This window comes from Hylobates moloch, unplaced genomic scaffold, assembly GCF_009828535.3.
Source record: "Hylobates moloch isolate HMO894 unplaced genomic scaffold, HMol_V3 SCAFFOLD_23, whole genome shotgun sequence".
Taxonomy (NCBI): Eukaryota; Metazoa; Chordata; class Mammalia; order Primates; family Hylobatidae; genus Hylobates; species Hylobates moloch.
The window spans coordinates 20,471,542-20,605,379 of NW_026652298.1; the positions used below are offsets into that span (position 1 = coordinate 20,471,542).

General features: G+C 41.2%; 1 long non-coding RNA gene across 2 annotated transcripts; it reads right to left on the reverse strand.

Moving 5' to 3' along the window:
- Positions 1–9,269: 9,269 nt before the first annotated feature.
- Positions 9,270–121,695, reverse strand: LOC116462544 (uncharacterized). 2 transcript variants are annotated; one of them, XR_009211818.1, is made up of 3 exons: positions 121,517–121,695; positions 9,787–9,942; positions 9,270–9,600 (listed from the first exon to the last, which is right to left on the reverse strand). It is a non-coding gene; the product is annotated as an uncharacterized LOC116462544 (long non-coding RNA). The 2 variants fall into 2 exon arrangements; XR_009211817.1 differs by having other exon boundaries at positions 9,270–9,603.
- Positions 121,696–133,838: the final 12,143 nt, after the last annotated feature.

Below are 133,838 nucleotides of genomic sequence, written 5' to 3' on the forward strand. Positions count from 1 at the left end.
ACCACTGTCTATGCCCTGTCTGTCCCCACCTCCCACCCCCTTCCCACATGAATGACTATTAGAGCTAGAGGGACTTTGAAAATAATCATGTCCAATCCTTCCTTTTGTTGAAGAGGAAAAAGAAGTCTGGGCCACACTGTGAGAGAGTCTCAGGACTCAGAAGGGGGCCTAGATCTCTTGACTCCCCAGCCAACCCTCCACACCTCCAGGCTAGATTCAATTCACTTTGATTCATCTCCTTCTGATTTACCAGGGCCTGGTCCACTTTCCAGCCTCTGTGTAATAGCTCAGGAGGCAACTAGTCAATATCCTGTCTGTTTTGAGGCCAGGAACAACCCCGCAGATGTCAGCCAAGAGTGTTCTTTTCTGGCAGCACCAAGTGAGTCTTCCTTTGTCCAGTCAGCAATCCAGCCAGAATATGTTCAACCAGGGAAGTGTCCCATTCTTGATGACAGTTCCTTCTCTCTTCAGTCAGTCTGTATTTACTCTCTAAGTCCAACATGCATTGGAAATAGGTATGGAGCTAAAGAAAGCCCCACAGTTTACATTCTAATTCTCAGAAAGCCTTGCCTTTCTCTCCCTGGGAATGCCAAAGCCAGAACCTTCTCAATCCTCTTTTGCCCTATCCCCACCCCATAAGGAAGGGGCTCCCACAAATGCGTTGGTGAAGTACAAAGTAGTGATAAGTCCTGACAGGCCACAGGGGCATTGAGAAAAGACCATGTCCTCATTCACAGCCAGTCTGGGGTGCTGCCCTGAACCCACACTGACCCCTAAAGTGTGGGGGGCAGAGCTGAGTCAGCTATTTCTGTCTTGTCCTCCTTTCTGTCCACCCCACCACAGAAACTGAGATATGCTTGCAAAGTCTTACTCCATGATCCTTTTCTCCCTAGAACCTTCATTCACTCAACGATAAAGCCTATGAGCAGTTCATTTTTTTCAGGTGGTTCCACATATGGCCTAGTCCCATTTTATTCTTGAATTTTTGTTTGTTGGTTTAGGGTTCTTGGCCAGCTGTGGGGATGATGGTGAGTAGGATCTGATAATTTGAAGATAAAGTGACCCTCTCATTTCAGTCTCAAAAATTATCTTTATCTAAGCTAATTTTCCCTTCATCACTTTGACTCATTCACTCGTGAATACCCATATTTGGGTTGTTTATTGATTTTTATTGTTATTGTTGTTTATGGGTTTTATGGTTTGTTTTGTTTTTTTCGGTGAGAGGTTATTGATTTTAAGATAAGGAGTCCATCTTCATCTCCATCTCTCAAACTATCTATGCCTGAAGTGTTATTCCCTGCAGTACTCTAGTTTTCAGATACCCTTAGTGACATCATCGTCTTCACGTTCTCTCAATCTGCGAACAAGGTTATCTTCAACTTTTTACTCTTTTCTCCATTTGGTCACTCCCTCTTCTTAAAAGAGTTTCTCATAAGAACTTAATTTTGGTAATGTCTAGCTTTGTATTTGTCCTAAGTTTTAGAAATTATTGGCATGAATTCCAGACAAGATGGTATTGTGAATTCAAAAATTGAGGCTTTGTTTTGCTTCAAAGTCATTGATTGCCATGACCTATAAAAAAGAAAAAAAAGAGGCTGGGCGCGATGGCTCACGCCTGTAATCCCAGCACTTTGGGAGACCAAGGCAGGCGGATCACCTGAGGTCAGGACTTTTGAGACCAGCCTGGCCAACATGGTGAAACCTCGTCTCTACTAAAAATACAAAAAGTTAGCTGGGCATGGTGGCAGGCGCCTGTAATCCCAGCTACTTGGGAGGGTAAGGCAGGAGAATCACTTGAACCTGAGAGACAGAGGTTGCAGTGAGCTGAGATGGCACCATTGCACTCCAGCCTAGGCAACAAGAGTGAAACTCTGTCTCAAAAACAAAAATAAAAACAAGAAAGAAGAAAAAGGAAAATCAAAAGCCATGGCCATGTTAAAACAAGACAAGTATCTCTATGTACTAGAATCAGAAGAGAAACAACAGGTGGAATGTGAAACCATTGAGGTCTGAACCAGAAGTGAACAGAGGTGGCCCAGAGTTCTAGCTCCTGTGAGCTTATGGGAACCAAACTACCCCAGAGGTGGTGGTGGTGGGCGGGGGTGGACAAAAGCTCTTAGTTATCCATCCACAGCCCCTTCTGAAGGGACGGTATGGGGCAGCCACATTTTGGACCACATCGCCCTGCCTCTCTCCCTCCAAAACTGATAATTGGACCAAGCCTGGGCACTTCCCCAAAACATCGAAGCCATACTTGCTATGAGAGATCTCGAATGAAAAGTTCTACCAAATAAAAAAGAGCTGGCCCTATAAGATTCTTGTTCCAATGAAATTAAATTGGGAAATGTTGGAGGAAGTAAACAATTTTCAGTGGAAGCTGAAGCTGAAAGATCTTAAGTTTGAGAGGAGGCAAAAGGATCATGATCAAGCCAAAGCCATGGGAAGCAGAAATTCTAATATCAAAAACTTATTAGCTTCAGAGAAAAGCTTTAGGCTAGAGGATAAGTAAAGGATAACTTTAGACTGGAGGATAATTGCCTGATATCTAAAAGAAGAAACTAGACCCAGAGAGAGATTTGGGGTCATCTTAACGTAAAAGAGGAAAAGCAAAACTCTACACCTCCCTCTGCTGAGATCCAGAGGAGTGCTTTGGATGCTGAGGGTCTTCCTGACCTCAGTCTCCATGAGACCCAGCTCCACAGTAATTCCTGCTCTTCTTAGGATGGGTTGTCTGGCTCCTCCTCAGCTACTATAAAACTCTGGGCTTGGACCCCTATTTCCTTGGTTTCATGTGTCTCTTTCTAACTGTCTTCCTCCCTTAACTCCAATCACTTGAGGTTCTTGAGTGAGACTGTTCAAGAAAGCCTAACTGAAACATATGCCAGCTCATGTAGTCCTCTCAATGGCCCTGTGAGGTAGGAGTACTATTTCCATCTTATAAGTGAGGAAACTGAGGCTACGGGACATTACGCAGCAGGATCATGGAACTGAAAGGCTGGTCGTTTGCCTGTGTGACCTCACCTCTATTTCCCCACCTTCCTCTGCTTTGCTGGCCGAGCAAAGTCTATTTTGTAGGCTCCCTTACCAACTGGCTTCTGGTTCACCAAGAGGGTCACTGGAGGAAAATTTATGAGCAGAAAGAAGGGAGAAGCCAGGATATTTTTCCCTGTGTGTTCTGGGCAGCATCACTGGCAAAGGTTGCACCTTCTTCGTGTCCCAGATCCCATGAGAGGGCCTTTCTTCCATGTTCCAGTCCCCTCCCACCAGGCAGCTCCCAACCCTCCAGTCCTAAGAATGATAGCACTTTCTGGTTTTTGCTAATCTTTGGGTGGCCTCCTGTCTCTTGTTTAGAGTTTCACTTCTTTCAAACCATTTGTGACTCGTTCTCCATGTTAAATCTCACCTATTACCTGGCATGGCTCTGTTTTCCTGAACGGACCTGACTGATGCAACAGTTAACCAGAAGGCAGAGTGAGGATGTGAAGTTCAGTCTGTGTGACTCCAGAACCCACACTCTGAAAACTGCATTATATTGACAGTTAAATCACAGAGAGATTTCTCAACTTTCACTACAAACTAGTGATGTTCCCCCAGAGCAAGCCCATAGAGAGGCCTTCCCATGACATGTTTTCACTGCACATGGTTAGGAGTTAATTTTTTAGTACCCCATCCCAAAGATCAACATGGGGCCAGAAGAGTTCATTTCTAAGGGCTGCCCCTGGCACAACAACCCATTGCCTTTTTCTAACTCTGCTTTCTGAACCCCCAGGGCCAATCTGGTAGTACTGGATTTGCTGCCAGGTGAGGAACCAGGTGAGGAATTGCCATGGCACCGAACTGAATGTACACTATTGAGCCAGACTGAAATCTCAAGGTGCTCAATGGGCTTACCACTGCTTGCAAGCAATAAACAGGAAATTTCAAGTTCTATAGAGTTATTTCAAGTTCTATACAATTATATTGAGTTATTTATAATATATAATATAATTATAAATGTCAAATTCTATAGAGTTATATTATTTAGGAAAACTGCAATAAATCTAGTGCTCTTGGTTTCTTATCCCCCTCCTAGCTTCAACCTTCAGAGATCCTATTTTCTTAGGATAATCTGTCCTACTGACACTCCCAGGTCTCAGTATTTTGTTTGTGTTCTCTCTCTCTCTTTTCCCACTAGATTTCTGACCATCTGACCTCCAAAGCCAAGTGTCTACCATGCTAAATTGTGTATTAATAGTTCTGTGTTGGTCATTTATCAAGACCTACATCACCTCTGACAAGCCATCATCATCTGTTTTATGCTGCACTTAAGGTCTGGCTTACTGTACTGTATTGAATTTACAGGAGCCTAGAAGCAAGTGAATGTTGGATTTTTCAAAAGTAGCTGCTCTGCCAGAACGTTCATATCATCTTCCCTGAAAATCTAAAAAACAAAAAGTCAAATCAAATCAAGAAAAGAGGCTTCAACTTTTTGGTCTTTAAATAAACCCACAATTGCTTCCCTAATTGTGAATGTCTCCTGCACCTGGTCTCAATCCTTTAAACACTAACTTTAGTCCATTCATGGGTAAAGGTGGATAATTTCAGCATCTAATTAACAAGTGTGTGGTGGGAAGTATGTTACACTCTTGAGGTTTTTACTACACAATATCCCATACTACTGACGAGCGACAGTCTGTATTTCACAGACCACAGTTGAACGATCTATACGATCATTTGTAAAAATAACCGAGTCTTGTTACAAAAATGGGTGTTATATTTGGTATCTCTCTCCTCACTCCCTCCAGCTACCACCTCCCACATCCCAGCTGTCTCCTGATCCTGTGAGGGATTTTGTTTCTCTGAAAAGATTTGGTAGCTTCTCTATTCTGTCCTTTTCTCTAAAGAAATCTCAATGTTAACAGAAACGAAAATGGATGGCCATATGTCACAAGAGAATGAAATCTCTGCTCCCAATCCCTGTCTTCAGAGCTGACCTAGAAGCCAGCCACTCCACTCAGACATAAGAATGGACTGTGCGAGTGAGGAAGATTCCTCCCCCACCCCGTGTCCCCCAGCAGGCAGCTAGTTCCTACTCACCATTCAGGTCTCAGCAAGAGTGGAATCTTTGAGAAAATATTCTCTACCCCTAGCCTAAGTCACTGTCTTTTGTTACATGTTCTCACAGAACTGCCATCCCTTCCTCAAGAGTAATTAACTCAGTTTGTAGATATATCCTTACCTGTGTCCTCTGGATAATGACTGGCTACTCTATTAGTCTGTAAGATCTATGAATATATGTGTCCCAAACTGTATTTCATGAAAGTGGTGGTGGTGATGGTAGAGTCTTTCAGCAAATAAATTTGGGAAATACTGGATTAAATAAAATTAAGCAATTTTCTTTATCATAGGACTTCTTGGAGCCTTTTAAATGCTAATGTGTGTAATGAATCACCAGCATTTCCCAAGCCACACTAATCACGGAACCTTTTCTCATAACAAACATTAACATCTGGAAGAATTATAATTCTGTAGAATATAGTTTGAGAAAAGCCAATATAGAATGAATGATAACTTTTGCCTTTACTCCAACATTATAGCAGAGTGGTAATTAGCATGAGCACACAAATTTCAAATGACCCTGGAAGCTGCAGTAAAAAAAAAAAAACTGTGACAAAACTTCAGAGTGAAATAATCACACAAGAAGAGATAGCAGGGTAAGGGTAAGTTTGAGGAAGACACACACACAAAAAAAAAAAGAAAGAAAAAAAGGAATGAGAAAGAAAGCTAACTTATCAAGAAGGCAAAGATGGAGTTCCAATTAACGTAGAATCAATGCCAGGCAACAGAGTAAAAGGAGAATTGGTAAGATTCATCTAGATACTTGATGCTGAGAAGTAAGAATTAATATGGTGCCTGCTGCTGGTCCAAGACAACGGGGGAAAGATTGGTGACTTTGGGTTTTCTGGCTGGTTTTCAGATAGAACTGAACCATGTGATCAACTTGTTTATGATAATGTGAAGTCCAAAATGATAAATTTCAAGTTCGATAGTTATATTATTTAGGAAAACTGCAATATACCAAATAATAGTTGATTATTTAAAATACTATAAATATATATATATTTAGATTTTGATAAAATTATTTAAATGTTTTTTAAACGAAGACATATCAGTACCACTGTGAACTATTTTTTTATTTGGGAGGTGAAAATAAATGCATATTAATATTCGAAGGGGCTGCCTCAGACCTTTTTAAGAAATGGAGGTATAGACTTAATAATTGAACGTAGAAATAATTATTCCAAGTTTAGTGGCTAGTAAAGTGATGTCTAAGAAGTTACTATGCTATAGATTATCTTCTAGCATTAATCCAGTGGGCAGGGATTTTCTTTTTAGTTCAACTTCACAATAAGGCGTATGATCACATGCAAAAAATGGGAATTCAGAGTGGAAATCTTGTTTTGAAAATCAACTAACATTTAGTTTTCCACTTCAGCCAATTCAGATCACTGTGTTTATTGTGAGGACTTTAACAGCATCAGGTAAAATTTCCCTTTCTATATAATAGTAGCAGAGGGAGCGTAGAAGTTAGTTATCAGAGAGTTTGAAGGTTTCCAAATGGTTGCGTTATTGCTGAAAACAATCTACAATTTAATGTGGACTAACTCTGGACTGTACATGAACACCAGTATATGAAGAGCAAGGAAACTTTGAAAAATGTTATACACTGGAGAATTGGCTTCATTGTGGCTATCTTTTATGTCAACCCTGAAATCTGTCTTTATTATTAAAAGAAGTTTAATTTCAAAGGATGGCTTCCCTTTAAAATGGTTCTTGGGTCTTGACACTGGAGGCAGAAGCAGAACTTGCATAGTCTGAACAAACGGGTGGTTAGAAAAGATTGTTTCAAGCCTCTGTGTTCCTAAGATCATGGCTAAATTTCCCAAATTCTGAACTGAGGTGAAAGGTCAGAGAAAGAGTTCATTTGGAATGGGATCTGGAGGTGCCCCTAAGGAAAGAAAGGTTGGCTGGACCTGGTGATTTAGGAGAAATCCAGTCTGCTCTCACCTGCTGCCATCTGCCATCTGCTTCTGCTCCATCTTCCCAGCCTCAGGGATCCCCTCAGCTCTACCCTCTGGGTCCAGCCACCTCAGCCTCAGTGACCCCAGATCCGCTCTCTATCCACCACTAACCACACAGAAAGACTACTTAGTTTAAGTTTCCTCAAGAGGGGCTGAAAACATAAAGTCTCTTTACTTCCTCTTCCGGAGGGTTGTGTGTGGGCATGCATGTGTACACATGTATATGTGTGCACACGTGCGTGTGTGCAGTGGATGTGCACTTGAGTTCTTTTGGTGTAGGCGGTCATGTGAAGACTTCTCAGACTTTTAGAAACATGATACTTGCCTCTGTTTCCTGAGGTTAGGATAAAGAGACACTCAGACCTTTAAGGCTTTGTGCTTAATCCCTCGTCCTGCTGCGTGAGAAATAAGAGCTCACTGTGGGTTTGCTCACTGGTCTCTAACTGGACTCTCAGGAGCATCCAAAGCCCAGCCAGAGCCTCAGCCTGCTGCCTGGGCACCAGCCTCATCTGCCTGCTCATGCATGTCTGCTCTTGCTTCCTCTGACTTTTGGACATGCCCAGCTTACTCCCACATGTGTCTCAGATCTGCTTGCTCTGCACTTGTCCACATGGACTTTTCTGGCTCCAGACTTAGCCTTGCAGCTCTCACACAGTGTCAGAAAGATCTCTCAGCTCCAAGAGCCATGGCTGCCTTAGGACATTCTAGTTCCTCCCAGGAGGGGGAGATCAGATACCCTTCGAGATATAGCTCCCAGAACAAGATATGTGTTTTGCCATTCTTCAAGGAAAGGAAATTTCTCTCTCTCTCTCTCTCTCTCTCTCTTTCTCCCTCTCTCTCTCTTTCTTTCTCCCTCTCTCTCTCTCTCTCTCTCTGTCATGACAAGTGCGTGAACAATTTGATTTCAAGCTTTATGGTCCAGAGCATCCTAGGCACTCAGTATGGTCCCCAAACCATTGCCTTCTAACCCGCTGCAGGCCTTTTGGGAGAAAGTCAACTCTTTTCCTTTTCTTAGGCTCAGTCTGGTTATTCAACCCAGAAAGGGGAAGCTGGGGCTGGGGCCACAGTGTTTGGACTCAGCCTGAAGATCTTCTGTGATGGTTAATATTGAGTGTCAACTTGATTGGATTGAAGGATGCAAAGTATTATTCCTGGGTGTGTCTGGGAGGGTGTTGCCAAAGGAGATTAACATTTGAGTTAGTGGACTGGGAGAAGGCACAGCCACCCTCAATTTGGGTGGGCACCATCTAATCAGCTGCCAGCCAGGCCAGAATAAAAGCAGGCAGAAGAAAGTGGAAAGAACAGACTTGCTAAGTCTTCCAGTGTCCATCTTTCTCCCGTGCTGGATGCTTCCTGCCCTCAAACATCAGACTCCAAGTTCTTTAGCTTCTGGGACTCTTGGACTTACACCAGTTGTCTGCCAGGGCCCCTGGGGCCTTTGACCACAGACTGAAGGCTGCACTGTCGATTTCCCTACTTTTGAGGTTTTGGTACTTGGAACAATCCACCACTGACTTCCTTGCTCCTCAACTTGCAGACAGCCTATCGTGGGACTTTACCTTGTGATCACGTGAGTCAATTCTCCTTAATAAACTCCCTCTCATATATGCATATATCCTATTAGTTCTGTCCCGCTAGAGAACCTTGACTAATACATCTTCCTCCTTTCTGTCTTTCTCACCCAAACTAGAAGGCTACTACCAGTTGTGATCACAATTGTCCCACTGGTTTCCAATACTCTTTTCATAGTCATTTTAGCCTTTTAGGTTTGACACCTCTTCTTGTAGAACACTCGAATATGGGCAGAGTCCCTTCAGCTCAGCTGACAATCAGTTTACACATACTGTACCCAAGCTGTCACTGAGGAAGAAACTGACATCTTAGCCAGCCCACCTTGAGACCAGAGAGGGGTCTGCCTGAGTAGCCTCTCTGCCACAGATACCAGAGACAGGGCAAGCAGCCCCATACTCCACAGACGGCCCTGTGGCATCCTGAAACTCCTTGTTATCTTCAGGTCCTATGTTTAGTTCCAGGGCAATTGAGGGTTATTTTTTGGTTCAAGGTTCAGTTCAGGAAAATTCTATATCTTTACAACTTATATTCTATCTCATTCAAAATGAGTATGTCTTCATTGATTCCCATGGGAATATGTATTCTTTCAACTCTATAATCATGAATAAGACAAAACCAATGAAAACTTGCCATGGCCTTTTAGTCTCCAAAAATTAATATTCACATGTTTCAGAAGCGGTGACATGGAGAGAATTTTCTGATCTTTCATCCTAAATGGGTCTGTGCGCACTATGGAAAAGATGGGCAGGCCGCTCTCCACCTGTGTGTGCCATTGCTGGTGTGTGCTGACGCTGAATCAGGATCTAACTTGGTTCCCAGGCCCTTACTCAGGCTTTCTTCCCGCTTCTTCAAAACTCCAAACTCTAGGGCATTTTTGGGGTGACTTTGTGAATGAGGTGCAGGCTTCTGGAACATCTGGGCTTCAGGGAAGGTATCTTCCTCCCTCTGTTCTGTTTCCAGAGGAGCCCTACTGTGCACAAAAGGAAAAGGCACAGTGAATTAAATGGATGGGCGAGTACTCCAGAGTGAAATTCCTAGAGGTTATCTCACTTTTCCACTTACTATAATCCTCATACTATCTTAATAAGTTTTCCAACATTTCAATTCATGTCATTTATCTTCTTAAGATGGGAAAAAAGTTTTTAAAAATTACCTCAGCGTCCTTTGCATCAGTGAGATAAATGGAGAGGTCTGTGAGTGGCGAGTACCCTGCAGCAGTCTTTCTCTGGCATCCCATTAGGGCGGGTATGATCTGGTTCATATCAGTAGGATGGCCATAGGTCTCCTGGAAGGTGTTATCAACTAATTTCTGAATAGAGATAAAAGCCAGTGAAAGATGCTAAGGCTCCTTTCTAATTAAACAATTCACTGAACGAATTCTGTTAAAATTTAGTTTTCTCATGTAGAACAAATGCTGTCAAATACCCCAGGGAGTTGGGACAGTGGGTGAGAAATGAATCTTTAGTGATCAAATTTGGTGATCATCTGCTCACAGAGAGTGTGTCAGCCACCTGGAGGGTTATTCAAAGCAGATCTTAATCATATTTTTGTCATGTTTTGGTCTCTTCCTTATCTATTCCACAAAGCCTTAACAAAGAATCCACTCCAGCCCACACCAGAATAGTGGAAGGCTACCATTGCTTCCACTGTGGTCCAAGCTGCCCCTATCATTCTCAATGGACTTTTTAATGGAATCCCTCCTTCTGCCCTTGTCTCCCTACCGTCTATTCTCACCATAGTAGCCAGAGTGATCCTGTTAAAATGTGAGTCAGACCATGGAAGTCCTCTGATCAAGACCCTCCAAGAATTCTCCATGTCACCTAACATAAAAGTCAGAACCTTTATGGCCTTCAGGGCCCTTCCTAATCCACTGTCTACCACTTAGCAATCTAACCTCATTCCTTCTACTCTCCCCAGCCACCTTATTCTCCTTGCTTGTTTCCTTACTTCACATAGATTTTTTTTATGGGTCATCTCAATGAGACCTTCCCTCCCACCTTGATAAATATTGCACCTCTCCAATGTTCTCTGTTCCTCTTCCCTGCTTTATTTTTTGAAACACTTTTTAATCACAATGTGACATATGTATAGTTCACATATTTATTTTGTTTATTTTATATATTCCCCCCTAACTTCTGCACTCTCTACTCACTCACACACCCTAGAACATAAGCCCTAGAAAGGCAATCATTTTTGTTGGTTTTCTTCAGTGCCTTCTTCACAGGGCCTAGAACAGTGACTGACACATATTAGGCACTCATTAAATACTTGTTGGACCCAAAGTCAATCCATCGGTCATCCATTTGGAAGCCGTCTGCAAGACAGTGAGCAGAGTGGAGCAGAGAAGAGAATATACATGGCGGGGCAGAGGGGAAGCAAGGCAAGGAGAGACTGTAAAGTCCTGAGAGACAGAAAGAGTAGCCCCGATCCTCAACTTTCTAGTTCCCAATTCCAATTCCCATTAGGCCTCTGACATGTAATTTGTTTCCTGTCTTTGTATCATCCACATGTGTCCATATTTCCTGCTCTATCCTTACAACAACACTGTCTAACTTGAACTGGCTTGAAAAGGAGAATAGAAGGAGATAATATTAGAAAAGGAATGGGTAAGCCAGATGTCACAGAGCCTTGTGTCATTGTAAATACCTGGATTCTTGCTCTGTTTGAAATGAGAGGCCAGGAGAGCAGGGTTTTTTGTTTGTTTGTTTTTTATCAAGGAATTATGCACTGACTTTCATTTTAAGGAGCTCCCTCTGACTGCTGTATAAAGAGAACTGCACTCCAGCCTGAGCAACAGAGTGAGACTGAAAGAAGGAAGGAAGGAAGGAAGGAAGGAAGGAAGGAAAGAAGGAAGGAAGGGTTCTCCAGAGAAACAGAACTAATAGAAGAAATAACGTGAGAGAGAGAGAGAGAGATTTAAAGAATTGCCTCATATGACTGGGGGTGCTGGAAAGTCCAAAATCCCCAGAGCAAGCCAGCAGGCTTGAGATTCTGGTAAGAGTTGATGTTGCTGTTTTGAGTTCAAAGGCTGGAAACTCAGGCAGAATTTCTCATTACACCCCACTCTTCTCATTCTCTCTTGAAGCCCCTCCAGTTAAGCTTTTGACCCCATCAGGTCCTCTTCCACAATGGCCATAGTTGAGGCCACCAGTCTTGTGACTTAATACCACATCTATATGCTGAAACTCCTACATTTGTATATGTGGTAATCATATGTTTCAATCTGGAGGCAGAATCCCTTCTTTTCCAGGAAACCTCAATCTTTACTCTTAAGATCTTCAACTCATTGGATGAGGCTCACCTACATAATTTAGATCTTCAACTCATTGGATGAGGCTCACCTACATAATTTAGATCTTCAACTCATTGGATGAGGTTCGCCTATATAATGAAGCTTAATCTGCTTTATTCAGAGTCTACTGATTTAAATGTCTATCACATCTAAAAAATATTTTCATAGCAACATCTAGACATATTTAATCAAACAACTGGGAACTATAGCCTAGCCAAGTTGACATGAAATTAACTATTACAGGGGCCAGAGTGAAAACAGGGAAGCCAGTAAGGAAACAATTAAGATACTCTAGATGGGCAGGAATGGTAGCATGAACCAGAGTGGTAAATAACAGAGGTGATGAGAATTGGTCAAATTTTAGATATAATTTGAAGGTCAAGCTAATAGAATTTGCTAATAAATTAGATGTGAGAGTGAAGAATCCAGGATGACTCCAAAGCTCTTGGCCTGAACAACTGGAAGAATAGAGTTTCCATCAACTAAAATGGGGAGGCTGTGAGGGGAGCAGTTGAGGGGAGAAGAAAGAAAACTCAGGGATGGGGTGGAGCCAAGATGGCCAAATAGGAACAGCTCCAGTCTACAGCTCCCAACGTGAGTGACGCAGAAGATGGGCGATTTCTGCATTTCCAACTGAGTTACCAGATTCATCTCACTGGGGAGTGCCAAACAGTGGGTGCAGGACAGTCAGTGCAGCACACCGTGCACGAGCCAAAGCAGGACGAAGCGTTGCCTCACTTGGGAAGTGCAAGGGGTCAGGGAGTTCCCTATCCTAGTCAAAGAAAGGGGTGACAGATGGCACCTGGAAAATCAGGTCACTCCCACCCTAATACTGCGCTTTTCCAATGGGCTTAAAAAATGGCACACCAGGAGATTATATCCCACACCTGGCTCAGAGGGTCCTACACCCACATAGCCTTGCTCATTGCTAGCACAGCAGTCTGAGATCAAACTGCAAGGCGGCAGCGAGGCTGGGAGAGGGGTGCCCGCCATTGCTCAGGCTTGATTAAGTAAACAAAGTGGCCGGGAAGCTCGAAATGGGTGGAGCCCACCACAGCTCAAGGAGGCCTGCCTGCCTCTGTAGGCTCCATCTCTGGGGGCAGGGCACAGACAAACAAAAGACAGCAATAACCTCTGCAGACTTAAATGTCCCTGTCTGACAGCTTTGAAGAGAGTAGTGGTTCTCCCAGCACACAGCTTGAGACCTGAGAACGGACAGACTGCCTCCTCAAGTGGGTCCCTGACCCTCAAGTAGCCTAACTGGGAGGCACTCCCCAGTAGGGGCGGACTGACACCTCACACGGCCAGGTACTCCTCTGAGACAAAACTTCTACACAAACGATCAGGCAGCAGCATTTGCGGTTCACCAATATCTGCTGTTCTGCAGCTACCGCTGCTGATACCCAGGCAAACAGTGTCTGGAGTGGACCTCCAGCAAACTCCAACAGACCCACAGCTGAGGGTCCTGACTGTTAGAAGGAAAACTAACAAACAGAAAGGACATCCACACCAAAAACCCATCTGTAGGTCACCATCATCAAAGACCAAAGGTAGATAAAACCAAAAAGATGGGGAAAAAACAGAGTAGAAAAACCAGAAACTCTAAAAATCAGAGCACCTCTCCTCCTCCAAAGGAACATAGCTCCTCACCAGCAATGGAACAAAGCTGGATGGAGAATGACTTTGACAAGTTGAGAGAAGAAGACTTCAGAAGATCAAACTACTCTGAGCTAAAGGAGGAAGTTCGAACCAATGGCAAAGAAGTTAAAAACCTTGAAAAAAATTAGACGAATGGCTAACTAGAATAACCAATGCAGAGAAGTCCTTAAAGGACCTGATGGAGCTGAAAACCACAGTACGAGAACTACGTGACGAACGCACAAGTCTCAGTAGCCGATGCGATCAACTGGAAGAAAGGGTATCAGCGATGGAAGACGAAATGAATGAAATGAAGTGAGAAGAGAAGTTTAGAGAAAAAAGAATAAAAAGAAACAAACAAAGCCTCCAAGAAATATGGGACTATGTGAAAAGACCAAATCTACGTCTGATTGGTGTACCTGAAAGTGACGGGGAGAATGGAACCAAGTTGGGAAACACTCTGCAGGATATTATCCAGGAGAACTTCCCCAATCTAGCAAGGCAGGCCAACATTCAAATTCAGGAAATACAGAGAATGCCACAAAGATACTCCTCAAGAAGAGCAACTCCAAGACACATAATTGTCGGATTCACCAAAGTTGAAATGAAGGAAAAAATGTTAAGGGCAGCCAGAGAGAAAGGTCAGGTTACCCACAAAGGGAAGCCCATCAGACTAACAGCAGATCTCTTGGCAGAAACTCTACAAGCCAGAAGAGAGTGGGGGCCAATATTCAACATTCTTAAAGAAAAGAATTTTCAACCCAGAATTTCATATCCAGCCAAGCTAAGCTTCATAAATGAAGGAGAAATAAAATACTTTACAGACAAGCAAATGCTGAGAGATTTTGTCACCACCAGGCCTGCCCTAAAAGAGCTCCTGAAGGAAGCACTAAACATGGAAAGGAACAACCGGTACCAGCCACTGCAAAAACATGCCAAATTGTAAAGACCATCAAGGCTAGAAAGAAACTGCATCAACTAATGAGCAAAATAACCGGCTAACATCATAATGACAGGATCAAATTCACACATAACAATATTAACTTTAAATGTAAATGGGTTAAATGCTCCAATTAAAAGACACAGACTGGCAAATTGGATAAAGAGTCAAGACCCATCAGTGTGCTGTATTCAGGAAACCCATCTCATGTGCAGAGACACACATAGACTCAAAGCAAAGGGATGGAGGAATATCTATCAAGCAAATGGAAAACAAAAAAAGGCAGGGGTTGCAATCCTAGTCTCGGATAAAACAGACCTTAAACCAACAAAGATCAAAAGAGACAAAGAAGGCCATTACATAATGGTAAAGGGATCAATTCAACAAAAAGAGCTAACTATCCTAAATATATATGCACCCAATACAGGAGCACCCAGATTCATAAAGCAAGTCCTGAGTGACCTACAAAGAGACTTAGACTCCCACACAATAATAATGGGAGACTTTAACATCCCACTGTCAACATTAGACAGATCAAAGAGACAAAAAGTTAACAAGGATATCCAGGAATTGAACTCAGCTCTGCAACAAGCAGACCTAATAGACATCTGCAGAACTCTCCACCCCAAATCAACAGAATATACATTCTTTTCAGCACCACACCACACCTATTCCAAAATTGACCATGTAGTTGGAAGTAAAGCACTCCTCAGCAAATGTAAAAGAAGAGAAATTACAACAAACTGTCTCTCAGACCACAATGCAATCAAACTAGAACTCAGGATTAAGAAACTCATTCAAAACCACTCAACTACATGGAAACTGAACAATCTGCTTCTGAATGACTACTGGGTACATAACGAAATGCAGACAGAAAGAAAGATGTTCTTTGAAACCAACGAGAACAAAGACACAACATACCAGAATCTCTGGGACTCATTCAAAGCAGTGTGTAGACGGAAATTTATAGCACTAAATGCCCACAAGAGAAAGCAGGAAAGATCCAAAATTGACACCCTAACATCACAATTAAAAGATCTAGAGAAGCAAGAGCAAACACATTCAAAAGCTAGCAGAAGGCAAGAAATAACTAAGACCACAGCAGAACTGAAGGAAACAGAGACATAAAAAACCCTTCAAAAAAATCAATGAATCCAGGAGCTGGTTTTTTCAAAAGATCAACAAAATTGATAGACCGCTAGCAAGACTAATAAAGAAGAAAAGAGAGAAGAATCAAATAGACACAATAAAAAATGATAAAGGGGATATCACCACCAATCCCACAGAAATACAAACTACCATCAGAGAATACTATAAACACCTCTACACAAATAAACTAGAAAATCTAGAAGAAATGGATAAATTCCTCAACACATACACCCTCCCAAGACTAAACCAGGAAGAAGTTGAATCTCTGAATAGACCAATAACAGGCTCTGAAATTGAGGCAATAATTAAAAGCTTGCCAACCAAAAAAAGTCCAGGACCAGATGGATTCACAGCTGAATTCTACCAGAGGTACAAGGAGGAGCTGGTACCATTCCTTCTGAAACTATTCCAATTAATAGAAAAAGAGGGAATCCTCCCTAACTCATTTTATGAGGCCAGCATCATCCTGATACCAAAGCCTGGCAGAGACACAACAAAAAAAGAGAATTTTAGACCAATAGCCTTGATGAACATTGATGCAAAAATCTTCAATAAAATACTGGCAAACTGAATCCAGCAGCACATCAAAAAGCTTATCCACCATGATCGAGTGGGCTTCATCCCTGGGACGCAAGGCTGGTTCAACATACGCAAATCAATAAACGTAATCAAGCATATAAAAAGAACCAACGACAAAAACCACATGATTATCTCAATAGATGCAGAAAAGGCCTTTGACAAAATTCAACAATGCTTCATGCTAAAAACTCTCAATAAATTAGGTATTGATAGGACATATCTCAAAATAATAAGAGCTATCTATGACAAACCCACAGCCAATATCATACTGAATGGACAAAAACTGGAAGCATTCCCTTTGAAAACCAGCACAAGACAGGGATGCCCTCTCTCACTACTCCTATTCAACATAGTGTTGGAAGTTCTGGCCAGGTCAATCAGGCAGGAGAAGGAAATAAAGTGCATTCAATTAGGAAAACAGGAAGTCAAATTGTCCCTGTTTGCAGATGACATGATTGTATATCTAGAAAACCCCATCTTCTCAGCCCAAAATCTCCTTAAGCTGATAAGCAACTTCAGCAAAGTCTCAGGATACAAAATCAATGTGCAAAAATCACAAGCATTCTTATACACCAATAACAGACAAACAGAGAGCCAAATCATGAGTGAACTCCCATTCACAATTGCTTCAAAGAGAACAAAATACCTAGGAATCCAACTTACAAGGGATGTGAAGGACTTCATCAAGCAGAACTACAAACCACTGCTCAATGAAATAAAAGAGGATACAACCAAATGGAAGAACATTCCATGCTCATGGGTTGGAAGAATCAATATTGTGAAAATGGCCATACTGCCCAAGGTAACTTATAGATTCAATGCCATCCCCATCAAGCTACCAATGACTTTCTTCACAGAATTGGAAAAAACTACTTTAAAGTTCATATGGAACCAAAAAAGAGCTGCATCGCCAAGTCAATCCTATGCCAAAAGAACAAAGCTGGAGGCATCATGCTACCTGACTTCAAACTATAATACAAGGCTACAGTAACCAAAACAGCATGGTACTGGTACCAAAACAGAGATATAGACCAATGGAACAGAACAGAGCCCTCAGAAATAATGCTGCATATCTACAACTATCTGATCTTTGACAAACCTGACAAAAACAAGCAATGGGGAAAGGATTCCCTATTTAATAAATGGTGCTGGGAAAACTGGCTAGCCATATGTAGAAAGCTGAAACTGGATCCCTTCCTTACACCTTATACAAAAATTAATTCAAGATGGATTAAAGACTTAAATGTTAGACCTAAAACCATAAAAACTCTAGAAGAAAACCTAGGCAATACCATTCAGGACATAGGCATGGGCAAGGACTTCATGTCTAAAACACCAAAAGCAATGGCAACAAAAGCCAAAATTGACAAATGGGATCTAATCAAACTAAAGAGCTTCTGCATAGCAAAAGAAACCACCATCAGAGTGAACAGGCAACCTACAGAATGGGGGAAAATTTTTGCAACCTACTCATCTGACAAAGGGCTAATATCCAGAATCTACAATGAACTCAAACAAATTTACAAGAAAAAAACAAACAACCCCATCAAAAAGTGGGCAAAGGATATGAACAGACACTTCTCAAAAGAAGACATTTATGCAGCCAATAGACACATGAAAAAATGCTCATCATCACTGGCCATTAGAGAAATGCAAATCAAAACCACAATGAGATACCATCTCACACCAGTTAGAATGGTGATCATTAAAAAGTCAGGAAACAACAGGTGCTGGAGAGGATGTGGAGAAATAGGAACACTTTTACACTGTTGGTGGGACTGTAAACTAGTTCAGTCATTGTGGAAGTCAGTGTGGCGATTCCTCAAGGATCTAGAACTAGAAATACCATTTGACCCAGCCACCCCATTACTGGGTATATACCCAAAGGATTATAAATCATGCTGCTATAGAGACACAAGCACACGTATGTTTATTGTGGCACTATTCACAATAGCAAAGGCTTGGAACCAACCCAAATGTCCAACAATGATAGACTGGATTAAGAAAATGTGGCACATATACACCATGGAATACTATGCAGCCATAAAAAATGATGAGTTCATGTCCTTTGTAGGGACATGGATGAAGCTGGAAACCATCATTCTCAGAAAACTATCGCAAGGACAAAAAACCAAACATCGCATGTTCTCACTCATAGGTGGGAATTGAACAATGAGAACACATGGACACAGGAAGGGGAACATCACACACTGGGGACTGTTGTGGGGTGGGGGTAGGGGGGAGGGATAGCATTAGGAGATATACCTAATGCTAAATGATGAATTAATGGGTGCAGCACACCAACATGGCACATGTATACATATGTAACAAACCTGCACGTTGTGCACATGTACCCTAAAATTTAAAGTATAATAATAATTAAAAAAAAAAAAGAAAACTCAGGGGTTCTGTTTTGGATCTGTTCCATTTGGAGACTCCACAAACATTCGAGTAAGATACCAGAAGGGTAATTAGATATATGAGTCTGAAGTTTAAAGGAGGGGTCCAGATTACAGAAATGTAGGTATTTCAACATATAGATGTCATATGAAGCCACAAGACTGGTGCCCTCAACTATAGCCAATGTTGAGGAGTGATAGGGTCAAAAACTTAATTGGAGAAGCTTCAAGAGAGAATGAGAAGAGAGGGATGGTAATAATGCAGTGCAACTAGGTAGGGGGGCATTCATATACATACTTTACAGGTGAGGAAATCCAGGCTCAGAGAGTGAGTGTAACTTGCCAAAAGACACACAACTGGTAAGAAACAGAATTGGGCTACAATCCAGGTAGCCGCAATGAGTGTTTCACCCACTTCTCCAGGCCAACTGCCTTCTCTGCTGTCCCTTCCTTCCTATGCCCCTCTTGAGTTTTATTTTTTGGCAAAGGAGATATGGGGGGAAAGGGGAAAGAAAAACTACAGTTGATACTCGAGATAATACATGTAAAGACCCTTGGAAAACTGTAAAGCCATATAGATGAAGGGAAGTATTACTATTAAGTTTGGGAAGGTTTATTTATAACATTATCCCTTCCTGTGATGGCTAATCATTTAATTTCCCTCAGAATTGACCTTTAAAATGAGGAAAATTGGACTTAAGTTAGACAAACTAATGCTATAATTAAAACATGGTCAAGAAAGATTTCAGGGATCTTCTGGCAAAGAGATTGGGGAAGAAGCCCATCTCTCTGGTTGACTTCCCCTGAAAGCAAAATAAGCCATGAAACAGACTGTGAAAGATACTGTTCATTTTGCCATGAAATATATTGTGGAAGAAATATTGATCATTCAATGAGGAGCTATCAAAACTGGTTTTCCTTGAAGGCAACTCTGATTTTTTAATAACGTGATCTGGATGGGGACACTACCCATCCAGCCAAGGAGCATTCATGGAGGAAATCTATGAAAGCTTCAAGAAATTCTATCTGCCCCATGAGTAAAAGATTGGCCTAATTTGAGGTCATGTGTGAGAGAAAGAAAATAGCATTAACCCAAAATGAAAGTCTCTGAGTCAGAGAAACCTGCGTTTCTCACTTTCCCCTAGATTTCTCAGCCAGCCAGAAAGGGAAATAACATGATCCCATCTAAGGACGTTGTGTTGAGAGCCTTCTATTGAAGTAAATGAAGCATGTTTAGGAGATTCAGACCGATGTGCTTGTGAGTGGTTATCTAAATGTGACCCCTAGTGTCCAACTTGTGTGGCACTCACAGGGGAAAATCTAGGTGATTTGATGGACTGGAGACCACGGAATCATGGAATGCTCAAGCTGGAAAGAATTAGAGAGCATCTAATCCAGTTTTCTAGCTTTACAAATGAGTGGTTACTATCTTTCTATCACTAGGCAAGTGATTAAGTGACTTGCCTAGGGTGAGATAGTGGCAGAGCTGGAATGGAACTAGGTCTCCTAAGCCCCAGTCTAGTCATTTCCTATCCATTTGAAAATGTTTTCCATAAAATGCCATTGTCTTTATGTAGTTTGATATAGGACCTACCTGCAGAAGAACATGGGAATTAAGTGTTGATTTCACATTGGCTAATATGAAGAGGGTATTGACATCATTTTTATGATCTGAAGCAGTGCTCGTTAGTAACTGAATCTTAAATTGCTCATGTTAAGAATTGCTAGAAAGATTGAAAACCCTTTCCATATTTTCCACATTGCACACCACACATTTAAGTGGCAGATTATGCCACTTCTTCTCAGCCCAAGGTTCCTAGTGATCTTCAAAAGAAAGAAATTATATCATGGAACTAGAACATTCAGTCAGGGTAGAAACCTGCTGGACTGTCTCCCAAGGTTCCCAGCTATGGCCATTTGTGTAGGTAACTATTAGTTGTCATCCATGGTTCCAGTAGTAATAGAGGACATTGTGTCCTCATGCATACTGGTTCTCCCAACCCAGATGCCCCTCACTACCATCCAGTGAGTATTCGGGCCACTCACTCTCTAATTTCTTCCAATAGTTTGCTGCATATTCCATTGTCCTCAAGCTCCATCCCCTTCTGGATCCCCTCAGTCTGTAGAATGACCTTGCCCCCACCCCAACTTTACTGAAAAAAATCAAGGCCATTCAACATGACCTAACAAAGCTTCCCTTTTCTTCACTCTACAATGTCTCTTTATCTTTTGTCCTTTCCAAGAAGAAATATTCCTTTTCTTTCCAATGTCTAATCTTTTTGTCCTTGTGAACCCTTCCTGGGATGTTTCTTCATCAGTTATCAACATCCTCTTCTTCAGTTCCATTTTCTCTTCTCTCTATGACTCCTCCCTTAGCTAGAAAAATGCCCACAAAACTTTAAAAAAAAACTTGAAACTCAAACTTTAAAAAAAACTTTAAACCAAAAAAAAAAAAATCTGTTGGCCAATTCCTCTCAAGTTAAATCCATTTCCACCCTCCCTTTTACTTCCAAATTTGCTGAATGATCTAATTTGCTACCTTCTTTACGCCTTGCAATTTCAATTTTAATTCAAGAGTCTCCTGGAATTATTTTCCTAGAAAATTAAAATAATCAAAATTGAATCATTTGACCCAATGACCTATTCTTATTTTTCAGACTTTCTTGACCTTTCCATGGAGTTTTGTCCACTCAGAAAATATTTACTAAAGATCTACCTTGGCAACGCTCTGAACTAAGCCCTGTGGGGAATAAAGGTGAGAAATGCCTTGCCAAGAGCTTAAAAACTAGTGGGAGAAACAAACAGAGAAATACACCAAGTGAGTGCTTTTTCCTTACAGCAATTTGGTTATATAAGTCAGAGATAATTTTCACGTTATTTGTATGTGTGTGTCTAATCACCCCAGTTAGAGTATAAGTTTCTTGAGAAAAAGAACCTGGTCTTCTGTCCCCAGTGTGCCCCGCATACAGCCTTGGCCTTGGTAAATGTTTGTGATAATCAGCCTCTGAGATGGCCCCAGTGGTTCTTGCCTCCTGGTTTTCATGCCCTTGTGTGGTCTCTTTAGATATTGAATAGGTCTAGTTTATGCAACCAATAAGATTTTGAGGAAATGATGGTCTGTGACTTCTGAAGCTAAGTTACAAAAAAATTACACTTTTGTCTTGTAACTGAGAAAACTACGCAGCTACATATACAGTCTACCTTTTATGGAAAAAGAAATGTGACTCAGGGGTAGAACCAAGAACTCAGAGCATGGAGCCAAGCACAATTAAGACTCATGCTGGGAAAGAGTAACACTGACTAGTGAGGCCTCTTGTGAACAGCCCGTGAAGAACTGAGGGAGGCCTCCTGCCCACAGCCATGTGAATGCACCATCTTAGAAGTGGCTTCTCCAGCCCCAGTCAAACCTTTAGATGACTGCAGCCCTGCCAAGATCTTGACTGCAACTAAATGGCCAAGCTAAATTGCTCCTTGATTCCTGACCCACAGACACTGTGTGAGATAATAGGTGATTTTTTTGTTTTAAGCCACTAAGTTTTGGGGAGTAATTTTTTTATGTAGCAATAGATTACTAATACAGTGTTTAATAAATATTTGTCCAGGAAATAAATCATATCTCAAGAAGGAACATAACCAAATCCCAAGTATGCTCAGTAACTAAACTAAACAAAACAAAAAAACCTTTCAAACATATACTCCTAGGCCCTTGGCAGGGAGAAAAGTTGACTCTCAATCATAATATACCCTCTTTATGGACCCATAATACAAAAAGAAAGCAAGGAAAGATGTTGTGATTCACTTCACTGTTGACCAATGTAGAATGTATATTGTTGTCTTCTTCCCTGAATATGCAAGGAATGTCCAAAATGTATGTGGACTGGCAAGAAAAACAGGCAATGTGACCCAGGAGATAATAAGGGAGTTAAGGCTCTTCACTCACTGATTCTCTCTCCTTCCCTCTCTTTTAGGCCTGAATTAATAATCTTTGTTATCACTGCTTCATTTTCCAGGATTACAAGAAAAAACCAAAGTATTGTAGGTGAAAACAATACAGCCAAGAAACCCCATCTTATGTTTATCCATTTAGAAGCATCCTTTGGTGCAGGAAGAGCTTAAATTCTAAATCTCAAGATAGCTAACACAGATGCACTGTTCCAAGGAGCCAGCAAGGAAAATACAATCCTGCTTCTCAAACACATCCCCTGGAATTGGTGGCAAGTTATCTTCAGAGAAGAGAATTGTCACCAGATTAAGAGAATAAAGGACCCGATGAAAAGCACGCTTGCATTGCATTCACAAGGCTGGCTTTCAGTTCTCCAAAAAAATTCATGTCATTGCCTAAAAATTACTCATGGAAATTGGTACGCAGACAGATACAATACTGTTGTTGTTTTTGGTTGCGGTTTTACTTCTACTAAAGCCCACAGCACTGCTGAGGAATTATCCTCTGAACCGAAAAGTCCTAAAGTTAGGCTTGTATTTGACTTCAAACAATAAACACCATGCTAAAAATGGCTTTGGCAGATACAGCTCTTCCCTCCAGTGAGCAGCCAGTCAGGAGCAGGCAACCCAGTCTCCTTCTGACTTCCTGTTTATGTTTCAAGCAGGAAGAAGGGAGAAAGACAAGAGTGCAAAAGGCAGAATGGGCATCCAGTCTCATCTGTCCGTTTTAAAAGCTTTCCTAGAAGTTCTACCCAGCAACTCCCACGCCCATCTCATTGATGAGAACAGGGTCACATGACCACTACTCCTGGCGAAGGATTCTAAGAGGTGAATGTTTTCATCTTCTTACTTCTCCATTGGAGGAAAGCAGGGAGAAAGGAGTTGTGTGTGCCAGTGGGGCCAGTTCACAATGTTTGCCACACTAGGGCTATAAGAGATCTTGGGTAATTCTGCAAATCTGTTTTTCTGCCCCACATAAGATTATTTCCCACATATAATGCTCTCCATTAGAGTATGTGGTGAATACTGCAATACAGAAAAGGATCTCTTGCCCCTCACCCGTTCACAGCAGAACGAAACAACAAGACTTTCCTTTTAGAAAGCAGATGCCTTGGGAGCTACTTCACCTGGGGCCAAACGTATCCTCTCAGCAGCAGAGGTGATTACTTTTCTTAATTACTATTGCTTTGCATCTTGTTATGTGAGCTGTCAGCATCTTAATTTAGCTGATGACTTTCCACAATCATTTTAGATTTATTTGGTACCTAATTTACTTAACATAGCTTTTGCTGTGAAAGTTAATCAGAGGCCCAAAAACTCTTAATAAGCTCAATATTTTACAGTGAACACTACCGTGAGGACTGCTTTATGAAAATGATGACAAGGCACAGGGTCTGTAGCTTTCAGAATCAATAAGTCACAGACTAATGAATTAGAAAGGTCTTGAACTTCTACTTCAGTGCAGTCTTCATGTACCAGATGCATAAATGAGCATTAGTAAATGGAGCTGGTTCTTAGTAGAAAATTTCCATTAATCTAACACTGAGTGTAGAAGAATCTCTGTAGTCTTATAAATAGACTTAAGAATATTTATTGTGATTAATTAATTAATTAAAATGATACTGGTTGTGCCACCATTTCTTCAGGTATTTCTCTTGAGATGAAACTGTTTTGTTTTTCTGTTTCTGCTAGTCCTGACTTTTGATGTCAATGGAAATCAATCAGCTTAGCAACAAAACAAAACAAAACAAAACAAACAAACAAAAAAACACCCTTTTGAGGTATCTCTCTCCATATACCACTTAGGGGTGAGTTCAAAATGCAGGGACCCCTTCTGTGTATTTTACAATCCAAGATTGAAAATACAAATGAAGAGGAACACAGAGCAATCATAAAACAGGCATACCACTTGACAATGCAGCTAGCTGCCCTACCGACTGGAGCACCTCGTGTATGTGCCTGCTACCTTCACTTCCAAATATCTAAATAGTGTCCTGCAAAAAACTAGAAACTTGGGGAACAGTTGTGGAATAAATAAATGCTTTTGATAGTGATGGAGAGTAAAAGTGGTGGAAGGAGGAGAACAGGCAGAAAACCCTTATAGGGGAGGCTGTCAGTATGTGCTTGCGGAGAAGGTGGGATTTTTCATTTCTCTCCCTGGGATTAAAAGGAGCAGGAGAGAAAATTTGACTTTAGAGGTGGGTGGGAAGATGAATCCAAACTTCTAGGTTCTAATCCAAAGCACAAAGGATCTAGTAGCATCTGAAAAACAGACATAGGGGCCCAGGGAAGAAGAGAGAGAGGCTGGGGAGTTGGAAGGAGTTGGGAGGAGTCGAGAGAGGTGCACTGCTTCTGGACTCTCAGTCTCAATTCCATCGCCCCCAAATTAGGAACAAGAAGAGGACTAGCTCTGCCTATTTCAAAGGTGTTTTAAGGATTCAATGAAATGGTAAATGTGAAAGTGTTTTCAAAACTTCCAAACATTCTGTTAATACAATAGGTCCTTTCAAATCTAATTTTGGCCCTGGAACAAGTGAGCAGGTGGCTCTGCTCACCATGATGGTAAACTAGGCACAGAGGCAAGTCACGAAGGGGTTGTGGCCCTGGGATAAAAATGGTCAGGGTGCTTGAAAGCTTTGCCGTGAGAGTCTCAGATTGCCTCTGTTTCTTAGAACACTCAACTTCCTGAAATATTTTTTACACTGAATGTTTTTATCACCAGCAAGGCTTTATGAGGAATAAGGAGCCTGAGACTCTAAAAGTTAAGGGGCTTTTGTTGATCATTTTGTTGTTGCTTGTTGCACACACAACTGGTTAACAGCAGAGCTAGGAAGAGAGCTTATTCCTCTTGGCTCCTAGTCCAAAACTCTGCCCATCCTGGAAAACCCTCCAGCATGATTTAAACCTATTAGCACTTTGTTTCAAGCCCATAAAAGTTAATGAGTAAAAACTAGGAAAGATTATACGACTCCCCTGGACTTCTGCTAACTTAGCTTAGAGCAATCTGCACAAGGAAAGTCATAGACTCCAGGCTTTCTCTAAATTGATTCCCTTTTTGCAAAGCCAAGTCCATCTGTTTTTCTGGGAGGAAAACAGGGGGGTACCTGTGCTGTAGCTTCCCTGTGGAGTTCTGCATGCGAGGTTCACAAGAGAGCATCACAACAGGCCAGCCTGCCTGGGCTTCACAGTGGAAGAGCTAGACCTGTATTTGATTGTGGAAGTCCCATCTATTTGAGAGATCATCTGCTTTAAGCTAGATTTCTTTATTTTGAAGCCAAGCAACACATTTATTTAGGTGGTTATGCTAAAGCTATATGTTGTTTTTCTTCCTTCCCTTGCCCCTTTGACCTGATGTTGACTCTGTCCGATTTTTGTCCCTCTAAGGAGTGAAAGCAATGGCCCATTTTTGTATTTCAATTACAGAAACTATTTTTCTTCCTACTGAAAAGAGAACAGAATGAATATTCAATAAAATAAGTACTCTTGTGAAGTTAACTAATGAAGGTATGTTATCTGATAGAGGTGACTTCCTTCCCTCTTCATGATAAAAATAACTAGAGTTACCAAGGCAAATTTGTATTACAAACTTTTTATCAGGGACTTTCACATATATAATTTATGTGCATACACAGTAATGCACTGCGTAACAATGTTTCAGTCAACAATGGACTGCACGTATGATCGTGGGCCCGTAAGATTATAATACCGTACTTTTATTGTACCTTTTCTATTCAGTTACACAAGTACTTACCATACTGTTGCAATTGCCTACAGTATTCAGTACAGTAATCTATGATGTCCACACAATAACAAAGCCACCTAACGATGCATTTCTCAGAATATATCTCTGTCGTTAAGCGATGTTTGACTGTATATGTTTGTGAACTTTTATAAGTCTTGGAGAAGCAGCCTAAACATACACTTCATATTGCTTCTATAGACTGTACCACACAATGAAGCACTTAATTATGCAATATTTTTTCATGTTAATTTTGAAAGTCTTTAGAAGTTGAAGATTACATCTACTAAACTTCTTTATGTCCTCCACAAGACCTAACACAATCCTAAGCATGTGGAAGGTGTTTAAAAAATATTTTTAACTGGTTGATTTTGAGAAATAAAATACTAATCCTTATGTATTGACAAATACCTGGAGAGGTAAGGATGGTCTGGTTGACGAAGAGCTATAATACCTCGATGATGATAACACCTGCAACCTAGGAAGTGGCTTCAATGGTCTAGTAGAGGACAAAGGTAGAAGGGGGAAAGAAGTGGAGAGATGATGCTAGCAGGGGGATCTTTTGGAAGCTGTTGGAATGGTCTGAGTGGGAAAATGTCTAAATAATGGCAGTGACAGAGGACATGCAGAAGATGACAAAGATGCAAGAAATACATAATAAATACTATCAATGGGATCCCATTGGAGAGGGGGAAAAGGGAATCTGCAATGATTCCCAGGTTTCAGGTTTGGACAGTTGTGTCATTATCCAAAACAGGAAACACAGCATGATGAAGACGTTGGAGATGGGAAGAAATAAAGAGTTTCGTATTGGACATTGTCAATTTTGGGACCAGCAGGAAATCTAGATAAAAATGTTTAGTTAGAGGTTAGCAATGTATGGGCCAGTCTCAAAGAGAGGAGGGAAGTTTGGGCTAGGGATTTAGACTTGGAGGTTGTCAGAGCATGGATGCTAGTGGAAGGTATGGGTGTCAGTGAGAACACCAAAGGACAGTATACAGAAGAATGTTAGGATTTAAGGCAGTCCCATGACAGAACTAGAGAAAGAGCTATAGAGGGGCAGGAGGGAAACTGGGGTGATTCCCTGAGGGCTTGTGGAGGCAAGAGCACAAGACTGGTGACTGCAGTCAACAGAACGAAAGGTATAGTTCTCAAAGAGATGAAAAAGCTGAAAAAAGGGAATTCTCAAAGTAGGCGATTGATGGTCAGGTCTTAGGAAAAAACTAATGTCAGATGCATGACAGTGCCCAAGATGTGGCCATGGGGGACACTTGAAGCTGAATTGTGAAATTTCAGCTTCAGTGGAGGAGGCAGTCTCACACTCCCTCCTCTTTTTTTCTTTTCTCTTTTTACATACACCTTCCCCTCTTCTGTAATCTCATAGTTCACCCAGAGTACAGCCTGCTCTCGCATGTAATCTATCAATTCCAAAAATAGATTCTATTGTTTGATTTGAAATTGGGCTAGTGGGGCAGTACTTGTTGGAGAGAAAATGAGGCTATTTGGCCAAAATACAAAGCTAGGTCTCTGTAGCCAGCAGATGTTGTAAGGTGCAGCTGTAGGCTGCATTGACCCAGCCTTTTGGTAAATGCTCAAATGTGGTGCCATTTGCTGATGATAATTGATGTTTGAGTGATTGTGAAGAAGATTAAAAGAACATACTTTACTGGAGCATAGCAATTTTCATCTTCACAGTCAAGGTATAGAGGGCAGGCAGGGTGATGTTTCCAGGGGATTTGCACAGGTCAGATCATGCATAGGGATGAACACTTAACTATGTGTGCTATGAAGAACAGGTGATTAGTCTGGAAGCAAGAGGTAGTAGGGGCCACAAATAAATGGTAAAGTATCTTAATATTGCTGCAGTTTAAAAATAATAATAATAACTGACATTTATTTAACCTGCATCAGACACTGTGTTCCACAGAAGCTTTATGTGTATTCTCTCATCTAATACCTGCAACACCCTTAAGAGGTAAAATAACAACTAACACATGTATCACTTACTAAGTGCTTACAGCTACCCCATGAGTTAGTGCTATAATGTTGTTTTGAAGATAAGGAAACAAAGGCACAGAGAGGTTACGGAAGCCCATTCTAAATCAAGCCAGTACACAGTGGAGCCTGAAGTCGAACCAAGGCAGCTGGAAGTCAGAGTCCAGCTCTTAAGCACAATGCTTATCATAGGCATTTTACAGGTGAGAAAACAAGGCACCCAAAAAATAAGCCTCTGAACCACAGTGACACAGCTAGTAATGATGAGGGAGGAATTTGAAGCATTGGAAAGCAGTGAGCCATTAGGAGGCAGAGTATGGTACATTATAAAAAGGCTTGTCTAGGCCGGGCGTGGTGGCTCAAGCCTGTAATCCCAGCACTTTGGGAGGCCAAGGTGTAATCCCAGCACTTTGGGAGGCCAAGGTGGGCCTTACAAGGTCAGGAGTTCAAGACCAGCCTGCCCAAGATGGTGAAATCCCGTCTCTACTAAAAATAAAAAATTAGCCAGGCATGATGGCGGGTACCTATAATCCCAGCTATTCGGGAGGCTGAGACAGAATTGCTTGAACCCAGGAGGTGGAAGTTGCAGTGAGCCAAGATTGTGCCACTGTACTCCAGCCTGGGCAACAGAGCAAGACACTGTTTCTAAATAAATAAATAAATAAATAAATAAATAAATAAATAAATAATTTTAAAAGGCTTGCCTAAATACCAAAGCTACATAACAGTGGGATAGGCTGTCCAGTGGGGTTTTGAGTCCTCTATGCCCAGATCAAGCCAGGAAATGAGGTGGTATCTTTAATTGACTTCACATGTTATCATTTCTGAGGTGCTTTATGAGGAGACACTCTTTTTTGGCTTTGCATCTGATAACCTTGCTGGTCCTCCCCAGTCTACTGTGGTCAAGAACTTCAAACTGAAGACAGATCCACTGTTTTGGCATGCCCTCTACTAACTGCTGTCATTAGCACTTGAGTTGGTTTTTGCAAAGGTCCTAGATAATATTTTCCTATTGAGCAGCATTTGCTGAACCATTACATCATATTTCTGTATTTGTGCTCCTCATCCATTCATGTGCTTATTCAACGAATGTTTACTGAGTATCAGAAATGCCAGGCGCTGTCTAAGTGTTAAGGATGCAGAGAGAAAGAAGGCATAGTTCCTGTCACAGAGGCTGTTGGTGCCCCACTTATATCCCCCTATCCTGAAGATCCCCAGCATACAGGTTTCTGCAGGCCACAGGCATCTAGCCTCTCTCTGCCTGAGGGTGTTTTCTGGCCATGGCATGCTTGGCCCATGGACAGGAGTGTCCCTCAGCCCACAGCGGGAGAAGCTGTTGGGTAAATGCCCCGGCTTCCCTGCCCTTCAATGAGACGATGTGAAGTGTGCTCCAGACTGTCCAAGGCTCCCCAGGAAAGCTAAGCCCCAGTTCTAGAATTCACAGCAGGAATATCATTAACGCTCCCTTTATTGACTCTCCTCCATTCCCTTCCTCATTTCTTCACTCCCTCACTGTAATTCTTGAGATCATTTTCTAAACAAACCACTTGCACCCAAATCCTTGTCTCAAGGTCAACTTTTGGGGGAACCTGCCCTCATGGGCTTCCAGCCTAGTGGCTGGGACAAATGAAACCTTGGATTCATTCAAACAAACTACACTGAGAAAATGAGAGGCAGCCTACTTAGAAGGCAGAAACACATTACATGACTGTCCCTTCCAGTGCCTTTCGGTCAGATTCTAACACGGAACAAAGACACCCAGGGGTGCCTGCAGAGCACAGTCAGGTCAGAGTACCAGTGCTGAGAAGTGATGCGTCGGCACATGGAGATGGACGTTCTCAGTGTTCTGCAGGCAACATCATCCATCACTCATACAGAAGGGAGCAAAAAGTACAGGAGAAAAAGAGAAAGCATGTTCAGGTGCCCTGTAAAGATTTTATTTAGCCACCAATTCCCTGTCTTCAATGGGGAGCACATACTCTGAACTCAGCAGGACACTTTGCCCCTGGATCCCTTCTGCAGCATCTTGGGTTATTGGCTACTAGCCTGGTTGGGGTAGACTTAAAAAATCTGCAGTTCATGCTTGCAAAAGAGCAGCATCAGGGGAAACAGGTATGAGCATCTGAAAGGCAGCCTAAATCCCTTGGAACACAGATTTAAACGAAGTAGGATCACAGACACAACCTTGAGGCCACCTACCTACTGTCCCCTTATCAGACATGGTTTGTGTCATGAGAACACAGTGTGAGTTTTAGGGTCTGTTCCCCCAATGAATTTTAAGATGAAGCATGTTTAGCAAACCACTGGAAATGCTTCTAGACCAGAGCTTCCATCCTAAGCTAATTTGCATGAGGGCTTTTATTGTTATTAGGAGAAGGTTTTGCCTTCTGCTATCTGGTGAAATGAAAGCAGACGTAAAGTGTGCGCCCTGGGCTAGGCCCCAGGGATCGGTCATTTCAGCCCTGTGGGGAGGACTTCAGGAAAAGGTAGAAGGAGCGCCGGTCCTCAAGCACTCTGTGACTCATGGGGGCCCCAAGCAGCCCCACTTGATTTGGGGCCCATGTGTGAGCAGAGTGACAGGGTTCATGAGGGATGGTGCTCTCCTTTACCACCTGTAGCACAGCAAGGTACTGAGGTTGGAGGAGATGTAGGGATCTGCAGGCTTGGGGGTCCATGGGAGACGAAGCCAGCAGCCATACCCACTTGGTGGCTCACTGGATGTGTTCCAGCAGCCAGGCCCCCTCATTTAACTGAGAGCACAGACAACAATGAGGGGACTGGGAAGGAGAACATGAGAAGATGCTGGGTGTTCCATTACAATACCCTCAGGATCCCACAAGTAATTGGCAGATATTTTTGATTGGGACAGAAAAAGAATTTTGCCTCCTTTACATGAAGGTGGGAGTGAGGAAGCAGGATTCAAGGAATCAGTGAAATCATCAAAGCTAATGTGACATATGGGAAAATGGGAGTTAAAAATGCAATTTAAAAAAAGGTCGGGAAAACTGGGCAAAACATTCATTCTGGAGAGGCAGGCACAGTCAAGTTCTGCTTGCCAGCCTCTGGGAAACCATAAGCAGGTACAGGTGGTCTTCGAGGATCTCAAGCTAAAAACCAGATCCTATCCTGGTAGAGTGTGCTACCTCTGGCCTTAGGCAATGAACTTCCAGCCAGTGAACCTAATGGTTTCCAAAGGCCAGATATTCAAAATTTGTCTTTAAACAGGCCCAGCTCATCTTCATGGTTTTAACTGTTATTATAAACTTGTTTCAATTTTGCACCTTGATCCTTAGCCAGATTCTGTGCCTAGGTGCAAAAACAAGTTACACGTCTAGGATCTTTGTGGCTCTGAATAAGGATTGCCAGATTTAGTAGATCCAATACAGGAACTCCAGTTATATTTAATTTCAGATAAGCAATAAATAATTTTTAGTATAAAAATTAATATGCAATATTTGGGATGTATTTATAGCAAAACTATTCATTATTTGTCTAAAATTTAAATTTATCTGGCCGCCCTATATTTTATCTGGCAACCTTACCCTGAATAGACATTTCCCAAGAAAGCAGAACAACAAAACATCTGGCACAAAAGGAAAGTTCTATGATCCTTTTTCCTACTGAGTCAAACTGAAATAACTGACGGATGGATTTGTCTTTCTTAACATGTATTCCCTTTTTACTTCCCAAATGACTGAAGTGGTAAAATAAAAAGCACAAACAATAAGACCATTAAAATAGAAATTTTAAAATCAAATGAAATAGAAATGGATGGGGACATTTAAATTCCAGAAGCCTAGGCTGATATGGTTTGCTTGACCTTGACGTTTGCTTCTAAACCCCCTGACACTCTGAAGCCAAAGTAAAACATTATCTGATACAAGAAAGCAGGCTATGAAAATGTTTTTTTCTGGTCCTTATTCTTAGAGGACTTTACTGTGGGATTCACTGTACCAGAGCAGCACATTAGCCAATGTGGTACAAAGGGAGGGCAGGTTCCGGACCACAGATACCCATGGCACTGGGCCTGAGCCCCACCTACACCATCACTTCACCTTTCTCGCCTCATTTCCTCATCTGTAATGTGACTTGTAATGTAATGAACACATTACAAATTTAAAATGTCGTTACTAGCACTAGGACTGAGAGAATCAGCACCAGCAAATAATAATAATGTGTTCTGTGATGGTTGTATTGAAGACACATAAACATTCTTTAAATGTCTGTTATTACATTAACCCCTGATTTTAAAAGACTAGGACACAATATTAAAATGTGATTCAGTGACAGGCTTTCTTGCAAGGCAGGTCATAAACCCGTCAATCATCCTAGCTAACCATGTGCCTCTTTGGACTTTGCGGGTGAGAAGCAGCTCAGGGCTTGTTGTGGGGGCTGTCAGAGAGCACAGATATACCAATACGTCTTTTCTTTACAACTGCCAATAATCTCCTCAGAGCCTGAAGCCTGAGGATAAATTGTCTTGACCTAAAAGCAAGCTGAAACCAGATGAAAGTAGCCCTTCACACCCACGGCAGGGCTACAGGCAGTACTTTTCTCAAGGAAATGGCAATGCTTGGCCTGAGTAGCAGGAGAAGGAAAGATATGTGTCTGTGGATATCACTGGATTTGCAGACAGGCTAAGGAATGCAAGTGCTTAGTCATGGAGAAATGGCTGCCAGGGAGCTAATGGAATATCAGTGTGACTGTTGCTAGGTTTCTTATCTGTCAGCCATGTTTCTATGGTTCTCTTTCACAGGGGAGAGTCAGAGGGTGCCCACCCTGCTCACAGAATCCCTGGAGAAAATATGCTTCTTCTTAGAAATAACAATCTGAAAAATGATGATGACAGCGATGATAAAACAGCTAGCATTAGATATGGTGCTGTTTTATATGCCTGTCCTCATTAAATCCTTGTGAGAAGGTTCTATTATTACTCCCACTTTACTATGAGAAAATAGATTTGAAAGTGATCCTTTCTTCCAGTAAGTAGCAGGATAAAGACCCCTTGGACTCAGGTGTATTAGTCTGTTCTCATGCTGCTATGAAGAAATACCTGAGACTGGGTAATTTATAAACAAAACAGGTTTAGTTGACTCACAGTTCCACATGACTGGGGATGCCTCAGGAAACCTACAATCATGGTGGAAGGCACCTCTACACATGGTGGCAGGAGAGAGAATGAGTGCCAGTAGGGGAAATGCCAGATGCTCATAAAACCATCAGAGCTCATGAGAACTCACTTTCACAAGAACAGCATGGGGGAAACCACCCTCATGATTCAGTTACCTCCCACGGGGTCCCTCCCATGACACATGGGGATTATGGGGATTACAATTCAAGATGAGATTTGGGTGGGGACACAGCCAAACCATATCATCAGGAAAGAAGATTGTTCAAATTTCTGCTCTTATTTGCAAAGCTGGTTTATTTTCATGGCAGGACGAGCCACAGACAAAACTTCACAGACACCGAGGTAGTGAAGGAAGTGGCTTTAATCAGCTGGAAGCATCAGCAGACTAACGTCTCAAAATCTGAGCTTCTCGAGTGCACAACTTCTGTCCCTTTTAAGGGCTCACAACACTGAAGATTTTACATGAAAGGGCTGTGATTGATTGAGCAATCTAGGGGGTATGTGACAGGGGCTTCATGCACTGGTAGTCAAAGTGAAACAGAACAGAACGGAAAGTTTCACAATGTCCTTCCATACAATGCCCGGAATCTATGGATAAGATCGGTTGCTAGGTCATGGGTTGAATTTTAACTATCAAGCTAAGGTCAGGCAGGCCCAGGCCTGGTTTTGGGTCTGGTTTTGGGTCTGGTGCCTGGCTCTGGGCTGCTTACTTTTGGTTTCGCTTCCTTATTTCTTCTTAAAACAGGTACTGAGTATAAAACAATACAGAGCAATATGGGGGGGTCTCTTTCTCTCTTCTCTCATTTTAACTGATAGAGGTGCAAGATCTGGGGCCAATTATTCACAAACTTAAATAACTATTAAGTATCTACTATTAGAATAGCATTGAGCTCATCAACACCACGAATGCAAGGATGGCTGCCACCCACACATGTTTACAATACAGTTCAGTCTGCAAATAAACTGAGGTAGAATATAAATAGAAAAGTACCTACAGAATCTGGGGTCACACCACATCCCTTCTGATGAATGGCTTTTGAGTAGGTGGATTTGCCTATCAAAGGCAGCTAGAGGTGTGTGATAGGGGACCTTGCTCCTGATACTTCCCACAAGAGAGGGAGGCTTTAGAGGCCAAGACCAACCCTCAGGACATCAGATACTTGGCCTGGCTGAGAGGTCATTCTGTTAGCTCCTTTGAAGGCATTCCTTGATTCTTCTAGAAGCATGGAGACCTTCAAACTTTGGGGTTCCCAGTTACATCATCCATTGGAGACATTGGCTCCCCTTATTTTCCACAAAAATAATTAGCATCAACTCTTGGACAGAGAACAGAGGAGGAGGTGTGAGGGTGGAGACTGTGACTCACTCTCTGGCCAGGAAGCTTTGCTAACTCACTTTAAAAATTGACAGCCCTGGTCAGTAAGGGTGAGGATGGCTGACTGCAGACAGGGGTGGCGTGTCTGTCCTTAGGAAAGCTGTTCCTTAGTTAGAGGTCACAGCCAGGGACCACCACCGAAAGCCTCAGCTCTGAAGGGCAGAGAAGAAGGCCCCCGATAGGGCTCCTGAGCCCAGGTGCCAGATCCAGAGTCAGGGCAACCTGAGGCTTTCTCGGAAGGTACCTCTCCAGTTCTCTTGGTTTTCAGAGCCAGTGTCCTGCACAATGGAGATTTCCTCCTTTCCTTTGTGTTCTTCTTGCATTTTTAAACAGCAGTTTCTCAGAACAGATGCTCTCTTCTCTCCTTCCCTGTGCCCCTTCTGCACAAACAGCAGATTGCCTGCTTCTGTCATCTTTATAGAGGGAAGGAGAGAAACATGCTAATCATGTTCTTTTTCACTTCCTCCTGCTTGCAATTAGCTATGCGAGCCAAGGGCTCTCTCTCCTCTCTTACTCTCTTCCCTGAGGAACAAACACTCCAAGCAGATTTTCCTGGGCACTTCCCACTAAGCCTGCTTCCCTTAACAGACACCTTGGGCTTTGGCTGTTGTCGTTTTGACCTCCTAAGAGCCAGATGTCATGCAGTCACATAACTTCTTGATTTCTAGTTCCCCTGTATATTAAAGACTCAAGAGCATATTGAAATGTATGGAAGCCACCAGCATCAAAATTATTCTCATGCCTCCTTCTCCCAGGGCTGCTGCATCACACAACCACAGGGGCATTAGTCACACAGGGCTGTGTGTCTATCCGATAGTCATGCAACACTATGCACAGATGTCATGTAAAACAAGCACAATGCCAAGATAAAATAAGTTTGTTTTATGACAAAGCACAAGTCATAAAACTTGTGATGAAATGCAACAAAATTCTGTGGCATTTTTTCTCATGACTGTGTTAATGCTAGTTTTGAAATATCAAACATAAGTTCCCCTCCAATGCTTTTTTCTTTGGTGCAATAAACTCCTGAGTAGCCCACCCATCCGAGTAATCCAGCAATGAGCAAACCCACTAGAAGGCTCCTTTGCAGCTCCCTATTTTGCAGATGCACCATGCAGCAGACAGCTAGAATGGGCCCATTTAATCCTCAGAAGGAAAAGACTAGTACATTGAGACTTGCCCAAGCATGAGTCACCATAGAACAGTATCTGAAAGAATTTGAAATCAAACAGGCTGGATTCAAACACTTTCCCAACCTTGAGGAGTGGTTCAATGATGCCATGCATAGTGATAATGGGGATTCTCTGCTTCTTATAGGTTCTTAATTTATATTGTTTATGTTGTTTATATATATTCAGACCTATATTTCAGGCTGCTTTGAGGAACAGTGGCCTGGCAGGACTCCTCCTCCTTCCTAGCAAGGTAGAAAGGTAGGGCTATGGCAGGGATCCATGTCACAGTGGAGAGGCAGCAGTTGGAGTCTAAGCAGGAAAATAGAAACTATGCAAGTACAAAAGTAGAGAAGATTTAATGCAGGAAATAGATTACACAGATATTTCAGTTTGTGTTCCCCAGGAGATCCAGAGACAAGGATTAGAGTGCAAGTATTTTTGCAGGGAGGTGATGCAAAAATTTATAATAAATGTGCATACATATATATTGCATATTTTATTTTTTTCTTGGAGAACTGGTTGTTAAGCCTTTACCAGCACACATTTGGTGAAATGCATTAAAGATGATTCTTTCCTACAGGTTATACAATATCAGGACCCTGAAGATGTCATCTGATCCAGCTACCTTTACAATTAGGAAAGTGTTGTCTATAGTCTGAGTTATATTGCAACATTTCTTTCCATTCAATTCATCACGTTTAATGATCATTTACTGTGTATTAGAAAGGTGTCATTAAATCACAGTCTTAGAGCTTTAAGAAACCTTTGAGACATTTAAGTTTAAACTTCTCATTTTCTTAATTGAGATAAAAGTCATATAACATAAAATTCACCATTTAACCATTTTAAAGTGTATTAATACAATTAAGGGGTTTTTAGTCTATTCATAATGTTGTCAACCATCACTACTACCTAGAAGCTCCAGAACATTTTATCACCCCCAAAAGAAACCCTGGGCCCATTTAGCAGGCACTTTGCATTTCTCCCTCCCCCACAGCCCCTGTCAAATAATAATCTACTTTTTGCTATGGATTTGCCTGTTCCAGATATTTCATATACATGGAATCCTGTAAGATGTGGCCTTTTGTGTCTGATTTCTTTCACTTCATTTTCAAGGTTTTCAAGGTTCACCCATGTTGTAACACGTGTTAGTATGTCTCTCTTTTTATGGATGAATACTATTCCATTGTGTGGATATACCACTTTTAAAAATTCATTTATCAGTTGATGAACATTGGGTCATTTCCACTTTTTTGGCTACCATGAATAGTGTTGCCATGAACGTCCATGTGTAAGCTTTTGTTTGAACATCTTTCTAGTTCCCTTGGGTGTGGAATTGCTGGATTATGTGATCATTCTGTTTAACTTTTGAGAACCAGACTGTTACCATGGAGGCTGCACTATTTTACATTCCCTGTAGCAATGTCTGAGGAAAACACCTCACTTTTAAAAGGAGGATTCTAAGGCCCAGGAAGGTTCAGTGACTTGCACAAAGCCATGACAGAACTGGGACCAAAATCCAATCTCTCAGCTTCCACTCTGCTCCTTTGCTAGCCCGTGGCCCCACTCAAAGGCCAATGCAAGATGTTCTTTCTGTTGTACAACTTAAGGCAGGAAAATAGTTACTGCAGGAAAAAAAATGTAATATTGGTGGAAAAAAAATGTAATATTGGTGAAAAAAAAAAGGATGAATTTTCCAGTACTCTGAGTTCACCAGAAAATTCAATTAATCAGAACGCACCTCCTATCCCCCACTAAACCCCCATCCGTATTGACCCAACTTCACAAATGTCTGTTTACTAAAGCAAATCCTTCCAATAACACACTGGCCTTAGTATAAACACTCAAACAATAAGATCACTGTTTAGGCTGTTTTGAAGGCACTTTTCTAAGAGACAAGCACGGACTCTTTTCCCTTCCTCTTCTTCCTAGCTCTGCTTCAGGCCTCTGTCACTCTTTATGTGGCTTTTAGGATTGCAGCTTCTCTGGCCTCCCTGGTTCCTGTTTTTCTCACTGCCCACCCCTCATTCCTCTGTTTCCAGCCAACTATCCAAACAAAGATCTTGTAACATCATCCCCCTGCTGTAAATAACATTAGTGATTTCTGAGAGTTCAAAATATTTAGTGGAGCACTTAAGGCCCTTCCCAACTTAGGCTTTAGCTACCTTTGCAGTGTATATCTGCATCCCCGCACTCATTTTGTGCTGAAACCAGAGCAAAAGAACTGCACATCTCTCAACATGTGCAGCACCTTCATGCTTTCCACTTCTTTTCAAATTATAGTTCATTCAAAAAGCAATACTTAAAGCTTTCTATGTGCCATTCTGAGGATTCAAATCAACATATTTCCTGCCTTCAAAAAACAGACTTACAACCACCATTGCAGATAAACTGCCCACTAAGCAAATAATAGAACCTGATCTATAAAATAATAGATATGCAAAGTGCAGAAATAGACCAAAGTCAGAGATGATTAACTTTCTTTAGAAGTCATTCATGAAAGGCCTCACCGAGGATGTAATGCTAGAGCAGAGCTTTGAAGGATGAAGAGAAGTTCACCAAGTGAACGTGGAGGAAAAGCAGTCCAGGCAGAAGGAACAGCTGCTGAAAAGGTCAGGTGCCCAAACTGGAAAGGCATGTGAGGGAATTCATGGGCAGTTCTGGAGAACCAGAGAAGAAGGAGACAGGCTAGAGAATGGCAGGAGATAACCCTAGAAAACTCCATGTGTGCCAGGTGCAAAAGGCTTGTGCGCCAGCTAAGGAGTCTGCACTTTGCCCTGTAAGCAATTAAAAGTTTTAAGCAGAGGAGGGATTGGTTTGTATTGATCTAGATAATTCAGGGAACAATGAAGGGAGGACATTTGAGGAACCCCAAAGAGCGGGGGCAAACAGACTCTCACCACAGTCCAGGCCTGACCAAAGGCCACAGGGAGATAGCAGTGAAGCAGGGAAACCTACTGTCCCTTCTTCACCTGGAAAACCATCACCTTCCAGAGTTCCTGTCACCCCCGGTGAAGGCAACCACTGTCTCTTCTGTTATCTAACACTTGGTACAAACAGCTACCATAGCATGCCCCTTGTGGAAGGCGTTTTCTTTTTTTTTTTTTTGAGACGGAGTCTCGCTCTGTCGCCCAGGCTGGAGTGCAGTGGCGCAATCTGGGCTCACTGCAAGCTCCGCCTCCCGGGTTCACGCCAGAGTCTCGCTCTGTCGCCCAGGCTGGAGTGCAGTGGCGCAATCTGGGCTCACTGCAAGCTCCATCTCCCGGGTTCACGCCATTCTCCTGCCTCAGCCTCTCCGAGTAGCTGGGACTACAGGTGCCCGCCACCACGCCCGGCTAATTTTTTTGTATTTTTAGTAGAGACGGGGTTTCACCGTGGTCTCGATCTCCTGACCTTGTGATCCGCCCGCCTCGGCCTCCCAAAGTGCTGGGATTACAAGCGTGAGCCAACGCGCCCGGCCGGAGTTTTCTTTTAACACATTCCCAACCTTCATTGCAGCTCTGGGAAAGCAGAGGCCAGGATGCTTTATATCTCCAGCATTCGGTACCCTGTTGCTTTCTAAAGTACTTCTCAAACTTGGATTAAAATGCAGACTTTGATTCAGTAGGTTTGGGATAGAGGCGAGATTCTGCATTTCTAACAAGCAAGCATCCACATGCATGCCACAGACAACTCTTCGGGTAGCAAGGACTTGGCATAGAGTCAACAAAAACTTGTTTGTTGAGAGCCGTGCTTCTTTCCAGTCAAAGACTTGTTTACTGGACAAGAACTGCTCCTGGGATGCAGGCTTACACAGCACAACCCGGTCTGCTTCCTGGTCCTCACAAAAGGACTCCACATCATGTGGCATTGGGTCCTCAGTTATGGGGAGAGACATTCTGGGGAAAATTCTCCTTAATGAAGCCTCTTATCTTTAATGGAAATGCACACAATTGTTCAGTAAGAATGGCAAGTGAGTCCATATCCTTCCGATGGACGCTGAGTAACCGAGCAAAAAGCCAATCAGCTTTTCACATACTAATGAATGTCCTTGGTAGGCAGAAGGCCCCTGAATAATTGATAAATGGGAATGTTCAATGTTTGCTGCAGTTCTGGCCAACCCTGCTCATTATAGGAGATGATTCACTCAGTTCTATGGAACAAATTGTTCCAAGGTCTAACTCCACTTCCCTTGTTATTTTTTTTTTAATAAAAAAGCATGCACCTGTGGAATTCATATGCATGCAATTATGTCCAGAATAGAAATGAAAGAATTAATTTGTGTCCCACAGCCCATAATAGAGCAACCCCAAAGGCCCCTGCCAAGGGGCTTAGCTTTGCAAATGACGTTTTTCCTGGAGAGGAGGAAAGATACAGATATATCAAGTCTCTGCTGGCTGCGAAGATTGCAAAAGCAGGATGAATTGCAATGAGACCATCTTCCCAATAATGCTTAATACTGCTAGGTTTGGCAAAGGGACAATTGGTATTCAAATTGTATGCCTATATTTTAGACTGTGCATCTGGGAGCTAATTTAGTGTGTCCAGTTCCTGTTAGCCATGTGTCTCTAAGTACTTAGGGCTGCCTTGTGAATTGGGTCCCGAGAATGGTTTAATTTTGCTCTCAAATCCTGATGGTTTAACAAGCACATGTCAAGCTGCTACGGCTTAGCTATATCCCTTCTCTGTCCCGCAAGTTTGGAAATTTTTATTTCATTGCCCCAAATTATCGCTGGATGAAAAAACGTTCATTTGTTTTGTAAAATCTAGTAAAACCAATAATTTCACTAGGTGCATTCCTGTAGTGGGTTGCACATGTGCAGATACAGCCCTGATGAAACCCTTCTTGAGAGGCGGAGAAGGTCCTGGCTCGAGCACAGAGGACTCTTCTTCACACTTTAAGAATGAGAGAGTAGAGTAGGTGCAGTGGCTCATGCCTGTAATCCCAGCACTTTGGGAGGCCAAGGTGGGTGGATCACCTGAGTTCAGGAGTTCGAGACCAGCCTGACCAATATGGAGAAACCCTGTCTCTACTAAAAATACAAAACTAGCTGGGCATGGTGACAGGTGCCTGTAATCCCAGCTATTCGGGAGGCCGAGGCAGGAGAATCGCTTGAACCTGGGAGGCAGAGGTTGCAGTGAGCCAAGATCAGGGCATTGCACTCCAGCCTGGGCAACAAGAGCGAAACTCCGTCTCTGAAATAAAAGAAAACAACAACGACTCCGGGTGATTTTTTTGTATTTTTAGTAGAGACGGGGTTTCACCGTGGTCTCGATCTCCTGACCATCCTTCACTTTCTAGTCCCAAATCCTCCTCCAATTCTCAGATGCTTAGAGAACTTGGCCCAGTTTTCAGAGTATAATCTGGATTGGGATGAGACCAAAAGCTGGATCCAGATGTGGCTCTCTTCTGGCTGTCTCTAGCAAGGCCGTGGACAGAACTGGGCTCTGGGCCCTCCATACAAGGGATTAGATTTCCCTGCCAGATTGAAACAAACCAGCCCTTGAGGAATCCCTAGGATCCAGAGTGACCAGCTTTGGTTCAGCTGAGCCACCAGAAAAGAGAGTAGCCTTCTTTATCCCAACTTTCTGACCACATTCCTAGGACTTAATGATAAGTGACCCTTTGAAGCTAGAAGAGAGGAAACAGGCTTTAGGATTTTTGTTTAACTACTTTCCTATTCGATTTTCAATAGTTGACTAAAAATGGCAGCTAGAAATGTTGGGGAAAGGCAAAGATCTTCAGTCTCTTCTCTCTTCTTTTTGGTTCCTCCTGTGTCTACTACCTACTGTTGGAATCTGGCCTGATGGGCAGACTCTGTTACTGCTCTCCGTGATACTCCAAAGGAGCAGTGTCTGGACAGCATTCCTTTATCTTCTGGCTGATTCTAGAGTAACTAAGGATATTGGTCCAGATTTTCACATCCATCCACTCTTCATTCCCACTCTATTGTTGATTTTAAGCCCAGAGTTGCCTTTAATGCAGGGAGGTGTCCTGTATGCTACAAAAATGGCATGGACAAGAGAACACATGCTGAGTAAGGACACCAAGCCACGCATTGCCGAGGGCCGCTCCTCCACAGTCCCCCTGTGGCTGTGGCAACAGCCAAGACTGCTGCTGCTGCTGCTGCTGTTGCGAAGGAGCCCTTCTTTGGCCAAAGCTAGGGAAGGAATTTCAGGGGAACTTAGAAAAGTAGATCATACATGCCAGCGTTGAAGCAGAACTTAAGATCAGCTGCCTGATTTTGAATCCTACCTATGCTATCTTTCACAAGCAGACATGCAAGCTGTGCTTGAATAGCCTGCATTAGACTGGATACTCTGAAAAACAGATATCAAGGCAAAATTAAATGTGCAGAGATTTTGGCCAGGCACAATGGCTCACTCCTGTAATCCCAATACTTTGGGAGGCCGAGGCAGGCAGATCATCTGAGGTCAGGAGTTTGAGATAAGCCTGGCCAACATGGTGAAACCCCGTCTCTACTAAAAATACAAAAATTAGCCAGGCATGGTGGCGGGTGCCTGTAATCCCAGCTACTCAGGAGGCTGAGGCAGGAGAATCACTTGAACCCGGGAGGCAGAGGTGGCAGTGAGCTGAGATTGTGCCACCGCACTCCAGCCTGGGTGACAGAACGAGACTCCGTGTGAAAGAAAAAAAAAAAAAAAAGGTGCAGAGATTTTATTAGTGGAAGTACCTGAATGAAAGAAACAGGAAGGGGGCCAGGAAAGGCTGGGGAGCCATCACCAAGATGCAAGTCTGACCTCAGTGAATGATAGAGAGAGGGAAGATTGGGTGGAAGCTTCCTAGATTGCCATGCAGGTCAAGACAGTTTCAGCAAAGCCTTTGGGGAGTCCTTGAGCCCAAAGTCAGCTAGCAGAGAGGCCCATGTTTCCCTGGAAGGTATCTGCTCTGGTACCTCTGCCACATGGAGTACTGGCAGGGAGCAGCCTCCAGGAGGTGGGCCCGCCATGCAGAGGCGGCAATGGTGTGTTTGTCCCTCCCTCTTACCTGTCTCCACAGTCTGCCCAGTGTCAGCCTACCTGCCTCCCAGACCAGGGAGAGAGGACAACAGACCACCTGAATGGAGCCAGACCAGAGCAGAGGGGAGAGGCCAAGCCTGGAAACCAGGACACAGCAGAAACTCACACCTGCCTCCCAGGGGGCACTTGGGGCAGCCATTTGGCAGCACACAAGCTCCATGGATCGCAGGAATCTGACCTAGTTGGTTTAAAGGAGAGGGGTGTATGCTGGGTCTATAGCAGTTCATTTAAACCCAGAAGTTAGCTCAGCTTATAATAAAAATCCCGTCAATGCGAGTGCCCAGAAATTCTTCCTTGAAATCCATCCCCAACGTTCACCTAGCCCCAACTGATGCATTTAAATAAATGCTGATCAGAATTTAGGGGATCAGCATTTTATTCCCAATGGGAACAGAAAATTTGAAATGCCCTCTGGTTCAAGATCCCATTGTTTCCCTCCTTCTTTGTAAAACCAAATATCATATGTTCTCACTTACATGTGGGAGCTAAGGTATGAGGACGCAAAGGCATAAGAATGAGATAATGGACTTTGGGGACTCGGGGAGAAGGTTGGGGGTGCTGAGGGATATCAGACTACATATTGGGTAGAGTGTGCACTGCTTGAGTGATGGGTGCACCAAAATCTCAGAAATCACCACTAAAGAATTTATCCATGTAACCAAAAACTACCTATACCCCGAAAACTATTGAAATAGAAATAAAAATTTAAAAAACAGCAATTAGAATGGCAGTTGGAATGGCTATTTTGGAAAATCTTGGGGCAATGACTAAAAATACCATGAAATTGTAAAGTGTTATAGAAATTCTTAGTGATGGCGCATGGCATCACGGGGATCGGAGGCTTCAGTTTATCTGGGAAGCTCCTGCATTCAGCCCCCAAGGCCTCTGCCTGGATATTGTGGCCTTTATCCCTAGCCTCTGATTTCTAATGTGGTCTTTATGATGAGCCTGGAGCGTTGCCATGGAAAGCACTCACAGCTGCTGAACCAAAGTCAGGCTGTTTTCAGATTTGAGTCTGGCTGCTGGCTGCTGCATACTATCTGTGGCCAGGCTTTCTGAATGATATTAAAAAATTACCAACACACACAGACACACACACACACACACATGCACACCAAGAAGGAGAAATCAACTGAGGAACAGCTTCCCATGATAGTCTATTGTTTTTTTCCTACTCATTTTGATAAAATGTGACATTTGAAATTTCAAAATAAATAATCATAAAATCTGCTTTCTTGTGCACCCTATGTGCAGTGTGGCCAACATAATACATTGAGCAACTAGAGGAAGTAAATAAGAAAGAGGAGTTTGAAAGGAGGAAAACTGTTTTACAGTGCAGGTTCTATTCCAGTAATAGACCAAGGGTCAATACAAGGACACAGATAATTGATTTACAGGTAAACACACGATTTTAAAATGGTGTTTTCTGCAATGACATGGATGAATTTTAAAAATATTAAGCTGAGCAAAAGAAATCACAAACAAAAGAGTATCCGCTTTGTAGAACCATTTATATGAAGTTCAAAACTAATTAACAGTGATAAAAGCCAGAATTGTGTTTGTCTATGGCAGGATAAGGGGTGAATTAACCAGAAAAAACCATGACAGAATATTGTGGAGTGATGAAAACCTTCTATTTCTTGATTTGGGATATGGTTACATGATTTAACACAATCGGTAGTATGCTGAGTCTGTCTCTTACACTCCTGAGGGTAACATTTTTGTGAGCCAATTGTTAAACCATCGCTAGCTTAAAATCAGCCACAGTGGGAGTATTTAAACCATGCAAACCAACAAATGCTACAAATCAAGTTTGGGTCTTTCTACAGAGAGCCACTTTACCAGCATACCCTTGAATACATTTGTCCAGCTTCGTCAAAGCATATACTTAAGATTTATACATTTTAATGTGTATAAAATTGCCTCAATAAGGCACTGGTAGCAAAGAAGAAAAAAAGGATAAAATAGTGTCTTCAATTAGTGAACCAGTCTAGTTGTTCATTTGTGACTTTCATGTCCTCATATGCCGTTTCAAGCCTTCACAAGTTCCATTTTCTAAAATCGAGGCTCACCACGATCATAGTAAATAGCTGGCTTGACACTGGGTACTCTGTGAGCCACTGAGCTACATTTGATTTATGTATAGTGAATTTTAATATAATCTGTATCCTAATTTTTACCATCTCTCTTAAAATATCCTTACACACATAAGGATACACACATAAGCTCCATCCTTCTTTTTAAAAAATTTAGTATGTTAAAGTCTTTATATGTCAAACACAGCAAATATTATATTACTGCATATAAACTTAGTTCACAAAGTATTCTTTTTAACTGAGTAAATCCCTATCACTTTTATTCTTTATTTTCATTATCTTTTGTTTTATGGGTTTTTTTATACCTGTAAAAAGAGCTATGGCTATGTTGAATTCAAATACCACAAAAGGCTAAAAAGTCTCTCCCCAGACTCTATCCCAAGTCCTACTGTTTAAAGAGAGCAACGGTTGGCTGGGTGTGGTGGCTCACACCTGTAATCCCAGCACTTTGGGAAGCCGAGGTGGGCAGATCATAGGTCAAGAGATTGAGACCATCCTGGCCAACAGGGTGAAAGCCCGTCTCTACTAAAAATACCAAAAAAATTATCTGGGCATGCTGGCATTCCCCTATAGTCCCAGCTACTTGTGAGGCTGAGGCAGGAGAATCGCTTGAACCTGGGAGGCAGAGGTTGCAGTGAGCCGCTCTCGTGCCACTGCCCTCCAGTCTGGCAACAGAGCGAGACTCTGTCTTAACAAAAAACAGCAACAGTTAAACATTAGGATATAGCTGTCCAATCTTTTTCTACATTTACATTATACACAAATCAAAATACATATACACACATGCTACACTTTTAAAAAACAAAAATAGGATTACGTATAAGGTTACACAACTCGGTCTGTTCATTTTATCTTCCATGCTCATCTTTCCATGTCAGTGTAGGTGAGCTCTACCTAAGAAAAGCTTCGTAGGTACCACTATTCATTTAATCAGTCTCCTCCTGCTGAACACTTACACTTTTTCTAAACTGTCATCATTACAAAATTCCTACAATGAACACCCTTGTGTTAGGTTGAATCATTTCAAATTACTGTTTGTGTATATTAAAAAATGGTTGAATAGCAGTAATTTCAAATGGCTCATACTATACATTTGTATTTCTATAGGATACACTTCTTGAAGTGGGATTGGTGCATCAAAGAAGATGTGCATTTTTATTTCGATGACTACTACTACACTACCCACCTCATAGATATGCCAATTTGTACTGTGCTCATTCCCCATGCCCTTGACAATAAAAAAAGCTTTCAATCTTTTTAATTTTTGCTAGAAGATTATGCCTCCGTGTTTTGCTTTGCTTTCTTTCCTGATGATTGAGGAGGCTGAATATCTTTTCGTATGCATACTGCACCCAGGACACTTAAAACATCATTTGATTCTCCCACAATCCTCCAAACACACTCCTATTTACAAAAAGAGTATCAAACCTCTTTTTGAGAGAATTAAAGAACAGATGCCTATCGTTAAAAGGACTCCTTTTAGGAAGCTGGGACAGATTATTATTCTGCTTTCAAATTTCTATTTGTTTCTGTTACTGGACACACAAACATGTATTGTTTTTGCCTAGAGCGAACTACTTTGACCTCACTCTTCTGTTTTCTGAATTTGAATCACTTGGAAAATCCACTGGGCTTTGGATCTGAGAAGCCTACACTGGGCTCTGGGCAAGGCTGTGGGCTTTGCTGCCTGCCAGCAGGGGGCCTCTTCAGCTCTGAGAGGCCTCCTGGCCAGAGCTCCATTTCCTCCCTCCTAAACAACCTTCTCCCCAGCATAGAGAGGCAGTTGCTGGCTTCCACTTACGCAGGATAATTTAGTGAATGAAAGTCGTTTGGCTTCCACCATAGTAATTAGTATGCAAATTACCAGTGTATTACCTGCAGAGTCATAAATTATATTGACAAACTTAATATTCACAGATTCAACATTCCAGTGAGGGTAATTTTTCTATTTTTCAGTAGTTGTAGACCAGGCCGATCCACCACCTTATTGAACTGTTATGCATTAAATCAACAGTTGAAAAATTAAGCATTTTCCAAAGCATTTTATTATGCATTTATTTCTTTCAGTAGGCAGTCAAGTGGAACATTAAATATGCAATGTGTCTAAGGGTACTAAATGGCTGGTGAATACATTTAAGCCTAAAACAGTTCTTTTGTAACTTAAAAAAAGAGACACAACACAGGAAAATCTATATCATAATACAATCTATTGAATCATTGTCAACACTATCAGAACCAAATATTTTCTAGCTCAGGTTCCCCTAAGTAAGTAAGAGGAATCACTTATCCCCAATAAGTGGTTCAAGCTAATGCTGCTCACAAATGGAAAATGGCTGGCCCATAGGAAAGGGGTGCAGTGAGTGCACGTAGGGGTGGACAGGGTCAAGTCTCATCATATCGACATGATCTTTCCTTCTTTTATTCACCCAAGAGACCAACTGAGCCCATATTCTGTGCCAGGTCAGCAAGATGATTCCTGCCTCCAGGGGATTTAAGGACAGTTAGAGTCAAAGGCTTTTAGCTCAACCCCCGCTGACAGACAGCATGGTGAGTACTAATCATTGAAGAGTCATGGGGAACTCCCTGGCACCTTTCTACATCCAGCCTCAACAGCCACTGAAAAGTTAGTGAGATTCAATAATTCCTTCCTCCAGTTCCTCTCTGCACATTCCTACAAAATAAAATTACCTTTGCTTTAAGAGTCTAACATTACTATTAAGGCCATTGAAGGACATATTTATTGATGGTTTCAACAAGGAGATCTGAGAAAGGTGGCTAGAGATGGTTAGCAGGAATGTACTGAGAGACACCCATTCACAGATGTGCAGATAATGCCAAATTGCAAATAAATCAGGTGGCTGATGTCTGACATTTGGTCCTTAACTTTGAAAAGTATTTAGTTTGCATTTAGAATACCATCCTTCAAACCAAACAAAAGAATTATCCTGTGGAGATAGAAAAAGGCAGGGGAAGAAAACCACTTTGCTGCCACAGCTTGGGCCTGCGGTGGCTTCTGTGTCCCCACACCGTATTTGAGGATGGGCATCACCACTTCAAATTATGGGGCAAGAGCCACCTTGGCCCCGGTTTTCTACTCTCTGTAACCAGCTCACACCTTTCTTTGTGGAGCTATGATCGGCTGAGGAAATGAATTGTTTTCAAAGAGTCTTTCTGAAGAGTGAGCCAAATGGAAGTAGGACAAGATATCTCAGTTAATGTGGGGGTCTGGTAAAGAATGTGAAATTCAAGCCTCCTACTCTGCTGTAACATTTTTCAGGGTTGGAGGTTGCATGTTATGAAGCCTGGAAGAAGTCAGAACATAAGGCAGGAGTTGAAAACAAATGTGCATCGTGTACTTCTCCAAAGCCACAAATATATAATATCATCTACAGGGAGGTTTACAGTAACATTAGCCTGTCTTTTGATCACTCATTCAGTAAGTATTTACTGAGTGCATATTATGTGCTGACACTGTCTTCTATCAAAATTTTTCTCTTAAATGTCAGCACAGAATCTCATACTTTATTTTATAATGCATTTTTAAAACTGCCAGATTATTAGTATGAACTTTAAGAGCAGAAAGTGCTTACTCATCAGAGAATAGGCCTTTTAAAAGTTGATTCATTTTTTAATTGAAAAATAAAAGTCGTATATATTTATCATGTACAACATGATGTTTTAAAATATATATACTGTGGAATGGCTACATTGAGCTGATTAACATATGCAGTACCTCACACAGTTATCATTTTTGGGGGTAAGAACACTTAACACCTACCCTCTTAGCAATTTTCAAGAATATGATACATTGTTATTAACCATAGTCACCATGTTGTACAGTAGATCTCTGGAACTTATTCTTACTATCTGAAATTTTGTATCCTTTGAAAAACTTCTCCTCAACCCTCTTCCCCTACCACCACTCCAGCTCTGACTATCATTCTACTCTGCTTCTCAGAGTTTAACTTCTTTAGATGCCAAATATAAGTGAGAGCCTGCAGTACTTGTTTTTCTGGGCCTGGCTGATTTTGCTTAACCTAATGTCCTGCAGGTTCATCTATGTTGTTGCAAATGACAGAATTTCCTTCTTTACTTAAGGTGGAGTAGTACTCCACTGTGTATATATACCGCATTTTCTTTACCCATTCATCTATTGATGTACCTTAGGTTGATTCCATATCTTGGTTACTGTGATACTACTGCGTGAACATGAGAGTGCAGATATCTCTTTGACATACAGGTTTCAATTCCCTTGGCTATATACCCAGAAATGGGATTGCTAGATCATATGGTGGATCTATTTTTAATTTTTTGAGGAACTCCATGCTGTTTTACATAATGGTTGTACTAATTTACATTCCTACCAACCACGTAGAAGGGTTCCCTTTTCTCCGTATCCTCGCCAATACTTACCTTTCATCTTTTTGATAATAGTCATTCTAACAAGTGCGAGGTGATATCTCCTTGTGGTTTTATTTTGCGTTTCTTTGATGATTAGTGATGTTGAGCATTTTTTCATATACCTGTTAGCCATTTGTACGTCTTCTTTTGAGAAATATCTATTCAGATCTATTGCCCACTTTTTAATCAGGTTATTTGTTTTCTTGTTATTGAGTCAAGTTCCTTATGTATTTTGGATTTTAACTCCTGATCAGATATACGATTTGTAAATATTTTCTCCTACTATGTAGGATGTCTCTTCACTCTGTTGACTGTTTGCTGTGCAGAAGCCTTTTAGTTTTTTCTTTTTTTTCTTTTTATTTCTTTTTTTTGGAAACAGAGTCTCACTCTGTCTCCCAGGCTGGAGTGCAGTGACATGATCTCAGCTCACTGCAACTTCCGCCTCCCGCATTCAAGCGATTCTCCTGCCTCAGCCTCCCGAGTAGCTGAGATTACAGGTGCCTGCCACCATGCCTGGCTAATTTTTTGTATTATTTTAGTAGAGATGAGTTTCACCACATTAGCCAGGATGGTCTCGATCTCCTGACCCCATGATCCGCCCACGTCAGCCTGCCAAAGTACTGGAATTACAGGAGTAATTCCAGCTTTTTAGTTTTGTGTAATCCCATCTTTCTAATTTCACTTTTGTTGCTTGTGCTTTTAGGGTCATATCCAAAAAAATCCTTGCCCAGACCAATATCACGAAGTTTTTCCCCTATGTGTCCTTCAGGTAAGTAGTTTGACAGTTTCAAAAATAGGTTCCCCTTACTCATTCATTGTATAAATAATATTTGAAGAGCTGCTAAATGTGACACATGGTTTTTAGGTGATGAATATGTAAGCAAGACACAAAGAAAACTCATAGTGACCCAGAGCACAAGCCTTGGAGTCAGATAGCTGGTTTCAAATCTCGGCTATGCCACTATTTGTTGGGTGAACCTAACAAAGAGACTGAATTGTGCTTTATCTCAGTCACGTGCCTATTGAATATGAAATGATACAAACCTCAGAGGGCTTCACAAAGATTACATGAGATAATACAAATACATGTAAAAAGAAAAATCTAATTAATATAAAAATCATTGAAGAGCAGTTGATGCAAGAAAGCCTTGATGAACTGAATTCCTAAAGACAAGCCTTTCATAGATAAACAGAAAGCTATGGCAGTTTCTTAGGGGTAAAAGCTACATAAGAGTGAGGACAGCTGGGGAGAAAGGGCTGCCTAAGGCTAAGGGATTTTACTAGGTCAGAAAAATATTTGAAGAAATAATGCCAAAAACATTTCAAAATTAGATTTTAAGAAATCAATAAAGGCATAAGAAAAACAAATGAAAGGCATAAAAATAAAAAAGAAGAAAAAGTAAAACAGTCTTTGTTTTATTTTTAATTTAATTTATTTTTTGAGACAGAGTCTTGCTCTGTCAGCCAGGCTGTAGTGCAGTGATGTGATCATGGCTCACTGCAACCTCTGCTTCCTGGGCTCAAGCAATCCTTCCACCTCAGCTTCCTAAGTAGCTGGGATCACAGGCACGTGTCACCATGTCTGGCTAATTTTTGTATTTTTTGTAGAGACAAGGTTGTGCCATGTTGCCCAGGATGGTCTCAAACTCCTAGGCTCAAGTGATCGACCTGCCTCAGCCTCCCAAAGTGCTGGGACTACAGGTATAAGCCACTGCACACAGCAGCAAGTCTTTATTCATGTACAACATGATTATGTACCTAGAATATGCCAAAGAATCCTCAAAGAAGAAAAAAAAGGACTATGAGATTTAATAAATAAATTCAGCAAAGCCTCAAAACAAGGTCAATGTTTATGTACATGCACATGGGTGTGTGTGTGTGTGTGTGTGTACCCCATGTTCATGGGTTGGAAAACTCTATAGTGTAATATGTCAGTTGTCCCCAAATTGATCTATCTTATTATAAGTTCAATGTACTTCCATTAAAATCCCGAAGACTTTGTTGTAGAAATGTATAAGCTGAAACTAAAAGTTATATGGAAATGTAATGGAACTGGAGTGGACAACACCATCTTGAGGAAAAAATAAAGTTGAAGCATATACACTACCAGATTTTAAAACTTACCATAAAGCTACAATAATTAACAAAGTATGGTATGAACATAAATATAGACAAATGGGTCACTTGAATTCAATAAACAATTGAGAAACTCACAAATACTGTTAATTGATTTATAATAAAATATACCAATGCAATTTAATGAGGAAAAAGGAAAGACTTTTCAACAACTGATACTAGAAAAGTAGATACCTACACACAAAAAATGAGCCTTGACACTTTTCTCATGCTATATAAAAGTTATTCAAGATGGAATGCAGGCTCCAATATAAAAGCTAAAACTAGGAAGTTCCTAGAGGAAAACATAGGAGAATGTCTTTTCAGCATCAAACAAGCACAGATTTATTAGAGAATGCAAAAATAAATCATCAAATAAAAATTGATAAACTTGACTTCTCCTCACCAAAAATTGTCAGACCTGGGAGAAGATATTTGCAACACATATTCCACAAGAAATGAAAATGTGAAAAAACTATACAAATCAAAAATAAAAAGACAATCTAATTAAAAAATGTAAAAAGTCTTAGATGGACACTTTACAAAAGAGAAAATGCAATGGCCAATAAGCACATACAAGATGCTCAACCTCATTAGCCAGCAAGAAAATGCAAATTAAAACCACAGTGATATATCACTACACATTCATTGGAATGAAAAAATTTAAAAGACTGACCATACCAATGGTCACTACCCACGGATTGAAAATGGTACAACCATGTTGAAAAACAGTTTGGCAGTTTATTATAAAGTTAAACATACCCCTGGCTTATGACCCAGTAATTTCACTCCTAGGTATTTACCCAAGAAAAGTGAGAATAGATGTCCACAAAAAGACCTGTTTGAGAATGTTTACTGGCACTTTATTATATTGCAAAAAATATAGAAACAATTCCAACATTCTCCCAATAGAAGAACAAATAAACAAATTGTGATAAGTTTATACAATAGAATTCTACTAGCAATAAAAAGGAATGAACTACTGATATATACAACAATACGGATAAATCTCAAAAACATTATGTCGAACAGAAGGAACTGTACACAAAGCGAGTACATGTGGTAAGAACAGGCAAAACTGATCTAGAGGATAGAATTCAGAGTACAGGAATTGACTAGGAAAGATGGCAGCAATATTCCAGGCCTTGCTTAGGGTGTTGGTGGTTACATACATTTGTCAAAACTCATCAAACTGCATAGTTAAGAACTGTGCGTCTTAATGAGTATAGTTGTACCTCACTAAAAATTTTAAAACAAAAAAGAATGAATTAGCGAGTGAGCAAGCAATGAACTAATAAACAAAATTTCACTGTGGGCTAGAATAGCCAAGCTGGACCTCATGAAGACATTCAACTGTACTGGTGAGACTTGACTGACAGGAAAGAAGTGGATAAAACCATCCAGTATGAGTGGGGAGAAGAGAGAGAGTGATATAACAAAAGGAAAAACCATAAAAACATGCCTCTAATGTTTTCCTCCTTTCCTTTATAAGCAATCAAAAACTACAGAGCATTGAGACAGACATAAAACAAACAGGCTTATACCAACAGCAAGTGTTAATGCCCCTGTGCATAGACTGGCCACTGAGAGTGTTTGGGTTGTTATCACCTCAAGTTCCACCAGGAGCTGTGGTCCATGGCTGACCTCAACCAAAGGTGAGAGTGGAGAACTACCCTCTTTCCCAAGAGGAAAGGAGTATCTTTGCTACCTACACTGGCTCCTGAAATTTTTTTGTTGTTGTTGTTGTTTTTGTTTTTTTTTTGTTTTTTGAGACGGAGTCTCGCTCTGTCGCCGAGGCTGGAGTGCAGTGGCGCGATCTTGGCTCACTGCAAGCTCCGCCTCCCGGGTTCACGCCATTCTCCTGCCTCAGCCTCTCCGAGTAGCTGGGACTACAGGCGCCCACCACCACGCCCGGCTAATTTTTTTGTATTTTTAGTAGAGACGGGGTTTCACCGTGGTCTCGATCTCCTGACCTCGTGATCCGCCCGCCTCGGCCTCCCAAAGTGCTGGGATTACAAGCATGAGCCACCGCGCCCGGCCAGGCTCCTGAAATTTTTATCTCAGCCAGATGTAACCTGGGGTCATTATCAACGTTTAAACCTTTTTTTGTTTTGTTTTGATATGAGGTCTCACTGTGTCGCCCAGCCTGCAGCGCAATAGCTGTAGATCGTGGCTCACTGCAGCCTCAAACTCCTGGGCTCAAGTGATCCTCTGCCTCCTGAGCAGCTAGGACTACAGTCACTAGGTACATGCCACTGCTCCCAGATAATTTTCTTCTTTTTCTTTTGTAGAGACAGGGGCTTGCTGTGTTGCCCAGGCTGGCCTCGAAGTCCCAGCCTCAAGCAGGATCCTCCTGCCTTTGCCTCCCAAAGTGTTGGGATTACAGGTGTAGGCCACTGTGCCCAACCCAATGTTTAAACTTTTACTTCATGGAAAAACAAGGTGTCCTTGCACCTCAGACTTCACTTTTTCAGGAGTTCAGGTCTATTGCCTAGTGCCCTGAGAGCTGGCTTCTGGTCTTGCCAGTTCTAAGATGAATTCAGCTGTGGATGAGTTCTAAGATGGAGCACAGGGCGCCCTGCCCACTCTCAGCTCAAGGTAAAACTCCACCCTCCAAAAGATGGTCAGATGACAATCACTCAGACCCCAGATGACAATCACTCAGACCACTGGAAGGAAAAAATTGTTCAACAGACCAAAAGTGATAGGGACAAATGGTTGATAATGGTTGGAAATAATAGAAAAAGAAATCTCCTTTTTCTCTATCTTTACATATAGATCAGGCACACATTTGAACAATTTAAATGAAAGAAATGGAGGATCTGTGTTGTATAAAACAAAAATTCACAAAATACTGGAACAATTTTTCCTTACATTTTGTGAAGACCACAATTTTATCATCTAAGAGTTTCTGTCTCTCAATCTTGCTTACCTGCTGTGTCATTGATGGGAGGGAAAGAATAGTGAGAGAAATATTTTCACTCTCGCTGCTTGGTCCAGGAGTTAGGTTACAGTCACATGGCTCTAGAAGTGTGGAACCAGCGGATTTATATTTTTAGAGGCAACTGGCAAGGTATATATGGAAAAGAGGTCAAAAAGGATAGGGGCAAAGCTTGGGCAATGTGTAGTCACTTCCTTTTCTGGTGTCATTTTACTTTGCAAGTGTTAACCGTGTGAGCGTTTCTTGTTTCCCTTTAGATACAAGGAAAGAAGGCAGGCAGGAATTAAGTGACTGGTGTAATCAGCCCAGCAAGTTTCGACCAATGGTTGATAATTCAGCCTTCCTAACTTCAGATCCCTTCTCCTGCCTTGAACCGGGGCCATTTCCTCTTTGAGCAAATGCACCTTGTTAGGGTTTATGGAAGCGAAACTTCAGAATTCAAAAGGCGCTTCCCAAAAGTGCCATAGTCATTTCCTAGAAATGTTTATGAAAGCAAGACTTTTTTTTGTCATCCAAAGAAAAGATGCTATAATTTCCTCTTTCCTGTCTAACAGTAATTATGGCTGCCTAAGTGAATGAAGGTGATTCTCCAGAAATGGAGATGGAGAAAGCCTAAGTGCCCCACTCTTTGCCAGGTGCTTCATTAGAGAGGCCAGGGAAAGTCACAGCAAGGAAGAGCATATATAGCTCATAACAACAAGCAGCAGGAGGGCAGCCTTGAAAGCCAGGCCATTCGTTGCCTTGAGACAAAGCTATTCTAATTCTTCTGTTTTCCCCTTGGCCTCTCAACATCTGAACTTTGTGGACTCAGCTCAGAGAGAAAGAATTACTGCAGTGCAGAGGAGATAGGTACACTCACCACCATAGCTTAGCTGGAATGAGAAAGAAACAGGTCATAATTTTGGGGAAACCAAAGAAATGCCAGCTCTTTTTCCTGCCTTGGAGAAATTGGAAAGGGGACAGAGAAATAAAAGAAGGTAGAGGGGCAAACAGTAAGACCTGTTCCTGACTACTCCTTACTGAGGCTTGGACTGCAGGAATGAGGATGACAGATACAAGGAGGAGAGCATGAAAGGCAAGGGCATCTTCTTTCATTTCCCACATGGGATTCCAGGAGTAGAGGTCAAAACACATGGTCACACAGAAGGAGGCCTGATTGGTATTCAGGAGCTAACCCAGTTCCTGCATGGGATGAATATGGAATTGAAGGCCACTGGGGTGGACAAGCTGACCTTACAGCAAAGGCTGAGTGAACCACTAGCCCAGGGCACTGGCTGGAGAAGTCACAGAAACCCTAGGGTCTGCCTCCTGTGAGATCTGAAAGAAAGTTGAGTCATCAAGGGGGAGATGGCCCATCCTTCCTGGGAGCATATACAAGCCGAAATAACAGATCACAAGTACTGGTCAAATACAGCAACTGTGGAGGCCACTACAGCACCCAGAGACCCCAAAACCAAGGGCACCCAGGCCATTGCTTTAGAGGCCAATCAAGAATAAGCCAATACAAACAGAAAACCAGCATGAAGCTAAGCATCTCATCTTCGCACAATGCCATGAGAGTATATAAGTTCTCTCCCCAAACCCCCACATTGGATGACGTCTTAGGAAAGAAGCAACCTTCCTGGAAGATGAAAGCAACCTCCAGAGACTGTTTTTATTCAAATGATGCATTGCCCACAGAGACCATTTAAGTTATTGTAACAGACTCAAGTTTAGTGGTATAAGGGCGTGATAGAAAAATCAAATTAGCTATTAATATTATTTGTCAAGCCAATAATTACAGAAAAATTGAAGAAGCTCTATTCTCTCCAATCAGCTGATTTGTGCTGTATGTTAAAGTTCGTAAATATCCAGTATAGTATGAGGTCTATCTCCTAATGTTTTTGTTTTTCTAGGATATTAGTAATGTGTCCCATGATTTTATCTCATTTAAAAAAATCACATCCGAGGGGGTCTACACACCTTGGAACACCAGTTTTAAAAGCAGATCCAATACTAAGACATAATGATGTAACACTTGACTGATAGAACAAAGGCATTTCAATAGTTTAAAAGGAAATGGAATAAAATGCAGATCATCAAGTGAAAGGCCCTACAGAATCACTTAACTTTCATTTTATTTTTGTCTTCCTTGTAAAATAAAATTGTTACTTAGCCTGGAAAAGTTTCAAAAGATATGGTAATGTCCTAAATATGTTCACATCTCCTTGCCAAGAAAAAAATACCTTTCAAGATACAAAAAGAACCTGTACAATGAAAGCATCCAACCACTGTCACTGATCTTTCAAGAATTTTGAAAAATGGGGAAAACTGCAGAAAAAGTGAATATGGTCACATGTAGAACAGATGTTCAAAAAAGAAAGAAGGTTGATGCTGTAAACTAGAAGCTGGTGACCTTGATATCAGTCCTAGACCAGAGTCTAGAATGGAGAGTTGGGGCTGGTCCCTGCTCCCTTAGCACGGGGAATGATGACCAGTTAAAACCAACACAATTTCACTATGTGTTCGTAGTGTTCATTTGTTCAACTTTTGCCACACTGGCCCTTTTGCTGTCTGTGGCAATGGTGCTAGACTCATTAAAAGCATGCTTTAGAAATTTTGCTCTTGAATTTTAGCAAGGGATTTGGCAAGGTGATCTTCATGATGGAAAAGAAGGAAAAATGTGACTGAGTCACAGTACAATGGACTTGTAACTTGATCAGAATAGTGACCAAAGCTAAGCATGATGGTGGCTCTGGTGTGGGTTGGAGCTCTCTGTCCTTGGCTTGGTTCTATTTTTTGAGGTAATGACTTGAATAAAAAGAGTAATGGCAGCTGATGAAATCCATGGGCGGCCTGAAGCTTTAAGGGAATGGCTAAAATATTTGGGGGCAAGACCAGGATCCAAAAAGATTCTAGTAGGCTAAAAGGATGAGCAGCTCCAACCCAATTTATATTTCATAGTTCTGCTTTTTGGTGGTAGGCCCTCTGTGTCCATCTTCCAAGAAAGATCAGCAACAAAAACATCACATCAGTACATAGGACAAAATAGCACCAAGCTCAAGATTATCTGCTCTGGAGTCAGACCCCTTTAGGCAAGTCTCTACTGGTGGGGGCCTCAGCCTACCCCAGTGTGGAGCTAAGGATACTTACTACCTCATTGGGTTGAGAGGATTAAATGAGATGCAAAAGATTCAAAGCATTTAGCACATTGTCTTGCCTATAATAAGCACTCAACAGATAATAACTATATATAGGTACATACATACACGGTAGCTTAGCAGGAGCATGTGTGAAAAAGACTGGTAGTTTTAATTGACTCCAAGTTCAACATAAGCCAGTGATCTGATGTAGCCTCCAAAAATAACTGATCAGACTTCAGCTGTCTTTAAAGAGCCATGGTAGGCTGAATATGTGGAGTGAAAATTCTTGCCAGATTCCACATGGACAGACCACAATGGGAGCCCCATGCTCTGCTCCCAGTAATTCACCATTAACGCAGACCTTAGTAAACTGAAACCCATCCAGCTAGGACGACCTAAGACAACAAGGGCACTTAAGACCTTGGCCTTTGAAGAACTGGACTTGTTTAGCCTGGAAGGAAGAATACTTAGGGCATCATGACAGCTGTTTCACATATTTTTAGGGCAGTCACATGAAAGAGGAATTAGTGTTCAATGTGGAGCTAAACTGTTATACAAAATCTTTTTACATAGGAAATGCCAGGGGCTTGGAAATGGCACTGATTAAAAGTATAAACCTTAGTAATGAAACAAGAGGTTTCACTATGCCTTGAAAAAGTCTAGTTCAGCCTTAAGCCATTTTTTTAAATTGTTAAGATTAGGAAACCTTCTCTCTGAAAAAGCCATTTCCAGAGATTTTGATCGGCATTACGATTAGGTACACACCACCACCATTCCATTTTTAGTGGGAATAAAATTAAATAAGGGAAAGGCACTTCAGTAATTTTCCCAGGTCTGAGGGGAGACTAGAACCCACCACTCCATTTTTCTCACTCTTCACACCTGTCTGCTGAATTGATGGGCTATGATGCCTCTTATCTCAATTAGCAATCTCCTTGGAGTTATGAATATGGTGATGGTTTGAGACAACATTCCTCCCCACCATCCTGACTCTGTTTAAGCTGTATTCCTGTCAATACTCTTAAAGATCCAGCTCATTAGAGTAGTGTGATGAAAGCATTTTGGTGGAGAGGTATGCAGCTGGCTGCCATGGAACCCAGAGCAACACTTAATGACTTTAGCTTGAGCACCATCTCAGATTCTCATTTTTACATTGCCTTAGGACTCTTGCTGTTTTAAAATAAGCTACATTTTTAAAAGAACCAGAATCAAGTAATTTGTATTCTGGTCACAATATAGGGCTTTGATGGAAGAGGCTCAGATTCCTCTTACCTGATCACTGCATCTAAATGAGAAAAAACGGAATCCCATTCACAATGCAAATATTACAGAAAACCAGAAACCATTCTGCCTTATAATCAAAACCAGAAAGCTGTTATTGTAGCTCTGCACCATTTCCAGAGACTATTAATTCACTGCAAAAACTCTGTCCTAAAATGAAAGCCTTGGCAGCATGACATTGTCTCTCCTAAAGAACCACTTTGTCTTAGCAGCGTCGCTTCCAAAGTCATGGATGAAGTTGGCTGACAAGAACTGATTTGGGCACTTTGTTCTGGTCACATACTTTTCTAGAAATAAAATATTAATGTCAGCCAGAGTGAGGCAGAAATCAAGTAATTCGGACAATGACTGCCTGGTGACATTTATTAGAGATAGGAACTATTAGAGTGCTTTTCTGACTTAATAGTATATTTTCTAATCATGGTGAACTTCTTGAGGTAAGTCTAACACCATAACTGTTGATTCTGAATATTTAAAGCATTGTTTGAAGAACTTCCCCCAGGGTTTAATTTTTTTTCCTTTCTTCCATAGGATATTATTTGGCAGCAAACTTCAAAGGATCCAACAGTGATTTTCAATTATATGTACTATTAGCTCCATAATCAGCCGGCATTTAAAAAGGGCAAAGGCAGTAACTTGGACCACTTGCGATTGGCATCAGGTTTCAAAGTTTCATTTGGCTCTTGTGCAGGGTAACAGACTTGATGAAGATTTTTATTCCAGTTCTTTATTATTTTGTTCTGTCTCATTTCAATTCTCTACCAATGGTTTTCAAAGTTTCAGACAGCATTGTTGCCTTCACCCAAAGGTAAAAATCAAACCAAAATGTTTTAGGTGTTTCTTTCTTTTTTTTTAATGATTTTTGGGTTCTTATACCACCAGTGTGTTTCTCTTTGTTTTTTCTCTTGGATATTTTTTCTTTAATTTTAGCATTCATTTTAATACATTGAATTATTAGATCATTAGATCATTGTTAGATCATTTCTAAAAGTATATAAAATTACACTGTCATGAATTTTAATGATGCTGATTGCCACTGATATAGCAAAACACAAAAGAGTTTTGATCATCGTAGGTCAATGATACCACCCTGAATTGAGAGTCCTGAGGAAATAGGATCAGTGCATCTGGAGGTTTATTTTTTCTTTTGGGCGGGGGGTGGTTTAAATGATGATTTCTAAGCACCATCTACAATTTAACTGGAGACAGCACTCTCCATCTCCAATCCTCGCACTTCAGCGTCATAGCTCTGCTATGAGTCAGTTTCCCAAAGAGGGGCTGGAAATTTATTCTGAGTAGAAGAGGATGTTGCTTATACCAACAGTCACATCAATCAAATGCTCTGGAATTCAAAACAACTATAATGACTTGATTCAAGGAAGAATGTTACGTGCTTTAAAAACTAAGGCAGCATTGTTAGGATGAGGGGACAGGGACAGGCACACTAAAAAGAAACAGAGAAGAGGATGGGGCCTGAGATTGGACTAGGGAGGAGAGGTCTGATGCCAGGTCTCCATCCAAAGCAGGGCATCTTCAACTATTGGTATCTATTACTCTGCAGTTTCCAAGCAGAAAAAGAGCTTCAAGCAACCAGCCTTTTACAGACACTCTTTCACAACCTCCCAGTGATTTACAACCACAGCCAGGGTGGTTATGGCTGGACCAGGCCCAGCAACCACTCTCAAATTTGGCCTCGGGGCAGCAGCCAAATTTCACAGGCTGGTTACAAAATTCATACAGCATGGTGATCATCCTCAGGCTTAGAGTGAGTTGGGCATATTGAAAAATAGAGCAGTGCTTCAGCTTTCATTTGCCACAAGGCAAATGCTTAGAGATGGCCCCAAGGTCAAGAGCCCCTTCCTCCCAGATGGCTGTCCTGACCATTGTTTCACAGGCAATTTTTGCCTTCAATTCTGCAGAACTGTGCTGGGAGCATGTACTACAGATGGCTTGTTGGGTCCCATTTTTCCCCTGTCCCCTTTATAATTTAGAAAGAGGCTTAGCTCCTTATCTAATACTTGGAATGTGATACTCAATGTATATTAACTGCTGAACTGAGAACATTTTTAACATTCTCAATTATAAGATAGTAGGGGCAAGGCCTTAGTCACAAATAGAGGCTAACGCATTTTCATCTATTAAAATTGCAAGATATTATGAAGTGTGCTAACAGACAATTCATAGCACTTCATAAGACATACAGGTTACATATTCAAAGTGTACCTCTCCTGCTTTATCGTGTCATTACAGACAACAATTATATTTACTACAGATATCTACAGGTTGAGTGAGGAAAGCAATGCCCAGTTAAAAATAAAGATGCAGAAACTCACCAAACCCCGTCTCTACTAAAAATACAAAAATTAGCCAGGCATGGTGGCGCATGCCTGTAATGCCTACTCAGGAGGCTGAGGTGGGAGAATTGCTTGAACCTGGGAGGAGGAGGTTGCAGTGAGCCGAGATCACACCACTGTAAGACTCCATCAAAAAAAAAAAAAATGCAGAAACTCAGGTTAGCCCAGAGCCAGTGATTTTCCAGTTACAAATCAAAGCCTGGCAGGACTACATAGAGAAACCAATCCCTTCCAGTCCTCTGCTTTCTTATTTCACTGATGTTGATGGAGACGGTCAAGAGCTTGGTTTACCATGAGAGCAAAGGAAGAGGTCAAGTGAAAATTTTACTGGTTCAAGTAATTTAAGACAATACAGAAATGCACTTTGGAAAAAGACCATCAAGAGTTTAGGTCAACAAGATAGAGGGTGTTGCCAACAGGCCCCAGCCTCTGTTTCACCAAAAATACCTCACCATAACCTGCAAAAAGAAGAATCCTTTGAATCCAAGTCTGTCTCAACCAATAAACAGGTCCAATGGCCACACAGCCTCAGCTCTCACCACTCCCACGTCTATTGAGATTCAAAAGTTGATAGAAAACTACATGAAGTCTGTGGATAAAATGAATTTAAAGACACGAGGACTAAGAAAGTGATGAGTGCTGAATATTTGCGGTTCACTGAGTTGTCTGAAGAAAAAGTAAAATATAACAGCATAAATTTACACTGTTATTACTAATTGTCCAAAATTCAGGTATTCTCCCTAGGAATACAGCTAACAAGGGAAGTGAAAGATCTCTACAATGGGAACTACAAATCACTGCTCAAACAAATCAGAGATGACACAAACAAATGGAAAAACATTCCATGCTCATGGATAGGAAGAATCAATATCATTAAAATGGCCATATTGCCCAAAGCAATTTATAGATTCAATGTTATTCCCATTAAAATACCGTGACTTTCTTCACAGAACTAGAGAAAACTATTTTAAAATTTGTATGGAACCAAAAAATAGCCCGAATGTCTAAGGCAATCCTAAGTAAAAAGAACAAAGCTGGAAACATCACGCTACCTGACTTCAAACCATACTACAGGGATACAGTAACCAAAACAGCATGGTACTGGCACAAGAAAGACACACAGACCAGTGGAACAGAATAGAGAACTCAGAAATAAGACTGCACACCCGCAACTATCTGATCTTCGACAAATCTGACAAAAACAAGCAATGGGGAAAGGATTCTCTATTTAATAAATTGTGCTGGGATAACTGGCTGGATGTAGGCAGAAAATTAAAACTGAACCTCTTCCTTACACCATGCACAAAAATTAACTCAAGATGGATTAAAGACTTAAATGTAAAATTCAAAACTATAAAAACCCTGGAAGACAACCTAGGCAATACTGTTCTGGACACAGTCACGGGCAAAGATTTCATGACAAAGACACCAAAAGCAATTGCAACAAAAGCAAAACTTGACAAGTGGAATCTAATTAAACTAAAGAGCTTCTGCACAGCAGAAGAAACTACCATCAGAGTGAACAGACAACCAACAGAATGGGAGAAAATTTTTGAAAACTATGTATCTGACAAAGGTCTAATATCCAGCATGTATAAGGAATTTAAACAAATTCACAAGAAAAAAACAAACAACCCCATTAAAAAGTGGGCAAAGGACATGAACAGATACTTCTCAAAAGAAGACATACATGCAGCCAACAAGCATATGAAAAAAAGCTCGACATCACTGATCATTAGGCAAATGCAAATAAAAACCACGATGAGATGCCATCTCACACCAGTCAGAATAGCTATTATTAAGAAAGTAAAAAAAAAAAAACAAAAACAGATGCTGGTGACGTTGTGGAGAAAAAAGAATGCTTACACACTGTTGGTGGGAGTGTAAATTAGTTCAACCATTGTGGAAGACAGTGTGGTGATTCCTCACTGTGGCAATTTATATTCCTTTGGATACATATCCAGCAATTCCATTATTGGTATTGTCCAAATGAATATTGATCATTCTTTTATAAAGACACATGCACTTGTATGTTTATTGCAGTATTATTCACAATAGCAAGGACTTGAAACCAACCTAAATGCCCATCAATGATAGACTGGATTAAGAAAATGTGGTACTTACATACCATGGAATATTATGCAGCCATAAAAAAGAATGAGATCATGTCCTTTGCAGGGATATGGATGAAGCTGGAGGCCATTATCCTTAGCAAACTAATGCAGAACAGAAAACAAAATACTGCATGTTCTCACTCAAAAGTGGGAGCTAAATGATGAGAAAACATGGACACATGGAGGGAAACAACACATACTGGGGCCTATCAGAGGGTGGAGAGTGAGGGGAGGGAGAGGATCAGGAAAAATAACTAATGGGTACTAGGCTTAATAACTGGGTGTTGAAATAATCTGTACAACAAACCCCCACGACACAAGTTTACCTGTGTAACAAACCTGCATTTATATCCCTGAACTTAAAAGTTAAGAAAAATTCTCACTCACTCACTCTCTCCCTTTCTTTCTTAAAAACGTTCTTAGGAAATATTTCTAAGCCTTCACTGGTCTTGAACTTGACAAGAAAACCTGAGGATCCTTTTTTCATGGAAACACATACCTTGTCTTTACATTTGGCCTGTTGTTTAATTTCACCTGCTTTGGCTTCTAAGGTTAGCCGTGCAATTTTAGGGCAGTGCCAATGGGAGGGTTATTCAATACTTTGTCTGTTGCATCTGAAAGCCATACTAAGGGAATTGGCCTAATACAGTGGTGTTGGAATCCAGTTCTTTCCTTGCAGCAGAGGGGAAAACAATCCTTTTTTTTAAGTTGCATACAAAATCATGTGCAACTAGTTCCACAGGTATTGCAGAATGCAGTTATCTTTCCCCACATAGACACTGCTCCTTTAATCCTAGAGGATTTTCCTGTAAAAATATCTATTTTAAAAAGAAAAAATAACTGAAGATTTCTTTCTCCCTAAGAATCTCACCCCAAACCAAATCAAAACAAAACATTAAAGAGTTCTTAAATTAAACATTTTTTCAAGATCAGATAAGGGTCTTCCAGGCCAGAGAGATGCAATGGAAAATATTTTGGATCATAATTGGACTTTCTAGGAATGAAAAAAGCAATGCTGAGTTCCCAATGTTTACCTTTGACATTCTTCTCTTATAGCAGACTTTTGACTTGGAACCTTGTCACAGGTCCACCTGTCACTGCCCGAAGAATAATGTAGCCCCATCCCAGGACAGAGTCTAACCAAGGCATAATTTCTACAGTTGTAAACTTCCTGTCCACAGGCAAGTGCAGATTGGCTAATGCATCCACTCTGCCATGAACATCATAAATATCACAAGCAATCTCTCTTTCTTAACGTGGTTCCATCCAATTTACCCCATTAGCAAACAAAACTGAAAGTTAAAATGGAAAGCTTGAACATCAACAATATGTCCGCCTGGTATTCACTTACACATATTCACATGCATGCACTTGAGCAAGATGTGTCCAATTCTGGAAAAATTGTGCTTTATAGTTTGCAAAAAACTTTCATGCCCATCCTTACAACTGTGAAGTGTATGGGGCCAAGAGAAGGAGTGCTGGTGGAAGAGGCAGCTATAATTACCTGTATTATCTTCTTAGGTGAACTTAAGGCTCGCATAAGTAAAAGCGATTTTTTCCATGGTGTCTGAGCTAATAAATGATACAGTGAGGAGTATTACTTGGGTTGTCAGATCCTTAGTCCAGTTACCTTAAACCCTACCACTCATTTTGCCTCCGTCTCTAATTTTGACTTTTTCTGCAGCCTATAATCCTGCTGGAGTTTTCCCCTTATAGAAATAATTGAGCAGACAGATTTGAAGAAGCCCAGGGATTATGCTCCTAGAATTTGAGAGAACTCACACACACACACACACACACACACACACACACACACACACAAAACCCGCCATGAAACAGAAAAGATTTTCTCCTTGTGCCTAACTCCACGGGAAGTCATGGAATTCTCTCTTCTCTCCAAATCTAGGTTAGCTGTGCCTCCTGTGGGTCACAAACTCCATTTTCTTCCTCCAAGATAAAAATTGAAGCAACTCTGCTGTATGCTGAACAGTTTAAGGAAGGAATCTCTTAGCCACCAAATGGAAATGAAAGCTCCAACCCAACTCTAGGATGTTAATATATATCCAGTCCCCAGAAGTTCTTCAACCCATATGCTGAATTTCCTATATATAGAGCAGCATGACTCTTCCATAAAAGGAATTTTTAGGATGAAGAGAATATTTAGGTACAAGAACACAACCACCTCTGAAAGAGTTAAGTTTGTTCCAAAAGCAGAGAACACCATGCTGGTCATGCAGTGGTGTGTCTGGCAGCAGCAAGCTCTTGCGTGAATTTCTGAGCATGAGACTTAGCCGAGAGCTAGTTCTAACTCCTTCTTCGGTTTCAAATGCTACACACAGAAATAAGACTGTGGGAGCTATGCCCCCACTTCCCCTTCACCACCTGTTTCTTGATGCAGTGGCTTATTTTCAGAGCCTTCCCTGCCAGTAGGGCTCTCTGCATGGACTCCCTCTGTGGCAGAAGGCAGGGGCATTTTTCACACCGTGTTTTTCAAGCTGGCACTCCCAAGAGAAGATGAAAAACTGATTAGCTTTCCTAAGTATAGCTGGAAATGAGTGATGCCAAGGGGCCACAGTGTGGCACCTGCCGGCAAGTGACGCTTTGCTGTGAAAATCTTTTGACCCGGTTATCATGACAGCCCCAGAAACCCAATTCCAATGTCAGTGCATCCCAAGTCAATGGCTTGAGAGCTTCTATGGGGCTCATTTGTCACATTCACCTCTTAGGTGACTTCCTTCTTAATAAGGAAAAGCAAGCCAGCATTGCTGTGCTGCCATGTGCGTTGGAAGGCAGTGGGAGCTGCAGAGGTCCCCTTAGGAGCTCCGTACTTGCCTATCATATAGAAGAACCACACTGAAATTGAGTATATAATTCATATTTGATGCATAAAATAAGTTGACACTTATAAAAGCTGTTCACATTTCTGAGCACTTCTACAATCATTGTGCAATGACTAGAAAAAGTTTGATAAAGTTGCAAAATCAGATGCCCATCCCAGAGTTCTCTCCAAATTATACGTCACAATTTCTACCTAATCTCCTCACAGTCATGTTAGAACTGACCTGATTGTTAGAGGCTAGCATGGCTTTTATTGTTGTTGTTACATTCTTTTCATACTTGTTAACCTATAGTTAAAAATGTAGCAACCCAATAGTCAGACAACATCATTCAATTATAACTTCCTGTGCACCATAACAGTCTTTGAATTTAGTTGTGCATGGCCCTCAGCACAGATGATTTGGTTGTCCAAAAACATTAGAACATTAGAACCTGAGAAATGCTATTGATTATGGAACCAGCTTATGATGTTTTGACCATGATTTAGGATATAGCTACTTTTAGGCAGACTTATTTAGATTTTATAATTGAATATTTACTTCTCTGTTAGGGAGAAAAATTCACAGCATATTAAGCTGATTACAAGGCAAATACAAATACTCTGACACTTAGGGTAGAGAATTCATGCAGGAAATGCACCATCAGTGAAGTTATGGGAAGGAAGGTGCACCCGATCGTGCTGCTGTAGACATGGGGTGGCCTGAAGACAGGACCCTCAGGAAGCAGGCAGAGAGGGCTTTATTTTTTCCTACCTGAAGTACTTGTATATGTGGTAGAATTTCCTCTAAATTTACTATGCAGCATCATTTTCTCTATATTCCATTTATTCTGCCAAATCACTTATTCTTTGTATGGCTTTGTTTTGAAAGGCAGCTCCCAATTTCCAAAATTGTATGTATACACAAAGCAATATTCACAAACAGCCACAACCAGTTCGCCTCCATATTGGTTCTCACCTCCCAAGTTCATCCAGGAGAGTTGCTGATAATAATCAAAGAAAAGGAGTTTTGTAGAACCTTCCATCTCAGGATGGAGAGAAAGGAAGATGCATATTACAGATCAGGGTCCCAGGAAGCAGACTCTGAGGTGGAGATTGGGGTGCAATACATTTATGGGGGAGTGAGCAAGGCAGGACTGGGCAAAGGGATCAGCTGGGCTGTGATGCAGCCACAACAAAGGCCCCAGCCAAGCCCACAGTTGAGCTCTGGAGCTTGACTGGCCTTGCAGAGTTGTCCTCAGCTGGAGCAAAGGGGCCAGGGTTTTATATTGTGAATACCGCCATATCAAGCAGTCACGGGATATAGGCTGCCTCAGGAAATTGAAGTGTAGCCTTGGCTTAGGCACCCTCTTGAGTTTAGGCAGACCCTGGTACAGGGGCTCAGCTGTGAGCTATGGACAATCAACACTCCCAGCAGCTGCAGGAACGAGTGCTTCAGTCCTGAAGGGCCGGTGAGCGGCAGTGACTACTGGGAGCTGATTCCATTCGCCCTCTTTGGTCAAAGTCTCCTCCTTCTGCCTAGTTGGAAGTCCCCCTTGCTCTGTTGCTTAGGTAGGAATGTGACCAAGCAAAGTTGGGTTAGAAAATATTCTTTCTCTTTTTAAACTATGCAAGAATTTCCTAAGAGGACCACTTTAAAGGGCAGATGAGTTTTGCATATACAAAATATAACTTGACTTACCAAATGCAACTGCATAAAGAGGACATTCCCAGAGACACCTCCATAACACAAGGCTGAATGCACACTTCCATGTACATAGACCATGCACTTTCCGTGATGGTTTTCTACAGAGGATTTTAGCTTCCAGTGAGATCAAGTCTCGCCCTTCTTCAGAGCAACTCATGGCCTGGCATTTGAGCGGCTCTGGGATGGAAAATTACCATGCTCGACTGAACACAATATTCAGATTGATATACTTGAAAAGTCACCTTTTTAAAAAACTATTGTTGAAAAATCACACATTTTCTACCATAAGAAGTGAAGGCACATATACCTTTTAAAAAACTTCACAGGCTGAACATGGCTTTGGGGTCACAAACTCAGTTTCTAAACCTGGCTGTGCTATCTATGAGTTCTATGTCCTCAAAACCAATCCCTTATCCTCTCTGGGTTCCGGTTTCCTTGCCTTGTTAGATGAGTTATAAAGATTGGCGGAATAGATGTGGAAATGCTATGTAAATTGTAACACACAATTAAAATGTCTCGTTACACAATGTTAGCACTGGGAAGGAGCTTAGCAATCATCTTGGCAAGTCCTTCAGTGCCCAAATGATCAACAGAGTCCCATGGAGGTCAGAGGTCTTGCATATCTGGTCAGCGGCAGAGCAGGGCCAGCATCCAGCCCTCCTGACTCCCCAGCTAGTACTTTTCCACAACACAGCAAATCTGCTTCTTATCCCTCCTCCCCACCTAGTTTCTCCTGCTGCAACGTAAGGATACTATGTGTGCTGCTCACACCCATAGAACCATTAAGAGGATTATAAAATGGCATCATGTTTGCCAAAACTTGGAGCCTATAATCTGGAAGCAAGAGTCTTCAGATCTGAAGAACTATTGCGCAAAAACTGTTACCAAAGTCATCATGCTGAAATGCATCTTAGGTCACAGTAAAGAGGAGAAAAGGAGTTCGTCTTGTGTCGGTAACAGAATCTCTGAGCATGCACACCTATTTGTGTATGTGTAGGTAGTCACAGAGAGGGAGGCAGGGAAAGGAGTGAAACGGAGAGAGAAAGAGAACCTCTTGAAAAATCAAATTACTGTACCATACATTTTATATTATTTCCTGTCCTACTTATTTAATAAGTCTAAATTCAGACTTTTATAATTCCCTTGCATCGTGGATAAGCTCTCAGCATCTTGAAGTCCTGCAGGGCCTGCAGTTTTTCTGCCTCTCTGTAGGTACTCATTTCCAAAATTTCATTACCATCCCACATGTGAGTCATCCACTCCCATGCATTTCGTTTAAAACATCCAGCACAATCTGGGGGACAGAAGGAACAAGCCCAGAGAAGGCCAAGTTTATGCCTTTGGTATGTGGTGGAGTTGTCAAAGTAAAATAGGAGAGGAGGCCCAGCAGGGCTCCCTCCCAGGCAGCCAGCAGAAACTGTCAGCCTCGGATTCAGTACCCACCTCCCCTCCTACTTTTCCCAGTAGCATGCCCTTTTCTTTTGCTGTATGCTTCATATGTGGGCAGTCTGGGGGCAATACAGTTGATAAGAGAAAACAGAGATGAGAAAAACTCCTCTAGCAGGGAAATAAAAACTTCAGCTGAATAGTATTGAGAAACAATAACACAGGCTACTACTCATGGACGAGCGCCTCTGATCAGGAATCAGGAGACCCAGGTCTAGCCTTGGCTTTGCCATCAACTGCTCATGTGATCTGGCAAGTTGTTTAGCCTCCTAGGGACCTCAGTGTCCTCAATTATCAAATGAGGTTGGGCATATTTGTCCACATAGTCTGAGGAATTCAAATAGAACTCAATTTTCAGAGCCAACTCAATTAGTGGTTGTACAAAAAGCATCAACATCCGCAGTTCCCCCTCTCCTTTCTACAGAAAGACTGGTAGCATGCCACCCAAAAATACACACAGTGCTACCATTAAAAGGCATGAGTGGGAAGGGAATGTAATGAATGACTTCTGTAAATCGCACTCACACCAGCCTTATCTTCTCTCTGAATGTGAATTTATGATTCCTGGCTGGACTAATGTGATATACATCCACAGAGCAACTGCTTGCCTGTTGGATATCCAATTGAATGACTGGACTCTCCCAGAGAGCACTGACCATAGAACAGCAGGTCTGCTTGCCAATAAAAATGATGCAGTATGAGGGGACACAGCAAGAAGCACCAGTTAGGAGAAGCATTTACAATTAGTACCAATCAGGAACCCAGCAGGAAGCAGAAGTGTGCTCATACAAGGATGATCTAAGGAGAGACTGTTTACAATAGTGCAGGCAGGGCATAGGGAAACTGTAAGGGAAGGTGCAGAATCCCAGGGATAGGAACAGTGGAGCTACCACCATCCCTAGAGCTGAAGGAGGGAGGGGAAAGTATAGTGACTGGAATTCAAAATAAGAGAGTTGTGAAGAGAAGTATAATGGAAGAGAAGAAGTTGTGTTTGGTCCAGAGAAACAGCCAGCCTGAGGTTTCTCACAGGGAGGAAAGCAGGTAATCCACACCCCAATCTTCATCTCCTCCTCTCTGTAATTCTCTACTGGGACCCCTCCCTTGGCCATGACCAAATGGAGCCCATTTTTATGGTCCAAGCAGTCATCCTTCTGGCCAGAGAGCAGGGTAGAAAGAGAAATTCTGGAAGAACAAGATAGGATATATCCCACTCTACAAAAAGAGAAGCTGCCCAGATGCAAGGCACCGAGATTTGAGTATTTCCTTTCCAATGATTGCTTTACAGATGTTTTACAAAGTTTTTGAAGTAGAAACAAATTTGGTTTAGGTAGCGGAACATAACATCAGCCAACTGATTTAACTATGGGGCAGAAATTCATATGGGAATGTTTAAAAGAAATTTCCATTGCCAATTAGTTTTTGAAAACAAATACAATTCAAAATGGTAAATATAAAGAGACACATAGTAAGCTTTGAAAGGATATTTTAGGACCAGCAATATGTAACTTAGTTCTTTTGTTTATTACCACTCCTCCCCTGCCCCCTACCAAAAGTCTTGCCATTAAAATATTTCAAAAATATTTTATTTTCTGTTTATTTCCTAAATTAAATTACAACCTGATGGATTCATGTTATTAAAAAGTTACTAATAATTGAAAAAAGATCTAATATTGGAAATAGTAAAATATACTAGCCAAATAAAATAATAAAGGCAAGTAGAAGGCACACAAAATTCCCAGAATAGAATAATCTATTTGCTTCTTAATGTTCCTAATTCAGTGATTCATAACCCATTTCTAGAATAGTGCTTGTATTTTCCATGAATTCATTACCAATTCATTTTGCATTGCTTTTAGTTTCTTTAGGACTGATGGATCATATGTTCAAATGTAATGTTAAAAGAAAACCTGGCTAGGCGCGGTGGCTCATGCCTGTAATTCCAGCACTTTGGGAGGCCGAGGCGGGCGGATCACGAGGTCAGGAGTTTGAGACCAGCCTGGCCAATATGGTAAAACCCCATCTCTACTAAAAATACAAAAATTAGCCAGGTGTGGTGGCATGCACCTGTAGTCCCAGCTACTTGAGAGGCTGAGGCAGAAGAATCGCTTGAACCCAGGAGGCAAAGGTTGCAGTGAGCCGAGATCATGCCACTGCACTGCAGCCTGGGTGACAGAGCGAGATTCCGTCTCAAAAAAAAAAAAAGAAAAGAAAAGAAAAACCTTAGACAAATTAAATTTAACAGACCTTAATTCAGCAAAAAATGATGAATCAGGCAGCCTCCAAACAAGAACAGGTTCAGAGAGGCTCCAATGCTAACACATGGTCAAAGAAGACTTATGGACAGAAAAAAAGTGATGTACAGAAAACAGAGATGAGATACTGAAACAGCCACAGCTGGGTTGGTTACAACTCGGTGTTTGTCATATTTGAACATGGTTCAAACAGTTGGCCACCTTTGATTGGCCTAAACCTGGTAAAAGGTTATGGTCTATTTACACATCCAGGTAGGTTACAGTTCACTATGTACAGAGAAACCTTTACTGAATATAAAATATGTAAGGAGGCAGCTTTAGGCTAAACTGAATTTAACAGTAGCAATTCCTGGCTTCTGCCTTTGCGATTTAAGATGGCCATTATTTAGCCTCATTTCCTCTGAAGAATCCTTAAAGACTTGAAAATATCATTTTCTCTACCTCATTAATTTTCTAATGAGCAAAATATCATTCTAAATATACAGAGACTTCTGGGCATTTTTTTTTGTCTAAGCATTGCCAGTTAGGCCTTGCATTCCATTTGCCAATTCAGTTTCCAGGACACAAAAATTCAGGCAGACATGGTCTGAGATGCCATTTTTAATATTCGTCACATCATGCAATCCATGCACTTTAGAGCTTGAGGGAAACTGATAGGTTTGAAGATCCATTTGGTATTCTGAGATCTCTGGTCTGACTGTCTTTGAGGTTTCTCTAGGTTTCATTGAATACTTAATTCTTTCCATGGCCTGGACCATATCATCTCATAAACTTTTCAAATGAATAATCCCTGATCTACCTGACGTGACATTTCACTTCACCTTTTGATAGGTGGATTTACAAGAAAGAAATAGATATCATTTGAGAAAATTTTGTCAAAATTTCCCAGCACATTTTTAAGCACTTCAAGGATTTAGTTCAAATGTGACCAAATATCAAATACCTTTTTTTTTCATAAAATCCTAGAAGCATTCAAAACTATATTGCTATATGAAAGAACTAGCTCCAACATTCATCCAGGGAACCAAACCTATACCATCATAACTCCTAGGATGATGGAAAATGACATTTAAATCAACGTAACTCTAAAGAACTTCTTCTCTCTTACTGCTTATGGACTTATTTTCAAAACATAGTTGTAAGCTATAAACCACTGTGAGCTCCCGTTGAAGGCACAGATACAATTTTCAGCAAATATATCACTTAGAATGAAAGCCAACTTTGTCACAATAGTGCTATTCTAATTCAAACCACAAATCCTTCTCTAAAATAAAATTCTCTCTCTTACCTGCAGGAAAAGAAAGTGCATTCTGAGAAGGTTTAAAAGCCATTGGTTTCTAAGCCTCTGCCAGCTCTATCCAAATACCTACCACAAACCCAAGCCCCTCCATGATGGCCCTCCCATCTCTGCTGCTGGGAGGCCCAAGCCCGTGGCCACCAATCCAGAGATACCATACCACACAGCCCATCATAATCCATTATAAAAGAAGAAAACTATCGTTGTGCATTCTTAGTTACCTACCTAACTTTTGTTCCATGACATTTTATCTTGATTCCGTATGTAGCACAGAGCACATGGAGATACTGGATTTGTTTTACTTTCTTTACATTGGGTTCTGTGTTCCTTGCCAATGACAGCAGTTCAAACTCTTAAAGGACCTGAAGTGTTACTTTATGAAGTTTCTCACATGGAAGAATACTTAATAAAGTATTTGAATTCTCTCATTCTTTAATATGGGCAAATCAAAGCAAATTGATAAACATCCACAAATAACCACTGTTTACTGGCTTACAACTACTTTGCCCTCCATAATTCTCTCGTTGAACTAAACATAACTGACAGGAGGAACAGGGCTCTTGTTTAGTGGAAATGGCTGTTGCTTACAGATTATTTCAATAAGCGGAGTGACCCAAGAACAGAAGAATATTACATGCATGTTTCCCTGGAAGAATTTTGTTTCTTCGTTTTTTACCAAGGAGTCTTGATGACTGTGCCTAATATCTGGCAAGGAACTCAGGTTCTGGGGTTTAAAGACATAAATTCAGATTTCAGCTCCACCACTTCCATGAAGGATATTTCTCTTCTCTGACCTCAATTTTCTGATTGGTGAACTAAGTGCCATCATGATAATAATAGACCTCGTGTGGCTGTGGTTAGGATGAGATGAGAGAAGATGGCCCTGTGGGCAGGGGAGATGGGCAGAGATCTCCCTTCTTTGGCTTCTTTTCAGGTTCTGGCCCCTGAGTGACTTTTTTTTTCCCAATGTTCTCTTAATCCAGGGACTAACTGCAAACATCACAGAGCAGAGAATTGCTTTGTCATAGCAGCATTTCTTCCATGTGTAGCCAGTGGGTCATACAGTGAGCTCATGTGATTTGGCGAGTCCCGCTTATTTCATTCACAGCTTGAAAGTTCCTTTTCAAATGTGGATTTGCACACGGGCTAAGGTTTGTACTAAGGGAGGCCTTCCAAGGCTCCATTTTGGAGTCTTACCTATGTTCATATTTCTACCTCAAGGCCGTTTATCATATTTATTCCCATGACTTTACAGACACCCAATAATTCTGGCTATCATTATTAAGGACCTACCATGTACCAGACACTCTTTCACAAAATACTATGAGATATGTATTTTTTGTCTTCTTTGTTAAACTATTCTTTTTAACTTATGAGAGAACTAAAACTCAGGAACTTAAGTAATTTGCCCGAGACCACACAGCTAGGAATGGGGCAAAGCTGGTGCTCAAAGTTTGTTCTAAGTACAAAGACCATACCTTTTCCACTATGCCAGAGAAGGCAGATAGATTTGAACTTGTGGCCAATCTGATCAATTAGTGATAGGTGAGTGCTCTGCTAAGCACACTAAGGCTGGGCCTAGGCTCCAGGGAGAGTGTGCCGTTAACAACAATGAGTAACTTTGCCTTGAGCGTTGGTTGGGGGAAGGACAAGGGCAATCAAGCTGCCTCCTCCATATCATGCAACCCTTATCCACTGAGTTTCTACTCACCAAGAGGAAGGGGTTAATTTGCCTCCTTGGAACACTTCTTTATACCTTCTAGTGCTTTTCTGTCCCTTTTCATGAAAAGAAAGCATCCCCCCCTTTTTTTTATGATACTTTAAGTTCTAGGGTACATGTGCACAACGTGCAGGTTTGTTACCTATGTATACATGTGCCATGTTGGTGTGCTGCACCCATTAACTCGTCCCCTTTTTAAAGCTTTCTGCTCCCACAGGATAGTCTTTTCTGCAGTTCTCTTTGCTCAGTGCTGATTTTTCTCCTCCTGAGCTGCAGGGAGACCAGAGCAGCTTGATTTCACATATCTCCTCTCAACCAGGGTAACTTCCCTTCCCTTGACTATTTTGTTGTCTAATTTTTTTTTACTTTGGAGCTTACCTCAGTATTTGGTAACTTGATTTATAGCCTGGACAAATTGCTTCATCTCTCTGACTGTATTTTCCTAAACTATCTTTTTAAGAGAGAGAGAAAGAAGAGAGAGAGAGTATGGGTACAGGAGATAGAGAGAGTCTCAGCCCTACCTGTACATCAGAGTCATCTGAGCAGCTTTATAACCATGCCCATGCCTGGGCCCCAGTCCAAATCAATTGAGTCAGTCACTGGAGCTGGAGCCTCAGGGATCAGCTTATCAAAAGCTCCCACATGATTCTAACATGCATCCATATAGGGTGGAGAATCACTGGACTACCATTAAATATTAACATGTAAGTCATTGATTAATATCATCTATTAAATTAGCTAGCTGGTTTTGAATTCACTTTTGTGCTTCATATAAGGGTTAACTAGCCCCTTCAAACACTTACCTGCAAGTTTTTAAAAACACAGCTTTGAGACAGCTTTTTGGATATGTTGGCTTTTTTCATGCAACTATTACATAGTTATATTTGTGGATTTATTAGTTTTCTTGCTTTTACAATGTGTAGTGTTCTGATTTGGCTTATAATTTACTGCATTTGCTATATCAAGTGTCTCTCCAAGTGTGGTCTGTGGACCATCTGCATCAGAACCACCTAATGTGATTCTTTAAGAAAAAGGAAAGTTCTCAGACTCACCCATGGCCTACTAGATCTGATCTTCTGGAGGTGGTGCCAGGGAGTCCATGTTTTTAACACGCACCTGCTGCAATTTGTAAGCATGCTAAAGCATAAAGACAATTTGCTGTATTTAGACTGATTTGCATGACATTTGCCATGGCACGCACTAGACATGCATTAGAGTTTAGTGAACAATATCTGATCATTGCCCTTGTGAAACATACAAAATACTGACTGTTGCATTTGCAAATAGACCTTAATTTCCTTTTTTACACAGCTTATTTTTACACTTTTATTTAATGTGTAAGAGAAAAACTCCACCTGAGAATAGCCGCTGAATTTGTGGTTTTGTTTGGTTTTCGGGTACCTCTTTCTTTTTCATCATCTCTGCTGAATCTATAGTCCTTGAGGTCAGGATCAACGGGCTGTTCTCTGCTGAGCTTCTTAGTAAACAGGCTTAACCTAGAGGACATTTTCCCTGCTGCATAAACCAATTATCTAGGTGTTGGGTGCATAGATAATGTGGCCCTAAAGTCTAGATATAAAAACAGAGGTCTCAATTTGATGTTCCACTCTCTACTGACGTACTCACAGCTTAGCCCTGGTCCCTGGATTCTTTGGTGCTTATTTTTCTTAGAAAAAGCAGCTGGTACCTGGTTAATAAAGCCCTGTCATCTTTAATAAAACAATGGATAAAAAAACTTTTGAATATCTGATATCAAAGCCTCATTTAATATACAAAGCAACCTCTCATTACATTAGTACTTGAGTGACTTGTTTTGGCAAATCTAGAAATCTATTTTGCTGCTTTCTAACAGATAGATTTTCCTACAAAGGCATTCAGGAAATAAATGGGAATTCATCTGTGACTGACTTAAATGATGGCAAGGCTTAACTTTCATAAACCATGTTCCTTGCAAGCAGAAAAGTTTTCCTCCTTGAGCTTTCTGATTTTTTCTAAAATAGGGAGGGTTCGTAATGATGTCAAAGGCTGGCTTTCTCTAGAAGACGTCTAGTCATCTCCAGGGACTCCATGAGGTCATATTTTCCTGTGCCTAGTGATTCCCAGGATGATTTTGAGTCATTTTTGTATTCTTGAACAAAAAAAAATGATAATTTTTGAGAGGATTCTCACTTCTCCTTATGTGAAGCCGTGAGGCTAGATTTTTAACATCGCGATCCATGTATGCTTCCAAACACATTGCTGCTGGCCAGTACATTTTCCGATTCAGAGGCCCGTTGGTTTCAGCTCATGTGCACTCAAGACAAATAGAATCTGGTTTAGGACAAAATGAGCTCATTCTCCTGGACAGAGGGAAAACCCGGCTGGCCAATTCTGGTCCTAATCTCACTCTTACAAGATTCTGGTTCTTCAGCACAACCATGAAAGCTTGATCTACTGTAGAATTCAAGTGTCAACTCTGGAATATTATAAATATAATTATGAGTAATGATAATTTCATAAAGTCATCCTTGCTAGAAAAAGCTGACCATCATCTGTCATATAAACAACAGCAAACATTTTATGGTGCTATATATCAGGCATTTTGAAAGTGTATCATTGCATTATTTCATTTTATCTCGACAGCAAGTCCTAGAGGTAGTGCTCTGTATTGTCCCATTTTACAGAAGAAGAAACTGAGGCACACAGGGTATGCCACAGGTAGAAACAGTCAGAAGAGCAGTTTTACCAAGTCCGTCTGACTCCAGAGCCTATCCTCTTACCACTTAGGTTAGGCTGCTTTTATAATAATAAAATAATAACATCGTAACAACTAACACTTATTGAGTACTGGTTATGTGCCAAACAACTTGGACATACTTTACATTTAACAATTCAACTCATCAGATGACTATTATTCTCACCACTTTGCAGATGAGAAAACTGAGGCTGAAAGAGGTTAAGTAACTTGCCCAAAGTCTCCCAACTAGGGGTGGCAGAACCAAGTCATAGGGTGGGCCTCTTTAATCTGTCAGTGTCCCATCTCCCAGGCTTTGGTACTGACTTATGGCTGGAGAATGGCTGTCAAGAATAACAGAGTTGCAGAGACTCTGTGGCCGTGGCACAGAGCAAAGCCAGAGGGCCAGTGACATCCAGACATCTCTCCTGAGCACATAGGAGCAGGGCTGTGACCTGGGTGGGGTCAGTGGACATGGGAGAGGAGCAAGGCTAATTGCCCCAAAGCTACAGGGAAGGGATCTGAGGAATCAGCAAAGGGCCAAATGTAGGGTCAACACAACAAAGACTGTGTAGACAATGGACAGACCCAAAGAGGCTGGGCAGAGAAGAACAACTGGATCCAAGTCCAAAGAACTTCAATCAGGGCAAAAAGACAGAACAGACAGGTGTGGGAAGACAGCCATAGGTGGGACTCTAGGGCCTGAGAGAGCAGAAGCAGAATTCCCGTGTGATTTGGAGACAAGCTGGTCAGAAACCCAGTGAGATGAGGGGGAGGGAGTAACCCTAGCCACTGACCTCATCAGACTCCTGATTAACTGGGTAAACTGATCCCCAACTAAATAAAAATCATAATCATGATGAACTTTATTTTTAATTATTGCCCCATAGAGACAGATGAAGAAGTCTATGGTCCTCCACCACAGAGCTTGCTAACATTCCCATTTGCCATTTACCCAATTTACTCTGACTGTACCAGCCATCCACTGAATTCACTGAAGGTTTTTGTTGGAGAGCGTCTTGACTCTGGTTATCGTCTTCAATAAAACATGTCTCACTTTGTTCTCTATCAGTCTATCTCCCTGGACACCCACATGATCATCCTTTTGTAAACAAAGCAGGCTTTGAAGCCTCTAGGAGTCCTGCTAGGCTGAGAGAGATGAGAATGAGCTGTAGGCTTCCTGGTGTGAACTGGAGACTGGAAACGTTTTATAACCTGTATTGTTTTTCCTGATTGTGAAAGTAGCAAGTGTTCATTGTAGAAAATACACCAAAGCCTCAAGAAAAAATGCTATTACCCAACAGAGATAAGAAACATAACATCTGGTTTAGAGCATTTTGGCATAGATAGATAGGTTGATTGATTGATTTTAAATTTATGGCATTAAATTATGTGCAGTTTTATTTCCTGTTTTTTACTTGACATAGAGCAAAAGTGTTTTTCCCATGTCAAATCAATATTCACTGTAAGATTTTTCATGACTACATATTCACCAATCCTACTGAATATGCTAGACTTGCATTTCAGGGTTTCATATTTGCCTTTATATCAGGCTGCTGCATTTGTTCTGCAGCTACATATTCAAACCCTGCCTTCTCCATGGCCTCTCTGTGCTTTCTGAAATTTAACTCACAGGTGCCAGAAGACCCTGTTAAATAAGCACTGGAAAATAGTTATTCTGGATTTCATCCTGAGTTCTGCCATCAACTCCCTAAGCAGCTACAGCCAATTCCCTCCTCTCTGTGTGTCATCTCCCACATCTGTCAGGTTACACGGTCATGTCTAATTTAAAGCCAAGCAATTTGGTAAAGGAGAAGACTCTACCTGGCCAGCCTCACCACTGAACTGCAGAGCCTGGCTGGGAGCCCAGAAGAGCTGGTGTTTCTTGCAGAAAAACCATCATGATTACCTGTGCCAGGCATGGTGCTAAGCATAGTATACATCTTTTTTTTTTTTTTTCAGTCCTCCCAACATCCCAGTGAGGTAAGAACTATTATTATTCACATGTGGTAGAAGAAGAAACTGAGGCTTGGGGAGATTAAATAACTTCACAGAGGCCTAGAAAAGTAACAGGATGGCTGAGCCAAACCCAGCCTGAGCTCGTAGCCACTGTACTGATGAGTCTTGGAGATCACTGTCACTTTTTCTAGGGTAAAGTGCTTTTCCCAAAAGACTCAGAGCTCCATGGTCCTGTCTTGTGAGGGACCATTTGACCAGATGCCTTTCAAAGATAACACATCTGCACATTTCAAAACCCAGTGGAAATTTGTTCATGAAGCAAGTTTTTTTAACGTTCAAATCAAGTAGGAAGGACTGAAAACAGGTGTGTGACGCATGAAAGAAAAATGGCTCTTCAGACAAAACTCTGGAAAATTGAGACAACTCTGAGATCTGATTTTAAAAAGAATCCCAGAGCCTGACATTTCCAATGGCTCTGGTCTTCATTCTCTTTCCTGAGTGTTTGAATCATAAAAGCGTGTAGCTCTTTCATCTCTCCCTCGTCCTGCTCCTCCCCTGCACAGACAAATGGTATTTTGAGTTTTGTTCCCACCCCACAGTACAGATCTATTTTTGTGAATCCAGGCTCCTTCTTCCAAAGCCCCTCACTGTCCCATTCTCCACTGTGTCAGTCCCTCTTTCCTGCCCCCACACACCCAAGGGCCCGTGATGAGGCCTCAGAATAGAGAGAACCTCATCCTTCCCCTCCTCCCAGCCTCCTACAATGACTCATAAATTGCACAGAGCATGCAAGGCAGGAGAGGCCTCGTCACAAAACAAGCCAGTTGTCATGCTTTGTTCTGAGTCTACACAGCCACCACCACCGTTGAAGCTAAGCCTTTGCCAGACCTGGTACTATCTCTGCTCAGCATCCAAAGGACACCCACAGCGCTCTGTAAGAGGAAGAAAATGAGGAAGAGACGGTGGACAGCTTTGGTCTGCCAGGACTAAAGACGTACCATCCAATTCAGCAGCCACTAGACCCACGTGTTTATTGGGCACCTGAAACGTGGTCAGTCCAAATTGAGATGTGCTGTGTTGTAAAATGCACAGCATATTTCGAAGGTTTTTATATGGGGAACAATGTGAAATAGCTCAGTCACAATGTATGTATGTATTACAGATGATGGACAGCTTTTTCTAGCAAGGATGACTTCATGAAATTATTATGACTTGTCATTGCCTTTATAATATTCCAGAGTTGACATTTGAATTCTAAAGTAAATCATGCTTTCATGTTTATGCTGAAGAATCATAACTGTGTAAGAGTGGGATTAGAAAGGGAATATTTATTTATTTATTTATTTAAGTTCTGGGATACATGTGCAGAACATGCAGATTTGTTACGTAGGTATACATGTGCCATGGTGGTTTGCTGCACCTATTGACTTGTTCTGTAGGTTCCCTCCCCTCACCCCCTCACTCCCCAACAGGCCCCAGTGTGTGATGTTCCCCTCCCTGTGTCCATGTGTCCTCATTGCATAACTCCCATTTATGAGTGAGAACATGTGGTGTTGGTTTTCTGTTCCTGTATTAGTTTGCTGAGGATGATGGCTTCTAGCTCCATCCATGTAGACCTGGAATTTTTAAATTGAGTATGTGCCGAAATGATAATGTGTTGAGCATATTGGGTTAATAAAATACGTTATTAAAATCAAGTTCACCTCTTTTTTACTTTTATAATCTGGCTACTAGAAAATTTTAAGTTGCATATGTGGCTCACAGTACATCTTTATTATGTTTCTATCATGCTGCACTGGAGTTAGCATTTCTGCTGGCCAAGTAGGTGAGATAGGATGCAAGCTTGCTGCCCCTACTTCTGCAGCTGTACAAGCAATCAGACCTCCTCTGAACCCAGCTCCTATCTCAGCAGGTCAGTCCATAGGTACAACTAGATGTGTTTGAAAGGATCCCATCCTGGTATATAGCCATTCCAGGGCACTGGCCTTTTTCAGGCTTCTTAAAAATTCAATCCCTCCCTACACTATTTCTACTTTCAGAAACTCATTATCCTTCCTGAAAGACAAATCGCTTTCATCTGTTCCACCCTAGCCCTGGGTCCTTAACTGCATTCTCTATCCCTTCTTCTTCCCAAATCAAAATTTCTCTTAGGGAAAGATATGCAGGGGTAAAGAGTCTTGTGTGGGGTACCCAAGCTGTCACATAAAGTTCGTCGAAGAGGAACCCCACACAAGCATCCTTTGGCCAAGTCCCATTATCTTCTGGTAAACCGGAAGAGAGAGAGGAAAATATGGCTGAGCGTTTTTCTCTATGGCCATATTTCGCAGATCTTCAAAGAAGCCTGCCTCCAGGGCACACTGCTTCAGGGGCTTCAGCAGCAGCTTGAGAAATCTAATGATCACTGACGCAGCGTACCATGACGCAGTGTGCTTAGGCACTGGCAACATCAGCATTCTTAGAGATGCAAATTCATGGGCCCCTCCGCAGATTTTCTGAATTACAATCTTTAAGAATGAGCCCCGAGAACCTATGTCTAACAAGATCCCCAGGTGACTCATGCACATTCAAGCCACACTGCTAGAATTGACATCTACTGTTTTTGCCTGCTCAGCCTCCATAGCCACTACCCTTCTTCCAACAATGCTCCCTGATTTGTCTCAGGAACCCAGCCCTCCTCCCAGTCTTAGGGTGTTAGGGCTGGGAAGGGAGTACTAACATGTTCCCTTAATTCCACCATGGACGTGGGACCCAGCCGTGGCCAAGCAGAGCATGACATCACTGCAGCCATACTGATTGATTCATGATTTGTGTCTTGTGACACAAATCAGGCCAATCACAGCAAATAAGACGTAATTCCAGGGCTTTGGTCAGAACAGTTGGAAGAAGCAGGCATGATCTTTTATACCGAGGTTGCTGAGAAAATGGGATATAAGCCTGAAATTGCTGTCAGCTGCCTTGTCACCACGAGGGAAGAGCCCGCTTGAGAATGAACCCTATAGAAGGCATTTCTAAGAGATGGCAGGAGAGAGACATAGAGAGAGGACAGAAATCTGGATCCAGCCTAAGCCCAGCTCTTCTCAGGGCTAGAATGTGCCATTCACCTCAAAGTCATTCTGGTTTGTTTATTTACTAAAAAGTTTTCCGGCAGATGGCCAGATAATGCCTTCATGAAGACACGTTTAAATGTTCACGAAGGTGCCATTTGGGCTGCTGCTAGTCCAGGCTCAACTCTCCAAACTTTTCATTTCCTGTGTGAATAAATTCTCTTTTTGGCTTAAGCCAGTTTGAGTTATCCATCACTTAAAACTAAGAGAGACTTGATCCTTCTATATGTACTACACAAGGGTCTTGGGGATGGGGAGATAGGAAGATATATGATACTCAAGGAGCGGGTTGACTAGCCATCTCCTAAGGCACTGAACAAGACTAACATTTTCTGAGTTGGGCAAACTAAGGCTACCTCGGAGCTCCCCTAGAACCTAGGAGGTTCTAAAGCTGTAGGCTTTGGATTATCTGTCTTTGTTTGGTTCTTGTAAGCACACCCTGAGACAAGAATTGGGTGCAATTCATTTATCTGGGAGGTGATCTTAAGAAGCACCATGAAGGAGTGGAGAAGTGGGACAAGGATGGGAGGAAGTTCAACAAAAGGAGCAATACTGCAGGGGCATGGCTGTGACAACGGAACTCTCTAGCGCTGGGCCTTTGAGAGACTGCAGAGCACACCTTGGGCTTGCCCAGCATGGGGGCAGGGACATGTTTATGCAGACACTGCTGAAAACTGCTGCAGGAGACCCCTGGGTGAGTGAAGGGGATATGTGCAAGGCACCAACAGCATCTAGTATGACTTCCCTGTAAAGTCTTGTATGGATAAAGACACATTTGGAAGTCACTGGTCTGAATGATGTTTAAGGTCTCCTCCAGCCCTGTCTGATGTCCAGTACCTCACAGGCTCCCTCCTGGATATGCTTCTGCAGAAAAGGCACACGCAGCAGGTGCTGCTGCAGAGGAGATCATCATCATCTGAGCCAGGCAGGCAGCCCCTTCACACACCTGTCCTTCGATGGAGAAGATCTCTGATGCAGGCAGATCAGAGCTCCAACCTGAGCTCTAGATGCCCTTAGAAACTGCAGGGTGAATTGGCAGCTAGCTTGTTCATAACCCTTTGCGTGAATGTTCATCCTAGTGCCCAGTCCTCAAAATACAGCCTTGAATAACATCAATGGGCTAATTGTGCAGTTTCAGGGGCTCACTTTATAAACAATATGAATCCCAGGGTCTCATGTGTTACTGAGCTGGCTCCCCAGGAGTCTCTCACCGGAGTTGGGATGTTTTGGAAGGAAGTGCTTCATAGTCAGTCCTCTGTATGTGTGTGTGTCCCTTGTCTTAGAGCTTTGAGCAAATAAGAGACTCTCAGCCTCAGTTTCTGTACCTGAAAACATGTAACTGTAGCTGACACTTGGGACTGTCGTGAAAATTACAGATAATTTATGGAACACTTTTGGAACATAGAAGACACACAGGGATGAGCAATGGCTGAACAATCGGAGGGTCTGGGCTCTGTAACTTGGATAAAAGGGAGACAGGATATTTGCTCAACTCCAGAGACTAACTAAATGGAACCTGAGAATCTAGATTCTCTCTGTGAAGAGGGGCATTTTTTGAGAACTTAATTAATCACAAGGAGATTACAGAAAGAGACATCTCCTATACTAGCCAAAGCTATTTTCCACCTCCTGCATCCACTTGTTATTACCTGCCTGCATGGTATATGTCCTCATGATGTCATATTCCTTGATTAAAACTCGTGTTTATCACACTTGAGACAACTAGTAGGAGACGATATTAGTAACTTGACCCTTCAGGGAGGCCCTGCAGGGCAGAAGGAAGAAACTTTGGAGTCACGCTGCTGGATCTGCTCTTTTTCACACTGTGTGGCCTGGAGCAAGTCATTTCACATTCCTGGCTTGATTAAAACTATAAAACGACCAGCTTGAACCAGATGATCTCCAGGGCCCCTTACAGCTCTAACAGGATGCTAAGTGCAGACCTCTAAGGAGGGGCTGGTCTGCATTCCCAATGCTGCAGCCACAAGAAACTCTCACTGTGATCCAGAGGGCACAGGCTCTGGGAGGCACACATCTGGGACCAGCCATACCCTGTTCCCTTCCAGGCCTGTTTTCCACTTAGCTCATAGTGGAGCTGCCAGCCAGAAACGTGCTTAGTGCAGAGTGAGACAAATGACACCAAGGCCTCTCTTTTGGGCTCTCTGCACATAAATATTGTGCCCTGACTTGGCTTCTACTGCCTTCTGCCCTCCCCTGTCTCCCTGGAGCCAGCCATAGTCTGGCACTTGTCGCTCAAAGCCTTAGAAGGGATAGTCCCTCCCAGAGACACAAGGCATCCCTCCCTGTGCTGAGGGCCACCCTGCTTCCCCCAGGACCAGGCCATTTTACAGGACATGGAGACCTCCCTATAAGGTTCATGGGGACCTTTGAGCAGCACTCCTCCTCTCTCCCCACAGAGGGAGGGGTACATATGGCTTCTGTGTAAAGGACATCTGCCATGCAGCCAGCCCTAAATAGCAAGGCTGCAGCAACTCACGCTTTCATACAGCTTCCCCTGAGAGCCCAGATGGTACAGGATTGGGCCCTGGTGACAGGCTGAGGCTTGCTTTCCACAGCTAAGGAGACAGGCTAGCTGAAGGTTGAGAAAAATCTCTTTCAAGGCTCTTGCCTCCTGTCTGGGCCTCTGGAACAGAGCTGGGAGTCACTGGTCATTATGGCTTGGATTTAACGCTTCCTATCTAGACTCTATCCTTTGTAAAAACAAATTCTGAATAACGCTCCAGCTGAATGCAGAACCTAAAGCAAGGGTGCAACAGGGATGCCAGATTGAAAAGATCAAGAGGGAGGTGGATGAGGTGTCTCCAGATTCTTTTCTAGCCCCACTAAGATTGAGAGCTGTTGGACTCTTTGGGCTGAGCAATTGTCTTTGAAACTGCCTACTAGGGCTGTGAGGTTTCGCTCCTCCTTTGCTGGGTTGTTATGCTATCTTTATGGCTTCTTATGGAGTCCTCTGTGAGCATCTTGGAGTTTTCCATTTATTTATTTTTTTGCCATTTTCCTCCTCTTTTCCCTCTACGATGGCCACTGAACATAGAAAACGATGGTCTATTTACTCGAAAGAATGGAAAGCAAGATCTCGGAGAGACATTTGCACATCCATGTTTATAGCAGCATTAGTCATAATAGCTAAAAGGTGCCCATCAGCAAATGAGTAGATAACCAAATGTGGCATATACAGACATAAAATATATTGCTCAGCCCTTAAAAGGAAGAGAATTCTGACATGTGCTACAACAAGGATGAAACTTGAAGGCATTATGCTAAGTGAAATCAGCCAGTCACACAAAGACAAATACTGAACCATTCCACTTCTGTGAAGTATGTGTCAAATTCATAGAAACAGAAAGTAGAATGGTGGTCGCCAGGGACTGGAGAATTGTTATTTAACAGGTACAGAGTTCAAGTTTTGCAAGATGAAAAAGTTCTGCAGATCAGTTAGACAGCAATGTGAATGTACTTAACACTTCTGAACTTAAGAATGGTTACGATGGTAAATTTTGTTCTGTGTATTTTACCACAATTAAAAATTAAAATAAGAAACCAGGGTGGCAGGAGATGAGCTACATGAGAAAGCACGGCAAGGCCAGGGTGCAGCAGAGGCACTCGACACTCTAGTGTGTCTCTGGCTGAGCCCTTGCAGAGAGGGCAGATGCCTCAGCTCCATAGCCTGTGGATGCATTTAATGACCAGCAGAAGAATTCAGCCTGTTCACTCCTTAGCTTCCTTCTGGGTCACTGAAGACACCTCTGCATAAGACACCTGAACCCACACCCAAAGGAACCATTGTCAGCACTCAGATAGGAATGCTCAGTGCTGTGTTACGTACTGAATGAAAGGGATTGGAAACAGCCCCAGCTTCCACTCTGACTAGGCCACACCCACAAGGAATGCCACCACCAAGGAAGCAGTGGATAGAATCTCATCCTGACATTCAAGGTCATGATCATTGGAAAATGGTTTCTTTTTCTTTTTTTTTCTCTTCTTTTTTTTTTTTTTTTTCATTTTTAAATTCCCTCCCTCCCTCCCCTCCAAGAAATAGCACAGCAGTAGCATTGTTCAAAAGGGTTGCTGAAGGTACAAGCCCTTAAGGAATTTCACTGATTCCGAACTTTGGCTCTGTCTTTTATTCATTGTTTTCATATGAGTAAATTATTTAACCTTTCTATCATTCATCTTTGAAACAGAAATAATGATAGAGGTGCTTGTTTAGGTTTTGGGAGAATTAAATGAGATTCTGTTTAGAAGCTCTTATCCCAGAGCCTGCACACAGTACTTGATAAATAGGGACTGTTACTATTTCCTCCACCTAGCCAAATCCTACTCATGTTCTAAGAACCAGCTCAAGCCCCTACTGCCCCATAGTCTCTAAGAGCCCACCACGAATCAGCAGCCCACCATGAATCAACAGCTTAGCAAGAACTCTCCCATCACAAAGGCCATTTGCATGCTTCAGCCCTGTGGCAACTCATCAGAGATCAGGCCTCATCAGACCCCTCCACACTGCAAAGGGGAAAGGTTAAGAGCTGTCACTCTTACAACTCCCAACTGTATAAGAATCACAAGTGATAGCTCATGGGTTGCACTTAGTAACTGACAATCTAAGAACTCAAAACATGGCCTTGTTCATTCTTGCAGTTGGGACTAACCTTATTTGTATTCTATGATTTGAAAGGCACCAGAAAAGACTGCCACTCCACATCTCTGCACACTGGTGCAGAGGGCCTTCAGCGCTGGTCACTTGGTTTCATCTATCTCCCTGCTGCCTCTTCTTTTAAGTGTAAAACTTTCCTCCGAGAGATCTCACACTCACCTAACCTAAGTGAGCTTTTTGATTTTCTGAGACCATCTTTTAAATTGTGAATTTACTATAAATTTACAGTTTGGGGCAAGGATTCAGAAAGCAAGGTATTCCAGAGAAAGCTGACCTACTTTACAATGAATCCATCTGTGCACTCTGCCTATTTGAGCACTCATTCGGTGAACATTTCTTGAACATCCACCATGTGCCAGGCACCGTTTGCCCCAGCGGGGATGGCTCAGCTTGACAACCCTCTTCAAGCCTTTGAAAAGAAAATTATTCAGAATTTCCAATGCCCCTTTGGTATCTGGTGTGTTGAGTATCTCTGTCTGGTGATATGGGGAATATAAAGCAATTCAGTTGAGCAACTTTAGTTCAAAGGCTGTGATTTATTATCCCTTATCCTGAGAACCTCATATGTTGCCTGGCATATGATAGCTTGGTAGGATGGATGAGCAGATAGATGGATGCACAGAGGGAGGCATGAATGGGTGCATGAATGCATGGATGGATGGATGAAAGCATGGATTCATGGATGAATGCATAGATGGATGGATGGATGGATGGATGGATGGATGGATGGATGGATGGAAGGATGAATGGATGGATGTTGTGGATAACATGAGTCTTAGTTTGGGTTACCCATTAGCTGATCCTGAGGCAAGGATTTGAGTGAAAGTCATTTATTTGAGATGTGAGATGGGTATGGGAAGCAAGCAAATAAATGATGTGTCATCAAGCAGGTTACCACTATGGGTGACCAGGGCTCAATCCCACCAGGGATTTCTGGAGACTTTATAGAACATGGCTTAGAGTCATCCCACCCAAGGTGCAAGGAAGTGGGGTTTTGAACCTCCAAGTTTCATCCAGCATTGGCTAAGGACTACTCCAAGGAGCATTAACTCCCAGCTTGGAAGACTTTTGACTAAGAGGAAACCCTCAGGCAGAGAGGGGCAGTGCTTGCAATAGGACAGCTGAAGAGATGTGGATGGAACACTAACAGCGTCTGGTACAACAGTCTCAGAATCAGCATCAGGGCTCATTTCACTCACTCTGCCTTCAGTGTGCAGAGGATCCTTTCCTACAAATAGAGGACAGTCACTCACTCAGTCTCTGAGGGAGCACTCTGAGGAATGTCCATCCCTTCCTCGTGTTCTCTCCCCAATGCCCCAAGAGCAGTAAGAAACTTGTAAAGTGCCCTAACTCTGGGAGGATAATTGTGTCCCTCTATCAGCTTTGTAAGGGTGATAAGCCTGTTTCTCAGCACCCTTGGTAGATGGCCTGGCTTAGCATCAAAACACTGACCTGGACACCTCATACAATCTTGACAGGGTGTTAGGGAGGAACACTTACTCCCCACTCTTCATGGCTTCATGTCTGTTGAGGAGTGTCCATCAGAGTAGTGCTCCTGGCCTGACTAACCTGGTTGGTGAACATGGAAGAATAATCTGCTGTGAACATTTGGGTCCTTCCCTCCTCTCTCTTGTTCCTTGGAGCCTACTAGCGTGTAGGTAGCACACATTACCTGCTCCTCTAAGGTGGAGAGGCCTATGGTTTTCCAGCACAGCTGGGAGCTGGGTAAATAGGTCTGCCTACATCTGGGTAGAATATTAGAATTACTGAACCACCTAGGCCACATTCCTTACATAGCATTGGCAATAACAAATGTGATACATCTATCTGCACCCAACTGACTCTAGATCTATCTCTCAGTGGATTCCAATCTGAGCGGCATTATTGACCTTCCTAAAACTCCAACAGGGATCTTATCCTAGTATCTGTGGCCATTAGAATGCAATATAGCATTCAATGTACTACACCAAAAATGGCTCCAAGATCCAGAAAAAAAGGGAAATGTTACACATTGTTCCCTCTTTTTGAATATTCACAATGCTCATTAGTGTATTAAAGGCTCTCAGAAACACATCAGTTATAAATAAACAAAAATCTTGCCAATCTTTTAAAATAAGTATTTAATGTATTTGACCTTGAAACTCTTTTTTTTTTTTTCCAATAATCTCTATAACATTTCAGGAGGCAAGCTTCCACAGAAAACACTTTAAGAAAGTTTGCATATGCTGTTCCTTCCCCCGGAATGCCCTCTCCTGCTCTCCTCCATGGATCTCTCATGTTCAGCTTGCTGGATACACCAAGAATGCAAGGCCCTGACAACTCTTTACTTGGGCCATTTCCCAAGATTGCATTTGCAATGAGCAGCCTTGAGGGATGAGGTCATGTTTCCCTCCAGGACAAGAGGAGGCTCACTATAAAAGAGGTGTGATTCCTACAGCACTACTAGAGTCCAACATCACCTTACCCCAAATTCCAAGGACCTTGTTCCAAGATAAGACTCATGCCTAGTACCACACTATTACACCAGTTTTCATTCCAGGTTCACTCTCATTGGGATGATCTGTATCATTCAGAGAGATACTCCACTGCAAAAAATATGAGACATGGCTTGGAGAAAGGAACTGCCCCTGTAGGACGCACCCAGAGAGGTAAATGGCCACAGCTGTCTTGTGGTGAAGCCAACAACAAAGTGACAGCAAAGCCACAGACAGACAGACTTTCTCTCCTATTCTCCTTTTTGTTGTGTAGTGAGTGCTGTGGTGGGCCCCTTTGTTTCCTTCCGCTGGGCCCCCCAGTACCTCTTCAAGACTGAAACACTCATTTGCCCAGCTGCTGGGAGTATTAGAAGCTCCCAGCTCCCAGCTGAGTCCTTCTCCAGGAATTGCCCTTCTCTGAATCACAGGCTCCTGAGTAGAGGGAGGTGGACACATATCCAAAGACTGGTCAGTGGCCAGCCCTTTTGCTGCCAAGTGGCACAACCCTGAAGAGTCTCTCTGACTCCCAAGCTCCTATGGGATCAGCACCCACAAGGCAGTTCACCTCCTCCCTCTGCCCAGTCCCGCCATCTTCGCTCCTGTAAGCTGCCTGCACGCTGGTCTCCACCGTAGAGTCTGGTTCCTAGGGAACCCAACCTCACACACACTCTGGGAGCTTTCCTTCTCTTCTACCAGAGAAAGGCAATGAAGATCAGCACAAGGAATGCTGGACAGTGCTGTGGGTGAGGAATCCATTTCAGGAGGAGCCACCAGAGCGTAAGCACCAGGTCACAGCAACAGAGTCCAAGGGATCCACAGGCCAGAGAGTGTAAACGCTTGTAACTGCTGACCAAAGGCTCAAGTATGTGGTCTAGTGTTATCACTTGTTACCTCTGAGGAGTACAGAGTTGTGGTTCTCAACCTTGGCTGCAAAATAGAATAACCAACGGTGTCGCTAAAATTAGTGATGGCTGGGCCTCATCTCAAACCAACTGAATCTGAGCCTCCTGAGCCTGAGCCTGGCCATCAGTATTTTGTAATCACTTGATTTCTCTGGGCCTTGCTTCTCTCATCTGTTAAAGAGGCAATAGTATGTAGCTCACTACAGGGCTGACGGGCAGGTACTACCTGGTTTTCATTCTGTTAAGTACCTGGTGACTTACCAGGCATTCAATACTGAATATCTTCCCCACCTTCCTACCTAACTGTGTGGTTATAAAAATGCAGATATTCTAAATAAGGATGCCAAAGCACAAATATTGCATGTTATTGGTTGTCTTCAAATCAAGCGGCATCTATTTTACCATCCCTTAAGACAAAGGTCTTCCTAGACATTGGCCAAGATTGTGGACAGATTCAGTGTGCCCTTGGGCATATTTACATAAAGTTTCTTGAAATATACCTTCTTTTTGACACATAGTCATATGAAAACTGTACACGTTTTCTTTTTAAACAGTAAAATACTTTGTTCAAAGCCACTTACCTATTTTGCAACAGGATAACTTGCTTTTAAGACTGTTTGACTTCATATCCCATCACTACTTCTTAGTTGTGTGACTTTGGGCAGACTACTCAAATGCGCTTTGCCTCAGTTTCCCCACCTACAAAATGGCAATAATAATAACACCTACCTCATAGGAGTGTTGAGGTGATTAAATGATATTTTGCTTGTTAAGTATTTATCAGAGAGGCTGGCAAAGAGTAAGTACTCGGTGAATGCCAGCTATTTTTATAATTTCTTGGGGTGAGTGAAAATATGTGCCAGGTGAATTTTAAAATTTTAATTCCATTAGCATTATTAAAAATACAACCATATTAGAGTTGCAGATTGAATAAAACCACATGGATTTCTCATAAAGGTTTTGAGAATTTATGAGCATTCTACTAATAAAAAAAGATGAATTGGGCATATCATCTTAAGCCCAAAAAAAGCTGAAATAAAACACTTAATTGTGTGAATTTTATTCCATGGTGTCAAACCTTAGAGAAACCAGGATTTAAAGGTATTTCAAATTTACCTCTTTTACAGTAAGCATATGAGGAAAAGGCTGGTTTTGTCAGCTTCCCTTGGTATGTATTGAGAAAGATTAATGAATGTCTTGTGTTTGAACATTAAGTTCTTATGTGTTAGGTTTCTATAGCCTTCACTTCTTGATGTTTAGGGAAAAACAACCAAATATGTCTCTGCATTTTCTCCATACATATTAGATAAATCAACTAGAAATTGTATTCAGCTACTAGTAACAGACACTTAAATATTGACTTAAATAAAGCAAGGATTTTTTCCCCTTGTAAAATAAGAGCAGAGCAGGTATAATGACTCCAAAACACCATCAGGCACCTAGGCTCTTTCCAGCTCTAGGCTCCACCATCCCTAGGCTGTGGCCCTTGTCCTCAGGCTTATAGGATGACTGCTGGAGCTCAAGCTCTCACTTGAGTGTTCCAGGAACAGACAAGGGAGACACATGGAAAGGCAGTGGGACCTGCTGACTGAGTTATCCTCCTTTAAAAAGCTTTCCCTGTAAGCCCCACTCAATGACTTCCAGCTACATATTATTCTGCCCACTCACCGCCCTCATCCCATGACACATACACACCTCTGCAAAGAAGGCTGGGAAAAATAATGTTTCAGTGGACAGCTTGCCACATCCTAGAATACAGGGATTCCGTAGTAAAAAGGAAAGGAAGAATTATACTGGTTAGAGACCTAAAATTTTTGCAACAGTGAGTTCTTAACAAATTGTTGTTTACAAAAAAGAAGAAAAAAAGGAGGAGGAGGAAGAAAAGAAAAGACCTGCTAATTTATTCATTATTGTGTCCCTAGGACCTAGCTCAGTACCTGGCGCACAGTAAGTGCTGAGTAAATATTTGTTTAATGATTGAACTAAAGAACGAGGTATGGATATAGAATAAAGGATTGATTTTACAGGCTCACACGAAAACCAGTCTCTTGAATCCAGATACTTAGCCTTTAAAGAATTATTCTAGCAACAATTACATACAGGGTACTGTAATTATCCTCATTTGATACACGAGGCTAAAAGGGTTTACTAACATGCCCAGGGTGAGACATCCTCTCCCCACTGCCCTCCACAAACCCAGGCCAGCATAGCCAATGCCTCTGCCTTGATGAGCATGAGGGAATTGTCCTAGATGGATTATCTAATGTCCTTCCTTTCTTACAGATGAGAAAATTAGATGCCCACAGAAGTTAAGAATCTTGTCCAAAGTCACCTGGCTCAAAGAGAAGAAAGTTATTACTAGAATCAGGTATATCATCCCCCAGTCTGTGCTGCATGGGCCCCGAGTTCCCATTGGCACCAACCTCGCAAGAAATTGGTGTGATTGCCTGGAAACAGACTTTGATGAAATAACTGTGAGCTGCTCAAGATATTTTCCACCTTCCCTGGCCAACATATTCTACTCCCTTGGAAACCACCCCAGTATTCGTTGTTGAGGGTAGAGTGTCAGGTTGCAGGCTGCAGATTTTAGTAGCATTGGAGAGAGAGGCAGCATTAATTAAAAAGCAGAGGGAAAAGCCATCACCAAAACTGCCACCCTGTCCAGGACAGTAGCCTCTAGAAGCAAACGCCTTAGCACCAGCCCTGGGACGGAAGTTGTGAGCAATAGTAGAGTGACCAACCATCCTGGTTTGCCCAAGACTGTCCTGGCTTTAGCACGGAAAGTCCTGCATCCCAAGAAACCACTCAGAACCTGTCAAACAGGGCCAACTGGTACCTCCAACATATTTCTGTTGTTGCTTTTGGGTTATACATTCAGATACTTTCAATGGAACTTGGGAGAAGTGGGGAACAGGAAGGAACCACAGCAGGCAGGTCCAGCATGTTGGGTCCAACCCAGCACAGAAACATTTGTTGAGTACCAAATTGACGAGAGGCAGAGAGCCAGGTCCTCCCTGGACATGGAGCCATCATTGCTAGTGTTTTCTGGGCACTCAGTCAGTGCTGAGTGGAAGGGCTTCATGTGGATGAGTTCATTGATCCTCACAACACCCCTAGAAGGCAGATCCTATTGTTCTCCCATTCACAGAAAGGGATCTGAAGCACGAGGAGTTGAAAGAATGCGCCCGAAGTTAAAAGCTGTCAGGCAGCAGATGTTGGGTGCAGACCACCCAACTCCAGGGTCTGCGTGCTCCCTTCCTCATTGCACTGCCCCATACAGGAAGAGAAACATCACCTCTTCACTCAAGAAGCATACAACATGGGAGACAGGGTGAGGTAAGTGCGCAGATCCCTTATGGAATAATAACAATGCCACTGTGGCTGACATTCCCCGAGCAGTTGCTGTGGGCCAGGCCTCTGCTCAGCCTCTACATAAAGTGTCCATTCTCATCCTCATTATGATGAGTGTGATACTATTAGCATCTCCATTGTATGACAATCAGACTGTGGCTAAAAGAGGTGAAGCATTTTACCCAGCGTCTCACAAGTGGTGAAGCTGGGATTCAAATCAAGAAGTCTAACCCCATGGCAGGGCAGAACTGTACCTTGCTTAGGAGCTCTGGGTGTTCCCCCGGGCAGGTTAGGTGAGGGCCAGGTGAGAGCTACTAACAGACTGCCCTGGAGATTTAGCCATTTCTGCCTTTTTGTTCATTTGCACTAAGTGTCGTTCTCCAGTCTCAAGCCTTGGGCTGTGTTCTGCTAACAGCCCCCGAGCTGGTAGTGGCCACCATCATTTTGCAAGCCAATGAACCAAAAACCACTCTGAGAGCTCCACAACGCAACACAGAAGGCTGAATCCTGGGACAGACACCACAGCACGGTGCTGTTTTGAAGGCAGCTTTCTGCTCCCAGCCCCAGCCTACCTCTCCATTGCTGCTCTTTGCTTCCTGCTCCAGAGAAGGGCGAAGGCACATTATCTACCTACATAGAGGAACTATGGAAGCCCTGCCAGGCCCTGTCTCATCTCAGAGCTTGAAGACTTAGGTTATGATCACTGCAGAACCAAAAGGCATTATTAATATAGATGTATTCCAGAAGTGACCTGTTTAAAAATCATTCAAGAGAGCATATGCATGAGACCATGTGCTGCTGTTAGGCCTGCAAAGCCCTCTTTGGTAACAACAGCTCTGGGAGCTCCAACCTCCCACCGAAGAACCACCGGCCACAGAAAAGCTTTCTTCAAGAATCCCTGCTCCTTTTCCAGCTTGTCTGGAGTGACAGAGTAGCTGAGGCTCCTGGACAGCAAGTTACCTCTAAGAGGGGCCACTGCATACCGTCATAAAGAATGGACTAGGCTGGGAGGCCGGGCGCGGTGGCTCATGCCTGTAATCCCAGCACTTTGGAGGCTGAGGCGGGTGGATCACAAGGTCAGGAGATCGAGACCATCCTGGCTAACATGGTGAAACCCGTCTCTACTAGAAATACAAAAAATTAGCCGGGCGTGGTAGCGGGTGCCTATAGTCCCAGCTACTCGGGAGGCTGAGGCAGGAGAATGGCGTGAACCCTGGAGGCGGAGCTTGCGGTGAGCCCAGATGGCGCCACTGCACTCCAGCCTGGGTGACAGAGTGAGACTCCATCTCAAAAAAAAAAAAAAAGAAGGGACTAGGCTCGAGGGATAAGCTGGCTCTTTAGAAAACAGAATGAACCCTGCTGCTTCTCCCACAACCAAAGGGAAAAGTGAGCCCCAAAACAGAGCAGAACGTTACTTCTCTAAGCAAAAGACAAAGGCACCCTCCTGGGTGAGTATCAAAATATTTAAATCTGCTAAGACCACGAAGGGCCCTGACCTAGTGTGTATTGCAATGAGTTGGAGAATCTGGTAGAGAATTAGTAATAACTGCACCAATCAGGCTGAGAACACTGAAGCTATATGATGGTGATTATTAAAAACAATAATAATTGTTTGCCACATACTGGGCACTGATGTCATTTATTTATAGGTGCATTTAATATTTGTGACAGCCCTATGAGGTATCATTATCATCTTCATTTTACATGTGTGAAAGTGAGGCACAGAGAGGTTAATTACTTACCCCAGATCACACAGCTAGGAACTGGCAGAGCTGGGACTTAAATCCAAGAGACAAAAGAAAAACTGTGTGAGTTCCAAATAGGTGAGGGAGCAGATGGCAGCACCACAGACTTCTCAGAGAAGGCCTCCTGTCCCTGAGTCTCTAGCATGGGGGGACTTTGGGTGGAACTCAGCCTGTTGCAGAACACAGGTTTGATTTTCTTTTCTTTTGACAAAGCTGCCTTCTGGGCACAGGGTGCCTACAGGCCCAAACAACTGCTCAGGGAAGAGAATTCCCCAGGTTTCTAGCTGGGATCTAAAGAAAAAAAGTATGCCATGTCTGACGCAAAAGCGCCTGACATCAGGTTACCTCTAAGCACGTTATGTCGCCCTCCTTCATGAACAGGATCAAAAAATTCTGTTTTATCCCCCAAATCAAAGGTTTTCTCCATCTGTACAAAGGGGCCTGAGTCCCCTGCCTGGGCTGAGTGTGATGAGTCCTTACTCTGCGGGCCTCAAAAGGATTACACTTTTGTTTGTGTCTCCCATGACCTTGTGCCTTCTCCTCATGGGCCACCTCCCAAGTCAGGCCCAAGAGCAACGCACTCCCGAGTGGACGAGGCGCTTCAGACACCAGCTCGCTCTTTCCTGCAGTGGTCAGCCTGATTTACATGCACTGCTGAGTAAGAGGTTCATTTGGCCAGAAGCAGTGGCTCACGCCTGTAATCCCAACACTTTGGGAGGCCGAGGTGGGCAGATCACCTGAGGTCCGGAGTTCAAGACAAGCCTGGACAACACGGCGAAACCCCGCCTCTACTAAAAATACAAAAATTAGCTGGGCATGGTGGTGGGCGTCTGTAATCCCAGCTACTCAAGAGGCTGAGGCAGGAGAATTGCTTGAGCCTGGGAGACACAGATTGCAGTGAGCCGAGATTGCGCCACTGCACTCCAGCCTGGCCAACAGAACAAGACTCTATGTCTCAAAAAAAAAAACAAAACAAAAAAGAGATTAATTTGCCTGAAGAAAGAACCCCAAAACCAGAAGCAGTGTTCATGACATAACTCTAAATTTGAAAACCAGGTTACAAAAGAGGATGTAAGTTATGATTGCATTGTGGGAGAAAAGAAGAGCAACAATAACAATAGCTAGTGTTTGCTGAGTGCTTACTCTGTTCCAGGCACTTGGCTACAGACTTTCATTAATCCTCAGAGAGACACAATGAGGTAGGTATGGAATGGGGTAGGTAGGAACACACAGAGACTTAAAAAGATTACATAAATCACCCACAGTGTTAGTGGAGCCAGGAATTAAACCCAGCCTGCCTCAGGGCCAAGATTCTCCTCAATCAAACTCTAGTCAGGCTCCCTGGAGCATTCTTCTTGACTATGTCTTAACCTTGGCCTATGAAGATCTGAATGAAACACTAACATAGTTTCCAACAGCGCAAGGCTGCATCCCTAGGATGACTCTAGTGTCCTTAAAGTACCTGTGAGAAAACTCAAGATTGCCAATTGAATTGACTGTTTATTCCAGCCAATTCCTGAAGATGGGGCCCCTGTCTCCTAACCTCTGTGGGAGGGTAGGAGTCTAGCTCAATATGCGACAGTTAGCAATCCCAGATGGGTTTCACATGGACCAACCCTCTCCCCATCATCCTGCTTTTTGTAATTTTATGTTTCCTTCACTCTACTGAGCAACCTCCCCACTCCCACCGACACTCCCTCATTCTCTTTTGAAATGCCATGGGTACCTCTGTGCAAATTAAAATTGAGTGCACTACGCTTAGGACCCTTTTCCCCATTGCAATCGTATATTACTGATAAAATCTGTACTTACCACTTTAACTAGGATTGGCTTTGTCTTTGACACTGACCACACCCTGTTCACAATACCATTCTACCATCCAGCCTCCAGATACACCAAGGTATATATGTTACCAGGAGCGTGGAGGGGAGCTTCAGGTTACCAGATCCCAAATGCTAGGGTCATTTTTTTTTTTTTTATGTTTCTGTGTTTCCCAAATTTACATACTAAGCATGCATTATTTTTGCATTTAGGAGGGAAATGTTACCAAAAATGAAAAGTAGAAATAATATTTTTCATAAGAAAAAATACAAGACCCCCAAAGCAATTGATTACTGCAGCTTACAACCAGTTAAATAGACCCTGGCTTCCCACCACCTACTGAGGTCATTAGACAGCTATATGAAGTCTTTCCTTTCTTCCCATTCCTGAGTATCCTCCTTCTCACCACCCGAATGGCTTCTTGTTATTCCCCTACCCCTCACAAGCAGCCTCCCCAATCTGACTGGAGAAGCAAGCCCATCTTTGCCTCCTTTCAACAAGATCTCAGCCAAGTCCTCCAGGACATGGATGGCTGAAAAAGCAGTAGCCAGAGCCAGAGTCAACAGATTTTCCAGGTGGCCATTTTTTGCCAAGGGTTCTGCTAGACACTGGACCAAAATACTAGAAAATAACATAGCCAAAAAATGCTAAAACCTCATCATCTTTAGCCCTGAAGAAACCCAAGACAGCTGCCTTCTGAGCTATAAAGAATAAGCAATCCTTAAATTCCTACACTATTCTTAGCATTATCAATCAACTCTGTGCTCTGTTCTGTAAGAGATAAACAGGGTGAAACAGTGTGTCTGTATGTGTGTGTGTACATATATGTGTATATATGTATGTGTGTGTGTGTGTGTGTGTGTATAGTGTTTGGAATCTAACAAAAAGCAGGATGAAGGGAAATGCTAGACAAGCATCAGGTAAGTAGAAAGAAGCACACCTCTTTTAGCACTGCCCATGTAGCCCTGATATTAATTCATTATGATGCTAACTTGTTCACTTAATGTATAACTCTCATAGCCAAGGACTCGCTGCAGTGAAAACCATGTTCTTTTATGTTCTCAGTTTTGGGAGACAATTGTCCATTGGTCTCTCATGTTTCTACATGTCTTATAAGCAAGGCGCTGACTTCCCTTGTTCTAGACTATCTTTGCAAGGGTGTTTGTATAACAAAAAGTCTTGGAAGACAGAGTGTTTCCCAGAGCACTTTGCTTTCCAGAGCAAAAAGCAGGCTTGCTCACTGTCTATTATAAAAGATTTGGGTTTTCTATGCTCACGGTTCCCCTCTGTAATACAATCCAGTGCCTGCACGGGTGTCATCTGGCCCTATTAGTATCACACTATGAGAATTAGGTGTTAGGGAACCCACTCAAAATTGCTAATACTCTAGCTGCTGCTATTGCTGTGAGGAATACTGTTATTTATCCAGGAGTCTTATGTCTTCTACCAGTATCCATAAAACTATGGGAGGCTAACTTGTTAGCTTGCAAGGAAGGTTAAATTTCAGATCCCCCGCAGTTTGTGACACTTAACCAGTGAGTTCTAATATGATCTAATCTACTTTTCTCCATTTAGAAGCACTGTCTATTCCATTTACTCAGCAAAGCTCCCTTCTTGCCATTATTTTCTTTTCTGATAATAATTTTGATGAATAATGTCTGAAAAAGGTATACAAATAACTATGTTTGATCTGCCAGAAATAAGAAAAACATCCTACTGGCTGCAAATCACAGGAATAATGGGGGCTCAAAGTCGCATTCACGAAAATGGCTAGGAAATCAAGAGTACAAATCAACAGGAAATATAGGATTCTTTGGTGCAAAAAAACAAAAAAACAAAAAGAAAAAGGAAACATTAAAACACCACCCATTAGAACCCAGCCAGAGGGCTTAATCAACAGTTGCAGAAAGAACTGAAGAGGATGGAACCACCATGCTATACCACTGAACATTCATCCTCTCTGGAGATGTGCCAGGAGGACCAAATAGCACTGATTTAACTCAGAGCTTCTACCCCAGAACTGCATTTTCTAAATAAGATACGCCTTATTACATCATATAGCACAGATTATAAGTATACCATAGAAATTTGTAAACAGGAGTCCATTCCTGATTCTAGCTCTTCAATAGGATAAAAGAGCATGTATAAATATGGCCATATTGAGAATTTTTCCTAAAATACAGCTGGAAAAAAGAAGTTATTATAAGGTTTAGTTAAAGACATTTTGCACAATTATTTCCCTCAATTTTGTTTTCAGCTATGGGAAGGCATGACCATGCCATAAATAAGCTCTGAAAATAGAGCATTCAAGGAAAGAGTTTAGTAATTAAAATGCATGAGGTGGCTGACAAGATGGCCAAATAGGAACAGCTCTGGTCTGCAGCTCCCAGCGAGATCAATACAGAAGGCCAGTGACTTCTGCATTTCCGACTGAGGTAGCCGGCTCATGTCATCGGGACTAGTTAGACAGTGGGTGCAGCCCACGGAGGGCAAGCCAAAGCAGGGTGGGGTGTCTCATGACCATCGTGTTACCCAAGACTAGAAAGAGTGGGTAAGGGTGCTAGAGGCTTGGGAAGGGAAAGTAGGGTGCCAGCAGAAATAGGATGGGAAAGCTGGGTGCAGCAGCTCATGCCTGTAATCCAACCACTTTGGGAGGTGGAGGTGGGAAGATCACTTGAGTCCAGGAGTTTGAGACCAGCCTGGGCAACAAGGCAAAAACCTCATCTTTACAAAAAATACCAAAAGTAGCCAGGCATGGTGGCGTGCACCTGTAGTCCCAGATACTCAGGAGGCTGAGGTGGGAGGATTACCTGAGCCTGGGAGGTCAAGGCTGTGGTGAGTGATCCTGCCACTGCACTCCAGCCTGGGTGATAGAGTGAGACCCTGTCTCAAAAGGAGGGAGGGAGGGAGGGAAAGAAGAAAGGAAGGGAGGAAGGGAGGAAGGGAGGAAGCAAGGGAGGAAGGAAGGGAGGAAGAGAGGAAGGGAGGAAGGAAGGAAGGAAGGAAGGAAGGAAGGAAGGAAGGAAGGAAGGAAGGATGGATTTGAGTAGGGAAGGACTGGAGGACTCTTGCAGATATTCAGGCAGTTAGAACAGCTGGTGGAGAAAACTTGCCTTATCTTAGTATCTGCCATATTATTATTAAACTAATATACTTTTCTTTGTATTAACTCATCCAGCATTGCCACCTTCTTTAGCCTTGTCCTGAGAAATAATATTGGTTTCGATATCATTTTTTTCAAATACACATTACAAAAAATGTATCATTATTGACATTTTAAAAGATGTCTATGTATGAATACAATCTTTGCAGAACCACCAGCAGTGAAAGCCCCATCCTTAGGAAATCATCCCTTTACTCTGTGAGCTTCTAGAGGGCAGAGATGATGTTCTCTACCTTGGCAGTTTCTTGTGATGTCCATTCTTCCTAGGATTGAGAAAATGTAAAGAAAAACCTGTTTTCCACATCAAGATGCACGCTTGTCCACCTTCTAAGTGTGGCATAGCTCATCAGAGGTTGAGAATCAGGAACAATTTGATTTCTAGATTATGCACAGACCTGGTTGCCACTGTAAAATGCAAATATGCTGCAAATTAAAAATTAATGCAATCTCCCTCAAGGATAAAATGACAATTAGTGCTCTACCCTTTATTTATTTTCTTTAAAAGCTCAGCCTTTAAGGAAGGACATTCAAATTAACAGTGTATATAAGATTCCAAAGTGTATAAATTCAAGACATTTAAAGGAAGTTTTCTTGAAATGAAAGATGAAATCTGCAAATGTATTCTTTTTTGCAGATTTAAGGTCTGTTGTTGCTACAAAAGAATGTGTTCAGATGAATTTCAAATATGTCTTTATCAGTGATTATTCCTCCCCCAACATTTCTTAATAAGAGAGTCTCTAACCAAGCTGCTGATAAATGCAATAGTAAATTCATATCCCAGGGTTCCAGGAACATAATGCAATCATGGTTTGCAAATGCAAATTTAAAAAGACACTAGACTCAGTAAATAAAGATTTATGAGATACTTGGAAACCATGTATTGCACAAAAGAGGTGAAATGAAATCCTCTATAGCATTTTAAGCATCTAGCTCATAATGAGATATGTAAATGTTGCAAATCAGAGAATGTATAATAATGTTTTCATAGCTATAGGAAAGCTCAGTCCTGTTTATTATACATGTGGTTCAATTTGTTGTTTGAGTGCTGCACTCATGCCTGTCACCATTTTGCAGGACATCAAACAGAAGCATAAATTGATGTTTTGTTTTGTTTTTTTCTGGTTCAATGTTTTCATCATCTCAACTGAGGAAACATCCACAGGGAAAATGTGTACACTCTAGGTAGAGCAGAAGTCTGGTATTTTCATCAAAGTGCTAGATTCCTTCTGTTTGTACAGCCAAAAGAAAAAGAAAGTATCTCTGTGCACTAGGTACTATAGACTCATTGGAGTGCAAGACCCAGAAGATCACGCTTTGTCTTCTTTGAAGGGATTTTGTTATGCTTTGCAATGTGTATGTGTGGGTGAGTATGGTTTCAGAAAGCAAAATATCCCACCAGGACTGAACTAGACCAATGGCTTAGAGAACAATGTAAATACATGTAACATTCAACTTTTTACATTATTCTCCTTAGAATCCTCATTACTACCTCAAGGACATTGGTGATTTCTTTGAAATATGCTTACCCTGGATCCTTCAGTGTATGTATGCCCAAACAAAAAAAAAAATTCTCATGTCTGGGGTTTCATTTGCCATTTCTCTCATGTCTTTCAGGAAAAGTCCTAACAAGTAGATTCTATCAGACCTTCAAAAATAGCTAACTCAACTTGGATGGACAATTCAGAGAAATTCAAGTTAAAAGTAAAATTCTTATTTGTGTAATTATTTGTGTAGCAGAATAACTTGACTGAGAAATTACCCCAGGCTGTCTTTTCTCATCAGTGGGCCCAAGAAGAAAGTCTGATTGGTGTTAAGCTCTCCCCTCACAAGGTGGTGAGAGGTTTCCTTTTCCCCAGGGGAGAGCACAGAGACTTTAGATTTAGTCCACCATGTGTTAAATTCTACATCTCAAAACATGTAGAACTAGATCATCTGAAAAGGGAGCAATTGAAGGAGCAGGTGACAAAGAATAGAGGGGTGGTCAGTCCCAGGAGGGTCAGGGACAGATGGCTCATCCCACACAGCCTTTCTTAGATGGCACCATCTCCAGTGGGGAGCCTACATGGCATTATGTCATGGGCATGATGCACTGTGGCTTTGTGGACCTCAATCAAGACCTTATTGACGGGAGGAATAAGTTCAAGAGATCTATTGTACATCATGGTGACTACAGTTAATAACAGTACATTGAATATTTGGAAATTGCTAACAGAGTAAATTTTAAGTATTCTTGGCACAAAAAGTGAAAGTATGTAAGGCAATGCATAAGTTAAATTGCGTGATTTAGGCATTCCACAATGTTTATATATATATCAAAGCATCATGTTGTTCACCACAGACATTTACAATTTTTACCTGTCAATTTAAATAAATATATAAGACAGTATTGGCCAAGCATACGAGAAAGAGATCTAGGCTAGCTTGATCAGACTGTGACTGTCAGGACCTTTTGGTGACTGTTAGGATCTTCTAATGTTAGAAACTGTCAACAGGATTCTCTGTGAACTGGAGAAGGAAGGACTACCAGCTCAAATTATCAAGCTTGAGCTTTTAATATTTTATTCCTACCAGGGCTACAGCTCTTGCTATATCACTCCTAACCAAGAGATATCTTAAATACCACTAATATCACCTACCCAAAAATTATTTCTAAGATCTCTTTTATTACTTAACCAACTTCAAGTTGTTGGTTCAGATTAACTTGTTTGTACTTACATCACACTCCTCGAACTGAAGTATTTCCAAGTGAATTACCATAAATCAATATAGCATGTGGCTCCAAGAGAGTGGGTGCCTGGAGCAGCAGAGTCTCCCACCTCCCAGTGGACACTGGAGGCTTGGACTGAGATCATTGCACAGCCGGTTGATGGCCTGAAGACCAGAGGCCTTTTCTCAAGTTTTCTGTATTTCTTAATTCCTTGGAGTTCATAAATTCCTGGATTTTGCAAACCCCAGGGAAGGGAGACAGACTATCCAAAAACATATTTGTATCCCTTAGACTAAATAATTATCTGTCCAAGCTAAACTTAATTTGATTTTTTATAAAAATGATGTGACATTTCTTGTGCCAATATGTTATGACACAAATCTGCACGTTATATTTGTTTAGTATCTGTCTCCCTCACTAGATTGTAAGCTTTTTAAAGACTAGGACCATATTTGTTTTGTTCACCCCTGCATTCCACACCATATTGTAAATGGTCAATAAATATTTACTTGTGGAAAGAAGGGAATGAGGGAGAAAGTAGGCAAGTGGAAATCAGAGGAAGGAGAGAGAATGAAAGGAAGAAAGGGAGAGGATTAAAACAGCAGTCCCCAAACCAAGCCTTCCCTTCTAATGTGTCACTATCGACTCTGAGGATTGAAACCCCAGGGTTCTACATAGGCTTTCTCCAAGATATCAGTCTCAGTGTTATCTCCAAGGTGAGATAAGACTCTACTTGAGTAGAGTAGCTACACAAGAGTCCTGTAAAACACTCAAGCTAAAATAAAATCTGTTTAAAAGTACTCAGGGCAAATTGTGTACTAAACCATAAATCAAAAGCTGACAGCTGCAGGTGCCAGTTTCATGAAAGAATCTGCTCTTCAGCAAATGTCCAGGCTAGAAGAGGGCTCCAAGATCTCATGGGGGTGATGCAGTTCCTCATAAATGAAAAAACTGAGGTGCAGGCAAGTTAGTAAGTTTCAACTGGTACAGCCAGGATGACAACTGACAATTTTTGTTAAGTATAGTCATCCTACTCTACTATCGAGCATTGAATTTATTCCTTTTATTTTACTATATGTTTATACCCTACAACCCAGTTCTCTTCATCCTTCCCTCTCCCTAGCACCCACTCTTCCTAGTCTGATATCTATCTTTCCACTCTCTACCTGCATGTGATCACATTTTTTAGCTCCCACATGTAACCAGGAACATGTGAGATTTACCTTTTTGTGACTGGCTTATTTCACTTAACATAATAACCTCAAGTTCCATCCATGTTGCTGCAAATTACAGGATTTCATTCTTTTTTGTGGCTGGAAAGTATTCTATTGTGTATTTATACCACTTTTTTTTTTTTTTTTTTTTTTTTACTTTAAGTTCTGGGATACAAGTGCATAACGTGCAGGTTTGTTACATAGGTATACGTGTGCCATGGTGGTTTGCTGCACCTATCAACCCATCATCTAGGTTTTAAGCCCAGCATGCATTAGCTATTTGGCCTAATGCTCTTCCTTCCCCCATCCAACCCCGCAACTGGCTCCAGTGTGCTGTTCTCCTTCCTGTGTCCATGTTTTCTCATTGTTCAGCTCCCACATATGAGTGAGAACATGTGGTGTTTGGTTTTCTGTTCCCGTGTTGGTTTGCTGAGGATGACGGCTTCCAGCTTCATTCATGTCCCTGTGAAGGACATGATCTCATTCCTTTTTATGGCTGCATAGTATTCCATGGTATATATTTACCACATTTTCTTTATCCAGTCCATCATCGATGGGCATATGGGTTGGTTCCATGTTTTTGCTATTGTAAATAGTGCTGCATTAAACATATGTGTGCATGTGTCTTTATAGTAGAATGATTTATATTTCTTTGGGTATGTACCTAGTAATGGGATTGCTGGGTCAAATGTTATTTCTGGTTCTAGATCCTTGAGGAATCCCCACACTGTCTTCCACAAAGATTGAACCAATTTACATTCCAATCAACAGTGTAAAAGTGTTCCCATTTTCCCACAGCCTCTCCAGCATCTATTATTTCTTGACTTTTTATTAATCACCATTCTGACTGGTATGAGATGGTATTTCATTGTGGTTTTGATTTGCATTTCTCTAATGATCAGTGATGTTTAGCTTTTTTTCATATATCTGTTGGCTGCATAAATGTCTTCTTTTGTATCCTTTGCCCACTTTTTGACAGTGTAGTTTTTTTTTCTTGTAAACATGTTTAAGTTACTTGTAGATTCTGGATAGTAGACCTTTGTCAGATGGGTAGATTGCAAAAATTTTCTCCCATTCTGTAGGTTGCCTGTTCACTCTGATAATAGTTTCTTTTGCTGTGCAGAAGCTCTTGAGTTTAATTAGATCTCATTTGTCAATTTTGGCTTTTGTTGCAATTGCTTTTGGTGTTTTCGTTATGAAGTCTTTGCCCATGCCTATGTCCTGAATGGTATTACCAGGTTTTCTTCTAGGGTTTTTGTGGTTTTGTGTTTTACATCTAAGTCTTTAATCCATCTTGAGTTATTTTTTGTATAAGATGTGAGAAAGGGGTCCAGTTTCAGTTTTCTGCATATGGCTAGCCAGTTTGCCAAGCACCATTTATTAATAGGGAATCCTTTCCTCATTGATTGTTTTTCTCAGGTTTGTCGAAGATCAGATGGTTGTAAATCTGTGGTGTTATTTCTGAGGTCTCTGTTCTGTTCCATTGGTCTTATGTGTATTTTGGTACCAGTACCATGCTTTTTTGGTTACTGTAGGCTTGTAGTATAGTTTGAAGTCAGGTTGCATAATCCTTCCAGCTTTGTTCTTTTTGTTTAGGTTTGTCTTGGCTACTTGGGCTCTTTTTTGGTTCCATATGAAATTTAAAGTAGTTTTTTTAATTCTGTGAAGAATATCAATGGTAGTTTGATGGGAATAGCATTGAATCTATAAATTACTTTGGACAGTATGGGCATTTTCATGATATTGATTCTTCCTATCCATGAAGATGGAATTTTTTTTCCATTTGTTTATGTCTTCTCTTATTTCCTTGAGCAGTGGTTTGTAATTCTCTTTGAAGAGGTCTTTCACATCCCTTGTTGGCTGTATTTCTAGGTATATTATTCTCTTTGTAGCAATTGTGAATGGGAGTTTATTCATGATTTGGCTCTCTGCTTGTCTACTGTTGATGTATAGGAATGCTTGTGATTTTTGCACATTGATTTCATATCCTGAGACTTTGCTGAAGTTGCTTATCAGCTTAAGGAGTTTTTGGACTGAGATGATGGAGTTTTCTAAATATAGAATCATGTCATTTGCAAACAGAGACAATTCGACTTCCTCTCTTCCTATTGGAATACGCTTTATTTCTTTCTCTTGCCTGATTGCCCTTGCCAGAACTTCCAGTACTATGTTGAATAGGAGTGGTGAGAGACAGCATCCTTGTCTTGTGCCAGTTTTCAAAGGGGAGGCTTCCAGCTTTTGCCCATTCAGTATATGCCACATTTTCTTTATCTGTTGATTCATTGATAAACATTTAGGTTGATTACACATCTTTGCTATTGGATTAGTGCTGCAATAAACACTTGAGTGCGGGTAGGTCTTCCTTTGATATATTGATTTCTTTTCCTTTGGGTAGCTATCCAATAGTAGGATTGCTAGATTGAATGGCTATTCTATTTTTAGGTGTTTTTTTTTTAATCTTCATATTGTTTTCTATAGTGGCTGTACTAGCTTACATTCCCACCAACAGTGTAGAAGAGTTCCCTCATCTCTGCGTCCTCACCAACATCTGTTATTTTTTGTCTTTTTTTGTTGTTGTTGTTGTTGAGACGGAGTCTCGCTCTGTCACCCAGGCTGGAGTGCAGTGGTGCAATCTTGGCTCACCGCAAGCTCTGCCTCCCAGGTTCACGCCATTCTCCTGCCTCAGCCTCCCGAGTAGCTGGGACTACAGGCGCCCACCATCATGCCCGGCTAATTTTTTATTTTTTTTTTAGTAGAGACATGGTTTCACCATGTTGGCCAGGATGGTCTTGATCTCCTGATCTCGTGATCCACCCGCCTCGGCCTCTCAAAGTGCTGGGATTACAGGCGTGAGTCACTGTGCCTGGCCTATTTTTTGTCTTTTTAATAAGAGCCATTCTGACTGGTAGAAGGTGATATCTCATTGTGGTTTTGATTTGCATTTCTCTTTTTTATTTTATTTTGAGAGGGACTCTTGCTCTGTCACCCGGGCTGGAGTGCAGTGGCATGATCTTGGCTCACTGTGGACTCCGCCTCCTGGGTTCGAGCAATTCTCCTGCCTCTGCCTCCCAAGTAGCTGGGATTACAGGTACCTGCCACCATGCCTGGCTAATTTTTGTATTTTAGTAGAGACAGGGTTTCACCATGTTGGCCAGGCTGGTCTTGAACTCCTGACCTCAAGTGATCTGCCTTTCTCAGCCTCCCAAAGTGCTGGGATTACAGGTATGAACAACTGCACCTGGCCTGCATTTCTTTAATTAGAGATGTTGAGCATTTTTTCATAGAACTGTTGGCCATTTGAACGTCTCCTTATGAGAAATGTCTATTCATGTCCTTTGCCCACTTCTTAATGGGATTTTTTTCCCTTTGAGTTGTTTGAGTTCCTTGAATATTCTGGATATTAGTACCCAGTCAGATGAATAGTTTGCGATATTTTTTCCCATTCAACAGGTTGCCTCTTCACTCTGTTGATTGTTTCCTTTGCCATTTGTCTATTTTTGTTTGTGTTGACTGTGTTTTTGAGGTCTTAGTTATAAATTCTTGTCTAAACCAATGTCCAGGAGAGTTTTCCCTATGTTTTCTTCTATCATTTTTATAGTTTGAGGTCTTACATTTAAGTCTTTAATCCACTTTGGTGGATTTTTCGATACAGTGAGAGATAGGGATCTGGTTTCAGTCTTCTCTACATGGCCATCCAGTTTTCCCAGCACTATTTGTTGAAGAGGGTATCCTTTCACCAATTTAACCTCTTGTTGGCTTTGTCAAAGTTTAGTTGGCTGTAAATATATGGTTTATTCCTGGGTTCTCTATTCTGTTCCATGAACCTATGTGTCTATTTTTATATCAATACCATGCTGTTTTGGTTAGTATAGCCTTGCAATATATTTTGAAATCAGATAATGTGATGCCTCCAGCTTTGTTCTTTTTCCTCAGGATTGCTTTTGTTATTAGAGTTCCTTTTGGTTTCCATATGGATTTTTGGATTGTTTTTTCTAATTATGTGAAAAATGATGTTGATCTTTTTATAGGGATTGCACTGAACATGTGGATTGCTGTGGGCAATATAGTCATTTTAACAATATCAATTCTTCCAATACATCATCATGGAATGTTTTCTATTTGTTTGTGTCATCTTCTATTTCTTTAATGTTTTGTAGTTTTCCTTGCAGAGATCTTTCATCTCCTTGGTTAAATTTATTCCTAGGTATTTGTTAGTAGCTGCTGTAAATGAGATTGGTGTCTTGATTTTTTTTCCAAACTATATCATTATTGGTATACAGAAATGCTACAATTTTTGTACATTGATTTTGTATCCTGCAACTTTACTGAATTTATTTATCAAATCTAAGAGTTTATTGATGGAGTCTTTGGGTTTTTCTAGATATAAGATCATATCATCAGCAAAGAGGGACAATTGGACTGCCTCTTTTCCAAGTTGGATGCCTTTTATTTATTTCTCTTGCCTGGTTGTTCTGGCTAGGAGTGGTGAAAGTGCACATCCTGGTCTTGTTCCAGTCCTTAGAAAAAAAGGCTTTTAAGTTTTTCCCATTCAATATGTTGTTAGCTGTGGGTCTGTCATACATGCCTTTATTATTTTGAGGTATGTTCCTTCTCTGCCTCGTTTGGTGAGAGTTTTTATGAAGAAAGGATGTTGAATTTTATCAAATGCTTTTTCTGCATCTGTTGAGATAACCATAGGGTTTTTGTCTTTTGTTCTTTTGATGTGATATGCATGATTTTTTATTTGTAGGCATTAAACATCCTTGCATTCTGATATAAATCCTACTTGTTTGTGATTTATTATCCTTTTATTGTGCTATTGGATTTGGTTTACTAGTATTTTTGTTGAGAATTTTTGTGTCTATGTTCATCAGGGAAATAGACTTGTTGTTTTGTTTTGTTTGTTTTTGGTTGTGCCCTTGTCTGGTTTTGATATTAGGGTGATGTTTGCCTTGTAGAATGAGTTAGGGAAAATTCCCGCCTCTTTTATTTTTTGGAATAGTTTCAGGAGGATTAGTATTATTTCTTCTTTGTGTGTTTGGTAGACTTTGGCTGTGAATCCATCTGGTCCTGGGCTTTTCTTTTTTGGGGAACTTTTTATTACTAATTGAATCTCGTACTTACTATCAGTCTGTTCAGGTCATCTATTTCTTCCTGATTCCATCTTGGGAAGTTGCATGTTTCCAGAAATTTATCCACTTATTCTAGATTTTCCAGTTTGTCAGCATGTTGTTCATAATAGTCTCTGATAACTTTTGTATTTCTGTTGTATCAGTTATAATGTCTTCTTTTTCATTTTTAATTTTGTTTATTTGGTTCTTTTTTCTTTTCTTGGTCAATTTAGCTGGAAGTTTATCAGTTTTGTTTATCTTTTTTTTTTTTTTTGAGACAGAATTTCACTCTGTCACTCAGGCTAGAGGACAGTGGCACCATCTCGGCTCACTGCAAGCTCTGCCTCCTGGGTTCACACCATTCTCCTGCCTCAGCCTCCCAAGTAGCTGGCACTACAGGCGCCCGCCACCATGCCCAGCTGATTTTTTGTATTTTTAGTTGAGACGGGGTTCACCGTGTTAGCCAAGTTGGTCTCAATCTCCTGACCTCGTGATCTGCCCACCTTGGTCTCCCAAAGTGCTGGGATTACAGACGTGAGCCACTCTGTCTATCTTTTCAAATAACCAACTTTTCATTTCATTGATCCTTTGTAGTGTTTTGTTAGTCTATTTCATTTAGCTCTGCTCTGATCTTTATTATCTCTTTTCTTCTGCTAATTTGGGGTTTGATTTGTTCTTATTTTCCTACTTCCTTGAGGTACATTGTTAGATTGTTCATTTGTAATCTTTCCACTCTTTTAATGTAGGCATTTGTTGCTATAAACTTCCCCCTTAGCATTGCTTTTGTTATATCCCACAGGTTCTGGTAAATTGTGTTTCCATTTTCATTTGTTTCAAGAAATGCTTTTATTTCCATCTTGATTGCTGCATTGATCCAATGGTCACTAGGAACATGTTGTTTAATTTCCATGTAATTATATAGTTTCCAAAGTTCCTCTTGGTATTGATTTCTATTTTTACTCCATCGTGGTCTAAAAGGATACATGATATGACTTCAATTTTGAAAAAATTTTTTAGATTTATTTTGCAGCTTTACATATAGTCTAGTGTGGAGAATGTTCTATGTGTTGATTAAAAGAATGTATATTCTGCACTTGTTGGATAGAATGTTCTGTAAATGTTAGGTTCATTTGGTCTAAAGTACAGTCCAAATCCAATGTTTTTTAATCTAGATTTTCTATCTAGATGATCTGTCTAATGGTGGTGAAGAAATAGATGACCTGAACAGACTGATAGTAGTATGAGATTCAATAAAAAGTTTCCCAAAAAGAAAAGCCCAGGACCAGATGGATTCACAGCCAAAGTCTACCAAACACACAAAGAAGAAATAATACTAATCCTCCTGAAACTATTCCAAAAAATAAAAGAGGGGGGAATTTTCCCCAACTCATTCTACAAGGCAAACATCACCCTAATATCAAAATAATAATAGTGGTAAAGTCCCCCACTATTATTGTATTACAGTCTGTCTCTCTCTTTAGATCTAGTAATATTTGCTTTATGAATCTGGGTGCTCTAGTGTTGAGCACATATATATTTAGAATTGTGAAATCCTCTTGGTGGATTGATGCCTTTATTATTATGTAATGACTTTCTTTGCCTTTCTTTTTATACTGTTGTTGATTTAAAGTGTGTTTTATCTGATATACATATAGCTGCTCCTGCTTACTTTTGGTTTTTATTGCATGGTGTATATTTTTCCATCCCTTAACTTTCAGTCTTTATGTATTTACTGGTAAGATGAGTTTCTTGTAAGCAGCATGCAGTTGGATCATGGCTTTTAAAATTTATTCAGCCATTCTATGTTTTAAGTGGATAATTCTTGGGCTTCCAAGTGGCTTACTTAGATGCTGATAGTGGCAGCAGTGAACTAGGAGAGTGCGTGGATTCTTGGTCCCCTGGGCAGCTAGTGTGGGATGGGCAATGACAGTAGCATTGGCAGGACAATTCTCTGGGTTCCAAGCAGTGTGTGTTGATACTGGCAGTGGCTGAAATGAGCTGGGTGGGCCAGACCCCAGGCCTATAGGTGGCACTTGCAGGTAGGTGCCAACTAAGATGGCAGTGGTCGAGAGTTTAGGCCCAACCTCAGGCCCCCAGGAGGAGTGCCCTGATGCCCAATGTGGTGGGTTAGGTTGGGCAATTCCAGGACCCCAGGCCATGTGCTCTGCTGCAGGGGTGTAGGAGGGAAGCCAGGTTGGGTGGGCTTATATTCAGGCCCTGCAAGGGTAAAAGCTGGCAGCATCCATGGTAGGCAAGGGTGGGGCATCCCTTGGACTCCTGGCAGAGTGCTTGGCTGAGGGGTGGTAGCAACAGTGCTGAGGCTCTGCCACTGGAGAGGGTGCAGCCATACACAGTGTCCAAGGCTGCACAAGCAAGTAGAAAATGCATAGCCCTCTCATGTCCCAGTCCTGGTGGGGCTTGCCCTCCAGCCCTGGTAGCAGTAGCCTGGACCTAGTAATGTCCCCAACCAGGCTGCAGGACCCCCCATCCAGCTGGTGACCAAATCCCAGTGGCAACTCATGCACCACTTGCCTTCTGGTCTTCGTCTCAGCAGTGCTCACTTCCTAGCATTAGCAGCTGCAGCCCACACCTCACTCATTTCTTGGTCCCAACTGCAGGAATGCTCCCAGCTCACTCCCTAGTCCCAGCAACCATAGCCTGAGTTTCCATAACACCTCAGTCCCAGTGCCACTGTGCTCCAGGACAGTCTACAGTCTGTCAAAGCATGGGTTTGACAATGGGGCCTTGCTATAGCTTCTTATGTCTTTGAAAAGGTATGGGACCCAGCACGAGCTCCCTCCCTGGTGTCATTTCATCCCATGGTCTCCTGGCAACTCCCCCATGTTGGTTTCAGGGATTAGGAGGGTTGAGAGGTAATTTTGTGGCCAGCATTGCATGATTCACAGTGAGGATGTGCGGCACTAGAAGGCTTTCACTCACTCTTTCCTCACATGAAGAAGTTACTCATGGCTCTCAGCAAATCCTGGCCAGGGGTGCTGCCTCTCCACCTTCTCCTTCTCTACTTCTGGTGTTTCCTGTCACTTCTCTGTTGAATTCCAGTGTCTTCTCTTGGATAATATATTTGAAGTGAAACTGTTTATACACTATTTTGGTTCTTCTAAGTGGAAGGCATGAAATGCTTCCAGTCAGTCATCTTGAAGTCCACCCCTCAGGCACAGAGAATATTTAGGCCAATGAAACTATTCGATATGATGCTATAACAGTGGATATGTGTCATTAAATATTTGTCAAAACCTATATAATGTACATAAAAAGTTAATCTTAAACTATGGATTTTGGTTTATAATGAAGTATCAGTTTTGGTTCATTGATTACAACAACTGGACCACACTGGTGTTGGATGTGCATGGTGGGGAGGCTGGAATGTGTGTAGCAAGAGGTTATGTGGGAACTCTATGTACTTTACATTCAGCTTTGCTGTGGACCTAAAACTGCTCTAAAAAATAAAGTCTATTAACTATATTTAAAGGAACATGATGGAAAAAAAGCTTAATGGATGAATTAAACAGCAGATTAGAAATAGAAAGAATTAATGAATCTGAAAAAAGTTATACACAATGCAGCATAAAGAGATAAAAACTACACACACACATGTACTTATACACACACTTCATATATAGCAATGAAGTTAAGAGATACAGAGAAAAGAATGAGAAGGACCAACATACGTCTACTCAGAGTTTCAGTAACAGCAGAGATTACGAAAAGAATAAAGGAGGCCGGGAGCAGTGGCTCATGCCTGTAATCCTAGTACTTTGGGAGGCCAAGGCAGGTGGATCACCTGAGGTAAGGAGTTCAAGACCAAACTGGCCAACATGGAAAAACCTTGTCTCTACTAAAAATACAAAAATTAGCTGGGCATGGTGGCACACACCTGTAATCCCAGCTACTCCAAGGGCTAAGGCAGGAGAATCGCTTGAACCCAGGAGGTGGAGGTTACAGTGAGCTGCAATCATGACACTTTACCCTAGCCTAGGCGAAAGAACAAGACTCCATCTCAAAAAAAAAAAAAAGAAAAAAGAATAAAGGAATGACAACACTTGAAGAGACTGTATAAATAATATTCCAGAATATTACATGCATTTTTAAATCAAGAAGCACAACGAATTCCAAACAGAATAAATAAATATAAAGGTACATCTACACACATCATAGTAAGATAGAAGAACACTTAGAATACAGAGTCTATCTTAAGAGCAGCTGGAAACTATATAAATTATCTACAAAGAAGAGACAAGTAGACTGACAGTTGACTTCAAAACTAACAGTGGAGGCCACTTAAAATAATTTCTTAAATGTGCTCAGTGAAAATAAATAATCATGAATCTCAAATTTTATACTCTAAAAACCTGCCACTCAAAAATGAATAAAAATATTTCAGAAGAACAAAACCTGAGATTCTCAGTAAAGAATTTCTAAAGGGTGTACACCAAGAGAAAGAAAAATTGTTTTAGAAGAAAATCTGCAACATAAGAAGAAACATTTTAAAATAATGACAATCATATACAGTAGTCCCCCAGTATCCACAGTTTTAGTTACCAGTGATCAACTCCAATCTGAAAATAGGTTAGTACAGACGATAAGATATTTTGAGAGAGAGAGAAAGAGAGTTTGACACGTATCCAACATTACAGTATCATATGGCACAGTTTCATTTCCCTAAAACTTCCCTGTGCCTGGGGAGTGGGCTTCAAGATGACTGACCAGAAGCATTTTATGCCCACTCCTTCCACTTAGAAGAACCAAAATAGTGTATAAACAGTCACATTTCAAATACATTATCCAGAGATGACACTGGAATTCAAAGGAGAAGTGACAGGAAACAGCAAAAGTGCAGAAGGCAGAGAGGCAGGATGCCTGGCTGGGATTTGCCACATTCATAGAACTTTTATCACAGTATATTGTTACAATTGTTCTATTTTATTATCAGTTATTGCAGTTATTGTTGTTAATCTCTTACTGTGCCTAATTTATAAATTAGAATTTATTATACATATATGTGTATAGGAGAAAAACATAGTACTGTATGTATGTAGGGTTCAGTATACTGCTATATAAACTAGGATGATCTTTCAGGAAGTCAGTTCAGCTTACACATTCTACCACTCTGCCAAGCCCATTCCAAACACACATCACAGGTATTACTTTTCAACCATGACTCTCTTTTCAGCTTAGAGCAGAGCTTCAGAATCTTTCTCAACACAACACTCAAGATAGTTAAAGCTAATTGCTCAAAATTAAACAAATCTATTTGCCACAGTGGGATAAAAATACAAAAAGAGTCTTAGCCAAAATTTGCCAGGATATAGAGTGTGAGGCAAACATTTTTGTTCCAGTGCTTTTTTGGAGGTGCAATCCTAAGGAAACATGAATGAAGGAAGCAGAAAAATGAGGCAGGGAAGGAGGGAGAGCAAATTCATCATGATGCATTATTAAGTATCACAATGTTGCACAAACAAAACATCTCTAAAGAGGTGCCCATACCGCTGCTTGTCAGAACAGTCCACTGGATGAAGGCAAGATGAATCCTTTTTCTGCTAGTCCCTTCCATCTTTTGTTTCTCACTGTCAAAGTCCCCCCACAGGGCAATAGCCCTCTCTCCTTCCTTCTCTGGGTTGTGTTGCCTGGCCTCTCCAAGCAGCCACTGGGAATGCTATGGCCTCTGTGGGTCCCATCCAGAGACACTCACGGTGTGTCTCGTTGGAGGTGGTGCCAGTGGCAGGGGCAGGGGTGGTCACCAGGGCTACCTAGGGCAGCTCCATCAGAGAAGCAAGGAGAAGCAGGACCAAACAGATTTGGGCTGTTGCATAAACCGGGTTTGGTACAAGTATGATCCCATTTTTACAAAACTTTTAAAAGTCTATGTATAACATAGATATTCACATGTATATATTTGCATGGTTAAGTCTGAAAGGCTATACCCAAAAATGTCTACAGGGGTTACATCTAAGTGATTTTTTTCTTTGTCTTGCTTGTCTATGCCTCTTAGGTTTGCTATAATAAATTTGTATTTCCTGTATAAAATAAAGAAGCAAGGCCGGGCATGGTGACTCATGCCTCTAATCCCAGCACTTTGGGAAGCCGAGGCTGGTGGATCGCCTGAGGTCGGGAGTTTGAGACCAGCCTGATCAACATGGAGAAACCCTGTCTCTACTAAAAGAAAAATACAAAAAATTAGCCGGGTGTGGTGGCACATGCCTGTAATCCCAGATACTCAGGAGGCTGAGGCAGGAGAATCACTTGAACCTGGGAGGTGGAGGTTGTGATGAGCCGAGATCACGCCATTGCACTCTAGCCTGGGCAACAAGAGTGAAACTCCATCTCAAAAAAATAAATAAATAAAAACAAAATAAAATAAAGAAGCAAAGATACATGCTGGTAATTAAAAATCATATTTTAAAGTATAATATTATCTAATAAATCACAATAAAATTTAAAAAGTGATACTCATAAAATTATAAAGTAAAAATGACCTGCAAGAAAATTTAGTAGTATATGACAAAAAGTATATACACCTAAGTAAGTCTCGAATGATAAATAACAAATAGAAAAACGGATAAACAGAATAAATAGGAAATGCATCCAAAATGTATATGTATGAAAAATTATTGCAATTAGAACCACAAAAGATTATTTTTTAGCCATCAAATTGACAAATATTTTTAAACAATACTGTGTTGACAAGGGTTCAGGGGAAAGCTCTTCATGCACCAGACACATCAACTGTACATCCCATCTAAAGGACAGTTTGGAATACTGTCCTTAGAGCTGAATTGTTCCTCCCTCCTCCAGATTCATGTGTTGAAGTCCTAACCGTCAAAGTGACTATATTTGGAGATAGGGACTTTAAGTAGGTAATTAAGGTTACATGAGGTCATAAGGGTGAGTCCCTAATCCGATGGGACTAGTGTCCTTATAATAAGAGAAAGAGAGGCCAGAGACCTATCTCTCTCTGATGTACACACAGGGGAAGGGCCATGGGAGGACATAGTGGTAGCCTGCAAGCCAGGAAGAGAGCCCTTACCAGACATCAAACACTGCTGGAACCTTGCTGCCTCCAGAACAGTGAGAAAATTAATTTCTATTATTGAAACCACAGTCTGTGGTATTTTGTTATGATGGTCCAAGCAGACTAATACACATAGCAAAATATTTTTAAATGTGTATGCCTAAATTTAGTCCAGCAATTTAATTTCTGGGAATTTAGCCTAAGGAAATAACAAAGAATTTTCTGCAAAATTTAGCACTGTTTCCATTAGTGAAATTTGATAGTGAAGCTGCTCATACCAGAGTATAATGTATATAATAAAATTGAAATCATGGGGTAGAAAACATTAGTGAAAAATTTAATGATATATTTTTAAGTGAAAAAAGCAGATCACAAAATAATGTCATATGACCCCATGTATATATGGTGCAGTAGTCAAGCACATGGGCTTTGAGGTGCCCTGGGGGTACAGCCCAATTCATATACGCTAGATGGATGACTCTGGGCAAGTTCCTGATTGCCTAGTGCCTCAGCCTCTCCATCTATAAAAGGGGAATGAGACTGTCTACCACCTATTGCTATGAAGATTCAGGTAATGAGGCCATTATAATTAAGGGCTACTATAGATTGTGGCAGCCAAATGGGTACTCTGGACTCAAAAGAGTCAGAGGACTTCAGACCTGGGTCCAGCCTGCCTCCACTAAGTATATGACCTCAGGCAAGTCACTCCACCTCTCCTGGCTTTAGGTTCTTCATCTTTAGAACGAGGACTCTGACTAGCTGATCTCTGAGGATCCTTGTGGCTCTAACCCCAAAGAATGAGACTGTGTGTCCCATCAATAATGGGAGCCATCATAGCTGTAAGCAACATAAAGAAGAGAACATCATCAGCTGCATATCGCAGCCCTGCTCCCCTGGAAGTAAGCAGGGGTTCCCAGCCTTCCCTATAAGAGCAGAGTTTCACAGTAAACAATTCCGCTATTCCCCATGTGAGAGTGGCAGTAGTTTTCATAATCACTGGTTACAAAAATACATCATGGCAAAAAGCTATTTAGCATTGCTCTTAAATTAGTTTTTATTTTATTTTATTTTTTATTTTTATTTTATTTTATTATTATGATACTTTAAGTTTTAGGGTACATGTGCACAATGTGCAGGTTGTTACATATGTATACATGTGCCATGTTGGTGTGCTGCACCCATTAACTCGTCATTTAGCATTAGTATAGTTTTTATTTTAATTAAGCCCAATAACAGCCTCATTTACTTGAAAAATCATAACACATATATGAGAGATGCTTCATTTATCTCAGCCACAGGCCATGCTTGGTGCCCTTATCTTCTTGCAGGCCCTTCATGACCACGCCAAGACCCACCGTTTGAGAACCACTCAGATAGGGACAATTTGGAAACAACTAACAAAAAGGAAGTCTCCTCAGGGCCTCCCCAGGGAAGTAGGGGAGGAAGATCTTTCCTTCTCTGCCTGTCTCCAGTTTGAAACTGAGCCAAGTTGTGCAGTGTGCTTGTAGTCTCTGGGAATACTTCTGGTTAGAGTGCCAAACAGGGTCTAGACACCTCCGTAGCCCCTGGGTTTCCATGGGAACTGTGTGAGCTGAGCACTGTGCTGGAAGCAAAATGCACTCCCTCAGCAGAGCTGGAAGCATAAGAAGGTGGCAGATTGGATTGTCTCCTCTTTAGATAACCTTCATCATCCAAGAAAGATATTAGCACCATCGCTTGAACTGAAATCTTATTGTTCATTATGATCGCTGAGTGTGCAAGGCAACAAATTGCTACAGAAAACACTGGAACCCATGCTTGAAGCACATGGTTTCCAGTCACTAAATGTCTCTTAGTCTAAGTTCCCTCATCTAAAACATTGAAAGTGAAAAGAATGCTAAATTCAATGTGTTGTTAATAAGATAATTAGAAGCTCCTGATAAACTACAAAGCATGATGGAAAGGTTAATTATTATTATTACTAGTAGTGTCATGGAATCTTTTCAAGTTAAAAAATACTTGTTTCTCTGTCCCTGCAGAAATCTGGCAACCCAGATAGAAAATCTTTTAATAGCATACAAGAATGACCAGTTTAATCCCCAGCAAAACCCATGCATGTTCGTTCATCTGTCAAAAGTGCCCTCTGTGCATAGGAATGATCTATAGAAGCCCAAAGGTTGATTATAAAATCTCAAGTGTCTGCTTGCCTCAAGTCATTTTAGATGAGCTATTCAAAATGCATCCAAGTAATCAGTTTGCTGTGATAGACTGGAATAACAAGGAGGAGGGCTTGATTTCCTCTGCTGGAGAGGAAGCACATCCATTGTTGCCTCCCTATCCGTGGGTTACATATCTAGCTCTTTGTGCTTAATAATATGACTCAAGACTTGAAATTTGTGTTCAAATGTATATGCTAGGAAAGAACATGTTACTTTATAAGAAACTGAAAAACTCACAGGCAGAAATGAAATCAAACAGCTCACTTGGTATCCAGTATTTCCTAGAATTTGAGGGCCTATTTATATTTTTTGGAAGGTATAATTCTTTTACATTGCATATGTGCCAGTAAGTTCTTAAAAGTGGGATCTTACTAAATACAGTATCGAATATTTACTTTGGTCTTATCTGCTCTGTTTTGCTGAGGAAACACTTCCAGTCCAAATTATTAATTAATATCCAATTAAAATCCCAACACATCTTGTTAACTAGAGTTCAGGAGCACTGGGCATATCCTGGTAATCAGAAGACATCAAGATGCAGAGAATTCAGACCTAGACTGACAATGTGTAAGCAGTGTCTCTCCTCTTTTGTCAAGTTGAGGATGTCTGTGTCACTTCTTTGATCCTCCATTTCCTTGTCTGTAAAATGAGTAAAAAATGCTTCCTAACAGGATAAAATGAGAAAATTGGGATAAAGTTGTAAATGTTAAATAAATGTTAATGATTGTTGCTGCTATTATTGGAAAGCTATTAGAGTAAGAACTGTTTGTCCAATTATTCTCAGTGGCCCAAATGCAATGATTGATAGCTGTCATTGTTACCTCCCTTACCACCTCAGTACAGTATGAACCCCCCCAGGAAAAATATGTGTGTATGATGAAATATTTACAGATGAAATGATATGATGCCTGGGATTTGTTTCACAAATAAAAAAGCAAGTTGTAAAATAATACAAGCTACATGCTTCCTTGGAGATAGATATAGATATGGAAATGAAAATGGAAACAGATGCGGATACAGACACAGGCTCAGCAGCAGAGACATAGATGCAGAGATTGATGTAGATATAATGCCTAATACTACTAAAGTGATTATATCTGAGAGTAATAAAAGAGAGCTTCCTTTCCCCTTGTTGGTGGCATATCTCTATTTTTCAACTTTTTAAAATAATTAACATCTATTTCTTCAATTTTTAAGTATAGTTTGTCTTTCATTTTTGTTTTGTTTTTCAAAAAGATACTAGAAAAAAGTTTAAGTTACAATATTCATAGTAAGAACATGAAGCATTAACTCTATACTGTCTTAAAACTAACAAGACCTCTTGGCAATTTTACCTTTGCCTAGTCCCTCCACTTAGCTCATTGTCTCCACCCAACCACCATCTCTTCTAATGACTGGGGTTTTACCACCTTCAGATGATTGCCTAAATTCATGTCCTCAGAAATCTCCCAGCTAGCTGCCAAGTGATGCTCGTTGTGTTCCTTTATAGTGCCTAACACAATTCTATAAGTATATTTTCTTTTGTTGGCTTCCTTGTTTATTGGCTGCCTCATCCATGAGACTCTATATGTCAAGACGCAGAGACTATGACTGTTTTGTTTACCATTGTATAGCCAGAGCCTAGCATAGAGCCTGGCACATATATATTAAATGAATGAATGAATGAATGAATGAACAAACGAACAAGTATCCATGCAGGAAAGCAAACGTCTCCACCCAGATAAGTGCATCAGGCTGTAAAGCTGAGGGCATGGTTGAGTCAGTAGGCATCAGAGGACTGGCATAACAATAAATATCTGCCCGCTATATTGGAAATGAAAGGTGAAGCATTATTGAATGATCTCTGCTTAAATTCAAAGAAACTCCTCCAGGCAATGCTTACTTAAGAATCCAGATCTTTAAAATCAAACCCCCTCCTGCAGATGGGGAAACTAAAATCAGAGAAATCACACAGTTGGTAGGTGGCAGAGCTGGAAGCCCAGGTCCTTGTCTGTCAGCCTAGCACTGTCTCAACTGGCCCTCACTGACCCCTTTGTGACAGCAATATATCTCAGGCACTCACAGACTGATTGCCCCAGAGGTTCTTCTTGGCTTTTGTTGGCACTGGAGACTGAAAGTAAATGAATAGACTTGCTTTTCCTATGGCCTTTTTATAGGTTGTTTATCACATAAAATACAGATTTATACCTAGTTTGACACCAACATTCCTTTTATTGCAGAACTATCTCAAATCCCAAACCAATATGAAACTCACTTTCTTCCTCTGACTTCTCTTCCACAAAAACTTGCCTAGTGTCCCTCAGAGACAGGTTTGCAGTTCATTGTCAACTTTGTTGGTGTTTAATAGTTATATTTAATTACATGTGATACACGTATTAAATGCATGTAATAGTAATTACATGTGTTGAATGCTTACTGTATGCCAGGCACTATTCTACATGTGTCACATGTTGTGACCAATGTTCAAAACAACCCTATGGAAAAGTGATATTATGCCCATTTAAAACACGTGAACTGGGACACAGTGAGGTTTCAATAACTCACCTAATTAGCAAGCGGAGGAGCTGAGATTGGACCCAGGAAGTCCAGAAACCACATTGATAACTAAAAGTGGTTGTGTTATCATTTTGTTGTTGTTAAATAAGATAGGTGTTTATTTCCGTGTTGAACACTAGCACAGACGTACCTGGTCCAGGGCTGTGGGGGAGACTCCACCTTCCTCAGCATGTGCCTCTTATCTCTAATCCAAGGCTGTGGCTCTGCTAACGGCCACTTCCCAGTCAGTGGGAAGGTAGAAAGAGGAGCACTGGAGCAAACCGCTTCCCTTTCTCTTTCTTTAGCAACTTTTCATCTTGAAAAATTTCAACTTTATAGAAAAAAAGGAAAGACAAAAAAATGGAACCAAGAGCTTTTCACCTAGATTGATTAATTGTGGACATTTTGCTACATTTACACTATCTCTCCCAGCCCATTAGAAACATTATAAATGAAAATAGTTCACTTGATGAGGTTAAATATTGAGGATAACTTTTTTATTCCCTTTATTGTCAGAATGTTTGTCCCACAAACACACAGCAAACAAGAAAAAACATTTTTAAAAAGATAAACACATGAAAGCCACAACACAAATGTGGCCAGCCTAGTTTCTCCATACAACATAGAGTAAACAGAGAGGCAACTGTGATAGAAACAGAATGAACTTTGGAGGCTGGATGCGAGACGCAGCTCCACCACTTTCTGAGCTTTGTGATAATTGGGCAAATTACTTAGCCTCCCTGAGCTTCCATTTCCTCCTGGGTAAAATGTATAGGAATTATTAAAGATCTGTATTTCCAATGATTCTAATTTAGTAGGTCCAAGGAATCTGCCGAAAATCTGCCTTTTTAACAAGTTCAATGTAGGTGGTTCACAGAACACATTCTGAGGAACATTGAGTAGGAAGGAAGTTAGCTAAGGAATTTCTAAAATGGGGGAAGAGATCCCAAGCCCTTTACAATGTCTCTTTGGCTCTTCCTTCCCCCACTATACCCCCTTCCCCTTCCCCTTCCCTTATCTTCTCCCACCTTGGAGGCACCACAGTTTTACCTCTCTGGCTCCAGTTTGGTCTTCTCCAAGTGAAGTCTTCCTATGTCATCTTCTCTACCCTATATCCCACCCCCAATTCATCCAACTTTTCCCACCAGTCTCTAACAGAAAGCTCATGCTTCAGACAGCCCTGTCTGCACCTACAACACCTCCCACTTGCCCTTACTCTCTGCCTCCTGTTCAGAGCCCATCTCAGGTCCTCCTCTTCCAAGAAACCCTCCCTCATTATTCCCACCACCCTGAGATCCCCGCTCCTTAAACGGTTTAGCATTTAACTCTGCTTTGCATTATTCTCCTGGCCCCCTTGTTTTATTCCGAGCAGCTCTAAATAAGTTCTGAGCCCCTTGAGGAGCAGTGATCTCTCTTTCCTCATATTCTCTGTGACACTTAGCATACTACTAGACACATAGTAGGCACCAACTCAACCTAAACTGACTGGCTGATTACTTAACTGACTTATTGAGGACGTCTAGATGAGATCACAGAAAGCAGCTTTGAAAGGGTGAAAACAAGTGTGGAGCTTATAGGTTGATGAACCCACTTAGGGGCCCTTGAGTAGCGTTGACCAATCTTTAAGGCTGTTTTAAATAATGAGCTGTTAAGTGGCAAGATAAAAGTAGAGTTCACAGCAAAATCTAAAATGAATGAAAAGCAATGGGCAAACAGCTGCTGTCACATGCTCTGTTGTCTCTTTGATGAGTTTCAATTAAAAATAGCCTTAATACATAAAATTCCCTGGCGAGTTCCCTTTATTGTCCCTTTAATGTGTTACTAAGGAGTTATTGGTATCACTTCATGGCTCCAGCACAAATGCCTCTAGGATTTATTGCTAGGTTCACATCTCTGCTCTTTTATAGATTTCTTCCAAGAAGGGCTTGAATACAGGGCTCCCATTATACGTCCCTTGTGGTAGTTTGGCTACAGCAAGCTGCATCAGCAAATGGCAATAAAGCTCACCAAGGCAACAACGATTACTCACCAGCAGAGTTTGATTTAGAGCAGAATGTTTCTAGAAAGATTCTGATGTAACCCTTTTACTTCCATCTCCCAAGAACACAGAAATGGAAAAATCAATTACAGCTCTCAGGTTTCATATGTTGCTGAGTTTTGCCATAGCAGGAGGGGGATGGTAAAAAATACACACCACACACACACACACTTCTCTTTAGACAAAGCCGTTTTGCAAATAACTAAAAAACAGAAAGAGTGCTTCCAAAAAAGGTGGTGTGTTTAATTAAGACAAGTTACAAAGAAGTACTATTAGAAAGGCCTTTTTATTTTATTTAAGGGCTTAAAAAAGCTTAAATCACAAACTCTTAGTTATGTCAACACGTCAATAAAAATCAGTAGGCTGAGGTCGCTAAGAGTCACTAGCGCATTGATCAGTCCTGGTTCTTTCACCAGTGGCCATCATCAAATCTCATTGGCTCGCTCTGTATCCAGAGTGGAGAGACCATCTATCAGTTACTGTTACTTCGTGACAAATCATACGAAAGAGAGCTTTAACTCCACCTGTGCTTTAAGCCTGAGAAAGAGAGGATAAATGTCCTCGAGTATCAGCTCCAACAGAGAAAGTGTCTGCATAAGGCAACAAGATGATTGTGTATGGGTTGGGCTGGGTGGCTGTTTTGTTTAAATTAACCAATGATTGTTGACTTCATTCTACAAACCTGACTTGCCCTTTCTGGATGTTTCCTAATCTCACTCTCCATAGAAGACCGAAAAATGAGTGTTGTGAAATTAGCACAAGTTTAGTGACATTATAATTAGATAACTTTCCCCCTCGAAAGTCCAACTCCTAAATCACTAAACAGATGTGATGTCTGTTCAATGTTTATCTGACTGTAAAAGCAGAGAACAGAAACAGTACACTTCTAATTAAGCAATAGAGCATGACTCCCCTGACACACAGCCATCAGACACTGCCTTTCTTCATTTTAATACCCTCAGGTATTACAATTTAATACCTTCAGGTATTATTGCCTTTTCTTCTTTTTACAAAAATCAACAGATCATTTGAGCAAACATTTTATTCCCACCTTAGCCAACTTGTACTTATCTAAATGACTGCCAGTCTAAATTGTACGATGGACCCCCTCCACCTACCAGATGCTCGGCAAAAGTCTTAGTTCCTTAGATTGCCTAATGACCAACAGCAGTGCTTCCCAAACTTTATTGCATTTTCAGATCACCCGAGGATCTTGTTAAATTGTAGCTTCTGATTCAGGAAGTCTACTGTGGAGCCTGAGAGTCTCCAGCTCTAACAAGCTCCCAGGTGATGCTGATGCTGGTGATCTGAGATGCACACATTGAGCACAGATAACCTTGATAATCTCTAAAATTCCCAACAGAAAATAGAAACACAGTTACATAATTGCATGTGATTTGTTTCCTGAAAGATAACAATGATTATTTTTAAAGAGAAGTGGATTTTAAACATGAATTTTAAAACACAGTTGTAATCTCCCTAAATGTTATCTCCATGGATAGACATCTTTTTAGATCTCAGAGAGGTCCTTTGAGGCCAATGAGTATTGACTTCAGGAAGTGATCCAAGACAGAACACACACAGATTCATTTAAAGCAAAGCTTAAAGCCAATAGTTATCCACAGCCGCACTATTGATGACTGCTTGGCTCTTCCTTTGCAGTAAATGTACATAAACAAATCGAAATATGCTCTCTTTATTTTTGAAAACCTCTTCCTGAGAATAGGATTCAAGTTCATGTTCTCACCTATAGCATCTGCTGTGCAAAGTTTATTTAAATGTGACTACTTCAATAAGATTTCTGAAATTACTAAAATTAACTCCCTTCGAAATTTATTAGCCTAATACAGATTCCACTATGGAGATAAATGTCAAAGATTCACAATATTCTAGTTCACATTTCATGATTTTATGATCCTGTACTTAATAGCAACTTTCTTCTGAGGAGCTCATAACACCTCATATTGATTCTCCCAATAAACTTTTCTGATTTTGTTAAGACAATGGGTCACATTATAAATTTCTGGATTTGCAAGGTTAATATCTAAAGGCAATATAATTTTTCTATAATTCGGGTAAGTAGATACTAAATAGAACATCTATGTTGGATATGATTCTCTTATTGAGTATAATTAAGCTTTCCAAAAGAGTGGTTAACACCATTAGACTCACAGATACTAGCATAATTTCATATACACACAGGGAACATTGCAATAAAACAGCTGAATATATTCATTCCACAGATAACTAACATCTGGAATAATAATAATAATATTGTTTATAATAATCATGGACTATTCTAAACATTTTACATATAAGTTGTTATTCTTTAAAACAATTTTATATGATAGATGTTATTATTACACCCATTTCACAGATAAAGTGAAATGCTGAGAGGCTAAATTATCGACCCAAAGTTATAAAACTAGTAAGTACTAAAGTCAGAATCCAACCAAACCTAGGCAGCCTAATTTTTGTGCTCAAACTCTACCATATGCCAGACACCATCCTAGGCAATGATGATCAAAATTAAAGGTGCTTATGGGAACGGCAATGTGTTGTATTCATAGCATCTCCACTGATGCCCAGCTCACTTCTTCTTATCAGTAGTCATTATGTCCTTCTTTTCAACTGAGCTCAAATTTGGCCTGACAGCCTTTCTCAACCCAGAGTTCCAAGGCAGCCATTATCAACTAGAGATGGTACATGAATCAAAATTTATTTGCCATGCCTGATCGTGTGCACAAAGCACAACCATTTCCTAATCTTTAAATACTTGTATTTCAAATGGTTATTCACAAGTTGGTATAGGTTGCACCAGGGAATTTTCACATCAAAATTCTTTACAAATGCCCTTTACAGGCTTTAATATTTCTTTAGCCTAAGAACTTGAGAAGGGTGCTTACCTCCCTGAAATCATATATTATTTTTTAAATCAACTATCTATAGGAAAAATTAAAATTAGAATCCTATATCCTAAAAATGGGAATTATAGACACTGGGGACTACTAGAGGGGAGGAGATAGGAAATGGGGAAAGGGCTGAAAAACTCCCTGTTGAGTACTGTGCTTACCACCTGGATAATGAGTTCAGTCTATCCAAACCTCAGCATTACATAATATACCTTTGTAACAAACCTGCACATGTACTCTGCTCTAAAACAGAAGTTGAAAAAGAAAAAAAAATTGAATCCTATGTCCTACAATATAAATACATTCAGATTTTTAAATTTTTGTTTAAAAAAAACATACTGGAAAAAATATGAGATTACATTTTTACAATCTTGAGGGGAACAAACCTTTCTCAAGCATGACGAAAGTCCACAAACAACATAGAAAGACAGATTTAACTACACGGAATTGCAAAACTTCTTTACAACCAGGATACTATAAGCAAAGTTAAAAAGCAAATGACATCATTTCTGGATAGCTGAGATAATGGTGGCTACCTAAATCTGAATCTCTCCACACATCCTCCAAAAAACCACATAGGTCAAAAAGAAGAAAAAAGATATATACACAAATTCCACACCTTCATCAAAACCAGTAACACTACAAACTTTAAATTATCTGTAATTGACAAAAAAAAAATCTATGTACAGACACACTATACTAGATCTTCCACTACAAGCTTTAGCAGAGATTGAGTAGGGGAAAGAGGATCTCCAGAAAATCTGGGAGGAAGAGAGAAGAGGGGATTAAGCTAAAATAGCTCCCAGAAAGAGAAAGCCCATCTTCAATGTCAAAATACTGAAAGAGAGTTTTTGTGGATAAGAATACAGACAACAAGGAAGAAACTGAAAAGTGACATGAGATTCAGGGAGGCAGTTCTGGAAAGGCTGGGGAAGAAAAAGACAAAGGAAAAGTAGAGGTGATCTTTGGAGACTGCATAGAGAATGCAAAAAGAAACAAGAGGGAAAGATTTAGGAACCTGCAAGACAAAAGAATACAAAAATAATCAAAGGACACACAAAATTATTAGGGCTAAATAATTCTTTATTGTTGGGGGGGGGTGTCTATCTTGTGCATTTGTAGGATATTTGGCAATATCCCTGGCCTCTACCTACTAGACGCCATTAGCACCCCACCCCTAGTTATGACAACCAAAAATGTCTCCAGACATTGTCAAATTCCCCTGAGGGGCATAGTCACATCCCATTGAGAACCACTGACCTAGAGCAATGATTTGTGAATTTCTGACTGGTTTGGTTGTTGTTTGAAGTCTCTTCTTTAGATGTTTTGCCTTCTTGTAGTAAACTTTAAAGGGAAAAAAATAATGAAAATTAAGGAAGGAAAAGATATTTCACTCCTTCGTTCATTGATTTCAAATTTAGTAAGAATTTGTTGAATGTATTGAAAGGTAGCAGACATTGTGTAAAAGATGAATAAGTAAGGCAAGCACAACCCAAATTTTTATACTTTTCATATGACTTATTTAATTTAATATTATCATGGATTGATTAATGTCTGTATTTCTAAGAATTGCTACCACAATTATTTTTAATCTAGGATCTTAACACACAAGCAAAACACTATATATGTCGTTTTGCTACAAATGTTTAGAAAACTCACTGTGGATAACTATTTTTGGTGCTATCATTGAAATTCTCTTTGTACAGTATTGTCAGATATTGCTATGATAATGTTGTGTAACAAATAACCATAAAATCTCAGTGGCATACCACAATAGGCATTTATTTAACTTGCACATCGCTGTGTGGGCCAGGGCCCAGCTGATCTAGCCTGGGCTCAGTTTGGGTGGCTCTGTTCCTTGTGCCCCTCATCCTCTTCCTCCTATGGGCAGTTGAGAGGAGGCATATTCTTTCATGGCAATGGCAGAGGCACTAGAGAAACAGAATCACAAAAGAATTGGACTCAGAACTGTTACGCTGTTGCTTCTGTTCTATTCTCTTCAGCCAGCACAATATCACAGGGCAGAGAAAATATCCCCCACTCACCGGAGTGAAGGGAACTGTAAATTCACATAGCAACAGACAGAGACACAGCAAGGGTTGAAGGATTAGGGCCAATGCTGCCATTTACCACAGCAAGAAAAAAACCTTAATTTTGTTTTACTATTTCAAAGTTAAGATTTCCAGGCTGGGCACAGTGGCTCACTCCTGTAATCCCAGCACTTTGGAAGGCCAAGGCAGTCAGATCGCTTGAACCCAGGAGTTCGAGACCAGCCTGGGCAACATGGTGAAACCCCATCTCTACAAAAATAGAAAAATTAGCCAGGTGTAGTGGTGCACACCTGTAGTCCCAACTACTTGGGAAACTGAGGCAGGAGGATTGCTTGAGCCCAGGAGGTTGAGACTGCGCTGAGCCTTGAGCGTGCCACTGCATTCCAGCCTGGGTGACAAAGCACTACCCTGTATGAAAAAAAGAAAAAAGAAAAAAAAAGATTTCTGAACACAGACTCTTAATTAATCCAATAGCAGAGTAACAGTTTTCAACATGAAAAAAATGAAGTCATCAACCTCAGAGGGATTATGATTTCAGTATGCTTTTTTTAGAACAGCAGCAATACCAAATTTATTTTTTACAGCAATTCATTTCTAAAGACCAACATTTCAATGATAAATGCCAGTAAGTGACTTTTACTATCATCTATACTACACCTTTTATAGCAATTTTAAGCAAGAAACTTTTTAGATGTCATTATTTATATTCTTTATTTGTTCTTAAAAAGAATTTTTTTGAAACATAACACTTCTTAAAATCAAATATGAATCCCTCAGATTTAGATTTCCACATTCTGTGTACTCCAGGGGAAAAAAAATTGGATTGTGCTTTCTCATTCATGACCATTTAAATATTCAGTTTCTTAGGTTACATTTTAGTGTGTTTTTATGTTTGATTCAGGACACAATGTTCCAGCAAATATCACAAACCCAAATCAATGGCTTATACCGACATTAAATATGCCATTAACATGCTCGTTCCCAGGAAAGTTCAATGAGATGTCAACAAACCTGCAGAGAAAGGCTTACTGCATTCAAAATAAATAATAGAAGAGGCACCAGAAATAACTTAAAACATTTAGGATGATCAAGAGGAGAAAAAGAAATGTGAAAATATCTAGCTGTCTGCTTGGCAGACAAAAATTATCACGATTTCCACATACACAGACCTAGCAACAAAACAAAGTTTATGCCATTTTCCACAGCAATCACGCTGTTCCTTTCATCTCTGGGACTTAGATGTTCACAATGTAAAGTGACTAACACCTTAGATCCCTGGTATCTAATGTCCATGCCACCATGAGCCACAGCAGGATCCTATAGAGCAGCATTTCCGGAAAACAGCACTGAAAGATCAGCAACTCAGATAGAGGGACAAAAAAGAAGATAGCATATGTCAGGTTATAGAATTTTTCATCTCTTCATTCATTCACTTACTGAACAGAGAACGTTTACTAGCCATGCCTTTGAAAGGTAACACATGTCCCACTGGCTGGGATTGATCTTGAAAATGAAGAGGGAGAGAAGGCTGGGGCTAGCCCAACGATATTGAGCAAGTGAGAACTTCTTAGTATTCAGAAATAAGGGGGGAGGGCATCTACTGAGGTGGCCGGTGAGCTTTAGTCCGTAGAAAGGTTTGGCAAAACACCTTTGGCCTATGGTGCTTTAAAGAAAGTTTCAGATTAGAGGAGGATGTGCTGGTGGCAGGGGTCATGAACACTGACAGCAGAGAGAGGGGCCTGAAGAACTTGAAGAGCACGCCAAAATCCCAGGTATAAACTCAATCACTTATACTCATCTGAGTTCATTTTTGAGGCTGTCTCATAATAATTCATATTCACAATGATGACCCAGAGTCACTCGAAGGTATTGAATTGTGTTCAGTTCACTCTTTCTAAAAATGCAAAGTAAGTAAAATCTTTTTAAAAAGATTTTACTGAAAAGTTGTTATATATTTTTAAGAGCTGTATTGAGGCATAATTAATGAATAATATAATCCATATACGTAAAGTGTACATTATTGGAGGTTTTGATATATGAATATACCTGTAAAACCATCCCCAAAATTATGAAAATAAGCATACTCATTACCTCCAAAAGATTATTTACACTCCTTTGTAATGCCTTTCTCCTGCATATCTCTGCGCCACGAACAATCTCTGGGCAACTACTGATCTGCTGTCACTGTAGATTAGTTTTCATTTTCTATAATTTTGCATAAATGGAATCATACACTATCTACTCTTTTTGTTTGGCTTCTTCCAGTCAATGTGATTGTTTTGAAATCCATCCATATTGCTGTGTGTATCAATAGTTCATTCTTTTCAAATTGCTGAATAGAATTCCATTATGTGAACATACTATAATTTGTTTACCCTTTTACCTGTTGATGGATATATTATAATTGTTTCCAGCTTGGGGCTATTAAAAATAAAGTTCTTGAAAACATTTATGTATAACTCTTGGTATGGAGATGTGCTCTTGTTTCTCTTGGATTAATACCTTAGAGAGGAATGACTGGATCAGACAGTAGCTATATGTTTAACATTTTCAGAAATTATTTTTAGAAATTGTTTTCCAAAGTGATTGTACTATTTTCCGTTTCTTCCAGCAGTATATGAGAGTTCCAGTTACTCCACATCTATACCAACACATGGTGGAGAGTCAGTCATTTTCATTTTAGGTATTCTAACAAGTCTGTAGTGGTATCTTAATGTAGTTTTAATTTGTATTTTCCTAGTAACGAATGAGGTTCAGCATATTTTCATGTGCTTATTTCCCATACATATATATTTTTTGGTAAAACTGCTATCCAAATATGTTGCCCATTTTTTAATTGCATTGTTTGTTTTCTTATTATTAGTCTTTGAAAGTTCTTTATATATTATTCGTACATGTCCTTTATCAGATATATGATCTGCAAATATTTCCTCCCCATCTGTGGCTTATCTTTTTATTCTCTTTTTTTCTGTCTTTTTTTAAATTTTTTTTATTATACTTTAAGTCCTAGGGTACATGTGCACAACATGGAGATTTGTCACATATGTATACATGTGCCATGTTGGTGTGCTGCACCCATTAATTCGTCATTTACATTAGGTATATCTCCTAATGCTATCCCTCCCCCGTCCCCCCATGCCATGACAGGCCCCGGTGTGTGATGTTCCCCTTCCTGTGTCCAAGTGTTCTCATTGTTCAATTCCCACCTATGAGTGAGAACATGCGGTGTTTGGTTTTTTGTCCTTGGGATAGTTTGCTGGGAATGATGGTTTCCAGCTTCATCCATGTCCCTCCAAAGATATGAACTCATCCTTCTTTATGGCTGCATGGTATTCCATGGTGTATATGTGCCACATTTTCTTAATCCAGTCTATCATTGATGGATATTTGGGTTGGTTCCAAGTCTTTGCTATTGTGAATAGTGCCACAATAAACATACGTGTGCATGTGTCTCTATAGCAGCATGATTTATAATCCTTTGGGTATATAGCCAGCAATGGGATGGCTGGGTCAAATGGTATTTCTAGTTCTAGATCCTTGAGGAATCACCACACTGTCTTCCACAATGGTTGAACTAGTTTACAGTCCCACCAACAGTGTAAAAGCATTACAGTTTCTCCACATCCTCTCCAGCACCTGTTGTTTGCTGACTTTTTAATGATGGCCATTCTAACTGGTATGAGATGGTATCTCATTGTGGTTTTGATTTGCATTTCTCTGATGGCCAGCGATGATGAGTATTTTTTCATGTGTCTATTGGCTGCATAAATGTCTTCTTTTGAGAAGTGTCTGTTCATATCCTTTGCCCACTTTTTGATGGGGTTGTTTATTTCTCGCAAATTTGTTTGCATTCTTTGTAGATTCTGGATATTAGCCCTTTGTCAGATGAGTAGACTGAAAAAATGTTCCCCCATTCTGTAGGTTGCCTCTGATGGCAGTTTCTTTTGTTGTGCAGAAGCTCTTTAGTTTAATTATATCCCATTTCTCAATTTTGGCTTTTGTTGCCATTGCTTTTAGTGTTTTAGACGTGAAGTCCTTGTCCATGCCTATGTCCTGAATAGTATTGCCTAGGTTTTCTTCTAGGGTTTTTATGGTTTTAGGTCTAACATTTAAGTCTTTAATCCATCTTGAATTAATTTTTGTATAAGGTGTAAGGTAGGGATCCAGTTTCAGCTTTCTACATGTGGCTAGCCAGTTTTCCCAGCACCATTTATTAAATAGGGAATCCTTTCCCCATTTCTTGTTTTTGTCAGGTTTGTCAAAGATCAGATGGTTGTAGATCTGTGGTATTATTCCTGAGGGCTCTGTTCTGTTCCATTGGTCTATGTCTCTGTTGTGGTACCAGTACCATGCTGTTTTGGTTACTGTAGCCTTGTAGTATAGTTTGAAGTCAGGTAGCATGATGCCTCCAGCTTTGTTCTTTTGGCTTAAGATTGTCTTGGCAATGCAGGCCCTTTTGTGGTTCCATATGAACTTTAAAGTAGTTTTTTCCAACTCTGTGAAGAAAGTCATTGGTAGCTTGATGGAGATGGCATTGAATCTATAAATTACCTTGGGCAGTATGGCCATTTTCATGATATTGATTCTTCCTATCCATGAGCATGGAATGTTCTTCCATTTGTGTCTTCTTTTATTTCGTTGAACAGTGGTTTGTAGTTCTCCTTGAAGAGGTCCTTCACATCCCTTGTAAGTTGGATTCCTAGGTATTTTATTCTCTTTGAAGCAATTGTGAATGGGAGTTCACTCATGATTTGGCTCTCTGTTATTGGTGTATAAGAATGCTCGTGATTTTTGCACACTGACTTTGTATCCTGAGACTTTGCTGAAGTTGCTTATCAGCTTAAGGAGATTTTGGGCTGAGATGATGGGATTTTCTAAATATACAATCACGTCATCTGCAAACAGGAACAATTTGACTTCTTCTTTTCCTAATTGAATACCCTTTATTTCTTTCTCCTGTCTGATCGCCCTGGCCAGAACTTCCAACACTATGTTGAATAGGAGTGGTGAGAGAGGGCTTCCCTGTCTTGTGCCAGTTAAGGATCTTTTGAAAAGAAGAAGTTCTTAGTTTTAGTGAAGTTCAGTTTAATCTGTTCTTTTATATATCATGTTTTTGGTGTTTCATGAAGAAATAGTTGCCTAATTTTGCCAGGTGCAGTAGTTCACACCTGTAATCCCAGAAGTTTGGGAGGCCAAGGCAGGCGGATCGCTTGATCTCAGGAATTCAAGACCAACCTGGGCAACATGACGAAATCTTGTTTCTACTAAAAATACAAAAAATTAGCTGGACGTGATGGTGTGCTCCTGTAATCCCAGCTACTTGGAAGACCAAGGCAGGAGAATCTCTTGAACCTGGGAGACGGAGGTTGCAGTAAGCCAAGATCACACCACTGCACTCTAGTCTGGGTGACAGAGTGAGACCTGTCTCAAAAAAAAGGGAAAGGAAGGAAAGGGGAAGGGGAAGGGGAAGGG